The sequence below is a fragment of the Pezoporus occidentalis genome, unplaced genomic scaffold (genome assembly GCF_034315485.1).
Source record: "Pezoporus occidentalis ecotype Australia unplaced genomic scaffold, CSIRO_AGI_Poc_V1 ctg54, whole genome shotgun sequence".
Taxonomy (NCBI): domain Eukaryota; kingdom Metazoa; phylum Chordata; class Aves; order Psittaciformes; family Psittacidae; genus Pezoporus; species Pezoporus occidentalis.
In genome coordinates, this window is record NW_026915877.1 from 8,683,026 (window position 1) to 8,827,204 (window position 144,179).

Sequence of the window (144,179 nt, forward strand, 5' to 3'; positions counted from 1 at the left end):
GGCCGCGGGGCTCGGCTCCTCCGCGGGGCTGGGCTCCTCCGCGGGGCTCGGCTCCTCCGCCGCCTTCTCCCGCTGCTCGGCAGCCGCTTCCTTCCTCTCCTCGACCGCCCCGACCTCCTCCACCGGCAGCCGTCCCCTCGCGGCCTCCGGCTCCGCTCCCGCCGCCGCTTGGTCCCCGGGGCCGCATTCCCGGGCCGGTTCGGCTGCCGCCGGCTCCCGGGGCCGCTCCCCCTCAGCTCCCCGCAGCCTCACGAAGATGGAGAGTAGGGTGAGGGCCAGGACGGTGAAGAGCAGCCGGACGGCCAGGTACAAGTCCACGGCCACGTCCGTCCCGCCCTGCTGCTGGAGCCCGCCCGTATTACAAGCCATTGCCATAAAGCACAGTGAGACAAGAACCTTAGCCCAGGCCCCATACTTGATAAACACTATCACAGCAAATACCGGCTCTACGTAAGTTACAACATTCTGAAGCTGTGAGATCAAGCGAAACAACTCTGAGAGCCAATAAATCGTCATTGTGATGAGTGACTATTAATCCCGTCAAATCTGTCGTTATCTCAACCCTTCGAGCCCCACGTTGGGCGCCAAAAAAGAACTGTCGTGGTTTAAACCCAGTCAGGTAATTTGTTCACTCACTTCCCCCCCTTTCTTGCCCTCCCCCTGCTCCCGGAGGGACGGAGAGGAGAATCGAAAAGAATGCAACTCCCACGGGTTGAGACAAGAACAGTCCAGCAACCAAGGTACAACACAGATCACCACCGCTACCACCAATGATAACAATGATAAAGGAAATAACAAGGGAAGAGAATACATCATCTCACCACCAGCCGACCGATAACTCGCCCCCCCAGCCCGACCAAGCTCTGACCGATACCTCCTCCAACCCTGCAGTCCCCCAGCCCTTCCGGCTAACTCCCAGTCACCCTGGGCATGACGTGCTGTGGTATGGAATACCCTTTGGTCAGTTTGGGTCAGGTGTCCTGTCTCTGCTTCCTCCTGGCTTCCCCTCCTCCCTGGCAGAGCATGAGGCTCACAAAGTCCTTGGCCAAACCTAAACATCACTATCAGCTCTGTTCCCAAGCTGAAAGTCAAAACACTGCACTGCACCAGCTACCAAGAAGGGGAAAAATGACTGCTACTGCTGAACCCAGGACAAAGGGTAAAATACCAGCACCATGGACCTTCCACAGTGCCAGTGTTTGTCACACTGCCTAAATAAAAAATGGGAAACAGAAAATTGCTGGTAATTTTGCACCTAGTTTCAGACCTCTGAATAGGCAATAAATAAACAGGAAGAAAAGTCAGCCTCTGAAATTAAGAAAATAAACCACAGGCTATACATTAGGGCAGAAGAGGAGGGAGGAGCATGAGACACAGGATTTTATGCACATCTATAATAATAAATGTGCATTTGTTATTATAATATATATAATACATATAATATATAAAATATTATAATATATAATATATGCACAATTATAATAATAAAATGCACATTTACAAGCAGGAAGAATGGAGGGTAAATATTCTTTCCCAAATTCCTATTCCTACCTAGCACTTCAAAATGCTTTACGCATGTAAATTGAGACTAAAAGACTACTATTGTTTCCAGTGTTTATTATTTGTTTCTAACTCACTGCATGGATCTGTTAAGAAAACTCATATCTCCCACCAAAATCTCAAAGTTACTCCATCTTCCCCACTTATTTTTTTGCAGGATAACTCAAGTAACATCAGGGATAGTTTTTAAGTGGAGGAGGTTGATACTCTGTTAGCACCAAGAATATGCAGACTTGTTTGGGTATAAAAATGTTGACTTAAATACAAAAAAGGAAGTTTGTATTTGTGTTGTGCTTGATAGGCACCAAACTGATAGTAGGTATGTATTGGATACACATAGATATGCTAGGGTTTTTTAAGTGACAACAGTTTGCTCCTCCGTGCTCTAGCTCAGCTACGCAGAATGGCTGGGAAATGGTGGAAAGCCACTGACTCTTCCAGGGCTTGTTTTCTGTGATCCATCCAATCACATTAAAATTATGACTAAGCTAAAAATCTCATTTTTATACAGGCCTCCAAGCAGCCATCAGATAGTTACAAGATGCATTCCAGCACTAATGACCTCACATCATAAAAATTTCAGTTGCAATCCCAACAAGCAAGTTACTGCAGTCAGAAATTGCTCATTCCCTGGTGCTGTGAACTTGACAAGTCATTCCATTGAGAAAGGCTGTTCTTTCCACCACACCAAGCAAAGATTCCTAGAAGAGAATGTAGGGTTTTTTAGAAGGTAATATCTGGAATTTCAAATGCCTCTAAGCACAGAAGCTGGCTAATTATTTAGTTTCAGAAAATTCTTACAAAATGTATATTTTATATATATTCCCAAAGACAACACATGCTAAGTAAAACACAAGTCAGTTTTCACAAATACACACTTTGGGCTATCAAATTTACTTTTAACTAGTATTTAGTTTTCTCCTACCTGTAGTAACTGGAAATAAGTTCACTTCCATTTCCTATGATCAACTATTTAAATTATGCATGAAAGACCAGAAGACCATAATTACTGTTAATACTATGTGTCTAATCAAGTTCATGTCCTACCTGCTGCTGTATGTAGGGTTATTACAGATTCTGTGACTTTTCAGCTCATGTCCCAATGGCTCTAGAACAAGTAAGATTTGATGAATGCAATAAAATCTTTCACCTTCTACATATGGCTAGAACTATTTTCAGTAGTGCTGTAGCAGGAAGGCAGCTGAGCCCCAGGACTGACACACAAGTTCATAAAGCAAAAATTCCCAACATACCTAACAGCTGTTGGAAGAGAAGACATGAAAGGATAAACACATTTTCAAACAACTGGAAAATACTATGAAGACCTAGAAGTTTCACCAAGGAATATTGTTCAATAGCAATATGCTCCATGGGGCTGCTCATTAAATATAACTGCCTTGCCTCTGAAAAGAGGAGAATAACAGCCTGCATTGTTCATTTGCTGAATGCACAGAATAATTACCTTTTTTTTTTAAGTGCCAGAAGGGCACACCACTTCCCTCAGATCTGCATCTTGATGTTTACTAAGGTTTTTGTAACAATTCAGCTCAAGTAACCAAAGATTGACAGTTGAGTAAACTGCAAACAGAATACTTCAGAAAAACCTGAAAAATTACACCATTCCCAAAATTCAAGCTGATGACTCCAGAAAGGTTTCAGAATTAAGACCAGTAAGAGTATTTGTAAGTTGGCAGGCAAATAAAGCCAGATTCTCAGGATAAAAATCAGGCAGTTATATTGCGTGTCAGTCTTCAAGGGCTCTTTTTGAGACAACTATATGCATGTTCCTATAATGACAGGGACAACATATTCTGAATTGAAACTGGAAAGCTCCTAGACCTCTTTTATTTGCCATATCATTGTTTTTTCAGACACTAACTTCCTGGTAAGTAGTAACATTGTCAGGTATTAGGTACCAGATTTTTCAAAGTAAGCTCATTTTTCCTAAAACCCATGTCTCTATAAGGTGTTATCAAGCAGAGGCAATAATTACAAACTCAAAACATGAAATGATATGCATCTTATGTTCTTTTTCTTTTTTCACCACATTTCAAGGTGAATAAAGATCATCAGGATTTAACTACGCAAGGTGTTTCATTAATGGCTTCTCAAAGAATAACACAGAGGTTTTCTTCAGTACAGAAAGGCAGCAATAAACTTCCAACACTGTGACAACTTTAACTGCTGGTTTATACAGTTTATGCTAGGTCCTTATCATACAAAGCCAGAAACAATCAGGCCAAATTAAAATTACACAACTTAAAAGGCTTAATATTCTTTGTTGGAGAGCTTCTAAGCAGCCACAGGCTTTGGAGCACCTCATTTGGCATTATTGGCATATTAAGAAGGCAGGATGGTTCTGAGACATTTGTCTGTAGGAATCCTTTCAAAAGCCACTTGTTCCAGAGTAGACTCAAAAGGGATTTTTTAATAAGCAACATGACTGATTAATAGCCACAAAAACAAAGAACGATATTCAAACCTAACCGTATCTGTTGTACTTTGTGTTCCCTCAATTTCTAGCATTTGGTCATGGTAAAAAGAAGAAAAGAAAAAGAATTAAACAAGGTTTAAATCTTAGGCCATTGCCTGCTTCTGCACTGGTTGAAATCCACAGCAGCCATACTTATATCACCCACACACATATAAACAAGATTAATAACGGATGCTTTCAGATAGGTTCAATACTGTCCTGGGTGGGTAGAGGGTTTCATTTGCATAATATTTTCTTTTTTAGCCCTGGAACAATGACTGCAACCACAAACAAAGTGGTGATTTAGATGAAAATTAATTCAAACCTTTTGCCATGTAATCAAAGATAATAAAGGTCTAATTACAATTTAACAGGCTTTGTGGCAATCAAGATACGTCACATTTTAGCTATAGTGCTTGCAGAGAAGAGTCATTAAAATGCACTACAAGTTGCACTTTCCATTTAGGAATCTGAAAATAAATCAGGGATGCCATAACAAAGAAAGATTTTAGGGTTTTTTCATTAAAAGGCATTTGAACTTATATTTGGTCTCAACATATGCATGCAATTTTATTATTTATTCATACTTACTTGGTGGATCCTGAAAGACCTAATCAGATTCATATTGCTAGGGTTTATTTATTCTTAAGACTTGTGCCTTATTTAACAAGTTTGACATGTATGTGCTCCCCAGCTGAATTGAAGATTTATTGCTGATATACCAAGTCCCTGCCCTCAAGAGATTTAGAGACTTGCACCTTTGCTCAAGGTAGTCTACTTCTAAGCAGTTACACGCTATAGATTACACATTACACTTAAATACAACGTTTTCCCCACTGAAGTTAATGAAAGCCGGTCATGCTCTTTTTGTTGATTGCATTCAAGTTTTAAGTTGATTCTAATAGCTTTTATGATAGTAAAGAATAATAAAATAAAAAAAAAGCCAAAAGAAAGAAGCCAGTCAGAGCATCCAGATACCAATCCCCAAAGTACACTTTGTGGTGGCTATGTAACTCCAGTGCTGTCAAATAATCACCATAGTTACATTTTAATATCTGCAGAGCACGCTCCTTCAGATAAGCTTCCAGAGGGCTGGTCTTAGGAAACCACAGGATTTTCACCTCTATAAATGTAAGTCTGCGGTGGATACTCTCAACCACATATAACTACTTCACCATACAGACCTGCAGTCCTATGCAGCAGTCTCAATACAAAAATCCAGAGAGTTTGGGAGAAGATATTTATTCACTACACAGAACATATTAAACAAGCCATGGAGACTCTACAAGAATTTAGGTGGCATGTTTTGCTTCAGCAAAGCTTCTTGTTTATTCTATATCCATCTGAACTAAATCATTCAGCCTTGAGCTTCTTTACATAGCCCAGAACATATTTATTCCTACATAGTGGATAGAGTTATTAATCTGTTCACTGTGTGAACTCCTACTTATGCCAGGAGGAAATAACAGCATCCAAGCATTACAAGTCATTTTAGCTAGTAGTTTAATTATTTTGCACATTGCAGTAATAATTTCAGAAATTAGTTACTAAAATCTGTGGCTGCCCCACCCCCAGAAGAATATGGTAGTTTACTTGGCATGAGCATGAGCCTAAGACAAAAGATGTTACTTTCCTAGAAGCACGAAAATGAAGGAAAGAAACGAAATTATAATATTGAAGCACATTAAGCTTATACCTTAAAAGTTATCTCCTTAACGTTCTTGCTTCTGTTAAAACAGCCCTCCCCCTTTTCCATCTCCTTTCCAACAAGCTAAAGGGAAAGGCATGAAAATAAAAAGCTACATGTCTTCTTCCTCCTGTTTGAAGTCAGCCAGATCATTACTGTGAAGACAAGGAAATTCTGGATGCATGGAGATCAGGACAGCTGCATAATCTCCATGCAGACAGGATTTCCCTGTCTTCACAGTAGTGATCTACCACCCCATGTCCTGTAAACACAGGGGATCAGTAGTTTCATAATAGCAAAAGCAAAAATACAATTAAAATAAAACAGGCATGGGACTTCAGTGTTACAGTTAACATTTCAGAATGTACACGAATCGGAGATTAAAGTCTTCCGCAGATTAAACAACCACCACTCATATCTCAATAATTTAATATTGAGGCTTCCTCTCTCTTAACATACTAAGTAAAGCTGTTTCAATGAAGTGGAAAGATCGTTAAAAAACAAACACAATGTATTTTCATCTTCCAAAAATTAATAAACAGTTTACTGATGTTAAACTTTACTGATGTTAAAACAAGTTCAATGACTAATATGTAGGAATATGAACCTGAGATTAATCCTTTCAGTTACATTCATTAACTCAGTCTCCTGATTCTGTCTTCTTGTCAGTTTAGCAAGAATGTGAACTTCTGGAAATAAAGTACTAATAAATCTAATTTTGACAATGCATATAATTGCTTCATCTTTCATTTCTGTTCACTTTTAACCTTACAATTGCCAGATTTATAACACAGCTGAAATTCTGCCTGTTGCAGCAGTACTCATACAAGCAGGGCTTTGAGGTCTGGTCTGCCACCTCCTAGCACCTTTACTCCACAAACCCTTTTGGGCTTACTTACCAGTCCCGTCTGCCCAGCCAGCCAGCATCTGCCCTTGTGCACTCCTGAACAGCATGTGATTTTCAACAACTGGCTAATTCAATTCTCCTAGAGAAGTGAAGTTGGACTGTTCTGGGTTTTTTTTCCTACAGAAGAAGCCAGTAGCCAAGAACACCATCAGGGCTGCAACCTAGTCTTAAAAATGCTTCTCCACATCATTAGAGCAATCCAATTGCTGAAAACATCAGTTATGTAGAAGAATTTGAAGCCTGAAAGTCATGGCCAGTAACAAAAAAAATGCTGTCAACAATTCTCACAGTTTCATCAGTCTTAATGCTGATCTTATGGAATCATCACCAATTTCTGCTGACTGTGTGATCCAAGATTCTATTCACATTTTCCCTCTTCCAGAAGGTGGAAACAATGACTCTGCTCTGATTTGACATAAGGTGAAAAATAGCTGAAAGGGAACAGGATTTTCCTACCTGATGGAAGAGTTTAAAGGTATAAGGAAGAGGTTTCCAAATGTATCACACAAATCAACTCAGTACAATCCCCATTATGGTCTGCAGGTTCTCTACAAGGAACAAGGCAAGTGTCAGGAGACCTGCTCAAAGAAGGTGGATGGGAGGAAACACTGCATGTTTCCAGTGTGAGAAAACTGATGCTGCCATACTAGTATCACTGCAAAGGTCCAGAAATCTCAGACACTTTACCATTATCAGGAAGCCCCTGAGGTGGAAGAGGAGCTCATAGCTTAAATGGAGGGAAAACATTCACATAATACAGCAAATATCAAGTCAGCTGAAGAGGTTGAAGAGTATTTACTTCTTCAGTGGGCTGAATAAAACTTACTGGCTTTGACTCAGTGGTTCCAGGGAGAGGGGTGGGAGAAGGAAGTTTGCACAAACAATGCTTGGTGTTTAATTTGAAGGTGCAAGTTTAGCAGGAAAGAACAACGTTGGAACTGCAGCTTCAAGTACAATGCTGCTACAGCCCAGCATTACTTCAGCTTCTAGAAGATATTTAGTTAGAACAGATTCAGGAGTGAAATCTGTCTTGATGGCAAAATACTGAGAGAAGACTGCAATTGAAGGTGGATGGGTGAGAGCTAAGCAAGCAGAGACAGGACAGCCATGGCATGCCATATCCACATGGAGAAGCTTGCACAGCTAAAGTAGCTTGGAAAGACTGAGACATGCTGCTCGGAAATACGTAAAATGGGAGAGAACACCAAGAGAAAAGTACAATAGGCTAGAAAAATAAGGACCAAACCAGCTGCTTTGGCAGGTGCAATCCACTCCTGGAATCCCCCAAAGCTTTAAGGGACACAGAGATAATCTTCAACCTGAGGACCAGAGGCAGACAGACTGCTGGGAGAGGTGGGGGTACACCAGTATAAACAATGCACCAGTTACATACATGAAAATATAGAATCATAGAGTAGTTAGGGTTGGAAAGGACCTTAAGATCATCTAGTTCCACTCCCCACGACATAGGCAGGGACATCTCACACTAAATAAACCATGTCACCCAAGGTTCTGTTCAACCCAGTCTTGAACACCGCCAGGGATGGAGCATTCCAGTGCCTCACCACCCTAATAGGAAAGAATTTCCTCCTTATATCCAATCTAAACTTCCCCTGTTTAAGTTTTAACCCGTTACCCCTTGTCCTGTCACTATAGTCCCTAATGAAGAGTCCATCCCCAGCATCCCTATAGGCCCCCTTCAGATACTGGAAGGCTGCTATGAGGTCTCCACACAGCCTTCTCTTCTCCAGGCTGAACAGCCCCAACTGTCTCAGCCTATCTTCATACGGGAGGTGCTCCAGTCCCCTGATCATCCTCGTGGCCCTTCTCTGCACTTGTTCCAACAGTTCCATGTCCTTTTTATGTTGAGGACACCAGAACTGCACACAATACTCCAGGTGAAGTCTCACAAGAACAGAGTAGAGGGGCAGGATCACCTCCTTCGACCTGCTGGTCACGCTCCTTTTGATGCGGCCCAGGATACGGTTGGCTTTCTGGGCTGTAAGCGCACACTGAAGCCAGCTCATGTTCATTTTCTCATCAACCAACATCCCCAAGTCCTTCTCTGCAGGGCTGCTCTGAATCTCTTCTCTGCCCAGCCTGTAGCTGTGCCTGGGATTGCCCCGACCAAGGTGTAGGACCTTGCACTTCATAAGGCTAACATCAGCTCACCTCAACAAGTGTGTCAAGGTCCCTCTGGATGGCATTCTTTCCTTCCAGCATATCAACCGCACATCTGTTTTTCCCTTCTTAAAAATAGGATTATATTACCGTTTTTCCAGTCATCAAATATGAGAACCATGCCTTGAAAAATCAGTAAGGACTGAATTCTTCTCTTCTGGATTTTCCATGGGCAAACACCAAGACAAAGAAACTTGAGCAGGTAGTAAATAAAGGCACATTCTGTAAAATTATTTTACTTAAAAAAGAAAAAAAAAAGAAGCAGCATAGACTCATGAAGAAGTAATCCTGCCAGACAACATTTTACTTAATAGAGTTATAAAACTAAAAGCTGAGGGGAAAGAAGTTACTATCTAATTTAACTATGTTGGGTAGTCTTGAGAACTCATTTTTGATAATTAGTTGAAGTTGATGGGAGTGAAACACAAGCATTACAGTCTAAAAGCTACACTGAAAACTACAAATAATGTGTTATAATAGATTAAAAGTGCATGAAAAGGGAAATATTAAAGCTAGGGAGTTTTACAATTCTATTTAATCACCCAAAAGGGAAGTAATGGAACTTGATGCACAACTACTAGGCACAACTAACTGCAAGGAAGTTAGTTAAAGTAGGGAGAAAGAGACCTAGCAATAGAAACATTGCTCAAATAAAGCCATCATTGGAAAGATGCAGAAATACTGTTTCTCTGAAATCAACATGAATTTTGCCAGAATCAGGATTATGTAAGTACAGAGAGTAGACAATAATCCATTGTGATTTTGCGCTATTGCTTACTTTAGAGGTAAATTAAGCTAATAAAATACAGGCTGCATCTGAACAGGCAAATGAACACTGCACACTGTTGAGGAATACTGAAAAGAGATACTAGACTGTCACAGTGCCCTGGTAAAGCCAAACCAAGACTATCTTTAATTCTGAGCACTATTTCCAGGATGACAACAGCAGAATACAGAGAGCTGCAACATAACCAATACAGCAGAGCTTATGGTAGGAAACATTTCATAGAGCTCACTTCAGTTTGACACTGCTCTGCAAGGCAACAACTGTGCAGCTGAGGCTGTAGCATCTACTAACGCTTGAAAGATTTTGTTGCTTCTTGGAGTACTAATATCATCTTAGAGGCCATCAAATGAAGACAACACAGGAAACGTTTGGGACTCCAGGGAAAGCTTCGTGATTGTATCATCTATCAGGCACCAGGAAAGTCTCATGAGAAAAAGCTGTTGAAATCCCAACGCTTACATTTTCTGTCCCGATCATTTCAAATGCTGCAAGAATATAGTCTCATTTTTCTTCAAGGCTTGTTGGCCTAAGTATACTCCAGTGCCCTTCTGCATCTTTAATTCGCACAATTCTTCAAGAAAAGGCAGAGTGAGATGCAGGGAGAAGACAGCTGGAAGACACCACAGGAAGGAAAGAGCATGGGGGAGCAAGGAAGGGGAAGAACCAACTAAATTTAGGGAAAGAAAAAAAAAGAAAGAAAATTGAGAGACTTGTACAAAGCCAGATCTCCATCTATCCTACACCAACAGCATTGCAATTCACAGCACAACTGAATTAAGCGTTGCTTAATATCTACAGACCTTTTCTGCACAACTATATTTTTGAAGCATTTTCAAGGGTTCCCTTGAGAATGTATTATGCAGTCAAAAGTTTGTCCAAATCTGTGGGGTGAAAGTTAGGGGACAGAAATGGGTCTTAACTCAGTGTTACAAAGCAGATCTGCTTTTCTGGGAAATAAACAGAGTTTCCAATTTAAAGTGCCATGTTCAGATTTGCAGATAAGACCTTACAGAAACAAACAGATAAAGGCTGGACTGCAGTATTTTTCATGACTGCAGTGATGCCGACTGATTTCTTTTTTCACTGTCTTGAGCACCTCAGAATAAAAGAACTTGCATAGAAGTATGCAGGCAAAATTCACAGCAATTTATAAAACCTAATTTTACTAATTTTAACACACAGATATTCTACCTTAAAGCAGAAAGATAATTGAATGTTCTTTACCATTTATTATTTCATTGCTAGAGTCCCCTTAAAGCCTGTACAACTGGAAACCCACTCAGCTCATAAGAAAAGTGTGCAGGACAATGTCTACCTCCGGATTTTTGTGCTGGAGAACGCACTCATGAGTCAGATGAATGAATGCACCTTACTATCTATATATGCCTCCCCCAAGGCAAAATTCCAAACTCTTATCAAACTTAATATACGCTTCTTGGCTGAGAGACCTATCCTGTTGAGCTTCCCAGTCTAACAAATATCTTTAAATTATGAAGCTGAAAGGAAACATTATGATATTTCTATCTGACATGCTGCACACTGGATTTCCTAGAGTTAAATCCTGCTCACATTAGAATCATATCTTGTCGAAAAACAGGACAATTACTTTGTAATTAACCAGTTCCAAAAAAATCCTCTACAGTGAAGAACAAGTTGCCCCAAATCTTAATTATTCACCCAGTAGGAAAAAAAGCCAAGTCTTATCTGCTGAGCAGTCTAATATCTGCTCCCTTAGAGACAGTTGTAGACTATCATCAAGTCACCCTTTAAATTATTATTAAACCAAGATTGAGCTGCTTGAGTCTTTTAAGGTAGTTCATGCCAGTTCTCCAGGCAACTTTCGTGACTCTGCTCAGAGCTTTCTCCAGTTTCCAGCTTCCTCCCAAATCAGCAGAGTGCAGAGCAGGCTCACAAGCACTGTGCTGGGTGACACGCAGGTCAGCAACGCCTTCCCATGGCCCTCTCACATGCTGCACACACATCAGTGGGTTGCATCTGTTCATCTTTTCCTCATTTTACATTTAATTCTATTAGAAGGCATATTATACCCAATTTACCAACCAAACAACCCAAATTACACTAAACCAATGATCTCACCTTCTCAGATGTATCACTCCAATGTCCCCAGATAAGAAGTTCAGTAAGATAGTGGGTTTTTGTGCCATCTGAAAATTTTTGTTGCTAGTGATCCTACCAGGATTTTATTTCCTCCTCAAATCACAAATTTAACAACAAAGTAAGCATGGAGACAAGGCACAAACTGTGAGGAAAACCACTCCAAATCTAACCCTTGGATGATGATTGTATTTAATCACAACCTCTACAGTCCCACCTGTTAGATGGCTTTTGGCTTAGATGGCATTTTGTATTGGATGTTTAGTTTCTTAATCAAAATATCATGACAGCCGAACTTGAATCCCCAGAAAAGTATACTGTCTCAACATTATTAGTTTTATCACCTGTGATATTAACAGTTTCACAAGACATATTTTCTAAACCTTTGTTCTGTATGAGTTCAGTTACTTTCTGATTTGATTACTTTCTTCAATTACTTTACTGATCTACCAGTATTTCACAGCCATAACCAAGATCAGGATAAGTCATACCATCAGCAACTTAAATCACCTTCTCTCTCTGTTCAGCTATATTCACAGCAAGAACATTCCGGCTTCTACATTTCTCCAACATTTCAGTAAACAAACAAAATTAAAGGCAATTCAAGCCAAAAGTGTCTTCATCCACTCTCACATAATGGAGGTTACCAGCTTATAAACAATGTTACTTAGAGTTCTTCTGGTATCTGGCTATATAATGAACAACAGAGGTAAGCTACTGCATGAAGTTCAGGTAATTAGCTAATCAGCTCAAATATCTCAACCCCTCCTGATGTATGTGAGGTGATTTACCCAAAAAAAAGAACACTAGCCAAATACAGAAAATCAGCAGTGGCTCAAGTCATCCAGCCTCACCTGAGGTCAGCTCCCAGTAATTCATCAATGAGCCCATAATACTGGTACATCGAGACTGGAAAGGAGTTAATCACCACCTTCACTTGACATAACCACATCACCTAGCAGTTTCCCAAATACAGTTCAGAAGTGTTAAACACACATTTCTGTATATAACCGCCAAAACTATTCATCGCTACCTAATAATACAACAAGTAGATTTGTTGGTTATAGTTTTCTCTAAATTTACACTTTAAAAAAATATTTATTATATTCAGTGCTGACAACTATAGTTTCCTCTTGTATACTTTTTCTTTCTTGACTAATTTCTGCTCTTAGTATCTAATAAAGACCTCTCACTACCCATTTCCTCTTGCTGTCTTGGATATTTAGGAATTTTATTATCACAGTGTGCTTTATATTAGATTCAGATGTAGCAATAAATTTGCTTTACAAGTAGATCCTTTTCCTCTTGACTGTGGGCTTCAGGGTACACATTGAGATACTCCTGGCAGTTCTAAAATGCCATTTATTTTTTCCATTTAGAGATCATCTTCCTACCTGCTTGGCTAATAATCTTTGGAGGTTTTAGAATGGGCATTTTAAAGCACTAAAAATGTAATTGGTTGGATTTTATTCTATGCACATCATACATACAGTCAAGTTATGATCACTGTATCTAACCTAGCCTCAATTTTCAATTCCATTTTTCATTTTCAACCTACCAAAACAAGGTCTAATGTAGGTTTTGCCCTTGTAAGGCACAAGAGAACATTTTGCAGCTCAAAACATAATGTAAGGCTTTTATTTTAAGAAGGCTGCTGCCTTGCACAGAGAAAACCATCACCAGCAACTTTGGGAGAGATGGACACTGAAGCCCCTGCCCTCCCACCCAGGGATCAGTCCCCCAAAGCAGTTCAGCCTCTTCCTCAATGAACAGTCTCCGAACTTCTTCTGGGGTCTTGCCATAAGGGGAAAGGAAATAAGAGTCTCAAACACGCTGGTGAAATGGTGCTGGGTGCTGCGTAGTTACTCAAACCAACAGCTTACTTCTGAATAGAGCCTCAGAAGCAGCAGTGCTTTTCCTGACAGTGGCACTCACATTCCTCTCTCTCATTCAAACTTTGCAAAACAGGCCAGGCCCGGTTCTGGTATAACCACGCAAAGTATGCCATCAGGTTTCAGCAGTGCAGTGAAGTTACAACTATGCTCAGAAATAAACTATTCTAGGCCCTCCTACCTATTTTTCCAGGTTCCTAGCACTGACATGGAGATAATTGCAAATTTTCTTCTCTATATACCCTTTTGTCTCAACTAATTTTGTTCATAACATTTTAACTTTACACTAAAATACTAATTTGTTCTCTGATTCACCCTTTCTTTCTATGCAAGTTTAACACTCTCTTGTCCATTTTCTTTCTTAGCTTCTAAAATTTGCTTTCTGACAGAAGGCAGAGCCCAAACTCACCATCCTCTTCCCTGGTGATTCCCTTTATGCTTACGATCACAGCACAAAATTCCCTCTGAAGAGTAACATGCTCCTTGTTATAATGAGTTTCCAGATGTTTTTTTACCTAAACTGCTGATACATCTCAGACAATTAAATATCTTCTACAACATCCAGAGCAGCTCCTCAGTAACTGTCTTCAAGAGCAAAAGGGAAACCATGACCTTCATGAATTTGTGTAGCTTTTGAGCTGCATAATGGACTTTTCACATATTTATACACACAAGAGCTCAGACACAACTTTGCCAGTATTACATTCAACATTCAACATTTTTTTTCTTATTCAGTGTAAACCAAGGAAAAAATCACCCAGAGCCATCTTCCTTTAGATGAACACCTTCCAGACTCTATGAAAGTAACCCCTGCACTGAGCACACCGACTCATCATCTATTTGAGACCAGATGATTTTCTTTTGAAGTTATGACTGATCTTCCATAAAAGTAAGATTTGTGTGAAATGTCAATCCAAGTTTCAAAACAGATCTGATCTTTTCCAAATATAGCAAAATTTTAGATATAGAAAACTGAAAACTGTTTTGTAATTTGCTACAAAGTAATCCAAAATAGTTGAGGAGTCCTCTGCGAAGCTGCATTCTCATTAGCATTTAACTTTCAGATCTTCACCATTAAGCCACAATACAGCTGGGGAAAGGTCACTGAAGTGTTTCTACAAAGCACACTTTCTAAGTGTTTTTATGTAGATAAGTCTTATTCTTAAACTACATTGCTTAGAAAAGCAAAAACTTAACTCTGATGATGAATGTTGAATTAGAAGATAAAAACGGTAAGGGCGGCCAGCATTTTGCCACAGGATCTCTCCCAGGAGGGGACATGGAGCAGCCATGCCTTAGCACCATTATTCCTGTACTAATCGCTCCAAGACAAAAGCCATGTACCTCATAAACATATCTGAGGGGGCCAATTTCACGTGTGTCTTACTAGATGGTGGGGAAATCTGACAAGAAAAATGCAGAATCTGATCTAAGCAAGTGATGGACAAATGTCTCAATGTGCCCTGGGGTAACAGGGCAGCTTTCATGAAGCCCAAAGGAAGAATAGGGACTCCCAGCACCTGTCTCCTCTCCTATCAGACAAGGGCTATCAATCCCCCATGCTGCTAGAAACTTTCCAGCTCTGTTCCAAGAGATTTATTTTCCAACAGAGCCTTAACGCAAACTGAAAAACTGGAAAATTATTATTTCTTCATCAAAGTTTGATTTAACTCGCTTCCAGGAGAAGACCTGTCCAAGCCATTCACATCTTAACACAGAAATAAAGGACTGGGGCTACCCCAGTATCACAGTGATGGGGAGGGGAGGGGGGGGGGGGAATAATAAAAATACAGCAAACATCCTGGCTAAGTATAAGCTGTAAACTTTGACAATGAACCTTTGATGTCTAAATAGACCTACATTCACATTCTGCATTTATATTTAAACTAAAAATTTACTAGTGTATTCAGGTGACCTTGTTTGTCTTCAACATATAGATCTGGGAAAATAAAAAGCTAATGAAGCCTACAGAGGGATAATCCACAAGCAGTAACAATATGGAAATAAACAGCAATCTTGTCTCAGAACTGGACATATATAAGCTGGAAATAAGTTAAAGGGCTCTGGTAAACATGGCAGCCTATATTTGAGTACAGAAAAAAAAAACAAACCAGGGATGGAAAGAAAGAAAACAGGATTTACAACATATAAAGAACTATACTGTTATTTCTTTACCACAATATACTAGGGGACCAAAGGAGGAAGATGAACTACAGCTGAAGACACACAGGCATATTTCTGATGTTATTGAGAGCGCAATAAAAGATGAATAGTCTCAGCAAAGATGACAGAGATAGCAACAACAACAACAAAAAAGTAACGTGCAAAGGGAAAAAAAAAAGCTGTCTTCAGGCATTGATAGCAGCTGCCACTGCATAAAACATATAGGAACATACAGACAAAAAAATTAACCCAACTGCTGATGTTTAGTCCCCCTCCTTCCATGCTCCAATACACTTTGAGCCACCAGAGAAGGGCAGACTCCCCCATCTCCTGGAATTAAAGGCAGATTTGATGAAAAGCCTGAGCATTGTTAGTAGCTGCCACCGAGACTGATTACTTCTTGGGTTGCTGAACTTAAAACAGGAGCAGCTGGAGATGCTGGGCTTGCTGAGCTGCCTCTCACAAGCTGCTGTATTTTATGCAGAGCAGGAGGACAAAGCCAGTCTTGCTCACTGAGGTATCCCACTATGCTAATTAGAAAGCACAATAAAAATTAAATTGCTTGTACGTAACACCACTATGTGAGTCTGGGAAGGAGATCCCTCATTTAAGAAAAGGAGGGAAGAGGGAAAATTAAGTTTTTTTTTTTCTCTATTTGTGTTTAAACATTCTACCAGTATGAATTAATAATGCATATGTAAATCAGGCTTCATGATTTCTTATTGCATTAAGCTGCCAGTGTGTTGCTGGTAATAGATTCAGAGCATTCATTTGTTTTGCGCTGAACTTCATTACTGGCATTGTAAGGGAATATCCATTTTTATCAGGAAGAAAGCTAGCATATTGTTCAGCAGAAGAGCAAAATTTATTTTAGTTTCTTTGCATGAAACATATTGGAACAGTCTGAATTTGTTTCCTTGGAGTATATAAAAATCCCATATGGATTTCAGATTCTGTTTACAGCAGTACAGATTTAGGGCCCAATCCCTGCAAAGCTTTACTCCACATGGACCAGCCATCTTCTGAATCTCAACTGCAAGATGAAGACAGGGTAACACCCAAACGGTTTTGACAACACAAAACACTTCTGAGGAAAAAAAAAAGAAAAAAAAATAGCTTTTGAAAAAATTTAACAGTAATATTTCAGGTGACTGTTAACCCCTACCGCTTTTATTGTCTAGAACATTTTGAAACCTCTTTAAGCCTAAGAGTCATCTAAAAGTTTTGACACGGGTATTACATTATGTCCCTGAAGTTTCATGGTCTGCCTTCTGCTGTGGATACTGCATGACTCATCAAGCTGAAGAACAATTTAGATCACTGCATTAAACTGGGCATCCCTTCGTAATTTCTATAATTAGGATTTACTGAGCAATGAATCCTCACTTTTGCTGAGCAGTTTTCAGAAGTTTACATTACCCTTGAGAAGATAGAAACGTCAAACCTTTTCCAGTCTAAACTTGAGGGAAGTTTTAGTTTCTTTAAAAAAATAAATTAAAAATAAATAAATATGAGGCAGAAAGCATAGTCTGGACAGAAAACTTTTAAGACACTCCTGATCCCAGGGAAAACCAAGCAGGCAAAGGCCAAACAACAGAAACATCCTCAAACTCTATGAAAGGCTATTCAGGACAATTCCCTACTCACAGTGGCTGAATGAAGTGCAGCTCACATTACCATTTATATGATTTCCAGACAGATAACTGTTCAAACAAGGTCCCAAAGTGCCACAAACCTACAGATGTGCTCAACTTTATTGCCATGGGTAAAATATGAAATTAAACTTTATTTCTAAAAATTGTTCCAAGTACTCACTTCACAATCCAGGGTCTTAACTGAAGTCAGCCCAAAAGGAGGATGCGAGGACTTCCTGCCTCCAGGTGATAACTGCTGATTTCCTTAGACTTTCTTAATATATAAGTGGATGCACTACTCAAATTTGAGGCCTACTTTAGACACTCATTAATTTTCTATCATGACACACAGCACTAACTTTCCAGCATTTCATTAAGTGTGCCATTTCATACACTGGGCTTTCCTCAGAATAAAGGAAAAAGTGTTATTACACTATATGAATTATTTTTAATTCTTTTTTGTATTCGTAAACTGGCTATTGGTTACTCATTCACATTGTATACCAGCTTCTTTCACAGGCGATGCAAGGCAACACTCCAGCTCCTCTCCCTATACAGTATTTGTTCAGCTGTTCCTAGAGGATATGACTGAACCATCTCTCAGGAATAGGAAATGTCCATCTTGATCTCTCTTGCTCGTAGAAAAAATTAAACAGATTAAGTGTATAACTCGAGTTGTGATTTTATTTTAATCAGTTTCACAGCAGTTAAAACTGACTATTGCACTAAATCCATTCTTTCCCTCTTCACTTAACACATTGCTGTCTGAAGCGACCTACTCGGTACCCCAATTAATACCTGAGAAAGTCCATGACAATAAACCTCTTCAAAGCATTTATGCTATATTGCACAAAACCAGATTTTTTTTTTCTTTTTAAACCACTGCTCTTCTCTACACCTTTCTTGGAAATAAATTAAAGATTTGGCTAAAGAGAAGCAGAGAAACCAGTAGGGCAGCAGCAGAAGAGAAGGTGAGAGGAAAGCTCTTGCTGACAAAGAAATAAATACTCCTTCTGACTGGTTGAAGGAGAGAGGAGGGGAGAAGGGTTCAGCTGATTGCTGACTTGATTGCTGTGTTTAAGTTTAGCAGGGGGGTCTTTTCAGGGTCTAAGCATTAGTAAGAGGCAGAGGCTTTTTAGCTGACTTCATGACAGAAGCTTTGCTTTTAATCACTGCCAGATGACAGCCAACTGCCAAGTGTCATCACAAACCCAACCTCAGCTAAAAGCTTTAAAAGCCCAAGGAACTGACCAACAGACATAGTGAGATGGGAAGACTAGACTGGAGCCTTTAAATGATTGTTTTAGGGATTTACTCTTGGCCCTGGGACAAAACAGGAAATTAACTTTGAAGACACAGTGGAGGTCACTTAAAGAAGGGTAGAGGTAAAAAACAGCAATTCATGTTTTCAAACAGGTTTGTATTGCTTTCAAATGAATACTTCAGATTAATACCTGAAGAGCAGAGCGAAAGAGAAGCAGACAGAGTGCACCCTGGGGTGCCTGGAAAGTCAGAAGTGTGATGCAATTTCAAAACTTATCAAATACTAAAGACAGTGAAAATCAGATAAAAAAAGATGGGAACGGACAAAGTGCAGGAGGGTAAGACTGTAAGGAAAAGTTACTGCTTATAAGGTGCTCATGGGTTAGTAGCAGTGGCATCTATAGGCAGACACTGTCTCATCCTGTAAAGCCCCAGGATGGCACACAGGGAAGGCAAGGGCTGGTGTCCTCATTATAGCTTCTCCACAACCTCCAAGTTGTAACTTCTACTGCCAAGGTGTCTTTCAACAATGAAATGACATACGTTAAAGTTGGCACTAAAATGCACAGGAAACATTTTTCTGAACAGAAGGACCTTGTCCCTATTACACATAATTTCTAAGTATTAAGCCAGTCTTTTCATCACATAATTTTTTTTTCAAGACTGCATGTGGGTAAGAAAACCAAAGTCCTACACTGTTTACAGATATCTCCAAGCATCTGCCAAGCCTCCATCACCAATTTGGATACATGCAAGTTTGTCCATTGTTTTTCTTATTTCAAGGCATCAATTACAGGGCTCACATTTTTCAACCTAGCAATGAGTTCTATTCCACAGCTCCACTTCCAGCAAAGTATGCATGTTTTGTTTGCTACAACAAATTGGTTTGCACAGCCAAGATCCATGACTGACAATATACAAGTAACACTGTTCCAACATCACTTCAAATGCCAACTGGAACCTTTGTTTTACTATTTAACATCATATACAATACTTGGAGAAAATTAATACTTCCAAGCAATTGTTAGCTAGTATGAGGCTAAGTAGAAATGCAAAACAAATACAAGCATCATTCAAAATGGCAACTACCAGTTGGGTTTTTTTTTTCAGAAGACTGTTTGCTATTTGGTAGCTTGTTTTTTCTTACTTTTTTTCAAAAATGGTATTTGCAGGTTTTCATGTTCTGCGAGTCAAATTACTGCCCACAATTTCATTGCAACTTGGACACCATCATTAAAACACACAATAAAAATGTAAAATACTTTCACTTAAGGATTTAATTTCAGGTAAAAATTTCCAGGCACTGCAGATATGAGAAGTCTGGGTCACTGCCATTCAGTGCTTGGGAACATGCCTGGGCCACTTTACCTTGGACATACAAATCTGGGACCTGATTTCAGCTACCTGCTGGGAAAGCTTCCCATACCAGAGGATGAGGCCAGAAAATTTGTTCTCCATAATGTAGTGCAGACTTCAACAGAGGATGTGAAACCCCACTTTAATGCAGGAAATTTCAAAAATAAGTAGCCAAAGATATATGCATATCTCTTAATATTTGCAGTGGTACCCAGACTTCTTGCTAACACTCTCCAGATAGCTGCTGCCTCATAAAATGTTTTCCTTCATTCATCCTTGCTAAAATACTTAGAGACACCAAAAATGGAGCAGTATTCTGAAATTCCTTTCAAATCCACTGTAGGTTTCACAGAAACATTATCACAAATACAGAAAGGAAATTGCTGTCAGGACAGAACTTGCATTTCAACAAATAGCCAAAAGAACTAGCAAAGAAACTCAATACAGAACTCAATAAATCACACATTAACACCTGTTTCTGGCTGGCTACTCAGACTGTACTGATACTGTGCTACTAGACACAACTGAATACAGAATTGGCTGACAGCAACTAATATTATACATTTATCAAAACACACAAACTCTCATGTTGATGAGCATTACAGACTACATTAAATATCCAGGTTGAACTTCTGTGAGCATCTTACAGAGCCAGTTGCACAGGGGGAGTTCAGATCCCTGCTCATGTTAACTCTGCTTAAAATCCTATACTGCATTGACACAGCTTAAGTAACAACTTCAATTCTACAGATACTTCCATGGTCACTTCGGGAATGCATACATGTGCCTTAGCAACAATAAGGCCTTCACCTTCCAGTTAACAAGTTAATTAAGACAGAAGGAGAAATTTTGCACAGCCCTGAAAAAATTCCTTTGTCTTTCTGGTTAAGAATCTCAAATGGACCAGGCTTGCTCTTTGTTTTCCCTTGGAAATCCCACTGAAATCTTAAAAAGGCTGAGCTGGCTTGTGGATCAAAAGAGAACACATTTCTGTTACTCCTATGATGCATGGGAGTATAATGGCACAGTATTTCCTATAACTGATATAATACAACAATGAATTTGGGCTCAACTACAGAGTATGTTAATAGATATTACTTCTGCCAATCAAAAATTGCAACATGAATCTCTAGAAACTCTCATGTTTTCTCATTAGTTCCTCACATAACAAGCTGATCAGTTGACAAAAAAAAAAGGACTACACATCACTTCAAAACACCCACTTGCCCTAACTGCAAGGACCTCTTCTGAATACTACTAAAAAATACTAAGTCTAGTATGACTTATCTTACTATTTTTAACCTTGCATTACAAAGGCCCTCAAAACATTCTAGAGAATGTTTTATCGCTGCAGGACAAATTATTACTGCACAATATCCCAGTCACTGTTATAAATTAATAAAGTCTTATTATTTTTGAATGTTAACCTTTCTAAATGCATTTATAAGTAGCATTGGAATAGAGAGAAAATGACGACACTGATAATAAAGGTTTTGAAAAATGAGGTCAAAAAAAGCCTAAACTTCTGGGGTTCCACTTATTTCAAGTCATTTGAATAAAGCCATATCATGAAACTACAAGAGACAATTCCATTTACGAAGGTAGAGTGAAATATTTCATTATCAAAAAAATATCAAAACCAGCATGAACAAATTATGGATTATTCATGGAAGCAGCACTGGGAAACAGCCATGTGTGCAGGCACAGTCATAGACGGTAGGAAGAGCAGAAGCCCCTCTGTGACCCAGGAATGGAGGACTAAAGGCAGTGGGGACAAAGAATTATAAAGTCATCTCCTTAAAGGCTTTCCCTGCATGTATTTGAGTTGTTTCACTAACTGAACTGAAATGCAGTTCAAGCATTTTTCCCCCCCTCCAAACCCTTAATCCAAACTGCTCTAAAATTCATGGCGAGTTCCCACTCCTGCAGCAAAACAAGACAAAAATACTCTTTGGAATATCATTGCCCCTCTAACACCTGGGAGGTTTTGGGGTTGTTTTAATAGACTAGTTTTTTAAAAAGCAATCTGCAATGCAGGATAAAGCAAGTACTGCAGAAGTGGCCAATGATTGCCCCAGTTCTTTGGGCTACCTGGTGGATAAGTGGATCTAATAACATCACCTAAGTTATAAGTTTCCATAATGGATTTTCCAAGTATATCCTGCCCATGAAGCTTCAAATTACATTCCAATTTGATGCTAAATAAAAACACATAAAAAGATGCTGAAGACGAATCTTCATTGCAAGTATAATTGACAAAATGCCACTATGCAGAGATCAGTTTATACAGGAAAGTTTTTTAAATAAGCTATACATAAAATATTATTCAAAATATTTTAACTGAAATGTACTTTTTCCCTTTGGAGGTGTTTAAAACTCGCATAGGAGTAGACATTGAATAATTTGGCATTGCTTAGCCCCAAGAAAAGAAGATGAAAGAGGAACAAAAGGACAGAATACAAAAAAGGCTGTTGCACAAAGACAAGGAATAATCTGTTCCATGTCCTTGTGGACAGAGATAACCCACTTCAACTGGGGCAAAGAAAATCTAAGTCAGATAAGAAGTGAAACTTTTAAAAAGCAAGGACAGGGTAGTACAGCGTGAGGCTTCCTGAGCAGGCATTGAAATATGGGCCACAGGAGCTGCTGAGGAAGCAGCAGGGCAAACATTAATCATTGAGGGACATAGGTGCAGCTGATCCTGGAAATGACACAAAACCTTGGGTTTGGGGTTTTGGTGGTTTTTTGCCCCCCTTTTTTTTTCTGCTGTGGATTTCCACAGCTGTCTTCATAACCAGCCATACCAGCAGCATGAAGCAGCAGTCCCTCAGCATCCATCACCCCAACATAAATTCCAAGCACACAACACAAATGAAACAATGCTTGGGAGGAAATCATCTATTTAAACCTCTCTAGAAAAGCAGCAGCTATTAAAGAGACACATGACAAGAGTTTCTACACCTTATCCAGTCTACAAAAGTACTGCAGGAGGGGTTTGACAGTGCAATTCAGGGGTGTGATTAACAGCACCAGCAAATCACACAGTTTTGCTTGATACTGAGAAGAGAAACATGAGTTTTAGTGCATGCACAGGCTGAAAATCCAAGTACTCTCTGACTCGACAGCAAAAGCCTCCACTAACAGCATTCCCCAGGCTGGACAAATGAGCATCAGCTCAAAAACGTCTCCTTCAAAAGCTGTAACAAACCCAAAAATTCATGGAGAATTAGAAAGTGATGAGTAAAACCAACAAAGGCATGCAGACTCACTGGTCAAAGCAGGAGAAACATCAACCTACACAGGTGATTGTTAAATGAAGAAAATAAAAAGCAGGGGGAGCAGAAGGAGAGGTCAGGGGAGTTCTCACAAAGTCCTACAGAGGAGGAAATCACAAAGAGCAGCCAATGCCAGAAGGTTTCCACACTTGCTATTGCCCTAGTACTCTGAGAAAACCAGACAACACGTCTATGCACATCAAGTTCTCTCTATAGGATGGACTCCCTTCACCAACTGCCACTTACACCCAGCAATTATGGCATTTTGCCCCCAAATATATATTTTTAATAGAAGAGGGAGCAAAAGGTCTCCAGCAATTGCATCCCAGAGACACCTAACTCAAGGGACAGTCCCACTTCTGGAGGGTGCAGAACATACCCTTTGCCTTTTGCTATCCACTTTTCCATTTGAGATTTTAATAATGTCACAAAGGAAGCTCTAGATGTGATTTCTTTTACCATATCTATTATGACTCCTTTGTTAGTGGAACAAATCATATTTATATCCTGGACTTAAAATGCAGGGATGGAGAAGAGCTGGCAAGAGCCAATCCAATATTCTTTGTTTTCTTTCAAAATGGTGCTGGTCAGGTTTAAGAGCATAGTATCTTACCACTGGTAGTTTACAGAGTTTAATTTTTTCAGCTGATCCAGAAGTCTACCTTTCATATTCAGTGCTTTAGAACTTGCTTTCTTAGAGGAAAGACATTGAAAGTCAGATTCATTTCCAGATTGGAATTTAAAAAAACTGAAACTTTAAATCTCTGATGTCTAAATTTAATGGTCTGAGAAACAAAACTTCTATTCCTCCTCTCTTCTGCTTCTACTGACTTCAATAAGTCCAGAACACTAAATCACATCTTCTATGGATGAATTTTTTTCTCCTCAATGCAAGCAAAATGCTTCAACTGAATCATGACTTGTAATCTTAAACCATAAATATTCTTGATTTACAAAATTTGACCCAGGTACCACACAGAAAATTCAAGTCTAATAAATATACCCAGGAAATTGCTTCGATTTTTATTCTTGAACGCAGGGCTTGTACTCCTTCTAAACATCTCAAAAAAAAAAAATGTGAATGTTAAAATCACTGCAATAAAAGTGTAAAATGGGCTGTCTAAAATATACTGTCCCTGTAAGCGCCTGCTACAACTTACATTTGTTATCCTTGTTAATGAAAAATAACAGTGAAAAAAAATAACTTCTTGTCTTTCTAGTGCAGACTACAGAGTGATTCTGACTATAACCTTGTTGAGTTTTTCTGTCAGAAAACTCACTCTTGTATATTTGATTTATAGGAGAAAACTGAACTCCAAAGAAATAACGGACATTTTTCAAAATAGGAAGCAAGACAGAAGAGAATGTTACCTTCCATCAAAAAAATTTATTAAACACATTATCTGACATTGAACTTAAAGACAGTCACTATGCTTCTGAAGATAAAAATCAGACATTTATGTTGCACCTGTAATTTCAGGATTCATATTTAGCAGTACTGAAACAAACTATGTAATTTAACTTGAATAACATTATGTTAGATAACAAAAGAATCTGAGCCACATAAGAAAGAGGTTGTGTCCCTGTCATTGCCTCCAAACTTGGAGGCCCAGTAACTCCATCTAAGACTGGTGGCTAATACAGGATGGTTGAGGAACAGCCTGAGGGTGATAACTGGTGAAAATCAGCAGGGCTAAAACTAAACAAAACCAAACTAACCAAAGCAGCTGCAGGCCCTAATTTGGCAAATTTGCAGGCAGTAATTTCAACATACCTATAAAAAGCCTCATTATCTTCAAACCACCATGAGAGGCTGCAACTTAATGACCATCTACCTTCACATTCTGCTTACCAAAAGCAAATCTTACTCCTTCTGTATTTAAGGTCAAGAAACACATCTAACCTCAGGTGAGAGCCCAGAGTACAGTGGCCCAGCTAGGAAACATCCAGGCGAGATTCTCCCACGTCAGAGATGCAAAGTGTATCATCATTATTTTAGTTTTAAAAAATACTAATAATATAAATATATAATATGCAGCTAATGCAGTGTTGTATCAAAGAACACAAACGGGCCGCTTTATTTAACATATCCAACCCCAACACTATGCAAAACCCCTTACCTGACTGTGTTTCTAACAAAGAATTTTCTGTCTAAGACCCTTTCAGAAGAAAGGGAACTAAACAAGACACAAAAGCTCATCTGCTAACCTTTGTCTATGTATGGAGAAACTGAATTTAACTGATGTACATGCAAACCTACTCCCTTGACTGTGTGCACACCTACTTAATCAGTGCACCAAATTTCTGGATTTGCACACATGCTCCTTTCTGCCAGATCCATTAATCGTACAGGCAGACAAAACCAGGACTCAGATACACACACATTACATCTTTTTGTTACGGTAACATTTTTCTTCCACAATTCACTGTCCTCTGTTTTTCCGTTCACTGTGTCTCCATAATTTTATTTTCCAAGCTGCTTTTAACAGTATTGCCTTTACACTTAAAGCAGGAAGAATGTCCATCTAAACTGTAACTATAAGCCCAACCAACATGAGCTAAAATTATGCCGGACTCACACTGCACATACCAAACAACAGCAATGTCCTCTGGTACCATGCCATCATTCTCTCTTTCACTGAACTACAACAGGTCTCATAGAAAATTTAATGCACACAAATTGCTAGTGTTGCTATTTCTGCACTAATGTCACTTATTATATTTATCACCACCAGCTAATGATTCTCTGGCATCATTTACATGTTTATTTCTCTTTCAACAGACTTTCACTGAAGCCACAAAGGTTTCTCTTTTGTCTAGTAATAGTAATAATTGTCTCTTCTTTTCCATTACTTACAAAATTAATGGAATTTATTGCTAGTAGCTCACTATTATGCTAGCGTAAAATCAGGAAAAAAAAAATCTCTTTTTTCTTATTCACAGAACAATGGGTACTTCTACTCTATTATGTTTTCCTTTTATTTGAGGCCTCTGTTGCCAGTAGGGTACCTTCACAAATCAACCTCTTCTCCCCATTTGAAATAATTCTCCCTCCGAGCAACCTTTTTTGCATCATCCCTTGAAGAAGGTCATTACTTCAGTAGGCTACAGAGAGATTAACTGGGATCACAACTTGCTTTTTTCCTAGCAACCTAGAAGGGCCTTCCCCCTCCCAGGCAGCCCTCCTGATGAGGGGTGCAAAACAGAGTTGCTTCTGTGGAGTGCTTGGCACTTATAAAAATGCTGCTTATGGAAATCAATCTTGAAGGTCACAGCACAAACACACCAAACTCCATAGCACCGTGAGACAAGAAAACCCCAACCAGAGCAGGGGCTTCCAGCACCCTGCACTTAAAAGGGGAGTGCAAGGACAGCAAGTTAGCTTAGTGCCATTAAAATAAACCCAAACATGCACATACTTATTTTCTTTTCATTTTCAAAGGGCATATGGGAAACAGAGAGAGAGAAAACCAAGACACAGAAAGCCTGCTCACTGTCAGCTTGCAGGGCACCATCTGCTCTTCAGGAGATATGATATATGCACAGTAAATTGAGATTTACATTTCTGCCACAGTTAAAAGGAAAACAATGTCAACAGACACCTCTTTAGAGCACCTCTGGCACCAGCCTTCTAAACACTGGATTTCTTGGACCCAAAGAAGTTTTAAATCTGCCATAAATTTATATCAAAAAGGTTCCAAAACCAGACTCCCTAAAGCCTTTTATTTACTGTGCCACAGCAAGAAGGTAACAGCAGCAGCATCATTTGCTGTAATACAATCCACCCTCTGCTGATTAATAGCTTTAGGCAGCAGAGACACCAAGAGCCACAGCAAGTCATTAAGGTAAACTCACTATTAGGGGTCAACTGCAACAACGTGGTGCGTGTGCTGGCCATGCTTTGGGAGCGACAGATGACACTGGAAATACACCCATCAGGGAGCAGCTGCCTGCTCCCTTTTCCCCAGTTGCATTTAGAAGGAACAATCAAAAACACTTGATACCTGCAATGAACAGTGAAACCTGAGAGATGAGGGCCACTGACAAACACTCCAAAGCCATGTGTTATGCGCAATTAACATCAGAAATGGCTGGCTGGTCTTACTTCCTTGACAGTCATTTCATGGCTATATAATTATAGGCTACTAGCAGACAGCAATGCAGAAAATGTTGCACAGACACATGTAGGTTTTTCTTCACCCTTATTAAATGATGTAGAACCGTACTAATTGTACAAGGAGAGCTTTTTGAGGTGTTAAATCCCTAGTAACAGCAGGATGCTGCATTCTTGGCCCATTTCCTCCCCTTCTGATATCGAAAGAGGTTTCTCTGCATTACTATCTCAGCCAACAGGAACACAGACACCCCATTTCCAGATTTATCACCACATGGGGTGAAGAATGCCTTCTTTTTACTAAATTTGCTTTAAAATCACCTAAAGCTTTATCATCTTGTTGAGTTAGAGCTATACATGAAGAGAAACTCTTTTCTCAAAAACATCCAAACCAGACCACGTCCTTATAACTGTTTGCAGAAGATAGATCTGCTAAATGAAAGAAATAAGCCTGACTAAGGCTCAGACACTTTTCCTTCCCACATTATTTTCCCAGACCAGCTTTCTGCAAGCTTTTCCTGAGAGCACATTCATATCTCAAGTCTCCTTTCATACCTTGGTTTGCAGGCTGAAGCTTTTAACACTTTATTTTGGAGCCAAAACCTCCAGACCTAGAGAGTTTGGACAGTTCTCCTGACATGCATTTTATTCCCTCATATCCAGAAGCGCACCCAGCTTTCTTTGGAGACATAAAGCTTCATCATCATTAAATCAGGGGCCACTCCAGTGCTGGTCTGCCTGACAGACAGCAAGGGCAGTGCTCTGCCCCCATTTCAAGCCAAAGTCTTTTTGCTGAAGTTTTATGCTCTGTGTCTGCTTGTGCATTTGCAAGCATACTGCACATCAGCAGCTGAACAGTATTGATGTGTTTGGCACATTACTGGTGTCAACATAAGGTCAGACACTGTGGTATTTAACTACTTCACAGTGGCAATGCTTTTAGGTGTGGGTGAACTCCCTTTCCCTCTCTCTTCTAAATAAAATCCTAATCACAAACCACTGAAGTGCTTAAAATGATCTCATAGGCTATTGCATATATATTCTCAACCACCTCCTATCATTTAACAAGAACAAGAACCAGGCTCCAACTTCAGCCCTTTTTTGTTCCTTCTGTTTTCACATTAGTATTCAAAAAGCAGGTCAAGTTTAGTAGGTGCAACGAAGATTACATTAGATTGCTCTTCATAGCACTGCAGAAAGACACTATCCTTAAAATATAAGAGCACACATTATTTTTATTCCATTTCAATATGTTATGCAAGACAAAGAAGCAGCACCTGAAACATTACAAGTTAGACGCCTTTATCTTACACAGATTGATACTGTTCTGCGGTATAATTTTGCAGTTTCATATATTCACACAATATGCCTGGACCTAGAGGCAGAACCGCTCATGAGTAGGGGAGTCCTCCTCCTTATAACCACAATACCACTAGCTTGTGAGACACTGAATCAGAGTCATTTCATCCACTGCTTTCCATGCAAGTTTGAGGCACAGAGGTTAAATAGCTTATTGAACCATAATTCTAGAGACAATTTAGTTTACTTGCCCATTAACAAGAATTTGTACTTTTTTTCCAATTAAATTTCTAGTGACAGATAGGATCAAGTCTGTTTCCTTATGAAGAACTGCTGTAAAGCATGCCATATCATCTATCACTCATCTGTAAATTTGCTGTTAAAGATGTATAGGTTGCACATTATAGATTAACAATAATAGCAGTAAGAAGCTTTACAGTAAGTGGTCCCTGTGCTTGTTCAGCAGTTTCTTTATAAGTTGTGTACCTATACTATTTAATATGAAGACTACAGCAAACACCTAAAAAAAGGTGGGCATATCTATTATGCCATTCATCTGATTTAAACAGCTTTTTGCTTCTTGGGTTCTCCACAATCAATCTGCAATTCTATAATGCAGAGATTTGAAAAGCAGCATGCATAACCTGAAGTGAACTATTTGCTGTGCAAAGCTTTACTGGTCCTAAAAAACTCCAACAAGAACCTAATTATTTCTATGAGCAAAACTGCAAGTATACAGTGACCATTTCACTGGAGGTTATAGTCATAATTCAGGTCACCTGAAGTGATAATGTACTTTTAGCAAGAGAGTTTTAATCTAATATTTACTGATAATTCAAGTAAAAAGTTTAGTTCAAAGATAAATCTAAATTCCAAAGCTTTGCATAACTCACTTAGTCTTAAGGGGTATATTTAACCTCCTGTAGCGTTTGGACTGCATTTGGTAAAATAACTGTTTTCTAATAAGTCTGTTCCACCCATTAAAACATCATTATAGCAGCAGTTTACATCATTAATTCTTCTCTTAAATGTAGAATTAATTTTACTACATATCCATTGAAACAAGTATCCCTGACACTGCTATTTGAGCTGTTAATAATTCATTATCATGCTCTTTTCAGAAATGATTTTCCAGTCATTTCTTCTGTTGTTTTTTTTGTTGTTTTTTTTCTATCTATGTGAAAGATAACAAAAACTTTGTACTGTCCAGAGGTGGTAGAAACAATCACCACTGGCGCACTAATTAATTCACTCAGAATATTCAAGAGCTCTCCTTCCCTGAGGGTGGGAGAAGCTGGGTTGCACACAGTATCAAAACGACAAATGTTTAAAGAATTTCATCAATAATTGTGCAACAAGACACCATCCTAAATCCATCTTTAAACACAGTAATATATTTGATCTGATGCTATTCACTGAGACAGATGGGCAAAATATTTTGATCAAATCCTACTGAAGCAGTCATTTGAACTGAAATTATTCATAGAACAATTTTATTCTTTTACATTTAATTGAGTTATTTGAGAAAAGATCACATGGGGTTTAAAACTTGAAAATTAAAAATAAAAAGTTCTTCCATTTCTAAAAATATTCAGAAACAAAAAAACATTTCAAATCACTTCTCACCTCCAAATTCAAAATGCTAGTTCTTTTAAAGTGAAAGTATTTTTTATTCTTTTTCATTTAATTTTTACCTCAGCCTACAATTTCTTCCCTTCTGTTTTGCCAAACTCAACATATTACTTTATTCACAGCATCCTACTGACACATTGCCCTTGCAACCCTGCCTGGAGAGATTTCCGCTTATGCCCTACAGCCATTTCTATCCTTCCCTGTATCCGCAGTGGAGATGCCAACCTCCATCAACCATCTTCAGAGGCCTGATCTTATCCCAGCTCATTTCAACAATGAAATTTCCACTTCAGCCTTCTGTAAGACATTTGATACTCTATCTGCCCTCTCACCTTCCCAATTTCTTTCATTATCCGTGTCAGCAGTCTCCTGACCTTGGCATTTCTTAATTTTCTTCAACTACCAATGCCTTTTTTTTTATTATTTGCCACAAGAGAGGCATCACAAGCAGCTGGTGCATGAAACAGTGCTGAGGGAAAGCCTGAAGTTTCAAACAGGAAACTAGATTATCCATTATGCATTAAATTAGAACTTTTACATCTCCTCTGAAGCTATCGCATCAAAGTCTCCAATGAGAATGGTTTCTTATTAGCCTCTAAGTAAAATTTTTATCCTGTATTATCACAGCAAGTGGCTGAAACCAAAGGAATTTAATAAGCACCTCCAAACTGTGGGTCAGGTCCCTCACGGAGCCCTTAATTGGAATGTAGCAGATCCTGCAGATGAACAGGCTCTATACACCAAGGACACAAGCGTTTTGCCACTTTTGCCTTATCAGGGGTGAAACACATCAAACTATTTTCACTAAGTTTCAAATTTATTTGTTCCTGAATATCTGGAAGGCTTTTTCCAAAAACCAATACCTCATTTCTACCCCGATTCAGTTAAAACATCTCTCCACCTTGTTTAGGCAAGTCTAGAGCATCTTACACAGGTGAAAACAAACACACAGCAATGCAGTAAACACTTATTTTGGAACTTCTGCTGTGAATTCTCAACTATAGCCATCCACAAATTGCAGCATAATTAGCTTTCTGAAATACAAACTTGACACCAGGCTGTGTTCGAAACCAGCTGGCTGAGGAGGGAGCAGCAACACAGCAGGCAATGAACCACTTTGTTCTGTCAGTCTCTTCCCCTTCAGCAGGGAGAAGGGCTTCTCCAGCTGCTGCGACACAGGAAAAGGCTCCAGGGACAGCCTTTTCATGAGACAGCATGGGGAGCAAACAGCTTCTGACATTGCAGGGGTTTTTTTTACATGCTTGAGTCATCCCTTGGAGGATAAAAACATTTTTTAATAAATTTAGATAGTCAAAAATAGCAGTTCTGGTATTCCACATTTAAAACAAAAAAAAAACAAAAAAACCACACACCATTACTTACTAAAGCATGAAAATTGGGAGGGGGAGGGGAACATAATACAGCTCAGCCATAACCCAACTCTGGCAGTCAACCACCTAATCCAAAATCTTGTCAAAGAAATGAATAAGCTAATATTGCAATGGTCTTTCTTAAATAGAAAAAGTCACAGAGAAAACATAAGCAATACTAATTCTCCTTCAGAGTCTCCTTCAGGGGAATTTTACAGGACCACAAGGAGACAGAGCAGAGACAGAGGAGCTCAGATGATGCATTGGGTATTGGACTCCTCATATTTGGGGTTTGGGAACTGTAGTTAAAGGGGAAACCATGTTACCTATGCAGGGACAGGAGGAGCAAAGACACCCCAGCTCCAGCCCAGGGAAGCCTGCATCAGCAGTAGTCATGCCCACATATCCCCTTTTGGCCTCGTGTCTTATGCATTACCTGAATGCCCTGCAAGCAAGCATCAGGTGGGTTTCCCCCCACTGTGTAGAAAATAACTTGTACACCAACATCATACACAGCACATTTTGATGAATAAACTTCAAGCTTAAAATCCTTTATCTGAAATACACCCCTAAGGAGACCATATGGCATCCTCTTTGCGAGTGTTCCCTCAAGTACTTCTCTGGAAAAAGTGCCTATAGCTCAGGATTGAAAAGAAAATATTGGTAAAGTGTCTTTTCTGCATAGAATTAATAGCCAGGAAAAGAGAAAAAAAATCACCTCCTGCAGGTTTGTAAGACTAGATTTGAATAATAGCAAATCTTCCCCTTTTATCACGCATGCACATTATGAAGAGACAGGTATGCTGCTGTCCTCATTTCACCCTGCACAGCCAACTCAGAATTGCATGATGTTGGATTGTTGCAAGCAGCTTCGGGTATGCTGCAGTGGAGGAGCCCGAAGCACTCCTCTCACTCCACAGCCCCCTCTTCTCCCCCAGTACCATTGCCAAAACCCTGCTTCCAGCACACATGGACATTTGGGGATGCCCTTTTTTGCACTCTGGCCACTCACAACAGTAACCTGTTATCTGTACTGTTATCTTTTAAACCACATCCATCTGTAATTTGCCCTTTCAAAATAATTAGTATCAAATGTACTAATATAGTACATTCTCCCTAGGTTGCCTTGCCAAGGGGGTGCTGTATTCAGTACTTATTTCTGTTGGCCCCATTCCTGCAATATCTGGGCTTCATACACCTAGCAATTTTTCACCTCATTTGGAGCACATGCAGATGTTCATTATTCTGGGATCTGGCCTGCTGAATTACTTCCAGTGCACATAGCCTGTGTTTATTTTCCAAAGTCTGACCACATGCAATGCTGGTTATTTGCTATTTGCTCATGTGGCTGACTTACCTTTCGTGCAGTGTCATACACTAAGTTTTTAATCCTCAGTTTTAAGGCCACAACTGGTAAGCACCATAGAAGTCTGAATGAAGCCCACATAAGCACAGGGCTATGACTGGCTCAACTTTATGCAGCTTCTGAGCCAAGCTCTTGCTTCAGTACTTAGCAACTCTTTTATATTTATATCAGGCAGCAGCTCCAAAGCTTTACTTTTTGGACCTGGATTAGCTAGTCATTAACATGGCAAAGTCCAAGTCAGTCAGCACAAAGTTGTTCTTTTTATTTCATGTGTCAAACTGAGAAGAAATGACTTCTTAAATTGAGGAGGTTCTTTTAAAACAGCAGCATTGAATAACCATTAAATCACAGCTAATAGAGGCTTTACAGAAAACATTTTTGTACGTGAATACAACACTGAAAGGTAATGGACCTCCACTGAGCTAGCAAATTCTGCTCAAGTAAGAAAGATGTTTTATCAAGACAGACAAAAGCTGCCAGAACATTATTTTGAAAAGGAAAACAACAGAAATAACCTCAATAACATAGCACAAAGACTACACCATTGCAGGGATCCTTGATGTGAGCGAGAATAAAAAGGCAGGTCCAGCTTCACAGCGCTGTTCCATTTGCGACACAACACAGGGGCATTCAGTCCCTGATGTGGTTTTCTTAAAGAGCCACATCACCAAATGGCAACCCTACCCTACTGACTGCCACCTCCTCAAGAAGACTGTAAAAGGCACCCATTGGGTGCTCTGCACAGCCACCAGACAGATAACTTTAACCCTTTTGTATCAGTGAAGAAAACACTTTTAGCCAAGCAGAGCTTTGCTGGCTCAAATGCTCCAGGAAGGGATAACTCTTCGTAGTCAATAGGCAGAAGAGGAAACTCCCACAGTTATGCTGTTAATGTCTGATGTTAATTATAGAGACAGTTTCAATAACATACTGTCCAACAGCATGAAACAAGAGTCATGCAAAACGGCTTTAAGTATTGAGGAGTCAAGACAATACTACTTCTATGTATTCATCCTGATGCAATTCAGTAAGACGCTATTTTCAATTGCTGTTTCTGATTTTTACTACTCTGAATTTTATTATGCTAGGTAAAAATCACAACCTATCCACTTTCTATTTAAGTATTTTAGAGAAATAACACAAAAAGAAGGGGATGCATGAATTCTCTTAATGACTCAGTATTACAGACTGACCAATAACACTTCATTTTTGGAAGAAGGGAGAGGGAGTCATGACTGCTACTGCTGAACCCAGGACAGAGAGAAAAGAAAAAGAAGGGAAAGGGAAAGGCCATTAGTGGTCAACTTGGTTTTTTTTCATTGTGCTCCCTCAGAAAAATGAGTTTTCACTTGAGGGTCATAATTCAGTATGTCTTCAAAATAGCTTAAGTTTTCCATCTTATGCCTGCCTTACCTTATTAACACACTTATGTTACCTTTCAGTGAGGAGGTGGCTTAACTTACCAATTTCCTCTGAGTACTCTTACTATCACTCAATGTTTTTTTGTTTTTTTCACTTCCTACAGATCATACTCTTCAAGTATATTTTTTTATTTGCAATGGTTTAGTACATTTGCAGCTTTGTTACCTTTTCTTGTTTATAATGCATCCTTCTCCTCAACACCTGTCTCAACAAAAGAGAGATCTAAAGCTGGAGGAAAAGAAATATTTTGCAAAGGGACCAAAGTGACTGAGGCTGCCTTGAAGGAAATTAAATCATTCTCTCTGCAACAATCAAAAATATTACGCTATTGATAGTTGCCCAGTGCAAGACAATTGGATTTTCCCTGCTGAGCAGCTGCTATTGCTTTACTGCAGCCTTTTGTAGTACCTCTATGTGAGGAGCTGCACAAGAATACATTACTGGCAGCATAAGGAGGGAGCACATGCTTAAGGAGAACTACAGACCAGTGTTTTTCATCTGGTTTCAGCAGTACTGCACAGGGCATTAGCTACATCAAGCCCATGTAATACCATTAGATGAGTCTAGAAACCGGAACTTGGCAGAGAGCTGCTGAAATTCCCCACAAAAACCAAAGTATTCACTAGAAAAGCGAGGGCAGTATCAATCAGCCCTAAAAGCAGTAAGGACTGGCCCCCAGGCATCAAAACCATCAGCTATTTTCTCCGTTGTAAGGTTGTTCTGTCAGTTTACTTTTCCAAATTTCCTGTAAAGATTCAGTCACACTGTGCTAACTGCTATACAGAAACTGTACGGAAAACACAGTCCCTCTTCCAAAAAAGTCATAATATTCATCGACTAAATATCATAAACATATTAGAAGAGTTAGCAGCAAAAAGATTAACATGTAGTGAGACTCAATGGTTACCCACACTACCTGCTCATGGGATTGGATGGTTCCATACATACTTTGGAAAGTGTTAACACTAAAATATATAAAGTGTTGCCACAATTTTTATGAAACAAACAGCTTCAGGAAGTGAGAAGTCTTAGAACAACCTGCCATTTCTGATGTCTGAGTTTTCAAGGATAAAATCATCATGGCTGCTATATTCTACTACAGGCAGAAGCCCAAGGAAGGAGGGGAAAGACAAACCCAAAAAAAACAAAAACCAAAAACTCATGAAAAAAAGAATAGTAGGTAAAGTGAAATAGTTTCCTATTCAAAATTCTTTTTCCTTTAGCAGTAAATGATATTTTGCAGATATCTTCCTTTTTCTTTTATGGAGCAGGCAACAGACCCACTCAATAATCTTTAAGACAATAAGAGACAGCAGCTGTCTCTTTTTCTGAAGCAGGCAAAACCGCAGTTGAGATGGACTGAATCTGCTGTTCTGACAGCCCACACCTGCTTCCTAGAAGAAAGACACTACATACGTTAAAAAAAAAAAATATCAAAAAAGCAAAAGCAAAAGGAAATGCGGTTTCTGCTTGAGGCAAGCTGCTTTCTTACATGCCGCCTCCTTTCCAGAGGATAGCAGGTACACTGCCTGGGCTTAAACCTTCTCTGAGATCTGAAAAACTTGGACCAAACACGAGCATTTGGGGCACTGTTTTGAGCTGCTTTGTGGTCAGGAGCTTATAGGAGCATTAAAAGAATGTGCCTGAAGGTTTTTGCAAGAAATCAAAGAGATGGACCAAAGGGAAAAAAGTAAGTTGAAGGCTGAGGAGATAGGCAGCAGTCAGAGGATGAAGGGCAGCAGGTCTTAAGCAAAGTTCCCTGCTGATGATTAATCTTACAGAAACACAACCTTTCCAGCTGCATGGAGGGGAGAAGGTGGGGCAGATTACAAAGGGTTTAAAGAAAGAGGAGCAGGATTAAGGAACAGCTTATGTATCTACAGAGGACAAGAGGGAAGAACACAAGTGTCCCGTGGCTTGCCAGCCTGATGGCAGGTAAGATGTGCCAGAGAATAAGAGGGGGGTTAAGCCTTACCTGTGTTAAACTTCATCTGACAGAGAAACATTCAAGGTGAAGTGTCAGAGGCAGAAATGGATGAACTGGTGGAAGACAACAGAAAAGAGAGAAGCACAAATAAACTTTCCCCAGAGGTCAGCTGAAGCTGCACTGTATCTGTTCCACAATCCTTACCCTCAAGAATCTATTCCCAACACCTACCCTTATGGCTCTGTCCATAGCTCAAACCCATCACTTTTTTTTTCCCCTCTTTTAAAGCCAGTTCCTATGCTTTATCCCCATGCTCCTCTCTTCCCACATACTTAGGGTGGGCCGGCCAGATCAGCACTCCAACTCCAGCTTTGCACTAACACATATACATAAATTGTGTTTCAAAACTCCATGAAGAGTTTACAGCTGCTATACACAACAAGGCTAACACAGTCCTACAAACATCAGAACTCCTCTGTCACCGTACAAATGTGTCCTTACTCCAATGTTAATTTCTCAGCAAGATGCTTTTTATTTTAAATGATAACACAGCCTGTCTCGTGATATGAAATCATATACAGTTAATCTACAGATTTGCACTGAAACCATTATCCTATAATAGTGATTTTGCATTGTAATAACTTCATTAGCACAGCCTCCAAAGAATCACTCAAATACTTTCATATCATTTCAAATTATAACGATACTGGAATACGCTGTCCATATATTTGCATTGAAATTGTATTGGTATAATAATCACCATTCATCAAGCCATTTACACCAAGTCCCTACAGACTTATACAGAAAATTTTGTCATTGAACTCCAGCACCATACAGCCTTATAGCAATATTTTTCTTTCTGGACTCATTTTTAAAACCTATATTTATACCCTCACTATAATCCAGATGGAAATCTGGATAAGATTGCTCAAGACAGAAGTTATGGTTCCAGTCGCAAGGAAATACATATTGTAAAGTAATCATAACAAAGTCAGCATGTTTCTCACCTGCTCATTATAATTTCAGATTGTAGATGGTATTCAACACCACTGAGTTCCTTCTCCACCCTATTGCACCTCTCAAGAAGTCTTCAACATTACTTAGGTCATTTTTTAATCAAGCTGCTAAAGACTAGATCTATGAAAACATTATGATATGGTTAGTTTAGTAAGCTGTACAGTCCATTTGTTGAAAAAATGCTACATAAGCAAAGAAATTCTAAGCCACAGCAGCTGCAAAGGCCTGACCACTGCATTGCAAATATGCAACCTGCAGCTTTTCATAATAATAATGTACTAAGAGCAAGTGCATTAGTCTCCAAAATGTCTCTAGCAGATGGGAAGAGTCTTAAGGGCAGCAATTTAAGCAAAAAATGACTAAACAACTCTGTCGCCAGAAATTAACTTCTGAAAAAATTAAGCTCATTTGTTTGAGGAATTTCCAGTTATACAGCTACATCTGGGGCTTGGTGGGTCCCAGACCATGTCACAGGACTTAGATGGCTGTAAGGCAGTGGGCTTGGACATCACCATATTTCAGAGCAGCCAGCAAAAATAACCACCCTGAGATACGAGTGCAGAACAGCAGCAAAGTTTGCTTCATCTCCTAATGACTTCAGTCAACTGCACTTACGAGACTGTTTCAACGCACCATTAGCCCCAAACCAGAGAATACTATTTGGTTAGCATCACACATGCACAAGCTTACAGTTGCTACTTCAAAATATGTAGTCTATGCTAAAACTGGCTGCTAATTCAGTTTTCACTTTAGGGAACGTTATATTCCTTGTGCCCAATGCAATCACTGACATAGAGAACAAGAGTAAAGAAAGGCCCAATTTCCACTGCACAGAGATAGATGGTAACCATTTTCCTTCCCACAGTTTGATTTGCAATAGCATTTGCTAATCAACCCCTGCATTTTAGCGCACAAACTACAAGCTACAAGTACCTAAAAATATCAGTGTTACCAAATCAGCCTTCCCCACATGATTCCCAAACTACTTGCCATTTTTCCAATGGCATTAATTAGCTACCTGCCACCAGCTGCTTTTCCAGAGATGTGGCATCCTTATTCTTCTGACAGAGCAGAATGGACATACCTTCACAGCACAAGAAGCAGCTCAGGCATCTTCAGAGATCACAGAAGGTGGCACAGCCAAACACTGGGGGAGCCAAGGAGCACCTAAAAATCCTACACTGCCTCTCACAGTTCACTCTGTGTTAATATGTGGTGGTTAACAACCTCCAATAATTAATTTAGCACTGTTACTAGCTGAGCCAGGTATCAGCCACCTGCTTGGGAAGAGGGCTGTAATTGCAGATCATCCATGGCAGGAATCACAGCAATACCCAAAAGGTAATAGGAGATTAGGGAGAGAAACTCTAGCAAATAACTTGAGCTTTTTTCCATCCCAGTCAGACAAGGAAAGGAAAAGCGATAGGAAGAGAAATTTGCTGGTTCAGAGAAAGGCAATGTAAGGGTTTCCTGTCAGCAGGTGCTGCCATCTGCAAACAGACTCCCTAAGGCTCTGTGGATCACCGTAATTAAACTGGGGTCTATACCGCTATATCCAGCTACTGCCTTCTATACTAAGAAACGTGACATTCGCATATTCAAACCTAGATTAACACCTTTATCAGTTAGATATTATTTAGAAATTATTTTCCTTAAACTTCAGTTTTAGCTTTCTGGTTCCAATTTTATTTACGAAACCTGCAGCCAAATGAATCCTTATCTAACAGATGGAAGAAGGAACTGCAAGCCAGCACTCCTGGACTTTATTCCTAGCCCTGTCACTGCCTCACTACATGACTTCCAGTAGTCAATAAATCTAACTGCTCTAATTTAATAATCTATAAAGTGGCTGCATTGCTCACTTAGCTTCACTGTCACCCAGTGAAATCAGTTAATATCAAAAAAAGTACTTTAAGATTCACAGATAACAGGATATTTGAGTGGTCTCATTTACGTATATAAACTGGAGTGCTACCGATGATATTTTCCAGAGTAACAAACTCTATCCAACCTGACCCTGACTAAATCTGATATAGAATCATAGAATCACCAGGGTTGGAAAGGACCTTAAGATCATCTAGTTCCAACCCCCCTGCCATGGGCAGGGACACCTACTGCTAAATCATATCACCCAAGGCCTCGTCCAACCTGGCCTTGAACACTGCCAGGGATGGAGCATTCACAACCTCCCTGGGCAACCCATTCCAGTGCCTCACCACCCCAACAGGAAAGAATTTCCTTCTTACATCCAACCTGAACTTCCCCTGTTTAAGTTTTAACCCATTACCCCTTGTCCTGTCACTACAGTCTCTAATGAAGAGTCCCTCCCCAGCATCCCTATAGGCCCCCTTCAGATACTGGAAGGCTGCTCTGAAGTCTCCACACAGCCTTCTCTTCTCCAGGCTGAACAGCCACAACTGTCTCAGCCCGTCTTCATACGGGAGGTGCTCCAGTCCCCTGATCATCCTTGTGGCCCTTCTCTGGACTTGTTCCAACAGTTCCATGTCCTTTTTATGTTGAGGACACCAGAACTGCACACAATACTCCAGGTGAGGTCTCACAACAAAAGACTAGAGGGGCAGGATCACCTCCTTCGACCTGCTGGTCACACTCGATGCAGCCCAGGATAAGGTCGGCATTCTGGGCTGTGAGCGCACACTGAAGCTGGCTCATGTTCATTTTCTCATCAACCAACACCCCCAGCTCCTTCTCCGCAGGGCTGCTCTGAATCTCTTCTCTGCCCAACCTGTAGCTGTGCCTGGGATTGCTCTGACCCAGGTGTAGGACCTTGCACTTGGCATGGTTAAACCTCATGAGGTTGGCGTCAGCCCACCTCACAAGCGTGTTGAGGTCCCTCTGGATGGCATTCCTTCCCTCCAGGGTATCAACCAAAACACACAGCTTGGTGTCATCAGCAAACTTGCTGAGGGCGCACTCAATCCCACTGTCCATGTCAGCGACAAAGATGTTAAACAAGACCGGTCCCAACACCGATCCCTGAGGGATGCCACTCGTTAGATTAAATAGCTTTAACCGATGCCAAAGGCATTAGTAAGAGTGACACAAGCACTCAGCGACACCCATATAAATACAAAGCACCACCTAGTGTCACACAGGACCCCCTCTATCTCCCATTCCTGTGCCGATCCATAGCAGTATTACTGTTCTCCTTTATTTGTATCGTGATAACAGCCAGAGAAGGAACCAAATAGAAACCTCACCATTTTAGACACATTCAAGGAAGACATTAGTTACATGTTGGCGAAGTATCTCAGTGAAGAAAAATCTCTTCAAGGATAAAGTTGCTAGATTTTGCACTGAATTATGGTTTTGATTGACTCAAACCAGACAATAATTACAGATTTCAAAGGAGGTTTTTTCTTCTTCCTACATATACATGCACCACAAACACCAAAAAAGAAAGCATAAAATGGTGGGGGAAAATAATATTAAGCCCATTCTAACGAAAGCTTCTACTACAACAGCACGCCAGGGTAGCACGTTAGAAGTGAGGCACTAATACACCTTCAGCAGCTGCTGGAGGCCATGATAAAGAGCCAACCCATCACATCCTGAAGTGACACCTCTGCCCAAAAGAGACAGTGGCAACTACAGCTTCTTCCCACAGCAGGAAAAATGACTGCCCAGCCTGTCTGCACCAGACACAATGTGATGACGTATGCACACCCATCCTTCCTAGAGGAAGGAAGGATGCCCATCTCAACCTGATCCACACAAGCTAAGAGCAACAAGGGAAGGTTCCCTCCGTCTTCCTCCAACTTAACCAAGAGAGTAACAGAGCAACATAAAAAAAAAAAAGAAAGAAAATCAAAGAAGGAAAATCTCAAGAAAGAGACTCAACAGCTGTTAGAGATGTCTCAAAGATGAGGTACCTGAAAAGCTTCAGCTGTCAGAAAAGGTTGTAAGGTGGTAACAAGAAACAAGTAACCAGACTACAACATATACGTACTTTTATAAGATACCGGTTACTAGAGGAAACTGCAATCTAACAGAGAAAGGTTAAGAACCAGGACATGGGTGTTGAAGTCAAATTTAAAGTAAGGCAAAATGCTTTTAAACAACTTTTTTTAGAAATTAACCAGCAAAGGGTGAAAAACAAAAAACCAAATACCCCACTGTCCGTGGGGTTTGTATATTCTCCACTTGTGTTTTCAAATGAAATCTAATTCTTTATAATATGCTTTCATCAAACTCCCACCCCTGAGGCTCAGTGCACAGAGTATGGGGGTAAATACAGCAACTTGTCTCCTGGTAACATGCCTCATAAGTCTGCAGCCCAGAAACACTCCTGAAGCACACCCTGGCAGCTCAGTCATCTCATCCCTCTGGGGTCCCATCTATGGCTTTTCAGCCCTGGTGGCGCTTGTGTTGAACTAACAGCTCAACATTGGAGGAAACAAGCTTAAACAGCAAGCTTCATGTCTTGCTATAAAACAAGTCATATCCTGCTCATTTGCAGCACAGTGCTAAGCTCAGCATGTTGAATTTTAAAAGGATTTTCAATTGACATTTTGCATTGTTTGATAGAGCCCTTTCTTTTACACCGATCACAAAAACGTTAGTGTTCAGCAGGAATCTTTACTTCCAGAAAGATCATACTTTCTCTTAATAGTTTTCACAAGCTCTCATAAAAGGTAGCAAAATGAGAACAGGCATTACCAAAGGTCTGTCAACACAACACCTCTGCGCAGCCTTCTTGCACTAAGATGCATGGAGCCCATTGGATGCAAGGCAAAACTTTTAGCAAAGAGCCTCTCGATTTATCATATTTGCAGTGTCAAAATGGCTGTCCCTATCACTACGATCCCTTCACAGACTACTTAATTTTTCTGCACATCATCACCTCAGTTAGGGGACATGATTGCATGCTCCTGGCTACATAGAGCTCCCCAAAATCCTGAGCAGAACCTACAAAAGACAATCACAGCAAGTGAGAGCTCCAGCAACATGCCCGACTTGACTATGGGCAATTAAATGAAACACCACACAAAGAAAATGAAGCGCTGTTTTTCTGAGATTTGGGTCCATGAGCACTTTTCATTCAGCAGAGCTTTGCATGCATGCAGGAGCGTGTGTGCACACATCCACATGCCACATGCATCAGCATGACACAGATGGACTTTTAGGGCTCATCCACCAAAAGAGTGTCAGGGAAGTGAGAAGCCTGCAAACAGGGGTTTTCATTAAGAAGCAGAAAGGCCTTCAGGTGCTGCAACCAAGGCAACTTAGTCCCATTACAACAGCTTTTTTCCACCCATAGCTGTTTGGTCGATTCAGCCACAATATGCAAATACCAGGATAAACAGTGGGGATGGAAGCATCAAATTGTCTACACATGGAAGTGGCATTTTCAATAGCCTGCATGCTTATGAAGGGTTGTGCAAGTGGAAACATGGAGAATCAGGTAAGAGAGGGGCTGAGAATCCTCGTGCGCATATGTATAGAGCTGTGAAAGCCCAGATGAGGATGAATCCACAGCACTTTGCATATGAGACCCCCTCTTCTACAGTTACCACAAGAAGGAGGTAGGAGTGGAACTCTGACATTTCCACCCGCAAAGCCATAATCACACAAATACACACTTAAATGACCTTAATGAAAGTACAGTCACTGAAAATAAAAATCCAGCAATTTGTGATGCATAACAGTGTTTCAGCCCCAAATTTTATATTTTGTCACTTCAGCAGGAGAAATAGCTTCTAACACCAGGTCTGCTGTAAGTGCAGGATCCTAAATTTAAGAGGTAATCTCTAGCAGGACTTGCTGACAACTGATCATCCTACAAATGACATCTCTCAGTCCTACTCCTTCAGCATCACATAAGTATTTATTCCTCAATGTTAGATTATACATCAATAACAGAGAAAATAGTCAACAATTCCTGTTCCAGTCTCCATAAAACATTTGGTTCTTTGATCCCTTTTCTTTGTTTTTTTAACCCATCAAATGAATTATTGAATTTATGAGAGTTAGACTAAGCAAAAGCTAATGACCAGTGAAATGAAGTGCAACTGGGTATAGGCATGGCACTGCAGAGAAATCTAACAAAAGGCAGTATTGCTCAAAGGTTATAAAAGTCTGCTGTGACAACATTACCAAATGACATGCACTTGAATGCATCAAGTGCAGGGGTACAGGCTATTTTAGGGGAAAAAAAAAAATAGATTTCTACAATACAGATTCTATGAAACAGAGCAAAGTGACACACAAAAAAAAATATGGGTTTGTCAGGAACTTTAGGGCCTTTTTTAAAGCCTCATCTATAGAGCCATCTCTGCTTTAAAGACCTGATCTGAGAGACACTTCTGCCATTTTATTTTGTTACAATAAATGTTGCCAAGTATAGACAGCTGGTTTAATATTACAGTTTCACATGATTTACATACATACAGCACTGTAGGAATATGAAATCTGGACCCAGATAGCTCAATACTGATTGGCATTTATATATTTACTACATGTGTGGTAGGAAGGATGGTTTGCTTGTTTTAAGGCAGATAAGCAGGAGCTAGTGTTTCAACAGATTGATAACTAGGCTGTGCATACTTCAGGCAAGGTGCGATGAGGACATAAGTGTACATGGCACATACATCAGTATCGTCTAAGCAGCACGAAGCAAAGGCAAACCTTTGGCTCAGTAACGGCCTTTCCAGGGTGTTTTCCTAATATACAAACACGCAGAACACTCCATTAGCTACCTGCACCAAACTACTGAGCTGGAGAAGGGCACACATGCTACCATGACAAAGACAATAGCATGCATCAGGGAGGATGCCCCTCAAATGCATTCAGAAGCACCCCTCAAATGCATTCAGAAGCACCAAAGCCACAAACACGAGACTTCACGAGTGCCAAAGTCCTACCACAGCAAGCAGAAGTACCCAACCCCCTTCTTCCAGTAGCTATGCACGTATTTCGATCCTTATGCCACCTTAAAACAGCAAATTGTGACATGCAGGGGCTTCATTCCAAAGGCCACAACTTTTGGACAACCTGGTTTAGCTCACAGAAAAGTACTTGGTACTTACCATGCAGCTCCCCTACTTGCATGAGCTTTAACTAATCCTTCCAATGTAATTTCAGTTTGGGCCAATTTTACAGCAGGTCCGAGTCTTCAGTGGGCATGCAGCTGCAGAGGACACGCACTCCCTGTTTTCAGAAGGCCAAGCAAGCCAACATAGCTACTCAAAAACTGAATAGCAAAAATGAACTTCAGAAAGCAAGAAGAAAAAGCCCACAGTTACTAGCCTTGCAACCTTAGGAAATCAGATGGTTTTTGTTGCAGCCTGGAACAGACTAGAAATATTGAAGGATTTTCAGTACTCCAGAAACACAAATCATGGGTGTTAGCACAACCATAATATAAGAAGCAAATTCTGCCCCCCCCAGACAAAGTACCTATAATAACAGTGGTAAAGTTTCTAAGGCATGCACAGAAGGTACACTGTATCAGGTTTCCACCTACAGTCTGTATGTGGAGCACTTTGAACTTCTCACATTAAAATAGAGTACTTGAGCATAGTAATACCCCTGACACATTCTACCAGCACAATAACAAGGTAAAATCTTGCTGTTACAGGGCAACGTTCTTTTAAAGTTTAGTCTTTGGCACAAACACCAAGTGTCAGCCACAATCCCACCAGAATATCTGAAAATGTGATTGTGCCAAAAGTAGAAGTCTGCACTTACAGCAAGCTCATACTGGGTCCCCCTTGCACTGGTAACAGGCAATTCACAGACTGCTTCAAAACATGCTTTATCACCACAATTTGTTGCACTGGGACAACACGCAACATTTAGATCTACAGTTTCCTGGGATTTTTGAGTGTAGTCACACAACAAAGCAGAAATAACCAGTGTGCTATCCTAAAAGTGTGTGTTGGCAAAAAGCAAGTAAAATCATATAGAAACACGAGTAATGATACCCCAGAACTCAGGTTATTTGAGGAACAGTAATACTGAGCCCCCTGCTAGGAAGAACTTTTCTGTCCACCTGGCTGAGAGATTAGAGATCTTCCCTGAAAGATGATGTGAAAACTGTTTTCTTTGAAATCTCTTCCATAGGCAGATGCATCGCAAGATCCTTGCCAACTCTGAGCTCTAAGCTATTCCTTCGGTGCCACTGTGGTGGCTTGCCCAGTTGCAAAGCACAGCTGTGAATAAAAGCCTCTCCCCTTTGCAGGGAGGCTGCTGTAGCTCCTTTATAGAGAAATGAAAGTAATTTCTCAGGAGGTGATGTGGCAGGAGCATGTTGGTTACCAACTCATTCAACCTTAGTCCTCAGCTGACAAAACACAGAGCTGGCACATGGCTCTTAAAAGTGCGCACTGCGCTATAGCATCATCCAGTGAAAGGTTAATGAAGATCCTTTCATTTCCCTTAGAATTTCCACAGGGAGGCAAGGCTTAATTGACAGATGAGCAATTAAGATAGATACCTCTTGAAGTGGTATCAGCATGAATGAGTATCTCCAAGTAACTAACTTGGACTTGTACCTTTCAAAGTGGTTTGGGGTTTTTTGCTTGAGCAACGTAAGATAAAAACAAAATTCTCTTTCCATCTTAATAGCACTGCCTGCTCATTATTACAGGGCAGAGGAGAAAAAGGGAAACAAACATACGGTTTTGTCTCCAAAGTCCTACCATTGACATTTAATTGATTTCTTAAAAAAATAAAACCCTCAGTGGTCAGTCTGGAGGGATGGCCATTTACAGTAGTGCATTTCAAGCACTGCACTTACCCCGGCATGACCCAGCTTCCTAGCAACAAAATAAGTTAAAATACTCATAGCAGAAAAGGTCTGTAACAGCCCTGTTTTTTTTTTAAGCACTTTGACTTCTTTGTGGTTCTTTGTGAGGCAAAGAACAATTCAAGGCAGATTCTGCTGACAGAAGTTATTCTGAGGTTACCTACATCTACACAGACCCACAAATCTTCCCATTACTGTAAAAAAGATGCCCTCTGGTATGAAGTGTATCCCATGCTGCAAGCAGTGATAGTTTCTTCACCTACTCGCAGGCTCAACATATTGGCAGGAGACTCCCCAGCTTCCACCCAAACTCAATGAGACTTTAGGACATGTATAAATAATGAAACACTAATGTAAAAAAAAAAAGTGAAAAGTGCTCAAATATTCCTCATACTATGGTTATAAAATCCACTCAAGCTCTAAATAAGAGGAGATGCATCTGTTCCTTATGGAATGCATTTATAAATCCTATCATCAGAAACTGAACTTTCAGAAAAATGTTGGCCCTATTTCATTGACATTCTGATAGCTTTTCTTTTTTTTTTTAATCCAGGTAGTTCTAGCAACTCCCTCCCACATTGTGAGAGGATCTGCACTCAAGATTATCCTATTCAAGATATTACAGCAGCATTTTTCCTTACAAAGTTATCTGGCTTCTCATATCTAACCAAATACTGGACTGATTCCTAACTTTAAATACTTTGCTATAGTTATTCTTCTTTCAGCAAGAAGTTCTGTGAGAGGAGCAAATACAGTTTCTCTGACTTCAATTTTTCTTTAGCTAACACATGGGATGTACTAAGATACAGTCAACACTAGCACATATACCCAGAAGAAATACACTCCAGAAGCAGCTATATTGTGTATCCAAGTTTAAGGAACAATATAAGATTGTCTGCGAGGTACCAACTTGTAATCCCTTTTCTCACAACAAGCAATATTCCTTTAACACCTAAAGCCACAACAGCCATAAAAACTGCCACTTCACATCCATTACTGCCCATGTTAAGAACCAAACGACACCAAAAATCAGACCCACACTGCTGCACTCCAAGGATACTAAACCTTCAAACCCAACAAGTCCCCAGAGACAGGCAAAGGCTGAGCACACCAGGTTGTAGACACTGCTTTTTCCTCAGCATAAGGGGAAACTTGGAGCTGTTATTCACAGGATCACAGCAGCTCAGGGGGCTAAAGCACACAGAGATGCCCAAATGCCCCAAAAAGTAATCAGATTAAGCACACTCATGCTTCGTATAGAAGTGGCTGAGAAGGAGTTAATCTGGACTGTGGTATCCAGAGAAAGAAAACTGATCTGTAACATCCTCCCTTCTCATATAAGGGCATAAGTTGAGTCTGTCACCTAGTCATCCTTTCTACCTAGTAAGGGTAGTAGATAATGCAGCTCTGAGGTGCTGCTCTGAAACACATATTCACCATCCCTTTTGCATTCTAACAGTGTTCTCCACGATTAGTTTTGCTGGGGCAGTTTGTGGAAGAAATGTTCCAATATTTTCTATATCCAGCAGCTATAAATCACCGAAAAATCACAAGGATTTATCTGTGGAGTTTAGGGATTTTCTGTACCTAAGCAGCTCCTAGGGCAATACAAATCTTGGTAAAACACAAAAGCATCTGAAGTATACATGCACCTTCAGAAGAAACAGCCTCAGTCAGCTACCTCCATATACAAAAAAAGCTTTAACTCACCACAATAAAAAAACCCCAACTCTGACAGCTATCATCTTCACTAGCAGACACAGACCCGTGTCAAAGGGAAGACTATTTTGCTCATAGTTTTGGAAGCAGATAGAGATTCATTCGGGCAATCACACAAACTGAGTAACTATCCCCAGCGCTGGGACTCAGATGTGATATAACATCTTCCAAGACAGCTAACACAACACAGTCCAGGAAGTGCTTGGAGTACTTTGCTACTGCTGTTGAGAGACTCAGATTTACAATAAACTGGTTAGAGTGAAGAACAATTTTGCTTCTCTCTAAAGGGCCACTCCATAATTTTGGAGTGAATCATCTCTCTGCGCTTTATATACAAACAGGATCCAACATTACTAGCAAGAGCAACAGTGAACACGTGTAATGTCTCACTTGGCAAGAGTTAGAACCCCAATTTAACTGGCTTTGATAACCCAGGGAACTACATCTCTAGTTTATCAGCATGGCAGGTTGTTAAAAACTTTACCAAAATAAGACAGGAGCTTCTGATAAACATATTTTAGACTGTCACAGTCTGATTAATACCTTTCAGTTTGTACTTCACTGGATAACTCTGTGAAGTTACCTGCTGAATGCTTGGTACAAATATGCCTTGAGGTCACCACTTCTGAGCAGTCACCAAGTTGTATCTCTGAAACCTCTTTATCCTTTCACAACATCTTGTGTCTAATACATGCCAGTTCAGGATTTCATATTCTTTGGACCAAAAAAATCTTCTAGGGAGCCCTTCAAGGCTTAGGTTATTTTTTTCCCCCTCCAAAGACAGAATGCTTACTTGTTATCGTTAAAATGGTGAAAGATATTACTTCCTGTTAGCAGTGTTGCAATAAACGGATACAGGGTAGAGCTATAGTGGATATTACAAGGCCACACTTTCCTGTGCCAGCCAAAGAAGACATCTCCAGGGACACTTGGCTTTGGCTGCAGATCCTTAACCTTGCAGAGGCTGTCAGTGACAACTTTTGCTTAAAAGCAGTTACAAATGAAAACAGCCAGCACTCAAAAAAGAGTATACTTAACCCAGCTAATCCCAAACACTTCCTCCTGCAGAGAGGGACCCAGAGGATTATCAGAATAGGCTCAAGAGCAGCTTTTTTTTTTGTTTTGTGGTAAGTAAAGGAAAGCACCTCTCCTATCCTCTTGCTGCTGCAAAACAGCTTCACTGAATTTGAAGCGGCTGATGGCAATGGCTCACCTCAATAGGACTGGCAAAGGCAGCAGGAGCTGCAGAGACACAAAAGAGTACAGTGAACAAAAAACAACGATCAGTGGCACAGCACACCTACCAGGGTGTAGGGCAAACAACTTGCTTTTGGACACAATTCCAAGGACAAAAGTGACTGCTGTTGTTAAACCCTCTGCATTTATTCCTCTCTAAAAGGGACTCACTTTCCTGGGGTCTGTAGAACAGTGACTTCCATCCTTGCAATAATGGCTTAAAAATCCCAGCGCCTACCACTAAAATGAAAACCAGTTTTATTGAGGCAGTGAAGACATAACATTGATGAGAAGTTCAAGACACAAATCTTGAAACAGTTTCGTTGCTTCAGGTTATAGTTTTCTTACAGATTGCTGCCTACATTTACCTGTGATTAAAAAAGACAGAGGGACAACAGAAAAAGAGCAAGCCCACAAAAGGACACTGGGCATGGCCTTTCCTTAACATGCTCTGCCACACAGACAGACTCAAAATCTGTAGGTAAAGCCTGCAAGGGTAAGCACAGAGCTGCAGTTTTCTACCAATCAACCCCAGGTGCCCTGACAGCTCCAGCACAATCCTTTCACATCTGTCAGACCCACTCATGGAAAGTTGAAAATGAAAAAAATCTGCACAAGAAGCAATTGCAAAAGTGGTAGGGAAAAAAGCTTGTCTTCTGCTCACAGAGCTTCAAACACTTCTTCTTAACCCATGCTCTCTGGCAGGGTTACATTTCCACCCGCTGTCATCCCCACACTCCCTCTGTCAGGGTCTTCACAGTGGGATTTCCTTACTGCCATCCTCAGCAACTTGACTGCTGACACTCATTTCTCAACTGTTCTTCACTTTCCAGCCTGACCACTTCCCAGCTTGAAAACCGGAGGCAGCTCCACCCCCTCTTCACTACTTCTCTGCTCCATTTTACCAGTTTTACCTTTTTTTCCAGTCTTCTCAGGTTGTCCCCACTGACCTTTCTTACCCCTCTCTTACTCAACAGCACACATTTCAAGGCACAAAATCTGCCTAATGAACATGAGCAGAATTAAGAGCCAAAATTAGTAGCTTTATTCTGGAAATAACAGTTACAAAAAAAAACTCCCAGAGTACTCATACCCTCAGGCTACATTTCCTAGTGATATTTCCTACAGTAGCTGTCACAAAGGCTGTTCTATGCTTTATGGAGATCCTGTTCTGTGGTACAGAGAGACCCTAGCAGTAAAATGGCTTTTAAATCTCAGGCTCCCAAAGCAGGAACAGGCTGATAATGAACAGCAGATGACAGCTAGCTGCTGGGTGAGCATCTTCCGTCATAGGACAAGAAGTTGCATTAGTTTTTCCAGACCCATTTTTTATCCTCCAAGCTGGAGGCAAGACAATTCCACATGCATCTTGGTATAATACAAATTTCAGAGGCTGGGTAATCACTGACATGTCCAAGTCACATGGCCCTTGCTAAAGCCACATCCTCTGCATGTTCTGGTCCCAGGTAAGGAAGCTCCATTTGAACCAATTCATGACCAGGACAAGAACATATGTCTGCCTGCAGGAGATGCCAGCACTAGGCTAGTCCTGTTCTCCCCTGTTCTTGTTCAAAAAAAAAAAAAAAAAAAAAAAAAAAAAAAAGCATTCTTTTCAAGTTAATCTCTGTTTCAGAGAACTCTGATTTCAGTTTTCTTTTTTCAACAGCACATAAGCTTGCTTGGTTCCTTACCCGCAGGTATCTTCTGCTTTTAAACTGCAACAAGCCACCTTCTAAAACTTTTCTTTTCAAAAACCACTTCTGATAAGGTAGCTAGCTTTATCTGTAATACAAAAGTCTCCAGGTTTAGTTATGCCAGTACATCACTATGGAGAGGTAGACTCAAATCTAACAGAGATTCACATCTTCACTCATATCTAGCAATTAGAAGATATAAAACCATTAAAAACAGCATCTTTTGTGATGCCTTTCTATACCTGCCTTTATATGCAGGATTCTGCAGCACAGCTGAGTTTAGTAACTGTTAAACTCCTCTATTATCTGAACCCCATAGCTCTTCTGGCTAATACCTGATTAGCCCTGGCTGTAAGAACACTCAGACTGGTTAGCATTCTTTTGCTAGATACCACACAATCAAGTGTCTTCCAAACCCCTACTACTGCTTGATTCCCCCACTGCATAGCAGGATAGCAGGCTGCTTTTCAAAAACAAATAAGAAAAATTCTTTATATGCAGGACACTGCTGCCAGCTTATCAAAAATGGCACCAAAGAGCGTCACCTCTATCTTATGCTCTACAGCTGTCCTGTGCATTCTAAAGACTATTTATTTCTATGACAAAAGTGCCCACAGTCCCTGGCCAAGGTCTTGCATGAATGCACACTCTCCAGCAGGCTGGCCATAATACAAAGAAACACAGTCTAAATATACAAGGCAGAGGTTGAAAAGAGCAAGAAATACAGAGGTGCAAAGTCAACAGCAAAACCAGGGACAAAGCCCTCTCTCAAGTCATGCATAAGTGCCCTTATCAGCACAGCACTCCTTTGCCTTGTGAATCAAAAGTCCCCCTGGACTGCATGTGTCCTACTGAGGGAATTTACTTGTTTCTATAGTCCATTCTTCCACAATTTGTGTATCACTAACTTCTTCCTACCCTTCACTTCAAAACAAGCACAATTCTCACAGTACAAAAAAATCTCCTCCGCCCCAATCCACCCCATTTCTTCCTGTGAGGACAGTGACCTCTTGTCTCTGCCACTACTCCTAGATCATCTTCCTTCAGGAAGACTGACAGCTACTTTTTTTCTATTCCAGCAATTTTACTTAACACTGCAGCTTATTAAATTCCACATTGAATACTGGAATATTTTATGACCAAATTAATAAAATGAATATTCACAATAAAATTTGTAAATACTATTTGAAGGTTAATGGAAGGTTTCAGATACTTTATTATTTCTATGGATTTGAGAACCAGTATTTGCAAACAGTCCTACCCAAGACCAGTAATGGGAAAAGGAGCCTGAAACTCTTAGCCTCTTACCCCCAAAGCTCCTCTTACTTTGGGAAGAAGCACACACTATGGTTTGTGCTGGTACCATGCTTAGTCTTTCAGCAGCTCTAAATCTGACCAGACAACTATTTACCTCTTGGTGTGAAACTACCTCCTGACTTTTGGGGTTCACTAGAGCCTTCTGGGGCGGGTTATGTATGCAAATAGGTTATTTCTAGGACACCATTGGAAATGCATCTCTGAAAATGCATACAAGAGGTCACTGAAAAATTCAACACCTGATGTGGTGGTGAATTCCACCACTGTAAAATTCACCACCACAGTCTGATGAAAGATAAAAGCAGAAGAGATGATGGAGCCTTTTTTATGGCCCTTCTTGAAAACTGTCCCAAGCAGAGGTAGGGGAAGGTCCTATTACTTGAGGACCTGCTCTTACTTCTGGTGTGACTATAGGAAAGCCCACCAGAAACTGTACAAGGAGAGGACAAGCCGATGTATAACACATCAGGAGGAACAGGGTACAGGAAAGGGAGCTGTGCCCATAAATGCCAGGGTGCCCTAGGAATGACCTTGAAAATCACTGCCTGCAGAGCCAGAGTTCCTTAAACACACCCAGGTAATATTTAACTTCACCAGCCCAGTCTTCTTCTAAATCATACATAAATCTGAAGCCAGACTCATTTGTGATTCTAGAACAAACACAAGGGTTTCTTAACAAGCTTTCTTCTATTTCATTCTTGACCACTGCTCATCACCGCAACACATCTCATTGTGCTAATATGACAAAAAGAAAAAAAACACAAATTAGCAGTGGTAAATAATCCACCACGCCCACAGGCGAGATGGGATCTCAAACACATGCCAATATCAGCAAGACCTCGGTCCTATTGACTGCACCTGTCCAGAATATGAGTGCACAGTGTCCAGACCTGCACATCGCAGGGTTAAGCTTTATCATCATAGATCTGAAAAGGTTCTTGTATTAGCTAGTTATTTTTCTGACAAACACAAGTTGAGAAAAAAATAACTAGAATTAATCACAATTCATTAAGAGATTTGAAATGAAAGCATTTAATCCTTTAAGATTCATAATCCTATTTTGGAGGACAAGATGAAGCTCAGCTTTCAGGGAACAATTTAAGAAATTGTACAGCATCTTTACCTTCATTTTTGTTTTAAAAATTCAGCTGTCCAGCTGTTTCAACTCAGGTCTGCTACTAACATATGGGGATACAATGAGAATAAAGTGAGAAGAATAAATGAATAATTTTACTGAAATCACTTTTAAGTACATTAAATCCTTACTTACATAGCTACATTTATAGAATCTACTTTGTTGGCATCAAGCAACCAGATACTCATGCCAGCAACCCATACAGCTATCAGTATCTTACTGTAAGATATAATTATCCATGACTAATTACAAAGGTACAGTTCAAGTATATGATAACTCCTTCATACCTGTAGTGCTTATCTGTCTTCTCAAGCTTTTAACACCAATATCACCCACATTATCATTTCACAACACTTTCTCCTGTTCTTAACTAGAAGTGCTACTACACATTCTTGGGAGAGAATAGAGCCAGTCACCTTTGTCTATCTTCATTTCCATAGAAGAAAAGCAAAGCTGGGAAGCCTTTGCTTAACAGTAACACCTAACCCAATTCCTAGTACTGGAAATAATCACAAAGGAAAAGCAAATTGGACTTGTTTTCAAGAAAGTCTGTGTACACAGAGTATATACAGAGTTTGTACAGTTCTTTAAAGAATTATTTCCCCGACCTTTAGCTGCAAAACTCAGTTCAGCTGATGCCACCCAGCAAACACAGAATACACACAGGTTTTCAGGAGGGAACCTTACAAAGCAATGCCAGTTTATACTGAAAACAGTGAGATACTCAAGAGGACACTCCTTTGCACAGATTCACATTTGCACAGGCTTTCCTAACCTTTTCCTTTAGTTTTGGTTAGTCTTTGACTGTAGTTCTCAGGGGCTGGACAGCAATGTTCCCTGTCAGGTGGACAGTAAGATTGCACAAGCGTTCCCATCAATTAGATACAGCACTCTTTCAAAGTGACAACTCATGTAGTGATTAAGAGTGCCCACCTTTGCTGCTGGGCAGTAACAGAATACATCACTCCAGCTATTGCCTTCCCTGCTGTAAACCTGAAGTTTTTGCAGACTGATGGCCACAGCTGTTTTCAGATTGAGCAACTCTGTAACAGCTGTCCCTCCTACCTACACCTATATAAATTGCAATAGATTGTGCACACAACACATAGAAACATACATATGCATTCTGTCACATGCATCTGTGTCACATAGACCTATCTAATGGGCAAGAGGCCTCATATTTCATCTATCGTAATTTTACTCCTAGTTTGTTCCAGCTACCTTACACAATTTATACTTAGTAGTTTGTTTCTCAGCTCTTCTCCACTACAAAAAAAATACTCCTCATATTGTCTGCATGATCAGTATGTCTACCTATAGACTCCTATAAGCAAAAAAAGTGTCCAGGTTCTTGAGAACAGCATCCAACAACATCACAGGTTGCCTTGCTTGCCCCATGGGAGACAGACTAACTTTGTATCAGGGTTCAGCATGGAGAATGAAGTTAAAGCTTATCTTCTGGATCACAGGGTTTGTTGGTCTTAAAAGCAACAGCAGCTACAAACAGCCCACTCAGCTGTCTTTTCCAAGAGACACAAACCTGGGCCTGTAACTTAGACCAGACAGAGTCACAGAGTCCCCCTTTTGCTACTGACTGGTGTAAAGCACAGCAGAGCTGCTGTACAACTTCAGTGCAAGCAAGCAGCAGCAAGATTTTGATGGTTTACAACATAATTTTGTGTAAGGCCTTGTAAGCCCCCCAACAGTGACAGCTCTGATGGGAATCAGATGGGACAGTCTGAGGAGCCACCACCACACCACTCAGAGATCCCAGCCAAAAAAGGAGGGGGATAGTATACTCCCAAGTGCACAGATATCAGTCTTTCACTCCTCTGCTCAATAGAGAGGGCAGGAATATATTTAAAAGCCTGTCCTCTCTACCCTGTTAATTTCCTTTGGATTCTTTCCTACCACATAACAGCCTTTGCCAAGCTTCCCTAGGAAAGAAGTTTTCTTGTAGTTTCTCTGCCTGTCACCTTTACTTTCTAGACATACATCTGCATTCTTAATCTTCGCTTTAGTTCTCTGAGAGTTGCCTGCAAAGCAGAGGGAAGCCCCATGATTGCAAAATTCAGTGTAAAACCATCTCCTGCAAAACAATACTAGATGAACACATTTTTATAACATTACTGGATGTAGCCACACTCATGAACCAATAGCCTAAAAGTAAATAATTAAGTAATTTCTGTTAGGTTTTACTTATTTTGACTTGGAGCAATTGGAACATATGAATTTTGTCCACAGAAACTGTCTCATACCCTAGTGACCAAGTACCGATAAAATATTTTATGCACTAAAGTTGCTGAAAAAGTTAATCTGTTGCTAAGGGGCTTCTGAAGACATCTCACATCGTGTTCACATGAATTATTTCTGTTCTTAAAGAAATATTTCCTGAGGATGCCTTAAGCTGCTTCATGAAGGAGAAACACCCAGCCCTGGATGAATTACTCTTTAACCCGAGACTGCCATGGAGAACACTATGCTCTCCCACATACCACAAACATCCTAGTGGTTTTGCACAAGTCTTACCCTGTATGGAATATAACAGTGTCAACCCAAACTAAGCACAAAGAAATTAGCCTGCAAAGTCAGAAGACTAAAGCAAGCCTAGTACACAGAAACACTATTTTAAAAAGAAATCTCAGAAAAAGAATGAATTAAAAGGTCATATTTTGATCACGCATATTTCACTAGAAGGAAACTTACTCTCCAGGCTAGCTGACTTGGTGTGACAGTTGTAGCTGATCATAAAAACACAGCTCCCAAAAGGAAGGCACAGAGATGCCACAAAAGCAAATATTGCAGCTCTTGTTTTCTATCTTTAAACTGATAGCGTAAGGAGTGTAGACAAGATGTGCATACCTACATTGCACAGCTGGGGAATATACAGTGATAACACTTCTTTAAAATGCAACATTCCCTTACACAGAACTTATTTTCTTCTTGATTTACTAATACTGTTAAAAATAAGAAGTTCCTCATGCAGGACAGCCTTCCCTGGAGTTGTGTCCAAGGCTGCTGTTAAACAATACCAGACCCAACATTGACCCTTGGGAAAGCACTAGCTACAGGTTTCCAACTAGACTCTGCACCACTAACCACAACCCTCTGCCATTCAGCCTGTTCTCATTCCACGTCACCATCGTTCATTCATCCAGCCCACACTTCCTGAGCTTCTGTACAAGGATGTCATACAAGACAGTGCTGAAAGCCTTGCTGAAATCCACATAAACAATATTCAATGCCTCTTCTATCCAGCCAGTCATCCCACTGTAGAAGGCAATCAGGTTGGTTAAGTAAGCATGATTTCCCTTTGGTGAATCTTTGCTGACTACTCCTGATCATCTTCTTGTTTTCCACATGCTTCGAGATGACCTCCAGGATGAGCTGTTCTATTTTCTTTGCAGGGACTGAGGTGAAGCTGTCTGCCTTGTAGTTCCCAGGGTCCTCATTGTTGCCCTTTTTGAAGGCTCAGGTGACATTTGCTTTCTTCCAGTCCTCAGACACCTCTCCTGACTGCCATGACCTTTCATAGATGATCGAGAGTGGTCTAGCAGTGATGCCCACCAGCTCCCTCAGCACTTGTGGGTGCATCAGTCAGGGCCCATGGACTTGTGGAAGTCAGGTTTGTCTAAATGATCTCTAACTCATCCTCCTCAACCAAAGACTTCCTTTCTCCAGATCTTATCCCTTGTGTCTTGGGTCAGGGATTACTGGGGACTGGCCTTGGCATTGAAGACTGAAGCAAAGAAAGCATTCAGTATCTCTGCTTTCTCTGCGTCCTCTATCACAAGGGTCCGTGCTCCATTCAGTAGTGGGCCCACATTTTCCATAGTTTTCCTCTTATTATTGATGCATTCAAAGAAGTCCTTGTCCTTGAACTCCTTGGCCAGATATCATTCCAAATGGGCCTTGGCTTTCCTCATTACATTTCGGCATACTCTGACAACATCCTTATATTCATACAAGCAGCCTGTCCTTGATTCCACTTGCTGTACATCTTCTGCTTGTGTCCAACTTTTGACAGGGGTTCCTTGTTCAGCCATGCAGGTCTCCCTCCCCCTTTGATTGATTTCTTACCCATGGGGATGCAGTGTTCTTGAGCCTGAAAAAAAAGTGATCCCTGAATATTAACCAGCTCTCTTGGACCTCTCTTCTTTCTAGTGCCTATTCACATGGGATTCTTCCAAAAATGCCCCTGAAGAGGCCAAAGTTAGCTTTCCTGAAGTCCAGGGTTGACATCTTATTGGCCTGCTTCCTCCTTGGATGATGCTGAACTCCAGTATCTCATGGTCACTCTAACCTAGGCTACCACTTATCCTCACATCCCCAACCAGTCCTTCCTTGTTTGTCAGTATTAGGTCCAACAGCACATCTTTCTTTGTCGACTCCTTCATCACCTGTGTCAGAAAGTTACCATTAATCTTTTCCAGGAACCTCCTGGATTGTTTGTTCCTTGCTGTGCTGTTCCTCCAGCAGATGTCAGAGTGGATGAATTCCCCCATGACATCTGCTGGAGGAACAACGTAGCAAGGATATTTGCCAAGTTACAAACCCAGATGCAACTTTTATAAATTGAACACTAAGAGCAAAAAAGCCTATGCATGACCTACTGAAATGTCAGAAAACATGTCCTTTTTGTAAATTGGCGACCTAAGATGGTTATTCACCAAGGACAGCAAATAGAAAATGTATTTTGAAGGACAGCATATTTGTATATGTTTATTCTGGAAAACACGGAATAAGGGGAGGGCATCATATGCCAAAAGCCAGGAGCAAATAAAGCATGTAAGGTCTGATACAGAAACTGGTGAAGCACTACTGACATCTAGCGCTACACCACTGTTTATTATCATTAAACTGATACGCTGCAGAAACCCTTACTTCTTTCTAACTGAAAAAAAAAAAAAAAAAAAGAACTCAAATTGAGATGACACTAAAACAAAGACTTAAGATTTTTAAGAACAAAGGGTGAGGGCCTTTCTTGCCCCATCTCGGTACAGACCTGAAGCACTATTTCTTAGTCGTTGCAGTACCCACCAATATTTGGGAATCTTTGCTTCTGCAAGACGTCGTCTCACCTGATACTGTTTCAGGATGAAAGGCCATGAGGGCAGTAGCTCGCTCACAGTCCGAACCCTAATTTTACCCGTGCTTGACCTTCCTTAGTCTCCAGCGACAGATGATAGCCAGGAAGGAGGTGATAAAGTATGCCTGTACTTTGCCTGCAGATCAACACGAGGAACTGAGCCCTCACCTTACTGTCAACGGGATCACTCCCACTGCTGTGAGACCCTGGCCGGGGCAGGAGCTGTGAGGTCGAGACGGGCTGCCGGTGGCGGGACAGGGGCCGAGGATCCGATCGCTGTGCCCCGGTTTGAAACCAAAACCCGACAGCGCAATCTGCGTTTGTTTTCGTGGCAAACACAGCGCTACAGAGCCGCGAGCTGGTCGTTCAGCCGGGGCGGGGGAGCCGGGGGCACAGCAAGAGGTCGGTAGTGCCTGCCAGCCTCTCGCCGGCTTCGCCACTTCTCCAGCTGCAAACACCTTCCCCCAACGGGGATTTTCCTTCAGAATAAAGTAATAATTCTTACTGAAAAGGTCTCCGGTGAAACCGAGCACAGCTTCACCAGAATAAATAACACGTTTCTAACCACGAGGCGCTTCTGACTTGAACCAGGGCTCCTAAGCTCACACAGGCTCAGGTGCGAGGAACTGCCTAAATTATTCCCTCACTCATGAGGAAATAAAAGCCTTGCTGAGCGGACAGAACACCTTGGAAGAAACAGCTCCCAAAACCAACACAAAACAGGAGCTGCTGATCAGGCTGGCCTTGCACTACGCCTGAAATACCTGCATGGCTCAGCAGCCTCCAGGGCCAGGGATAACTCCCACAGGTAAGGAAAACCACATAAACTCCAGGTCAGCCTTTGATAAGGCTTTTCTTTAATGATTCTAACCCTAGGTTTGAGGTTGGACAGCTTTGCTTCTCAGCAGTCTTCTGACAACAAAAAATGTCCTGCCTGTAGTTTATAAACATTGCACATCTAAGTGCTCTCTTTTGTCAGTTTTGGTTTTAAACACATACATTTCAGGGTTTTATGTCTCAGTTTACCCATACCCTTCTGTAACCACCATCTCAAAAAAGAGCAACAACACTCAAAAGCCATGAAAATTATTTGGTTGTTTTGATTTCCACACCTGGTGTCTATATCTTGTAGTTTTATCCACCTGTTTCTCTATTGCAGAGGAAGGGGATATCCAGCACAGAACCCAGAACTTCATAACACTGATGAAAAACACTCAAATTTGACCAGCAAAGGCACAGGTTAATAATGCATGCAAACACTTAAGTTACTGCATTTGCAGCTTAGGAAACAGAGATAACCAAACCAATTTCGTTTCATATCACTCAAAAATAAATCCACTTTCAAAAGGCCAACACCAACGCCACCTCTTTAAAGCTCAGTTTTGGCTAAAAGGGAGGAGGGGGAGAAGCTGTGCTAACACTGCACTGCAGCTCCCTCCAGAGTTTCTGTCGCTGACACCAACTTGGAAATCCTGCTGCAAGCGCTGGCAGAGCTGAAGCAGCTCCCTCAACTTTCCCCCAGGAAACACATGCTTTTCCCAGCAATTCCCAGCCATACTAATCGCTTACTTGCTTTAGTCACGAACTGAATTCTCAAGGCGACAGCAGCTCCTTCAACTTCCCTTCTACAAGAAGCGGAGCAAGGACGTGCATTTCATACACCAGGACCAACATCAGCTTTTCCCCCATGCACCATCCAATCTTCACAGATTTCCTCCTGGTGGATTTTAAAGAGAAATCCCCCCTCTAAATACCTACATAAAAATAATTAAAACAAAAACCCTTGTATAAATGAACCAGCCTGATGTTTCCATCTAGAAAAGCCAACATAAAGTTGTATTTGTCATAAGATGAAAAATAAATAGCATGAAATAGAAAAGGAGTTATTTTGCTTTATAGCTTCTCTTTTGTGTTTGACTGGTTTGCAACAAAAACAAACACAAGGAAGACTTTGATGAAGCAGATAGAGCATGAAGGGGAGATGAACAGGATATGGGAAGATCTCACCTTTGCCAGAAAGTACACATCTGTGATAGGGCGCTTTCTTATTTGAGTACTGCAGTTTGTGCCTCATGGAGCTGCTTTCCTGATGAAGTTAAACACTCCACTACATGTTCTCTACATAAGACTTGGTCAGAGAGGATGGCTGACCAGCAGAAGGGCATACTCAGGCACCTGTAAACCAATGTAAGGCACAAAAGAAAAAAAAAGAAGTTGCTCCATTTTTTTAAAAAACAAACTTTCAGCAACTTCTACCCAATAGACTAAAAAATACTAAAGAGCCAAACTGCCATACCTGCCTAGTTGTAGGCTCTGGGGCTTTTAAAGGAGGGGCATTGCTCCTGCTTGCTAGATAGGCCATTTGCAGCTGGACCTGAAGCAGCTGTAGCCAATATTTCTGCCAAAATCAGCTGAATCACCCTAATGCAGTTCACTCAGCCCAAAAGGAGCTGCCTCCCAGTCCTAGCTGGCAGAGCAGCTGGCATTGTATGCTCAATGAAGGCAGTTATGGCCTAACAAGTTATTCAGCTGCTTCCAGAATAATCCCAGACATCAGTGCATTTGTGCACATAGAGCAGGAAAAGGCTCTCCTGTCATCAGGGCCATGTTTCATGGCACCGACACAGTAGAATGCTCTGGAGTGTCTTTGCCTCTCCTCTATTGAATAAAAAAGAGGTGCTATGGCTATTTCAAGAGCAATCAGGAGGAGTGGTGGGAGGGAAAATAAGAGAGGATCAGAGAAGGAAAGAAAATGAGAATGACTTTGAACAGTCTTTTTTTTTCTCACGAACAGTTGTTTTACTTTGCACCTTTTTTAATGATCCTATGTCCTGTGGAGCAGTCAGAAGGCCTGCATTTGCATTACTATTTTTCTTCCTTTTACAACCTTTTGGATCTCCTTAAAATATAAGCCACTTTCCTTCCACAGTCAGGTGTTTTGGCAGCCTTGTGCCAATGTGAGGAGATGTGAGCTAGGGATGAGCAGCAACAGAAACCTTCCTGGCACTTGCTTGTTGGTGAGAGCAGGAAGTTTTGTATCTGGAGTCTGAACCCATCTGAAGAGATTAAAAAAAGCCTTGAGCAGCTTCATTTTAAGTTCTGTGTACCTGTAGGTGAACTGGCTCAAAGCTCAGACTGCCCAACACAGAGGAGATGAGGATAAGCTCTTCTGGCCACCTTACTTCTGCTTGTACAGCACCTTATTGCTGTGATTAATCACTTGTGTAGGCCTTGGGGAGAAAAATGCCTTTGCCCAAAGTGGTGGTAGGGGTGGGAAGCTCCCTGTGAGCCCATCAGTTGCAGGCGATGGAGAGTGGGTCTCCAGTCAAGGGGAAAAAGGCAGAAAGCCCCCCCCAACCTCACTCTGTCTTTCAACTTTTGTCATTTCTCAGGAGCTCTCTTGCAAACCTACAGCATATTGCATCCTCCAAGATGGCCAGGCAAGAGCTGCATACTGGAGCCCTTAACATCCATGCACAGATGTTGCACTGGCTTTAGGGCAGCATCTTCAACTGAGAAGGTGCAAAGAGCTACAAAAGTAATTATTTTGTGAAATATGCTTTTCCTAAGACGGAATGCAAACCATCTGCCAGAGGGTAGAATCCAGAGCAACTCCCTGAATGAGCCGTCACAAGAAGCAAAATTATTCCAAAAGTGCTCCAAAAGTGGCCATAACCCAGACCAGGCTGCTGTAAAGAAAGAAAACAATCAGTCCTGTTATTTCAACTTCCAGTGACTATTACACTAATAAATAAATAGGGGCATGGGGGGCTGGGGGCGAGGGGGGGGGTGTCAGGGGAAGCACACACACACCCACACACCCCAGCATTTTCCTCTTTTTTCCATAATTCAGCAGGTTAACACAATGCTCTCAAGGCACTCCAGCAAGGTTTCTCATTGAAGTCACTCTGCATGGCCAGGATGCTCTGCTCACTGCTGGTAAAGATCATTGCCACTGTCCTTGGGGGTAAGAGAGACCATTGCAGGGAGCAGCTGGTGCCCTGTTGCTCAACACCCTCTCTTTTGACCCTGTCAGGGCTGCTGGTTATAAGCTCATTTCTAACCTATTTTGGAGGGCCAATTTGTTGAGGAAACTGTGATTAAGGAGCTTTTAACTACAGGGGTGAGGGGATGAAGGCTCAACCAGAGGTAAAAAATAGGACCTCCCATATCCTAGCTGCCAATCATGTCCCACTCTCTCACCATTATCCCCTCATTGCCTGACATCTCCTGGGGTTGCATAGAAGAGTTTGAGGGTTCATTCCCATTCATTTTTCCTTCAGAGCCAGCAGCCTTTCTTCCTGTAGGAACTGGTATTTCCTGTATGCACACCTTTGTCTTCCAGAGGGTCTCTTTTTTAGTTATGTCATTTTGCAGGGTAGCATAACCCTCACAAATTTTCATTTAAAAATACACATCTGTTACAGCCATGCAGCTGAGGGAATCATCGGCTGATGGCCTTAAACCCACGTTGTTTTTCAAGAAAACACATCAATATTTGTCAGTAAGACATTGCAACAAGCCTGTGTAACAGCTTCCCTTGGGAAAGTGCTCCCGATTATTATCAGTAATTAATAATTAGTTCTAAGACTATTTACCACAACTCCAGTGATAAAAGGGCTCTGTTACTTCTCTGTGTCTTGTGAAATAATCCCATTAATGTATAAAATGGCTTCTCTAATATACATTTATGAAGCCAAGAGATATGCAGTAGTAAAACTGCCTTGGTAGGGTTTAATGTACTGTCTCCAGCATTTTATTGGGGCAGAGCTGCTGGCTTTATTGTTGGCAGTATCTCAGCTGCTACTGCCAAGGAAAATAGTTGTAGATCTCCAAGCACGGGAGAGAAATTCAGGGGGGGGTTCAGCACAGCCCCTCCCCCCATCCTGACCTGCCTCTAGGATCGTGGGAGCTCTGCTCCTCTCACAATTGACAGCCCCAAATTTTGCATTATTTAACCAAATCTCCACTTTAACCCAAATGCCATGCACGGGAATGACAGGTGGTGTCTGTCACTCCTTTCCCAGGTAACTGGAACACTGATTTTGGGATACCTCACTTGGCAATCAAAGATATTGCACAGCTGAAACACAAATACACAGCATTTTCCAAAGGCTTCTAAGGTGTGCAGGGCCCAACTCATGCTGTCTGCATCAGAAAAAAATAATAGAAAGCAATCATCACCAACAGATGATCCCAGCGTGGGACAAAAATCAAGTCTGATCAGCCTTTGATGATGAATAATGCCTTAAAATTGTTATTAATTAAAATAATTGCAGGTCAAAAGCTAAAAGCCCTGTGGGGGTGCCATGAATTTTGCAGGTCTTCATCCAGAACCATCCCAGGGTTTATCTTCCCATGCTGGTGTGATACTGATACCTCAAGAGCAGAGTCACAGAATGGCCGGAAAGTACAAGGGGACCTGGGAAGCTCCAGGGCCTCCCACTGTGGCAGAGATCTGCAGCCACGGAAAATGCAGCAGATGCTATGTGCCAAAATCCGCCGTCATTCTCCATGTGTGAGAAAGCTGCATGGGATGTTTGTTCTGCTTAAGATGGATGGCAATGCACAAACCAGAATTACTGTCACATGTTTTGGAAAAAAAAGTGCCCATGGTGGAATTAAGCACTGTCTGTCAGTAGTGGGTTTAGCTTCTGCTGCAGGCAAAAATTAAAAACCCCTGAAGCAAAGAGTTTCATGAGGGTCACTAGAAACTCTAGAACCAGTTGAGTTGAGGGTCACGGTACCAAAATAGGACCAGAATTCAGGATACTCTCCACAAAGAGGATAGTCGTCAACACGCACTGAAGAAATGCAACTAAAAGGACCAGCTCAGACAGGAACGTTTCATGCAAAGCCGACTGTGGCCTATGGAGGGCATCAGTGGCACTTGAGAAGGTACCACCAAAACTAGGAGTGGGAACCCAGACCCGGCTGCCAGCCCGCGGCGCAGCAGTTCACTAACCTGCATCCTCTGTTCACTCCCACCGTGATCACCCAGGGTCCCCATGGGGGAAACCCAAAGGCTCATTTCCCCTGGTCTGACACACTGCAACATTTTAATGGGAGGTAAGCAGAGATTAAATCAGCAGTATGTCCTAATGCCAAATGCCGCCATCCCTCCTGGGTACCTCCCTAAGCATCACCCAGAGAAGCAGCTGGTGTAGAAGGGTGCTGCAGACCATTGTATCTACCTACAAACTCTCAGGATATTTATCAGTACTCTGTAATCAGGGGGCAGTGTGCAACTGGAAATGGCACTGAACTCTACCACGGGAGCCAAAGGGTCTTTTCTAAACATACCCCAAGAGGAAAGCTCCCACTGATGTCCCAGAGAAAAGCAGACCCAAACAGTCTTTGAACCCAAATAAAATGCAACAGCTTGGTATTTTCTGTACCAGACGTTAGAGCTACTTAAAAGCAGAAATCTAACTCATTTTTCCATTTTATCAAGAGTCACATGGAATACAGGCAGTAGCCCCCATAGGGAGAGACATCACTGAGATTTAAGGATAACATCAATGAGGTTACAGGAGCCCTTCTGCAATTCTCAGGCTCTATTTTAGTGTGAATAAATCAATGATTTCTATTACTAGCCCACTACACTGGTATGCTTCACAACAGCAAACTCCTTTTTTTTTTAACTTCTTTTATTTCAATGCACTTTTCTTGAGGGAAAAACTCCCAGTTCCCTGCAAATGCATTCCTCCTCTTCAGCCTGGTTCTCTCCCCCACTCCCTTCTTTAATTGGCTGTCTATTCTGTTTTATTTCTGTACCCTGGGAGCTACTTTCATTTCGACAAAGCTAACATAATTGAGGACTAAAAGTGGCACCTTCCTTTCCTGCTGGCAAAAAAGTTTTGCATTATAAAGACCTTCTGATTCACTTCTCAGACTTCCCACTCCAGCTGTCCCACTGAGTGCTCCTGGCTGTCGTGCTGACTGCTTCAACAAGCAGCATGGCTGCTTTTGTTTTGGCAAGTACCAGGTGAGATAGAAGCTTTGAAAATGAAAAAAGGGTCAATAAAGAAGCGTAAATCAAGGGAGTACTCAGGACTTCTGTGTCTTTGCTATTTTCCTAGAGGCACACCAGCTTTTGCAGATCAAGCAGTTCTCCATTTGCTTCTCCAGAGAGAGGTTTAATAGTGTTAAAACACTAGTGCTTCTAGTCTTGTTCAGGTGGATGTGAAAACTGAGCTGTGACAGAGCATAGGTGGGTATCAGCATCTTCCCTAAGTCACCACCGTGGTGAGGGAGAGACCTGGAGCTCACCCTTGCTCCAAAAGCTGGGGTACCAATGTTGAAAACGGACCTGAAAAGCCACCAAGCAGGGTAAGAAGTCGTCGATTCAAGCTGATTAAGGGCCAACATGTGGTTACAGTCAGGGGGCTGAATTCTGTAAATGCTCTGACCAAGGAGGGATGCAGGGGAAGCGCAGCACTGTTTTCTTCCACTCTTCCACTCTTTTCCTTTTTTTACAGTCACCATTCCCTCATACAGTTAATTTGAAAAAAGCCACTGACCCAAAAGTTGCCAGCCCTGGAAAGGAGCATAATTTACATTCTTCTTCTGTGGCTGCGTGAAGGTCTAACACAAACAAGGGCTTACATTACTCTCAGCTATGAGTAAGCAAATGTTGAACTCAGGTCAAACTTGGAAACTGCCATTAGCACTATAATTATTGATGTCAGATCCAGTCTTTCAGAGGGAGCTCAATATAGGCTGCTGAAAACCTTCAGGTTGTTTCAGAAGCATCTCCTGCAAACCCGTGTGAGCTGCTGGGCTTTAATTAGACCAAAAAATCCAGTTATATGCATTTTGATTAGCTTTAAGGATAACTGTATTTTAATGATAAGGATGTGTCTTGGGCCATGATTTTAGTTTAATTTGTTTAACAACACAAAGGAAAGAGAAGCACTTATGCAAACCATCCTGCTTTCAACTCTCTTTATAATGCAGTACATTTTTCTTACTTGCAATGGTAATTACAAACTCATAAACACACATCTGTTGACCCTGACAGATTGGAACTGTTGCTTTGATGCCCAGATTGCTCTTTTTCCATTTTATTGCTTCCTTTTTCCTCATACAGACCACAAGAACAGTTTAACTGATACAAGCAGTTTTATCTCTTAGTTAATCTTAAAACTATGGATTTAATACTCAAGTTTAGTATATTTAATAGAGAAGAAGGGAGACAGGCTGAAGCCATGCTGTCTATTCACAAGAACATTATTTTTCTTTACAAACAAGGTTGCACACCACAGTTGTAATAATTATTAGCTAGGACTATGGCTACGACTATAGCTTAATGGGTTACTCTGGACTTTTGCTGCATACTAAGGGGACTAGTGTACTGCTGTAAGAGGGCTCTGAGAGTCACCACAGCTGCCTACGACCCAGAGCATCACATAGGTTTTCTTTTCTTTTCCCCAGATGGACTTTAGCAGAAACCAAAAGAAGAACTTGGAATGAAACCTGGAAAGAAGATAAGGAGTCCCCAGACTCAGCAAAGGAGAAAGGAGAAAGATACTCTGACTGCTGGAGCAGAGACAGGGCCTGGGTGACCTGAGCATCATCCCCAGCTAAATGAGACCGCAGTGACTTTAAATAAGACCTAACAAAGGCTGGGTGATTCTGCACGTAGCGCAGCTTTCCATCAATATTTTGAAAACCAGACAGAGTTTTCAAGCTATAAGAGTACTATTGCTTTTATGGAATTACACAGTAGCATAACACTGGTTTTTGTTTGGATCGAACAGAGGTCCAATACAAAGTCCAATGGTTTTTGATTGCTACTGGGCATGATGGTTTTCAGGAATTACCTCTCCCACCCACAAACTTAGATGACCAGGTACTGGAGAAGCCTGAGGGCATATCCTAGAAAAGGCATTACTCCAGTTCCAGATTCATTGTATTTGAGAACAAAAGGTTTATGTTGACCAGAGTGTACCAAGTCAGTATTTTCTTCATAGCTTGTTCCTGGTTTATTTCTGGCTTTTCTTTTAAAAAGTAATTTTGCAAAATTGGTACTTGGGCACAGTATCTGTTTGATAGCTTCCCATCTGCTTGCCCAATTTATATCCACTGAATTTGCTAACAAAATCAAGTTTTTATTGCTAGCCACATTGCAAAGCTTATATAGCTGTGGGAAAATGGGCTGCATTCAATTTCTCCTTATGTTCCATCAACCAATGTGTGTGCTGACGCCAATTCTTTACTGCCAGCAGTGGGCGCATGCAGCGCAGCAGGCTATAGGTTGCCCTTCAGATGTACTGCACGATACATAGGTAGATTTCTTTGCACTGCTGAGGGTCAAAGTACGCGTAGAGATGACCACAGGAAAACGTGGACTGGCTGCAGATATCTTACAATTCATAATCTAGATAACATTTATCCACAAATCTTATGATGACTTAATCCACAAACTACAGTTTAAGTTACACTTAGTGGAAATCTGTGTTTTGGGATGGCAAGATAGATGAAAAGTAAAAGCAAAGATAGCAGAGTGGCAACAGGAGATGAAAAGAAATGCCTGATATTAAAGATACAGTTCTTTAATGGAACTCTAGCAATCTCATTCCGCTTCCACAGCCAGAATCTTTCACCACTTCTACTATGCCCAGAAGAGGCACGTTTTTCCCCCCAAATGAGCCAAATCAAGGAAGTCAGGACAGCAGAAAATTAGTAATTTATGTGTCAGATTGGTTTCCAGTGAAACCCACTCACTGCAGAAAGCCTTGACTGAGCTGGAGAGGGCACAGGAACAGATTGCCTAGGGCGAGACGAGAGCAAGACCGTAACATGTAGCATCTGTCAGCCATTAGTCACGCTTTGCGCAACAGAGAGGCAAGGGAAATAAACCCGATAGCTGTGCTAGCAAAGACTCCTGAGTAGGTCTTTAGGGCAAGTGGGTTAAGTCTTCACACAGGGCTGTATCCCAATACATCCATCCTGGATGGCTTTTCCAGGGGTGGGGATTTCCATGCAGCTCCCCTCTGCACCTCCCTAAATGTAATTTTCTTTGTCCCAGTCAGTTTTCAGCCATGTCAGCTCCCTGACATGTTCCAGTGTGCAGCCCTTCAACCACTCAGGTCAGCCCAAGAAAGGAGACAGCAGAGAGACAGAGTAACCCCACGTGGGCGATACACTACTGACAAGTGGGTTAAGGAGGAAATGAAGGAGCATGGCTCTCCCTTGACTTTAGAACAACAAGGAAATGGGTTTTCTTCAGGGGATTCTCCCATGCATAGCCACCATTCAGATTTTTTTTAATTTAAAAGCCAATAAAAACTAGATCCTCACAAACCTATGCTTCCTGCCACAGCTCGCCTTACCCCCTTTCCAGTGATTTCCTCAATTCTGGAGCAGGAAGGCTGTGCAGACCCACAAGACAATACTAAGACTACCAGACACATTTAGAAAGCTTTTAGTGTACAAGACAACACACTTTCAAAACAAAACACACACACACACCCTTCCCAAAACTAAACAGATCTACAGTGAAACTGGAGGGCTGTGCCTGCAGGCTTCCAGATTAGGGAACTGATTGCAAATGCAAAAGGCCTTGTAATCAACAACACACACAGACTCCCATGGACCTGTTAAAGTGCTTTCCAGAATGATTTTAAAGGATTGCAGAAATTACAAATACAGATGTCCTGCATAAACAATTTAATTAATTTAGTTGAAGGTAGGGTGTAAAACAAGACCGCTAAGCTCTATATTCCAAAATAACTGCAGGGACTGTCCCTTAGCTGAAAGCTTCTATTAATTGGTACCAACTGCTCCAATGTAATTACAACCATGATGCCCATCAGTTGATTAATTTCATTTAGTTTGCACATCTGCAAAGCAGTAACTTACTGACTTAACATAGGCAGTAAATTCTTTCATACACAGCTCGGGGTATGTCCTGAGAACACCTCACAGTAGCCCACTTCACACCCCAGAACACCAAAGGAATGTGTAGCTTTTCCACACTTTCATCTCTGCCTTCCTTTTACTATCCAACTACTCACTACTTGCTGAAACAGCAAGGAGAAAAATCGAGTCAGTTTTGAGACCCTTAAGCTGTGACTTTCATAGCTTTCAATCAAATATTAAAGGTAACCTTGAGGTTCAGCATTTCTGGAGTAAAGTAGCCGTTTCCTAGTTGCTTATCAAGGCCTGAACTGTCCTGAAGTTACGAAAATCTTTATTGTTGTTGTGTCTCGATTATAGGGATAACTTTGTCTTTTCCAATCCTCTTCCCATTCAGAGAAGCACTTCCTAGTAGGTAAAGTTTTCAGAAAAAGACTGATGGACTGCTATGGACGTCAAATGCAGCACTGACCAACAGTTTGCATGAATGCAGCGAATCAAGGACTTTTGATCAAAAACCAAATCCTTTGTTTTTAAACAAAGAATGTTTGGCATTTTTTGTATTTAAACAAAGAGTGTTTGGTATGCTGATGTTTGGTATTCTTCTTGTGTGTGGATTTGGATTATTCCCCCCACCCCCCATTTTATAGAGGTGACTCTTGTATACCAAGGCAGGCATTCCTAGCAAACACTGGCAAATAGATGCCCTGACAAAAATATGGCAGCAAAGCAGAACTGGTAAATCTTATGTAAATACCCATTTTAGAGAGCACAGAAAAGAGGAGAAAGAAGGATTCATCAGTACAGGTACAGCCAAGAAAACACATTCTCAACAATCACCCTGTATTAAAAAGAAACCAATTATACTTGCAAGTCACTTGCAGAAAATTTTAATAATTTGCCAAATATACAGCTATTAGAATTACCCTAAATATCACTTATAATTAAGTTACAAAAGTTGGTAGATAGCAAGGTACAATGGTCTATAAAATAAACACATGTAAAATTAAGAATACCCCCTGCAGTCCAGTAACGGCAAAGAACAGCAAATGAAATTACAAACACATCCAAATCACAGGAGATTGAGCGACGGCTTTAGACACTGGAATCAAAGAGCTGAGACCAGACTAGACACATTCACCCATCAAACATCATTAACGTCAAATTTTTGAGAACAATTAACACCACCACATCAGCTGCAATTTCACATGCTTTCTTTACCTTCCAGTATAGTTCCCAGAGTATTAAAGTGCCTCTGTGCACTCTAGTTCCATTTATAGTCGGGTGCAACACACATCACATTTGGACGTTACTTCATAGGTCACTTTTTAAAAAAATAGCTATTTCAACCAATGTACACGATTCAAACTTGGGTGGTTTTAAAGTACCTTTGTTCTGACTATTTGCTGTTGAACGTCATGTAACAAACTCCAAATACACGGGGCCCATCTCCACAAAACAAGAGCACAGCAACAGTTGTTTTTTGAAGCGTATTTTCTGCTGTACAACCCTTAGCTTTCTCATTTCTTCCCCTTTCAGACACTGCTCAAATAGTTATATTTGTCCTTCAGATGACAGTCTTCTCTGCAGGTTTCATTTAGATTGCTATGATGATAGAAAAGGGGCAGTATTGGCCTGTGGCTATGGAGGTGAATCTGCTCCCAGCTAACACCCTGCCATGATCTGCTGTACCTCAATGAACGTGCCCAGTATATTCTCCCAGCCAGATACTGTAAGACTTGTAGCCTTTGGGTCTGACCTGTGGCTGTTACCCACACTGTAGACGTGACCAGATGTCCTGCTCAGGACTCTGTATGAACTTTCACCACTTCCCACTATACTACCCGCTTAAACACAACCCTCACTATTAATTGCAGAAAGACAAGGAAAACTTCACACAGTTTGGCTGTCACTCACCTTGCCCCCAAAATGCTCTCTTCAAAACACAAAGAGGTTTCATAAAGCCTACAATCCAGTCTCCCATCCAAGCACACTCTCCACTAACAGTCCATTCCAACTCTTTCATGAGAAAGAGTACAAAAGGGAAACTGCATTTCCCACAGTATTTGAGGCATTTTGATGGTGTTTTTCAATACCTTAAGAGCAGTTATGGGGCATGAGATTTTAGGAAATAAAAAATTTACTTTTACGTCATTCCACACAGAAGGTTCCTAGTGGCAAGGGACGACAAAGGCACTCAGGAGGACAGCTTACTTGGAGGGGAAAAAAGGGAGGATGGACAACTGATCATAACTTTAAATAGTAGATGTGGATGGGAGTTTCTATCCTTCCTATACTTGACAGTACAGTAAAATGATTTTAAGCTCAGGCTGTGAACACCTCCACCTGACATGGCCAGCGCAGGTGATGCCGCCTTCCCTTCGTTGCTTTTACCTGTGAAAAGGCCCTTTTAAAATACTGCATAATCCAGACTGGGCTCTGCAGGAGCTCTCTGCAGGTGAGAAAGTTTTATTGGGTCTCTAGGTGTATAATACACTAACATTACTTTAAGTATCATGTACACCAAAGTATCTCAAGAATATATACACTCTGTTAAACAAACTGAAGGGGATTAATGATTTCCTGATGCACAGAGTGCTTCTAAAGTTCTCCATTGAACTGTAGGGTTATGGAAAAGAATGGTCTGACTATGCATTACAGCTGAGAAAAATAGAAAAACAGTACAAGTTTCATGTGAATCACATACAAATAAAGTCTCCAGTTCATAAAATTATTTGATTAAAATACTTTAAATGTTTCATAAGGGTACAATAATTTCCAATGTAACCTATGCAACAAATTCCACCCATATCCAAAAATACCATATATGTAAATGCTTTTTTATAAAACTTTATATAATTCAAGCTCTCATTAGGCAAGCCTATACACAATTCTCACAATCATCTAGGTAGAAAGTCTTCAGAGAAGTATACTCTCAGAGAGTAAAGGAATAACAATACTTCCATGAATCTTCCCTTTTGACAATCGATTCTGCTAAATCAAAAACTCTTATTGCTTAAAATCAGACAGGCTTCATCAACGACATCAGCACTCAGATATACCACACCCAGGCTGGGGAAGAGACCTGCTTTCAGCTTTACGGGACAGAAATACCTGTAAGTCTTGTTACTATTTCTGTAAAGATTTGCACTACATAGTCACCTGTCCTGTACGCTCCATACAGGACAAAAGACGCATCACTGGAGGGAGATTGATGACAATGCATGTGTTTAGTGCCTCCCTCTTCATCTTCTTACTAATTCTCTAATCTGTTTAATAATTTCTATGAATACATCTCCAACTATAACTGAAGACAATCTGCCCAAAGACACTAGAAACACCAAGTCTAAAATGTGCAAGAACAATGTGAATGTAACACCTTTGCAGGCTTAAATTCACAGCTGGCACTGTGCCAGAACACCTCTAGAGCAAGCTTTATTTACACAATTTCCAATTAAAAATACTGTTATCTCTCAAACTACATTTTAAATTAACAGAAATACATCCATAATAACTACTGGTAAAAAAAAAAGATAAAATTATTTTATTTTTTTTTATTCAAAATATTCTGACAGTTTAACAATATTCCAGGTGCATTACAAACACTGCCAAAGTCAACACAACAATCAATACTTAAAGAGCATTCAAACACTGAAGACAATCTTAAAGCAGAGACAGGAGAATGCGCTTATATTAAGAGCATACAGATCATTTTCCAATGACTGAATTCATTGAGGCAGATGTCTGGTTTCTCCAGCACAAAATGGATTAAAATCCAGAAGAGATGAATTACAGAGGACAAAGATTCAGATGTATAAATGTTTTCCCCTGTATTTTCTATAAAACATTGTAACTTTATCACACAAGGCCACTACCAGCTTAGACTATTCTAGTGTTGACCACTTACAGGATAGAACAACAAAATCTTGACAGAGAAACCAGCATCAAAGCAAACAAAACCACAAACTCTTTCCAGAATATGGCTTAAATTAGGTCATGGAGAGTAGGGAATATATTATAACTATGTGGTGCAATGGAAATACCAGGTAGAAAAACATACTTTCTCTTACTGGTATTTTCTCCTCACCCTTGATTTGCATAAAACTTTCAACAAAATGACACTGCCCCTCCTGCAACCATCTTTTCTCATGCTTCAAAAACATGTTCCTGACAAGACCGGTTTCCTTCTTGAATGTATTGGCTGATATTAGCTCCAAAGTCTAAACCATGCAGTTCTACACATAACACACCACTGCTTCCAACCAATCCAAGTTCTCAAATAGAGCTAGAATTTCAGCTTTATTTAAAACAGTGTACTTGCTTGAAAAAGTATTTCTCTCTTTCTGATACAGAAAACAGATGTCAAATCAAGAACTTGCTAAGACGTGTACACAAATGTGTGCACAGTGCAGAACATCATTAAGAGAGAGCAGCAAGGCCATAGTGTCACCTTAAGTCCACATGTGAAAGATGTAAATTTCCAATGATAAAGTCCATTCTAAGACGTTTCACTTCTGGGACTTGCTTAAAGCATTACAGTCTTGCTGTATGGATGGCAAGACTCCTTCATCCCAACTTTTCGTATAGCTGACTATACACACCTGGTAGCCACATACACAGCATACAGAAAAGAGACACCAAAAATGCTTTGGATACATCATCCTGATCTCAAACATCCTGTATGAAAGCTTGATTTTTTCCGGTGGAAAAGAAGGAAGTGGGACAGCTTTCAAATTACACAGCTTACCTGTGTGTCATTAAAAACTAATAATAAATAAATAAAAGAGCCGGCTTCCTTAGCCCAGGGTAAGAGAGCCAAAACTCCACTGCAAACACAGAGGTACATCTGCTTTCTCCAAGGCCGAACTGGATCTTTGCAGTAAACGGTCCTTCACCTGTATTGCTCCACATTTCCAGTCGGGGCTCTCCAGCAGTGGAAAGGTGAAACACTTGTTGCAAAAAGTGCAAGCAATAAAGGGCTAGAGGAAATCTCTGTATGCTTACTCAAGACACTTTGTTTCCCCATTCAATTAGTTTGCTTTTAAAACTAGTGTTTTTGGAGAAGGGCCATCTGAACAAAGGAGTGAGGCATTTTTTCTTAGTCACAACATAAGAGATTGACTTAACCTCCTAAATCAAATTAGTTGCTGGAACATCTCCCGTTCACCTTCTTTCACTCTTTCTTAGGAACATACAATTTCTCTAGCAGTTGTGCAGTTTAAGCCTGTTAGGATATTTTACTCCAGCATTTTCTTAGCACCTCTACACAAGACTAGCTTGTCTGTGGTGAACATCCATTACAGACAACCGCCAAGAGGGGAAGTGCCCACAGCAGGGTTGAAAGAACAGCAATACCGTCCAGTGACATTGAAAAGCACTTCTTGATACACTGGCTTCCAGGTTAGACTACTGACTCAACGGGATTGCTCTCAAAGCGGGGTTAACTCCAGTTATTCAAACACAGTAAACACAAGAGAGCAGTATTGAGGACATCAATCCTGCACATTAGTTTTCAGTCCATTTTCTAAAAACCTGTTTGTTAATGGAGGTACGGCTCAGTGTCAAGGCTAAGTGGGCCAATGTTATCTATGCTAAAGTCATAAGGAGAACTATCATAACCCTTGCTTATTGTACAGCTGTACTCCTTGGATTTAAACCAACCATACACATTTCATTCTAATTTACCTATCCTGCTTAATCTTAAGTATCTTCATCCTTTCACACTCCCTAATTAACTATCAATTATTTTCCTGAGTGAGATTATAAAAAGTTAAACCCTTCTACCAAAAGTACAAAGACAAATAAAATATAGAACAATAGAAACCCAGTTATACAGCATTACAAGTGCAGAAATTCTTCATGTTGTTACTCTTCTTTATCATTGGCCCCCAGTAAAAAACATAGCAAAGAATTTAGTTATCCAAAATATTTTGAAGTACTGTGATTAAATTCTTCAGACCATAAATGTAGCCCTCATCCTTTGTGTTACTAGGGAACACATGAGCAAAATCTATCATTCGGACTTCTACATTTGCACTTTCCTTGATGTCAGCTGGCATGTGACAGAAAACTTTTTCCAGTTGGGGTATAACATTTCCGTTCAGATGCTCCTGCGCAATGCACGTGCTGCTTTTCCACACATTGTCTTGCTCCAAGTTTTCAACTTTTAGTGAGAGTTGACTGTGATGCCTTTTTGAGTATGCCTTTTTGTGAAGTGCATAAAATTTGGACAAGCCTTTACCTACAGAAGCCTCAATTTTTCCATTCTCTGTAGAATTTATTACGTGAATATTATTATTATACTCCAGTACATCTCCACCTGATAACAGTCCTTTGGGTACTCCTCCCTTCTCTGCCAAGGTGACATCACCCAATCGCATGGTTGGTGGCTGACAGGAACCTTCATAAACAAACAGCAATGAGCTTGCATAAAAGTTAAGTTGCTTCTGGCCTTCAAACCACTCCAGAATTTTTTCAACTTTCTGAATGCTGGCAGCAATCACATCTTTTCTCAAGCAGTACCCACTGTGGAAAAACTTTGAGATGCCTGCAAAATAAATAGACACATTTTGGGATTATTTTCACCTCCGAAAAGAAAACAGACTTATTTCTTTTGGGATGAGAATAGGTCTTGATGAGAAAAAACAGCACTCACATAATAACTGACTGAAAAGAAACTATCTACATCAGAAGTGAACCGCGGAACTCTGATATCTTCAGTTACCACACCTGTGTAAGGCCTGCTGTGTAATACTACAGATTGGGTTTGGATTGTAAGTAAACTAACTAATCAATGTATAAATCAGTAGACAAACATGGTTCCTGCTCCCCAAGTCATTTCAGCAAATATCTGGCTGGGCAAGTTTTGGCCAGGGATCCATTGAACTCTTCAGGGACAAACAAGCTCAAGCAGCTCTTTGTCATGAGAGACAGTGCTGACAAGTTAGTGCCAGCTTTGGAGAGGAGTGCGCCCTTCCGTCCCTTAGTGGGGGACAGATGAATAGATGTCAATCAATAACTACTTTGAAATCGTTACCACCAAAGAGCCATAATGGCAGCATTTTTATTTATTGTTACTTTAGAGCAACGCATGGATTAACTTCAATCAAGAAGGTCCCTTAAATCAAAAGACACCTTTATAGTAGCTTTCTAATTTAAAAGACAGGCCATCTTCACAGAAGACAACTAGAGATAAAAATATACATATTATAAAAACATTAAATACTTCTAAAGGATTTCTATTTCATTACAGTTTCAAGGCTGCAAAGAAATTTATTTCTACCACCATCACCCCCTCTGTAGCAGTAAAAGACTGTACTCTACTAAGGTAGTACCACTTTAGTAGACTACTACTAAAGAGTAGTAGTGATGAGGACATTCCTATAGTTTACACCACTGTTACAGCCAATTAGAAACTTAATTTAGGATCAACAGGTAGTTCACATGATACAGGAAATAGCCAAACACCCACCAGGCAAGAGGAAGGAAAAAAAGGATTTTTAAAATGGCAACACACAGACTACTTTTACCATACAGTTCTATAAATAAGTAAATAAATGAAAATTATCCAAGAGCACTAAATTCTGACACACAAACTCCCTTACCATCCTTTACTGTTTCCTTTGTCAAGCTCCTTCCATAGTGCTGGTTTTGCGTCTCATAGCTGTCAGAAGAGACATGGTAAACCTGCAAGAAAAAAGGAGGAAACTCTGTACTTATTTGGAGCCACCAATATTTCTGCAGAGCTAAGAGACAGCTTACAGACAGGCTACAAAACCCCTGGCACCGTTTAGCGCTCGCGTACTTTTACTTGCAAAGGTCAGCACTGCCCTCTAGTGCTCTGATCTGCAAAATTCTCCCCTTGACACCTTGGGGTCTAAACTACAGCTTTCCCGCATTAGAAAGACACCACGTTGGCAAAAAGCAACATACCCATTTCGGAATAACACTGTGTATGGCACCTGCTTTGCAAACCAATGCTACGACTTGAAACTATCATACTCCTACCCACGTTACTATGAATATTAAATCAGTACGACATAAGATGATAAAAAACACAATGCAATTAGTCTGCACTTCTTAGAAATTTAAAAATAACTAGTACAACAGCAAACCCGTAAGAAATACTATGATGTGACCAGGAAGGCCCAGCTCCATGAGACCCATCAGAAACTATAACTGTTGACATAAATGAGGTTATAAGAAATAAATACCAGGAGCCGAGTGAAAGCTTGGTTCCAGCCTCGACAGCAGTACATCAGCTCTCGCCTGAAAAGGAGGCAACTCATTCGGGTACAGTTTTGTCCATATCAGGAATTGTACACGCTTAACAACTAAATTCAAAAATGTTTTACAGAGAGACACATTTTCCCTCTAACTGAAATAATTTCCATAGTAGAATCATGACAGCCAGCCAGGCCCAAGTATAATTTGTTTATGGGAGTGTACACAATTCTTATTTGCAGAAATAATGGTGTTACCAAGCAGGCAGTTGTCCCTGGCAGAAACTTTTGTGCTTGGCACTTGTTCAGACCACCCAACCCTGCAGCACCCATTTGGACTGCAACGCTCTGCCCCCCCCTTCACCTGCCATAAAAAGAGAGGATTCCACAGGAAGCAAGTCAGGGCACACTAGTGAGGCGCCTGCCCTCATGCCCTCCTTTGGGGGCTTTGTCTTGCTGTAGCCTACAGAAAATCCAGGACAGTAAAACATCAGTGCATAAAAGGAGTGGTATGTAAGCAATAACCACAAATAAAAGAACTCCCTGTTTTCACTGCAGCCCCCCAAAACCTCTCTTCCCCATCCAAACCACCACAAGCAAAGTATGAAAACACAAGCCCATAACTTATCCTTTGCAAAGTAGCTGGGAAGAGAAGTCTCAAATAGCTCTTATTTTGACAGAAAAAGCTAAAAGTAACTAAATTCAGGGTCCCCAAGGAAGTTAGATCATCATGTGCAGAAACTGACTTAAGTCATCAACCATGAATTGAAGGGACAGTAAATAATTCTGGTTATTCTAAAGCAATAGGAGTTGGAAGCCTGAACATATAAACTCACTTGGTAGCAGAGACACTTCCCACTGGTATCATTCCTATTTCCACCGTTATGATACTTAGAGAAACTGAGGCCCTGATGTCTACAAACTGCAGAAATGCATGGCAGAGCTGAGTTCTTCTAAACTAGCATCTGACAAGGATGAGTTTGGTTTCACAAAAGCAACCATTTTTCACCACTTTTTTTTATTTCCTCTCTCAGAGCACATAAGAGAGTTACAGCACGGAACGTATGAACCCAAAGATTATTTATGTAAATTCTCCAGGTACCGAAATTATTTTCAAAAACACACAAAAGGTTTCAAGAACTTTTTAAATTTAAAAGAGCCACAAGCCAAAGAGAATTAAATAAAGCAAAAATAAAATAAAAAAAATAGGAGAGGATCAGGACTCTGATGACTACACCTAGATTTTAACTAGCTGTGTCATCACTTAAATAATATTGAACATTCTCATTTAGTTGGTCTAGGGGCAGCTTCCACCATACACCAGCACACTCCCAAACGAATAATCTTGTTTCCCAGAACCCTATCTCTTCCCCGTAAGAGCTAGCAGTTTGTGTGACATGGGCACTTGCTCAAAAATGCTGATTAAGATCTGCAAGCTCATTCTGTTTTCCAGAGAAACGCTGGGGCAGCACATCACCCCTTGTGCTTCTGAGCTAGGCTTCCTGTGAAGCCACCCTGCTTCTCGTCAATTGCGCAAAACCATTCCCCCAAAGGGCTTTTCCATATAGGTTAAAAATACCCGAGGCAGATGTGCGTATTCTGCATTAACAGTGCATTTTTAACTATACAAAATGGTCAATGACAAACTGTAAAGTCCCACAGACATACCAGCAGGGTAACAGACATATTTCACCATCTTGTGAACAAGCAAAGACTCGTAACTCCCTTGGTTAACCAATGGGCTTGGCTGCAGACAGCAGCATTGAAGGACAATATATATAGGTACTGATGAAAGTGTTCTCCATGTTAGCCAGAGCTGTCTCATAATACCGCTTCAAGCCTTCTCTCAACTGCGAGAAAGTGACTATTTGAATCATTCCTGGAAAACCTCAACCAAATACAAATAAATTAAGACTCAGTCTGAAAACAGAGGAACAGAAACCCAAGCTCTAACAGAAATTAGCTTTCACCCGCTCTTGCTTCACCCTCACCTACCCACCACCCCACCCCCCCCCCATACCACAGGGATGGCTGAGCTGCACAGTAGAAGACTAAAATCAACTTCCTAGTCTACAGACCATGCTTTTGTTCATGTTGTCACTGCTACTAATCTGCTGCTAACCCTTCCCAAAAGCATATTTGCCTTTGAATCAACCTTCTTTCTTATCCCTCTTGTTGCAGCTGTCTGTACTGGCCCGTTTCTGTCAAAGCAATGACAAGATAAAGAAGTCAGACCTGTAACCTTAACAACGGTCAAGAAATCATTAGACAAGAAAATGCTCTTTCTTGCCCACCTGCCACAGCTTGTTACATGTTTGCTTCGTATTCACAAGATTCATTGTACAGTGCAAGACAAAACTCCTTATATGATCCGTAAAACATTGCCTTCAGGACAACCCTGCTTCATCAGCGATTTTTATACATTCTTACTATACAAGATCTGAGCTGGTTTGGTTGATAATGTGGAGGCTCCTTCTTGTGCCCTACAAGCAGCTCCCATTCCTCAGGTTTCTGCATACACAGAACTGCAATCTAGCATGCTAACAGATTCAGGTTTTTAATTAGTACTAGTAGGGACTCTGTATGGACAGCACATCAAAAATCCAGATAATTAACTGTCAAGGGAAATTATCTCTTTGGACTTTCTCAACCTGCACTTGGCCTTTCTTTCCCCCCAAGGTGTTAAATTATTGTTGCTTGCATACCTACACGTATTTTTATGATCTTTTTTCAACTACAGTTAGCTCACCTGACATTCTTCAATTGAAGGAAACATTGAGCTAAAACGAAAAGCTGGTCCAGCATGGTCTTTATAAAAGTACCACCCTTGCAAGATCTCAGCTGTGAGGTACACCATGGCAGGTGTACCTGGCAGGGAAGACACCATGATCAAGCAGGTGATTTTCCCAGGGCGAGGCTCATTCCTTGCACTCCGAGTGTGCTGCTTTTTTTTCTTTTTTTGGCACAAGCGAGGAGGTTCCTTGATCGTGTGGAAGACAACTTCCTTCTGCAAGTGACAGAGGAGCCGACAAGGAGAGGTGCCATGCTTGACCTCGTGCTCACCAACAGGGAAGGGCTCGTTGGAAATGTGACTCTCCAGGGCAGCCTTGGTTGCAGCGATCATGAGATGCTCGAATTCGAGATTCTCAGGACAGTGAGAAGAGTGTGCAGCAAGCTCACTGCCCTGGACTTCAAAAGAGCAGACTTTGGCCTCTTCAGGAACCTGCTCAGTAAGGTTCCATGGGATACAGCCCTAGAGGGCAGAGGGACCCAAGACCTTTGGTTGATATTCAAGGATCACCTGCTACAAGCTCAGGAGTGGTGTATCCCAACCAGAAGGAAGTGCAGCAGGAGGGCCAGGAGACCTCCTTGGATGGATAAGGAGCCCCTGAGGAAAATTTGAAGGAAAAAAGAGGCTTATAAAAGGTGGAAGCAAGGACAGACGGCCTGGGAAGAGTATGGGGATGTTGTCCGAGAAGCTAGGGACCAGGTTAGGAAAGCTAAGGCCCACTTCGAATTAAACTTGGCTAGGGATGTTAAGGATAACAGGAGGGGATTCTATAGGTACGCAGCGAATAAAAGACAGACTAGGGACAACGCTGGCCCCCTCTGGAAGCTCTCAGGAGAACTGGCTACACAGGATTTGGAGAAGGCTGAGGTTCTCAATGACTTCTTTGCCTCGGTCTTCACTGGCAAAGGCTCTGACAACACCACCCAAGTCTTGGAAGGCAGATGCAGGGACTGTGAGAACAAAGACCTTGGGCCCACTGTAGGAGAGGAACTGGTTCGAGACCATCTTAAGAATGTGAATGTGCACAAGTCCATGGGTCCTGATGAGATCCATCCGTGGGTCCTGAAGGAGCTGGGAAATGAAGTTGCTAAGCCACTGGCCATCGTATTTGAAAAATCATGGCAGTCAGGCAGACAACTGGAAAAAGGGAAATATAACCCCCATTTTCAAGAAGGGGAAAATGGATGAGCCAGGGAATTACAGACCAGTCAGTCTCACCTCTGTGTCTGGCAAAATCTTGGAGCAGATTCTCCTGGAAGGCATGCTAAGGCACATGAAAATCAACAAGGTGCTTGGTGACAGCCAGCATGGCTTCACTAAGGGGAAATCCTGCCTGACCAATTTGCTGGCCTTCTATGATGGGGCTACAGAACTGATTCACAGGGGTGGAGCAGTTGATGTCATCTACCTGGACTTCTGCAAAGCATTTGACACTGTCCTACATGACATCCTTGTCTCTGAATTGGAGAGACATCAGTTTGATAGGTGGAGCACTCTATGGATAAAGAACAGGCTGGATGGCCGCACACAGAGTTGTGGTCAATGGCTCAGTGTCCAGCTGGAGACCAGTAACGAGTGGTGTCCCTCAGGGATCGGTGTTGGGACCGGTCTTGTTTAACATCTTTGTTGCTGACATGGACAGTGGGATTGAGTGTGCCCTCAGCAAGTTTGCCGATGACACCAAGCTGTGTGGTTCGGTTGATACCCTGGAGGGAAGGAATGCCATCCAGAGGGACCTCAACACACTTGTGAGGTGGGCTGATGCCAACCTTATGAAGATTAACCATGCCAAGTGCAAGGTCCTACACCTGGATCAGAGCAATCCCAGGCACAGCTACACGTTGGGCAGAGAAGAGATTCAGAGCAGCCCTGCGGAGAAGGACTTGAGGGTGTTGGATGATGAGAAAATGAACATGAGCCGGCTTCAATGTGCGCTCACAGCCCAGAAAGCCAACTGTATCCTGGGCTGCATCAAAAGGAACGTGACCAGCAGGTCGAAGGAGATGATCCTGCCCCTCTACTCTGCTCTTGTGAGACCTCACCTGGAGTATTGTGTGCAGCTCTGGTGTCCTCAACATAAAAAGGACATGGAACTGTTGGAACAAGTGCAGAGGAGGGCCACGAGGATGAGCAGGGGACTGGAGCACCTCCCGTATGAAAATAGGATGAGACAGTTGTGGCTGTTCAGGCTGGTGAAGAGAAGGCTGCATGGAGACCTCATAGCAGCTTTCCAGTACCTGAAGGTACTATAAGGAAGGCCTATAAGGATGCTGGGGAGGAACTGTTCATTAGGGACTGTAGTGACAGGACAAGGGGTAACGGGTTCAAACTTAAACAGGGGAAGTTTAGATGAGATATAAGGAAAAAATTCTTTACTGTAAGGGTGGTGAGGCATTGGGATGGGTTGCCCAAGGAAGTTGTGAATGCTCCATCCCTGACGGTTTCCAAGGCCAGGTTGGACAGAGCCTTGGGTGACATGGTTTAGTGTAAGGTGTCCCTGCCCATGGCAGGGGGGTTAGAACTAGATGATCTTAAGGTCCTTTCCAACCCTAACTATTCTATGATTTGGAAACCTTTAACATAAAGTTGAAGACTGAACCGTGGAAAGGAAGTATCAAATGTTATGTAATGTTATTTACAGTAATTCAGTACAGACTTTCATGGTGATGCAGAGAACAACACATGCTGCTCAAACGCTTATCTGTGGCAACTCCCTAACTTCCAGAAAGTATAATTTAAATACGTATTAATTAAGACTAGCCTGTTTGGTAGAGATACTGCTAGCACAAATAAAAATCTCTACGTAACTTGCAGAGATCTTTCACATCTGCAAAAAAAAGTTAACTAATCCACATCACTGAAACTGGGCAGGGGAGATGTATCTTCAGCATGCACACAGAGCGTACTACAGAGGGGTACCTGCAGAGCCAAGGTTACCTTGATTGCACTCATGATATGACTCGTGCTGCTGATATTCCCACGCTTTCTGGTGCCTGGGTAGCAGTTTCCCATGGAGCTCTCAGTGCCCATCCCAGCACCCTCTCATGCCCCGCACTTGCAGCCTGGGCCCTCCTCTTCTGTGAAAGCACAGGGAGATCAGAGATACATGCTCTGATGCTGAGGCATCCGGACTTGAAAGGGCAAAGGGCTGATCTGTCTATCCTTTGTATTTTTTCCATAAATATAGTTATCACCCCTATCTTACATTCACGCGAGCAAGTGTTTAAATATTACACAGTTTTCTGTGTACAGCAAGGCAGCTCTGAACTCATAACTGGCATGTGAAGGTCAGCACCTCGCCTGCTACCCAATCTGGAGCCACAGCTAAAGTGTGAAGTAAGCAAGCAGCACCTCAGCTAACCTGAGGACATCCAACTCCAGCATCAGTCCACTATCTTTGGAGGGGGCATCTCTACCATTAGGCCAAGACCCACACCCACATCTGGGTACCTTTTGCCTGGACCTCACGATTGTCCCTATGTAAATATAGGAGCATGTCAGAAGAACCCAGGTTCTGCAGCCCTGTAATCTCTCAGGGATTGATCCTACCACAGTGGGAGACTTGAACACTGAGTTTTAACAAGCCTTGTTTTTTAATTTTTCCAAAAGAAAGTAAAAAAAAGATTTCAGGAAAAAGTAACAGAAAATTTTTTAAATACAGTCTTTTATTTGATACTACTGCTTTGTTGTTATGCTGTAACTATTACTCTGCTGAGAGCACACCCATTTATCTAAATCCATCTATCAAAACACACATACTCCCTTTGTTTCTTTTTAAAAACTTAGTTGTTGCTAGACCACAAGTGAGGAAATTACACACATGCCTGCTTGTTTCTGGCATGAAAATTCACCACAGGAAGGATGCATCCCTGCTCCCCAGTTTCTAAAACTATACATGCATACTATTCTCTCTGGTTTGTTTCTTTGTTCTTCTGATATTCAGAGTGCTCTATATGATTAAGTACACCACCAAATGCTGTGACAATCCATATAAAGTTTTAGTAAAATCCTTACATAAATAAATTGTAGAATGAAATTATGTTGAAATTAATTCAGTGAAAAAGCAGACTAATAATCTCCTAAATAAAAGAAGCAACAACACTGCAGTTAAATCATGTATCATTTTAAAGGTAGCTTAATATACAATTTTGGACTCCCAGAACTTCCACAGAGCACCTCATTAGAATAACTGTCTTTTATGCCTCCTTTTTTATGTAATAGGGAGGAAAAAGAAGCAATCTCTCATCTCATCCATCATCAGCATTTTTCTAACATAGAGGAAACCTTAGCAGCCATAAGGACACAAGTAGACCAGCTGTCATATACATGATAAATCTTTCAAGTAAGGAAAAATGCTGGAAATAACATGCCAGGGTACCCATCTGCTAGAGTTTGCCCAAGAGGGTGACAGATGAATCTCCCAGATTCCACAAATAAAGTACTTCTGAAACACACCCTTCAATCCTCTCACAGATACCAGACTCTGAGGAATTGCTGCTTTCAGTTCCACAGCAAGGATTCAGAACCCTCAGGTGAGAAACGGGTGAGTCCAATTCAACTGCAAGAACCGGGGAGTGAAAGTGAAATGAGAAAAGCAGAAGAGACAGCAGTGCACAGGGGTAACAATGCCAGCACAGAGAAACCAACCAGTGCCATGGGTCACTGCTCAGTTCAGCCACCATAGACATGTATTTCCAGACTTGGGGGGGAGGCTTGCTTGTTTGGAGGTTTGGGCATTTTTTTCAGGGTTTTTGATTGGTTTCTTTGGCTTGCTGTGGGTTAGGTTGGTTTGGTTTGCTGTACTTTGGGGGCGGGACTGTGGGTTTTGGTTTTTTTTTCCTGTTTTCTTAAACCTCATTAAATTAGACTTACAACTGTAAAACAACCAGTTCTGGACATTTTTTACTGTGGAAGAACATGAACACTAGATGCAGGATTTAATAGCTTTATTATTTCTCCTTTCCTAAATCTTGTTATTAAGACGTCAGAACTTATGCAAATTTCCACAGTACTAGAAAGGGTTCATAAAGACCTCATAAAATAGACTTAGCTACAGACAGTTTTAATACATCTTGCAGTAACATGTGCTGTAGATAGGGAAACTTGGCTTGTAAAAACAGCTTTGATGAGGTACCTGCATGCAATAGTTCATAGGCACAAACAATAAAAGGAAATGATGGATTATACTGGTAAAGTTACGTAACCACCAGTTTGTGCTTTAAAAACATGCTTCAGAAATATTACAGATTATGTGATATTGTAATCAAGATGTTCTGGAAGAAAAAGAAAACCTGCAGAAATTGGGAATTGTCAATTCTAACTGGATTGCAAATCCAAACTGAGATCACAACCTTCACATTCTGCTTGTATTCAAGAGGATATAAAATACTCTGTTTTTATTACTGCACACTCTGTGAAGATACTTCTTATGTATTTACATGTCTACTACTGAAACCATATTGCAACTTGAATTTTTGCTATTGCAACCATGCCTTAGTTTCCAACTTCTATTTAAACTTTCACTACTTCCATAACAGATTTGTCCTCATCTGTTAAGGAAAGGAACCTCTCCACTGAAGATGAAATTAGGATTTTAACCAATGTTATTGAAATGATTGTATTGTCTAAATGTGTTTCCATGCATTTATTCTGTCTATTCAGTGCATTAAGATGAATACAGTTTAGCACATGCCAAATGCCAGAACTATGTATACAAATCAAAGCTCTGCAGATAGAAGACTCACTTCCTTTAAGGACAAACCATACATATTTTATATAGAAACAGATGTCTGCTTATTTACCAGTGTATAGCACAAAGCTGTATCAATGGCTTTTAGTGTAAAAACCTACTGTGAATAAATTTTGGGGTAAGAAAACACCAGTAATATATTTTTGCATGTATCTCTTCATGACAGCTTATATGACATGCACTTTAAAAAAGCCACAGATAACTACATTTTCTATAATTCCTGGTCCTCTTTTCTCTTGCTCTTCTGAAATAGAAACTTGCTAAGCAAACCCACTTCCATGTTAAAAATAAAACTGAATGGAGAGATTAAAACCAGACCCCTCTAACTTTCTGAATCGTGCTACACCATGTTTTGTCCAGGAAAGATTAGCAACCTTTACCTAGTATGTTAGCTGTTAGAGGCAGTAAATGCCTGTACAGGAGAGCAATTTACATTATGGCCAGAACCTTGCAAAAATAAAGCAAACAAACAGGCAGAAAATATCCCACAATCAAGAGGCAGCAAGCTGAGCAGAAAAACTGCCTTGTGAATTTAGACTTTGCTATGTGTTGCATGAGAGGAGGAGGTACCTTTTGAATTCTTTTCGGGAAATAACTTCCAACATGCAATTTCGTACCAATGGCACAAAACAAATCTCATCTACTTGAATACTGGACAGGAAACTGCATTGCTTAGGAGAACCATTATATACAGAGTTTAAATTAGGGTACTGAAACAATCTGTGCAACAGGGTAAAGATATCAATAAATGACAATGTTAGAAACAATAGGCACAAGCAAAAATACTGTGGAAGCAAGCATTCATTCCTTTTGCACTGTCATGAAACAAAGGATGTTAAGTATATTGTTTTATACATGAGATAAGAAAGGTTATGTAACGACATAAGCCAAATCCAAAGCTATAATCTCCAGCCTTCCTTCTCAATCTAAACTGTTTGACTGGTTTTTGACTCAACTCCCACGTTCTTTCTCATAGGCTTACATAATTACTACTCATGACCACTATAATTTATAGCTGTAGAAGCTTATCTCAAGACAGAGTTAAGGCTGAGAGCCGAGGCAATTAAGTACAAAACATTACAGAGATATTAGAATTATTTCAAACAATGGTGCAATCTGTGTGCTACTGCTATCTAACAGCAAAGGGGAAGCTTATCAGACTTCAGCCATTCGTGCTTCTTGATGCAGAGCTTGAGAAGCTTTGTGTATGCAAGAGGGAAAACAAAAATCTCACATCAAAAAGAAAGTTATTCCTGTGCCAACCATAGCAAAGTACTTCAAATGCATTACATCAGGAATTCATTACTGACATCAACACATTTATGTTACAGATCCACAAATGTTCTGTACAGCTTTGTTTTACATTCAAGTTTTAGAGTACTGAATATTGAATCTTTCTTGTTGCCCAAGATAAGGAAATGTAGTAGTGCTAGCATGGACATATGCAGGGCCTTATCCATCTCAAACTAACCCTCACCTGACAGTTCCTCAAGCATGTATGCACCAAATAAGTTTTTCTTCTGGTGGAAAGCTTTTTTAAATGCAGAACATGAACAGCTACTTACAAGAACACGCATCACCTGTGAGAGCTAACTTGCTCTTCCTTAAATAGGAAAATTACATTAAAATTATCTTTATTCTAAAAATAGAGATAAAATCTTTTAAAAAGATACAGCTCATGATTAAGTTATTACAAAGACTGATTCAGTATGTAAATCTCTGAGAAAAGCCTAAAAGTAAGAAAAAAAAAAAAAACAACAAACACTTTGATAATTTGAAATATCTGCTACGCAAGAATTGACTGTAGCTACATTCAGTTTTAAATAACTATAGTCTGCTCCAACTCCTTTCTTGTATACATATACAGAACCCAAGTTGCAAATAGATCCCCATAAGGCGCACAGCCAGGTTAAACACTTGTTGTGAACAAGAGCAGTGTTTTGGAACATACTTCACACAACAGCTGATACCAGTACTACCAACATATTCACTTAACACTTCATTTACGTAAAACTCAAGAGGGGTGTCGTTTGCTAGAAAAACTAGCTGCTGTATCTGGTGTGGAACAAGAGGCCATAGAATAAGATGAATCTGAAAACAAAACAAGTTCTTACCCTCATGCCAAGTACCAAAAAGCCAATCTCTTCCATCAGAGGGTACTTGCTGACCTGCTGTTGTATCTTCTCAGCTGAAGCATACGGATCATAACTTTTCTGACCTATTTTTACATCCATTATGCAAGGCTTTTTAAACTTACGGGTCACATCTTCCAGTTTTAGATACGTATCTGTTAAAAAGACAAGACTTGCATAAACAGTGGGTCAAAGCAAACAATTACATAGTTTCTGCTAAGCTTCTGTGGAAGAAGAATATTTTAAGGCTTAAGATCACATGAGTTAAGAGTCAAATTTGTCTCTGAACACAGACTAAATCACAGTCATCGACACCCACAAATTCTGTTGGCATTAAATTCTAAATGCCTTATTGTTTAGAAAATTGTATACAATTAAAGTGTGCTAACCTAGCACTCAAATTCAAATTACTGCCCAGATGAAATTCATGAGTAGCTTTTATTAAGACATTAACATACCTCAAATAGCATTAATAAGCACATACAAATGCAGGTTACTGCATGGCTGGTTTTGCAATGGAGATGGTGTTTTCTTTCTGTGTGAAAGGGCTAGAATTAAAATGGCATTTTTTTTATCATATTAAAAATTAAATCAACATTTCAGATTCCTACCCTACAGGGGCCAAAATGCATCTAATTTTTCTCCTTTTTATCCCACTCCCATCTGCAATCATTTCTCATGGTGCACCTTTCTGGGAAAACACTCCTCAAATCCTAGGGCTGCCTTTCATCCATTTCCAAAAGCCCCTTTGGGAGGGTGGGTGGATCAAAAACCCCAAGCCCTTGGAGAGCCTGGGGTTAAAGTAGTATCTCAGACCTGGTCAAACTGGTTTATGCTCTTCTCCAGTGCAGGTAAGAGACTATTACCAACATGATCTACAGAACCAACTGTCAGAACACAACAAAAAAAAACAGACTTCCACTAACTGATTTGCAGACAACCCTTGCACAGATCTCGGGCCCCTTCCCGGGCGTGACATATGCCATGACAACACAAAGCATTAACACAAGTCTAATTTTTCATAGCAACTTCTGCAAATCTACCTGTTATCAGTCACAAACTTCACATTAAAGTTTTTCTTTCAAGTACAGTCTATTCCATGAGTGTATTTATTTGTCTTCAATCAATCTGAATAGGCAAGCACATCTTATTATTCCCCATTCCTGCAGCATGATCCAAAATGGGATTGCCAAAGAAAGTAAAAACAGTCAAAGCTTAAAAAGAGAAGAAGGATCAAGTGCTTTGTTTTGATAACTGTACAGAGAGGTAACAAAATCAGTTAGAGCTAAAACAAAGGGAACAAGCAATGTTCGGTTTCCACTTACTTAATAAGTGGAAATACTTCCTTCATGGTAAGAAATGAAAAGGACTCTTGTTACTTAAATAAGTCCTACCTAGAGCCTCAAGTCACCATCATGATCAAAAGTCCCAATTCGCCAGTACACCAATCTGAAATTAACGAACACTGCAGAGATGATACATCCAAGTTAAAGTCACTCATGCTTAACTCTGAGAAGCCAAAGGCAGCAAACATACTTGACATTAGCTCACTAGGTATCCCCTAAGGAAAAGCAGGACAAATACAGAATACAATCCCTGGTACGGAGAATATCACCTGAAGTGTGGGTGCCACTTTTTCTATCCAAAAATTTTACACAAAGGTCTAATTCAGTCAGACACCAGCAGTTTTGCAGGGCTTTAGGGAACCATGTAACCAGGGAAGTCCATGTAACGTGATAGGTATCTATTATTAAAACAATAACTGTAAAAGTCTAAGCATCACCCTTCACACCTATTCTTTTTGCATGTTATGAAAATCACTGTAATCAACAGGTATGTGTCATCACTCTAAAGCAATCCAGAAAACAAGAACTAAATGAACCTAAAGGGTTTTAGTACTTAGCTCTCGAACTGAGCCAGAGGTATGCCATGGGAGGTAGGGAAAGAAAATAAATACAGAAACATCTCAGAAAATGGTTGCAATCGTTCACCACCAAATTCAAAATGCTCTGGAAGATATAGCAAGCACCTCTGGACTCAAAAGTGCTGCAAATACAAAGTTATACAGACTGCAAGTTACTGCAAGTTATACAAATTGTTTAGATGCAATGTTTTTATCAACCCTAAAATATAACTGTATATAAAGTAGTGTAAAACATCTATTTCCACAATGCAACAAAAAGCGAACCCATAAAAACTTTAAAAAGCAGAACTTAAATCTCCCAAAACATAGCGTACTTCCTTTCAGGAAACATGCAGGCAAGAGTCACGCTCTTCCCACCGAAGGCAGTTGTAGAGCACCCATGCTTATCCACTGTCCTCTACTCCACTAGTACAAATTCCTCTTTTTAAGCATATGGCACCAACATTCAGCACCTCCAATATATTTAGAAGTTTTAAATATCTGTTAATTTTTTAGTTCCCCATCCATTTAATATCTGTTAAACTACAGTATCTTCCTTATTGACCTCCTAAAAAATGTAAAAATTACTATTTTTAAAAGCATTAAAATAACTTAGGAGCTAACATTAGCCCTGGAAAACACTAATTACTTGGCAAAGCCTATGAATTATCCAGAAATGACTCATCTCTCTCACTTTTTTGGAATTACTAAGTCTTTATCACTGGCTAACTGCTAGCTCAGAATTAAGACTATGTTACATCTGTTCAGTGCACACCCCTACTCTCAAAAAGGTTTTGTCCTTGTGGGGAGAGCAATGCCACCACAGACAAAGCGTTATGCCAAGTTAATTACAGCTTCAGAAAAATCCATCGAAGTGTCTATGCTTCATTTTTCCTGGCACTGTTCAGTTCTTATCTGCACTGTGTTCAAGATCTACAGTCTTCTGAAACAGAGCCCAAACCCACAATATCAGAACATATTACACCTTTCAACACTTATTCCTACAATATCTCAAAGCATTGAGACTAAAGCAAACTAAGTAATCTTCAGATTCAGTCACTGGAAGGTATCACTACCTTTTGAAGTGAGGCTCTGACCCCATGTGTCCTCAAAGTCATCAACAAGTGCAACTGAGCCTAGATAACTGGAGCACTCCTGTCCTTTCGTTAAACAAAAAACCTGCAGATTTTTCAAGCAGTTCAGATTTTCTAAATTATTATGCAGTACACTGCTAACCCAAGATGCTTCTGAAAATCATGCATTTGCCATCTAAGACCAGGTTAAATTAAAATCTCCTTCAGAAAAAAGAACTTGTAATGATTTTTTTATCTTAGCTTTGGTTCGTAATCCTGACTATATATTACAAGGATTTAAATAAATCATTCCTCAGAGGCTTGCCCTCCCCCTCCTTGTATTTTTCAGTGGCAGGGAAGGAGGCACAAAGATGTGGTCTGACATATTATTTACATATTTTATTACAATCCTAAAGGAGACAAGCACATACATGTTGATGCATTCAGTCCTAACTGGAATCAGAAGTGACAAAGTGAAGTGTCTGAATTCTTCTCAGAACATGCAAGACGTGTCTCAAAACATATGAGCAACAGGGAAAAGCCTCAGTTGCTCCCAGCAACAGAAAGGGAAAGGGGAAAAGAAAGGGGGGAGCAGAGAAGGAAGGGGGGAGCAGAGAAGGAAGGGGGGAGCAGAGAAGAGGGAAAGGGTCCCACATTTTTATAACAACTTTTCCAGTTCTTTATTAATCAACTCCAAATACTAGTGATGCCAGTGAATGCAGTTTAAACCAATTTGTCTCACTCCAATTTTAAATTATTTTAGAGAGATGGACTGTCACCCAACTCCTGTGCAGCAGCACTAGGTAATTTCAGCATAGCAGGACAGTATTTTACAAATTTTATTGTCACTGTATCAGTCCATCTTTTTTGTCACACTTCCGATAATATCACTTACATAAATACTTTTCACCCCTTTTAGCTAGCTATTTCATCCACTCATCTACATTTTCAGAATAGACTGATGCTTCTCCCTACATACTCCTCTAAGAAAATAAACTCCTTGTGTTCCTCCACCTTACCCACCACAGTTGCTGCTAACTTGTCACACAGACTCATAGAATAGTTAGGGTTTGAAAGGACCTTAAGATCCTCTAGTTCCAACCCCCCTGACATGGGCAGGGACACCTCACACTAAACCATGTCATCCAAGGCTCTGTCCAACCTGGCCTTGAACACTGCCAGGGATGAAGCATTCACAACTTCCTTGGGCAACCCATCCCAGTGCCTCACCACCCTTACAGTAAAGAATTTCTTCCTTATATCCCATCTAAACTTCCCCTGTTTAAGTTTTAACCCATTACCCCTTGTCCTGTCACTACAGTCCCTAATGAACAGTCCATCCCCAGCATCCCTATAGGCCCCCTTTAGATGCTGGAAGGCTGCTATGAGGTCTCCATGCAGCCTTCTCTTCTCCAGCCTGAAGAGATGCAACTTTCTCATCCTGTCTTCATACAGGAGGTGCTCCAGTCCCCTGATCATCCTCGTGGCCCTCCTCTGGACTTGCTCCAACAATTCCATGTCCTTTCTATACTGAGGACATCAGAACTGCACACAGTACTCCAAGTGAAGTCTCACAAGGGCAGGATCACCTCCTTCGACCTGCTGGTCACACTCCTTTTAAGACAGCCCAGGATACAGTCACCTATGCCCAACCAAGAAACAATAAGGAATTACTGGGTTCACTACTCAGGTTGTACGGAGTTGTGTCCCCAGAATCTGTAGAACACCAACTGCCAAAGGAAAGGTCATGCTTCCAAATGTCAGGACTGCAAAAGCCTACAAATATATCCTCAATCTACATTTAAGAACTAGGTATCTTTTGAGCAGCTAGATTCCCTCATCGAATGTCACTGGGACACACCACAGCACATAAGCATATTGTTCAGTCTTTTGAACCAGAGCTTTATTCATGGCTAATCTGGGGGACAGGTAATAAACCCATCCCCACCTTTCCCAGAAATGTCCCCTCTCCATGTCCCTCCTCTGTGTGATTACTATTTTTCTGAACTTGCTTCCCTACTTTTTATGCAGTCCAAATGCAACACTGCTGATTGTTCGCACCTCTGGTGCCAAGCACCAATGCACACACAGAGATGAATCACAGGTTTTACTTCACACCTGGCATTAGCAAAACCACATTTGCAAATACCTACTAAACAACAAATGACTCCCAACATGAATGGCAATCTCCTTAGCTTTGGATGTATCTATTCTGTTAAGCTCCACCATCTCCAACATATTTGATGTCTATCAAGACTACACAAAACTGATTAATAATATAGATAATGGAGTTGGCAATGAAGTGTTTTGTTTGAACCTTGGCCACAGCTGTCTATAAAGAGGGCTCCTGATGGTGCACTATTTCCAAGAAGCAAAACAAGCAAAATCAAAGTTAAGTCTTCCTTTAAATAGTCATTCCTACCAACTATGTCTGGACTACTATTGGAGACCTGCCAAAATTCAGCCCCATGGTGCACACTACTAGTCAACTCCCAAAGTAAACTAGGCATGTGTTGGAATTACTGTATCTTGGCTAAACCATGTATTTTTATAACTTAAGATTGTATTGTGAATAGAAAAAAATTATTTGCACTTTGGAGGGGACATTAAGTGAGCTCCATGACACGCATAAAATTACGAGGGAAGGAAAAAGCTCCAGCAGAGCTATTTGAGTTAGTGCCAAATGTGAAAGCGTGAAGGGATATCTGAGCCAAGAAAGTGCTGGGTACTACCACAATTCTCCTTGTATTTATTTTTGCTGAGTTTAGACAGTGCCTTTGGACACTGTCTTACTACTTTCTTGGGAAAACAAGTCTATCAAGTGACAACATGAGCAAAAGACAATTATATTAAGGGAGCCCAGCATCTAGTTCTGGTGGCCATGCATTTAAATAGACTTCATGGCATCCTTTTGTTTGCCTGTGTTCCAGAACTCCATTTCCCCAATGTGAATAATAAAAGTCCCCAAAAGAAAACTAGTTTCTGTTTTAAATACATCAGTAATATCTATTTTCTCTTGAAGAGACAAGCTCCCAAAATACCTTTTTCTTCCTGACTCCTAGCATGTTTTACAAACATGAAGTTAAGATATCAGAGCTTTGTTCCATTCAAACAGAGGAAGACAAGCAGAGCGCCCCAGAATGGGGAAATAACTGCTTTGTATGATATGGCATGGTGATGGTACCCAATCTCTGCAGATCCAGCAGCAGAGTCCAGTTTGAACACATCCTCTGTCTACTTTTTCTTCCTTACACACCCACACAGTGTCTGACTCTTGCTCTGATGGCCTGACCAGACATCAACATGCAACTAGCCCACTCCTCTGACATGATCCAGACTAGAGCAGCAGCTCCAGGCAGCATGCATCAGGTCCAGCTACTCAGGAAATGTTTGCCAGACAAACAGCCATGAGCCATCTCCCTGGGAGGAAGACCCCAAGGACCTAATCCAGCCAGACAAATGGAAACTGGAACCAGTTGTTAGAGGGAACATTAGTGGGTTAGAAAGAAAAACCAAAAAACCCTACGGAGCTCACAACTACCAAAAATCAGTCTCCAGAAGATCTTTCCAGGAGGTTTGGATTAACAGATAAAATTAGAACAGTACCATTTGGTGCAGTAGGTGGTGACCAGACACCAAAGTATTTTGGCAGATATTCTCGCAGCTCCAGAAGAACACTGTCGCAACAGTCAGAGTCATAAACCTGAAATAAATTAGGGAGGGGTGGAGAGATCAGTTTAAGACATTCATTTTATACTTCCAATTGTCCCATAATTATAATTTCTTAGTCTTTGTTTTCATATGTTTAAGATTTCTACTTTGCATTTAAAAAAAACATACAAGATGAAGATGATAATTATCACAATCCAACATAAATGAATGGTATACCTTATTTCAAATTTAAAAGTGGAAAAAAACGTATCAACTCTACAACTAATTTATGGCTTCGCTTGTGTAAAAATTCTAAACTGTAATTGTTAGCATCAAAGCCTAAAAGCAAAAAGGGTGTTTTCCCATCCTGGATCCAAGACTGTATAGGATTACTACATAGTATCATATATCTGAAGCTTTTTTAAGTTATGTCAAGTAAAGCATATAAGCTCAGCCTGGATAGTATTCCCTCATTTCCTCCAAACTAACTCATCCTGCAACTCCACCACACAGAAAATGCACAATTCAGATATACTTCCTTTCATTTCCTTTAACGCTTCCAACAATTTTTGCAGCTTCTGTAAGAAAACCAGATCTGGGTATATTCCTGAAAGAGTAAAACTTCAGAGAGTTAAAACCTTGGATACTGTCTTCCACAGAATCCCATGATTGTCACCAGCTTGCAGTGTTAAGAGGGTTTCAAAACCATTCCCTTGACCAGATTCACCCCATCTCACCTGAAGATCTAGTTACAGACATAGGGGATAGCCTACAGCACAGTTCAATATGCTTGGTGAACTAAAAGATCTATATCCACACAAGTACAGGTTACAATGATTATTACTGCATTTAGGAACCATCCCATCCTAATCCCCTTGCAGCAATCCCAGTTCTGATGCTATCAGACTGGTGTCCTGCCCTGCAGCAGCTGCACAGCAATACCCACAGACTCTGCACACCAGTTACCAGGGCAAGCCAACAATTCTGCTTTCACTTCAGCACACAATGCACAGGAGTGCAGTCAGAGCAAGCTGCAAACCCAGAAGCAACGCAAAAAACTATTAAGGTGTTAACTGAGCTCTGCAAAGTTGGCTCAGCTAGTTGCTTCAAGATCCACATTTAACTATGGCTGGGGAATATCTAGTGATGGAAATGACAAAGGGTAGGTACTGTAAAAGACATGCCTTAAGCATTGTAGTATTAACATATCTAGGGAGGAAAAAACAAAAAGCCAGACCTGAAGTCCAATTACTATTTTAGAGCATCAAGGCAAGCCTTGGCTATGATCACTGATGCCGTGTAACTCTAGACAGAGCCTCATGCAGCAACAGAATGTTAAAATTAGTCAGTGCGGGTTTGTGCTATATTTAGGTTTTACCACAGAAACCTCAAACTGGGCGAACTCAAATCACCAGTCTGCTTCAAATGCACAGTGCTGTTCAATAGCCCTTTAGGCACATTTAATAGCTCTCCTGGGTTTGTAACAGCCACTACTCTGACACCTTTATGCTAGCACTGTTACAGGGTAATGACCAAGAAGGAAGTGATACAACCAAACCCACACTGACTTTTCATTACAGCATTTAAGTTAAGCCATTCATTTAACTAACTCATAGCATAAAACCCCTTTTAAAGACCCTAAAGAAAGGGCTGAATCCTCAAGGCTCAAACCACACAAGTACGTGCACAGCGTGATACAACACACTGACATGCACCTACTGCCACACCCTCTACCACTATGGTTGCTATCTTAAGCATACAAAAGTTGCTGGGTGTGTATCTTAAAAGTCACAGTGTCACATCACAGGGCAGCGACCTCTTTTCACAAGTCCTAGTTGTGGCAAGCTGGCACAACCTCTGAGATCTACAGGTAATTGTACATCTAGGCCTACTTTTCCTTTGTGTGCTCTCAAGATGGTACAGTGATACTCTAGTGCTCCAAGACAAAAGAACTTGCCTGTCCCCTGGGATCAGTGGCTGCTGTTTATTTTTATTTACGCAACATTTCTTTGCTGAGCCTAAGGTGTTGCCAGCAGAAGACAGTGCTTTCCCCAGAAGCCTGCAGTGTAGCTTGATTCTACTAGTTTAAGGAAGAACAAAAAATTAAGGGTGGCAGAAAAGAGAGAGAAAAAGATTGGCACCACTCGGATGCTGAAGCAGAGACTCATCCACTGCTATCTTTTGGAAGAGCTCACTGTTCCTCACAGTATAGAGGACTGTTTCTGGGCCAGGAGTCCAGCACTGACTGGTGGAATTACTTCACACTGTGGGTATTTTCACACAAGTAGTACAAAGCCAATTTTCACTTACTGTGGTAGTTTATTATCATAACACCTCATAGCAAAGACAAGGAAACCGCACTGCACCCAGCACAAATACTCTTTTCCCAGGTGAATTTAAGCAGAAATGTGAGGCACTAAACTATCATGCAGTATCACAGTCTTTACATGGAAGCAAGTATATATATTTAGGACAAGTCAAAGAGGAGAGAGGTGGAAGCAACAAGTGCAGCAGATGAGGAGAAAAACTGAATGTAACTGGGAAAAAAAACCAAACAGGCAAACATAGTAAGAATTAATTTGTTTAGCCTATTGGTAAAAAAGTTCTGAGAAAGTGATATCGGGAGACAGCGACATCAGGAGACAGCTTCCAATTTTTAAGAGACAGCACTCTTGCTTTGACTCACTTTCTAATCACCAACCTAAAACAATTAAACCTAGCAACTTAGCAAGTAGCCAGGAGTACACTCCTGTGCATTTCAAATAGTAGGATACAATAAAGATATTCAGATAGTTTATAATGGGGTGTAATAGCCCAAAGTCAACACCAAATGGGGAAAAGAGCTCCAAGAGTGGTACCTTCCAAGTAGTCTAGCCTTTAACACACTGGTATCAAGACATTTTAAACAGAAACAAAACTCACAGTAATGCATTTTTCAGTATCATTAATTCAGCATAACTAAGTGTATTATTTCTGTCTCTCAAGAATTTATCTTGCTCCCAGAAACAGTAATGAATTCCCCTCATCAGTTTGATGTAACATATACAAAGCACTTACTTGACCTTAATATAAACTTCAGTTTCTCCCTGTAATGTATTTCCATGTCAAACAAGAATAAGCACTCAGTTAATAAAGATCAGAGGAAGTCATTTGGTGTGGACAAAGCAACAAAACCAGATATTTCAGGAATTGTACTCCTTCATATGCAGGAGAACCATTTCTGCTCATTAGAACGGGGCCTTATAAACAGCACCACACCATAGGCATTTCTTCCCATGTCATACAACCCGCAAGCTACACATTTAGATGTCATTCAGAATGCCAAATATAAATGTACACATCACAAAACCATCCCTAAAATTACACAGGATATTAACTGTGCAGCTCATGCCCTGAAATGTATCACTACCAACACTGCTGAAAAACTCGTGGAAAAGACAGGTTATCATTTAACCCAGGACAACCTTTAGAAATACACCATTCTATTTTTACTTATATCAGCAATATTCCAAGCTCATTTCAAGAAGCTGCACTTTCTTTTAGCGTAAAAACAGGTCTATTTTTCCAGCATACACTTACAAATGTAAGTTATTTCTGCTTTACCGGTAACTGTACCGGTTCTGAGGCTATCAGACTCATGTCCTGTCTTGCAAACCAGCAGCAGCCACACCAGCATCTTCATCCAACAAATCAAGAACTGAAAAACAATTTAATGTCAGCTCAGCCAGGGCAGATATCCCTTCTACGTATCACAGGCTACATTATTCCAACAGTACAAACTGGAGACACAAAATGTTATAACTGTTGGGCTTAAAAGGAAGTAAACATGATGCCGACATCTGGAAGGCTCACAACACAACCATTACAAATCACAACAACTAACTCATAGGAAGAATATGCCCCAGATATGTCCTGAGGCAGCTCAGATAGTCTAATAGACACTATGAAGTCATAATTTCCAGTTACTCAGGACTTTTTAATTCTGAAGCAAATTTACCATCCCTTAGTTTTTAATCCAAAGTACACTCTGTTTTGGTAAGTCTGAACCAAACAGATTAATCTGATTTTTAATGCAAACAGGAGCTGCTTGGGAGAACAGTAATGTTCTTTTCCTTATTTGAAGCAGCACAACATTTAGGTTTTTTTTGTTTTCTAAAGACCAGCTAATCACACAAATCACAAAGTGAGAATAAAACGTTTAAATTTCATCAGGAAACTAGCTCTGGCAGTATGGACCTGTCTTTAATTGTCTTGATGAAAAAAATACATATTGGCAAAAATGTAGTCTAAACAGAATCTTCTAAAGTACACAAAAGAGTTGATTTAAAAGAATATATATTTTATATTTGCATTATTTTGAAGCTACTTAAGTAGGAAACTTTAAATGCCAGAGTAGCACATCAGCCTGAAACGTCACCTTTTCTTATTGCGGGCTATCGTAAAGTGTCCCTTAAAAGCAACAGCACTATAGCTTGCAGAGTCTCAGCATACACAATCAGCTGCCAACATCTGGCAGAGTTCAGCTTCCAGTATGTTTTTGGGAGCGGGTCTTGAGGGGTGGGAAGCAGTTAATAAGCCATGTGCTCAAATTAGCAAATGCAAGATTTACAGATGATAGTGCAACCTTAATTCTGTCTCCCAATGTGTATGCATTATATTACAGACTTTAATTACCTGAGCATATGCTGCATTTCCCTCCAGACTGCTACATCACCCAGTTACACCAGACAAGTACAAGGGCCAAAAAAAAATGAGGTTGAAACAGCAGCTGTGATTTCAGCAACTTGTAACTGCTTGGCTTTACAACTTGGATGATAGCTTCTTTTTTCATAGTACCACCATCATGGTCTGACTTGCAAGTGCCCACAGTATTTGTTTCAACAAATATGACAGGAATTGAGCCATCTTTGCTTATATTCAAACTATCTGATATCGGAGTAATTCCAAAAGTTAAATATTTGTGAATGCTGTTCTACTAAATGCTATTATACTGAATTGCATATTTTACGAATACATCGATAATACTATACATGAGATAGTAATCACTATTCTCACACCTACAGAAAAAAAAAATCTTAAAACAAATCAGAATATATCCCCACAATCTGATCACATAAATGGATTTTCAAGTAAGTATGGCGCATGCTTGTGACAATCATATCGTTCTTCCAAGTGTCGGGGGGGGGGGGGAATTATAGCAGGGTTAGCCATCTCACCGTCTAAAAAAAATGAAGGCTGTGAAAATAACTTCCAAAAATCTCCCAAAGAGATACTTATTTGGTCATGTTTATCAACCAGTCATTCTCTAACAATGCCAAAAAACAGTAGGTCTTATTTCATCTACTTCCACATGTTTTATGTGGTCAACTTTAGGCTGACTCTAGCAAGATTTGCAGCCCCAGGCATGGAATCATCTTTACAAGAGGCAAAGCAAACCCTGACCCATTTCTGAGGATGTGGCAGAGCTTCAAAACTTCAGCAGACAGAAGAAAAAAATGAAAAGGCAGCAGTCAAGCACAGCCATTACAGCAATGCTGAACAAATAGCACAGCGGAGCCGCATGTGAAGACCTGCAGGAGCCACAGACACCATACACAACGAGTCACTCTGAAACAGTCAGAGGTAAGCTTGATAGAGACAGACAGATGCAGCCCCTCTTTCTTTCCAGTAACCACTTACTGCAGAGGCAAGGCATTTAAGTATTCTGAAAGACATAAGCAGGCACCTGACATTGCACCATCACAAGCAAAAAGGGTTGTTTCCCTCTGCACAGGACAGCAAGCTCCCGTCTCATCTTTCATCCCACAAGATTTCTGGGCAACTAAAGATTAACAACAAAGCAAGTTTAAACTATTTCCTTCACTCACACCAGCCCTACAACTAAACAAGACACCCAGCTGAGGACTGAGCAGGGCAGTGGGCATCAGGACGTTCTTGGTCAAAACTGGAAAATTACAAGATCACGTTTCATCAGGAACCTCCTGCCACAGAACTGAGCTTCCTCTTGCCTTCAATCTGTCCCAGGTTCACAACTCAGCAGCCCAATCAGATGTTACATTCAGCTTCAACTGTGCAGGAGCTGGAGTCCTCCATCAACTTCAGAGCTCTTTGAAGTCAAGGATAATTATCCTTTCAGGACGTGCAACAAAGCCAGATCCCTCAAGCACCACTATCACCTGTTAAGCAGTCTCCTAAGTAGGTCATGAGACTCTGATGAATATAGTCCAAAAATACATGGCAAACTGCACATCAAGGTCTCTACTCCAGAATGTACATTCCCTTGGTTCAGTTATGTCAATGTGCATTAAGACAGACTGGAACAGAGTTCACATTAGGCACTCTCCACTAGAGACCAAAATAAAGAGAACCCATCCTAAAAAAAAAAAAAAACCAGCCTAAAAAAAGGCATACTACTGTCAGTCACCTGATAAGGAAGTTTCAATTTTAACTCACTAAATACTTCTCCCATTCTTACTTGCTCTTCCTTCTTACTTTGACAACACTTACCATCCACCCAATTGAACTGCAGTGATGTTGTCCTCAAGTTACCCACTGCAAAAACTCAAGCTACCAGCAGCCAGAGATCCAGCAGATTTCAAAACAAGTCAAGTCTCTTTGCCAGTTCATACCTCCTTTGAAGAAGTATGGTATGACCAGTTCTCATCTATCTTTACAACTTTTGTGCCAAGGACAGCTGTGTTACTGCAATGCATGAAGTGGTGCAACAGGAATGCTGCTTTGCATTTTAAGGAAAGACACGGATCTGGTCAGAAACCACCACCTTGACACATCCAAATCCTCATCGATGCAAAAGCAAGTTGAACAAAGACAGCAGCCAGAGGGTTTTCATACAACTTCCTGCTTCAGGACGATGAGTTTTTTTTAAAGCAACTCCAACTATTCAAGAGCTATCAAAAGCTCCTCTGCCAGCAACAGACTCTACCTTGCGATGAGAACACTTGACATGACAGGGGCAACTAGTAGTAATCCTAATAAAACAAATGGACAGAGAAGAATAGCACCTACTAAAAGTAATTTTAGTTGATGGCTTGTGATTCTAGGAAAGTATGCAATAGCTCCTTCCACAAGGACTAAAAATAACACCCCAAAAGCTTCTCTCATATTTTCTACTGAAATAGAGAGGTTTTCAGTTGTTCAATAAGATACAGTAACATCAAAATGGAGACTTTTTTTTGTTTGCTTTGAATAATTAACTGTTTGGAATCCCAACTACATTTTTGTTTGTGCAAAACTGGAAGTTACATAATCAGCTGTGAGCCTACATGTTGCTTTTACTCACCAGTCTAATGGACATGCATACTGGCTCTTGCTTCCCAAACCTGCAACCAACCTTCCTGCTCACCACTGGCAAGGAAGGAAAGCAGCAAGGCTAAACTGTGTTAGAACACAGGGGCAAGAGAAACTGAAAAAGAACAGTAATAATACCACTACGAAACCTTAGGAAGACTTTGATCAGTGTCTGCTCCAGTAAGGCAGAGAAAAAGTCTGGGTAACTGGATTCTGTAACACTCAGGCATGGTAAGCCAAGTAATTTGTTTTGCTTTGTCAGTAAGATTTATATACACACGCACATGTACATATATTTATATAATACACACACACACTCAGAAAAATAAATATCAAAAGACTGAAAAATAATTGCTACCAGATTGCTCCCCAAGTATTGAATATTACAGGAGTTTTAACAAGCATGTTATAAGCAGTAGGACATTCAACATAATCATAGAATCAACTCGGTTGGAAAAGACCTTTAAGATCATCAAGTCCAACCGTTACCCCAGGACTACCAAGTCCACCACTAAACCATGTCACTAGGAGCCTTATCTACATGGTTTTTGAAGACTTCCAGCAATGGTGACTCCACCACTTCCCTGGGCAGCCTGCTCCAATGCCTGACCACCCTTTAGGTGAAGAAATATTTCCTAAAATATTCAATCTAAACTCTTCCTGGTGCAGCCTCCCCATTTTCTCTTGTACTATCACTTGTTACTTGGGAGAAGAGACCAGCCACCTCCTCACTCCAACCTCCTTTCAGGTAGTTGTAGAGAGCAATAAGGTCCCCCGTGAGCCTTCTCTCCTCCAGACTAAACAACCCCAGTTCCCTGAAACATTCCCCATAAGGCTTATTCTCCAAACCCTTCACCAGCTTTGTTGTTCTTCTCTAGACCCTGCTCCAGCACCTCAATGTCTCTCTTGTAGAGAGGAGCCCAGAACTGAACACAGTATTCAAGGCACAGCCTCACCAGTGCTGAGCACAGGGGGATGATCACTGCCCTGGCCCTGCTGGCCACACTATTGCTGATACAGGTCAGAATGCTGCTGGCCTTCTTGGCTGCCTGGGCACAAATTGGTTCATGTTCAGCAGCTGTCAATCAGCACCCCCAGGTCCCTTTCTACCGAGCACCTTTCCAGCCACTCTACCCCAAGCCTGTAGCATTCCATGGGGTTGTTGTGACCCAGCACTTTGCCTTGTTGAACCTCATACCACTGGCCACAGCCCATCGATCCAGCCTGTCCAGATCCCTCTGCACAGCCTTCCTACTCTCCAGCAGATCAACGCTCCTGCCCAACCAGATGCTGTCTGCAAATTTACTGAGGGTACAATCAATCCCCTCATCCAGACTGCCAGTAAAGACATTAAACAACACTGGCCCCAATACCAGGCCCTTCAGGACATCACTATTGACCAGTTGCCAACTACACATAACACCATTCACCACCACTCTTTGGGCTCAGCCATCCAGCTAGTTTTCAATCCAGTGAAAAGTACACATATCCAGGCCATGAGCAGCCAGATTTTCCAGAAGATTGGTGCTGGAGACAGTGTCAAATGCTCTAGTGAAGTCCAAACAGACAGTGTCTACAGCCTTATCAACCAGATGGGTCACACTGTCATAGAGGGAGATCAAGTTGGTCAAGCAGCACCTGCCCTCCATGAACCCATGCTGACTGGGCCTAATCCTCCAGTTTTTCCGCATGTGCTGTGATCTCACTCAGGATGACCTGCTCCATGACCTTCCCCATCAGTGAGGTCAGGCTGACAGGACTGTAGTTTCCAGGGTCCTCCTTCCTGCCATTTTTGTAGAGACATGATGCTGGCCAACCTCTAGTCCTCTGGGACCTGCTCACTAGACCAGGACTGCTGATAGATGATGAACAGTGGCTTGAACTCACCTGCAAGCTCTCTTGGGTGGAACCCATCTGGCCCCATAGACTTGTGTACATCTAAGTGGAGCAGGAGGTTACTAGTCATTTCTTCCTGGATTATGGGGACTTGAATCAGCTCCCATCTTTGCCATCCAACTCAGGAGACTGAGTACGCTAAGGATAGCTTGTGTGACTATTAAGGACTGAAGCAAATGTGGCATTAAATATCTCAGCCTTTTTATCATCCTTGGTCACTAAGTTTCCCCTAGTATCTAGTAAAGGATGGAGGTTCTCCGTGGCCCTCCCTTTATTGCCAATATATTTGTAAAAATACTTTTTATTATCTTTTATAGCAGTGGCCAGATTTAGTTCCAGCTGTGCCTTTGCCTTTTTAATTTTCTCCCTGCATTACCTAACAATGTCTTTGTACTCCTCATGGGGTGACAGTCCCTTCTTCCATAGGTGATAGACTCTCTTACTTTTTCCCGAGCTAGAGAAGTATCTCCTTGTTCAGCCAGGCTGGCCTCTTCCCCATCAGTTTGATTTTCAGCACATGGGGACTGCCTGCTCCTGCACCTTGAAAATTTCATTCTTGAAGAGTATCCAGCCTTCCTGGACCCCTTTGTCCTTCAGTAATGTTTCACAAGGGGTTCTCTCAACCAGCATCCTAAATAGGTCAAAGTCAGCCCTCCAGCAACCTAAGGTGGCAGTTTTGCTGACCTTCTTCCTGACTTCTCCAACCATCAAAAATTCTATTATTTAATTTTGCCCCAGACAGCCTCCAACCAGCACATCACCCGCCAGTCCTCTGGGAACAGCAAATCCAGCCAGGCATCTCCCCTGCTTGGTTCACTCACCAGCTGGGTCAGGAGCTTATCTTCCACACCCTCCAAGAACCTCCCGGACTGTTTCCTCTCTGTGGTACTGTATTCCCAGCAGACATCTGCTAGGTTCAAGTCCCTCATGAGGACAAGGGCTAGCCACTGTGAAACTTCTCCCAATTGGAGAATGCTTCATGCACAGCTTCATCCTGGTTAGGTGGTCTGTAACAGACTCCTACTAGGATACCTGCTTGGCTGGCCTTCCCCTTGATCTTCACGCACAAACATTCAGCCTTCTTGCTTATAACATTAAGTTCCAGGCAGTCAATGCACGCCCTGACATACAGGGCAACCCCATCACTTCTCCTTCCTTACCTATTCCTTCTGTAGCTGTCCACTGCAGCACTCCAATCATGCAAACAATCCCACCACATTTCTGTGGTGGCAACTATGTCATGGTTTGCCTGCTGCACAATGGCTTCCAGCTCCTCCTATTTGTTGCCCATGCTATGGGCATCGGCACATATTCATTCAAGTTTCCCTGTGTATCTGGCCTCCAACAGTGGCATGACACCACCTGGCTCATTTCTAGCAAGCCTGGTTTTATCCCCTTCTCCCTTCGAACCTAGTTTAAAGCCCTCTCTATGAGCCCTGCTAACTCCTGAGCTAGGATACTTTTCCTCCTTTGGGACAGGCATATCCCATCTGCTGCCAGCAGGCCTGGAGCACGTAAATTAACCCACGGTCAAAAATCCAAAAATTCTGACACTAACACCAGTGCCAGAGTCAGGAATTAATTTTCATGATTTTCCTGATGTTTCCACTGTTATTGCTTGTGACTGGCAAGAGAGACGAGAAAGCTACTTGGGCTCCTGAACAAGTCACCCCGCGGCCCTGAAGTCCTTCTTGAGAACCTTCAGCCTTCTTGTTGATGAGACTTCCTCACTGCCCACCTGAAAGACTAGTAAAGGATAGTAACAATTAATATTTAATAGAGTTTTTAATTTGCTTATGGTTAATCTGGTACCTGGATGACCAAGAACATTATATTCCGCCATACGTACTGGTGATTCACATCTCTTTGCATACATAACAAACGTCTTTATGCAACATTCTCATATTACAAGCCTCTTTTTTTTAATCTGCAAACTGGAATTCTTGTTTTCAGAGACTGAATATATTTTCCTTTTCTTTCAAGGAGGCAACCTACACCTTCCTCAATCCCATACTGGCGGCCCACCAGCCATATCTTACTTTTAAATAAGTTTATTACGCACAAAGTACTGTATTTTCTGTGTAACACCAAGATACCTTTAATGAGTTTATCCATATTCTGAAATATTCCTAACTGAAGTTTAAACAAGATTTGATCCAGCACTTGCATGACCCTCTAGCACAGCAGGAGCACTGTACTGTAACTTAATCCAATTTAACATACTGTGGATATGCACATTACAACTATGCATTATTCCTTTATTTTCAGCTAATCTACTCTTGGGCAAGAATCTTCCTCAGAATCAGGTTGGTAGGAGAACTGGATTTTTTTTTCATGTTTTCTCACATAGCATGTACTGTGGACTACTAAGTAGTAGTAGTCCACCCAGTAGTTCCCCAATACCATCAAATTGCAATAACGACTTTTTACTGTCTCCTTTTATGAGGTTTTCTTAATTTATCAAAGCAGGTTATAGTTTATTCTGTGCTATACAATACACAAGGAGCACAGCAAAGAGATGCTCACCAGACCCTTCTAAGTTAACCTTCTACCAGGCAGCGAGTCCCCTCCAAACTGATTGTGCTATAGTGTACAAGAATCACAAATCTGTCATACTTTTTAAATCTTACTGTCCTGGTACAGCAGGCTTTCAGCCATTTAATAGTGGTCTGAAGTACCAAAAAAAAAGGGTTTATAGGACAGTAGTAGGAGCTCATCAGATTCTTAGACCTACGCTTCATCTCTCTTTGACAACTCCTAATGAGAAACAGATTTGGATACAAGCTGCCAGTATTTCAAAATTGGTCAAAAAGCCATTTTCTTCTCATTAGCTGAAGAGTACTGCATGATCTTTCTTGTATAACAATTTTTCTGTCCAGGCTTGTGGTTTAAAGAATAGAGTATGAGGCAATATCACACACTGGTTTGGGTACTTAAATTTGTTTCTTTTCCCCAGCAAAACAGAATCTCTCCCAGACAGATTCTCAACAGGAGGAATGATGCCACAGGCAGAAATGGGCTGTATGAGAATATGCTCACTGCGTTTGCAAACAGGTAATTTGTATACTTCAGTACAGGTGCCTCTTCTGGACACGCAGCAGGATCTGGATGTACCAGAATGAAACACGGCCAAAGATAACCATTCAGGACATTGAACTACAGCTCCGAATGTCATATTAACAAAAAGTTTGGGCACAGCATTGCATCCCCAAAATAAGATGTTAAGAGAACTGCGCATCGTATTTTTCCAAGCTTTGTCCTTACAAGACTGAAAATCAGAACCTTAGCTGGAGACTTGATCACAGGACAAGGATATTTTAGTACACAATAGCAGCATGACAGCCATCAGCCATTCTTTTTTCAGTCAAGGATAATCATCTAAATCAAGACTATAAAACCAGTTAACTGAGTTTACAAAATAGGGTAATTCATCCTGAAGCAAGACACTTCCAATCCCTCTCCTTTTCCGTCACTAGCAGAGAACAGTTGACAGAACACAGGCTGCCTTATCATGATTTGTGCTATATAGGCTAAAAGAGGGCTGAGCTTTATGAGTCAGTTCTTGCAGCTCCATGCAAAAGCTTCCAGGCCAAAACACATCTTTCAGGCTGCTGGCTTGATTTTATGCCATGGAGGGGGAGGGAAGTCACCAGAAGTCTTCTGCACTGCCTGAAGCTGCTTGAATACTAATTAAAATTAGACAATGCAAAAAAGAAGAAAGCATCAAGCAGCAGTGAAAAGCCACAGTATAGGAGTAGTGGCAGGTTATTGACAATCAGGTAAGTAACATAGTAAGGAGAAAATTATTGATAATGGTCCAAGCAGGCACACTCCCTGCACATTTCTTCTCTGTAACCACAGAAGCACAAGGAATTATGTCTTCAGGAACATTAACGTAATTGGGTCTTCACTAACATGCTATCCTCTAGTCAAAAACTCAAAAACTGTCACAAGACAGATGGCAGAAGTTGAACAAACAATATTAATTCTGCCTTACATCAGATTGTAAAATGAGTTAGTAAATTCTTTAAGGGAAACAAAACAGAAAGCCAGGTCATTGCCCTATTGAAACCTGCATTATAATGCAGCCAACAGAAGTTCAGAACAACAATTGTACAGGCTACCATGAAACCATTGCTTCCTAACCTTCAAGTGCTTGACTCTCACCTAACTAACTTAAATCTCTTTTACATGCTGAAGCTATTTGTGTCTCTTACATCCTGGCTTTGTTTTCAGAACATGCAACAAGAGTGAAAAACAATTTCTATTATCTACAGTGGCAACAGCTTCCTTGCATTCATATTATATGTCCGCAGGGCTTGAACCCTGAACTTTCAAACTACTGCTATGGCAGTTAACAGAGCCATCATTAACTGGCAATGGGTGGAAGATCTGTTATCCAGAAGGGCCATGTGATTAGGCCGATTATCTTTTCCCAATGCTACGTGGGGTAAATCAGCTCCCTTGGTTCCCAAGCGTTGGGACACAGACAGAAGGCTGCCAGAGCTTAACTGGAACTGGGAGAACCCCATCTACCTTGTCATTCCAACCTTCCTTTATCACCCTTGCGCTCTGGGACAAAGGTATCTGAGAATTTGGGCAAGACTTGCAATAAACATTCTCAGAAACCTTATAGTACTGCAGGTATGTTATTTGGAGCCATAACTTGACTCCAAGCCATGACCTGCAGCCATTAGCAAACGGGGGGGGGGGGGGGAAGGGTAAGTGATGGAAGTTGTCCATGCTGCCAGAGCTTTCTCAGGACAGTTTTCAGCAAGCGGGATGAGGGGGAAGGTATACTTATACCCCAAGCATCCCACAGTCACCATAGGAAAGCAGAAGGCCAATTCAAATAAAAGTATACAGGAACACGGATTGATCTGTGAAGCATAAAACCCCAGTTTATTACCTACTGCATTAGTAGGTTTCGAAACTTCAGTATGCCATGCTCAGAACAGGTACACACAGTAACAAAGGTTTACAGCCCCACCGAGGGAATGCCAGAGTGAAAGAGCTGCCATTTCAAAAGAGTTCACCATCCTTCTCTTGTTCTGTTGAACATAACAAACACTCAATCTCTTAGTGCTAAACACACAGCTTGTAGGAAATGGTAGTCATGAAGGTAACATTAACAACTGTAAATTCTCTCTTCCTCTGTTTTAAATAATTGCAGCCCAAGCTCTATGATCTTGTGCCTCCAAAAGCAGTTTGCCCTATTTAAAGCTTGACATTCCAGCTTCCTCCCCCTCTTCAGGGCACCAACAAGACTGTAGTTTCTGCAATGCTACATTCTTGATGTGATAAATTAAGAAAAAAACCCTGTTCTGAAGAGGACAGCTCTGAAACAGGAAGACAGAGTTATGCTAGCACACAGTGCTCTTGGGTACAGCCTGGCTTGTTTGAGACAAGAGCTCTGTATGCAGCTAAGCAGGGGGTTTCACCTCATACAGTGACTGCACTAACCTTCTCAAAGGATGCTTTTCTCACAGTTCCCAACTCATCTGCCAGAAGAGATCACCATAGGAGGGTTGACAGGTTTCTTCCCTTCCCTCTCCCACCACTACTGAACTAAAACAGAGTGCTCCGCATGCATAAATGCACCCTGGCATAAAGCAGGCTGAAGCCAAATACTAGAACACATCCAGTAGTAGCCTGGTTCTGTGGATTTCTTAGCGTGCATGTGTAGGCAGCATACCATAAACACATACTGCCTTTTACAATTTATATGCTTTAATGGAAATGGGTCACTACTACATAATATATTATACTACATTTTTAAACACTATTTTCCTATTTCCACATCTCTGTACACTGCTTCCTCCTGAAACTCCTTAAAAAGTCCTTTAAAGTGCCTCCACCTACAGGCTCTCGCTGAGTATTTCCATTAGATGGAAACAACAGATCATCAGTGTAAACAGCCCTTAAAAAAAACACAACCCTTCTACTTCAATTTTTTTCCCCACTCTCTTGCTGCTCGTACCTACTGAAAATGGAGCATTCTGTAGCTACTCAAGGTGTAAACACTCAAAATTTTTTTACCCAGGTAAGGGTACCAGAAGACCTGGTGAAACACTCCATAATTATGCAGCCTATGTTTGTAAAAAGTTCATGCCCTCAGGTACAAGAACGGAGTTTGCAGGAACAAAATTAAAATGTTAATTATTTTGAATTGATAATTACTGGTATTTACAGAACTCAACAGAAAGTGGACATTACCACTAGGAAATCACACTCCAGTGATAAGTTAAGCAATACATAGTAAGTTATTAACAGCAACTACAAATAGCTCATTGTTCTGCAACATTTTATCATAGAAGGTATTCACAATGATCTTGTCACACTATTCTCCCCCAACACAGAATCATGGCAAGCCATTTCCCCATCAGTAGAGAATGACACATATTGCTATACTAGAGGCAAAAGTTTGGTTTACTTGGTGAAATAACCTCTTAAGAAAGAGCGCATGTATTTAGAGGGTTGGGTGGTTTGTTTGTTGGGGCTTTTTTAACTGCTAATCTGAAAACACACTATAAGGAAAACAGAAAGGTAGCCTAATGGCAGTCTGAGCAGAAATTACTTGAGAGATTTCCCAGTTTTCCACTTTGACAGAGAGCTGTGAAATTCTTCAAAATTTCCAGCTGTCTGCCACTTCTGAGCAAGTTTCAGATAACTATTAGTATTTTGTATTACAGTGTCTCACTCAAGTTTCCATTCCAAAATGGAAGCCTATTTCTTTTGGGCTCTACCACTCAGCATTCAGCTTGGTGCTCAACTCAAAACAACCCATCAGTAACCACAGGAAAAAACTTCTGGTGATTCACTGACACAGACTATGGCCTTCTGTCATGTTCACATATCCAGCTAAAATAAAATCCAGCAGTTTCAGAAGAGAAGATTCTCTTGTCCAGATAGAATCATAGAATGGTTAGGGTTCAAAAGGACCTCAAGATCATCCAATTCCAATCCCCCTGCCATGGGCAAGGATGCCTCATACTAGACCGTATTGCCCAAGGCTCTGTCCAACCTGGCCTTGAACATGAAGCATTCACACTTCTTTGGACAACCCTTTCCAGTGACTCACCACCCTCACAGTAAAGAATTTCTTTCTTATATCTAACCTGAACTTCCCCTGTTTAAGTTTGAACCCATTACCCCTTGTCCTACCGCTACAGTCCCTGATGAAAAGTCCCTCTCCCACATTCTTGTAGGCCCCCTTCAGATACTGGAAGGCTGCTAGAAGGTAACATCTACCTGGTATCAGGTTAAATGTATCAGTTATAGTCAAACTTGTCTGTCAATGCCTTGTTAACTCTATTACGACACGTTTCCTGCAGCCTTCAGCTCACAAGCGCTCAGACTGTATGCTGAAACAGGGCTTCCCGGTCACTGGTAGTTACCAGAAAACACTTCTGCCTCAGATCTGCAATAGCTGCTCTCCAGCTGTAAGTGAGGCAAGCTCATCTTCTTGCTACCATAATACAAAGGTTCTCAGTTACTTCAGCCAAGGAGTTTCGCTTCACCCACAAGTAAAAAACACCACTTGTTTCTGTCCCAGGTACTGGGGTACTAATTTTAATTCAAGGCCAGGGTAAGGTAGCATGCAGAGGAAACAATAACATACCTATCGCTAGAAACAAAACAGTTATAAGCAAGTCATAAGTTATGACAAAATAGACACAGAAATAAAGAAACAAGTGACAATTAATTCACATATACTAACTGGCAACCTTCTGGTGTGATCTTATCAATGGACTTGCTGTCTAGTCCTGACAAAGTGACAGCCTGGGATTCATCAGTCTTGTTTCACTTCTTTCATTTCTGCACTGTTTCTCACCATCTCCTGCCTTGCAAACAACCCCTTGTGGTAAAACTCTCCTTCGCCCAGTCTCTGGAAGCTCATTAACTTCTCCAAGGTGATAAAGTTTCTTCTGATTGTGGACCAAAAGATGCCTTGAGCTCAGTCACCAAAACAGGGCAGTCCTGCTGTTGTTTCCACTGCTCATCAGATTAATCACTAAAACTGACAAAAGACAATCAACACAAGGAAGTTTTGCAGCCTTTTAAATAAGTCAAATCAGTTCATCTGTGCCCAAAAAGCACCAGCATAGCAGAAGGTCTTTCTCTATTGGCAGCAATGAGCTACTCTAATCAGCTCAAGCTCTAGGTGTAACTGTACCTTACACTGAACCTCACAATCTGCAGTAATCCTCATTTTGTAACAACCGTATGTAGTGCTCAGGTGCCTATATCCTGCATCACAAGGTTTCTGCCCAAGAGCAAACATGATAATAGTTAATCATTGAGAAGTGACAAATCCCCAAGACCTTTCTCCTGTACTTTCACCTATATAATGCACATGCATCTGTTCACCTTCCCTTCTCCCCCAAAAAGGCATTCTAGTCCACACACAACTAGTTGTGTGTGCACCCTTCTCTTTCTTCATTGTTTTTCAAGAATTACCCAACCCTTTTCCCAAATGCCTGATAACCAAAAACTTCTGTGATGGAAGTAACCCAGCAAGGCCCTGGAAGACATAATGAAATTAACTTTGCAACTTACTAGCATTGAAACCTGACTTCTTCCCCTATGACATGGCATAGTAACAAGGGCACTAATACAAAACTTTTTCTCAAAGATTTTGCTAAAGGCCTTGCTCAAAGCTTGTCACACTAGTTTAAGAAACAGGCAAAAAGATAAAGCCTCTGCTGTAAATGGCTAACATCTAAGCAATGCTCAAGCTTTCCCCTCTTACCCACTGGATTTAGACAGTGATAGCACATTACTGTCCACACCTCAGGATTTCACAGAAGAGTAAGCAGCAGCCTGGCACTCAAAGGAGTATGTTCGAGCTTTCTCCTCCTACTGAAGAATGACCGTGCAGGCTGAATTGCAGCTTTCTAACCTCATCTAAATGACAGTCACTAAGAAAACTCAGAAAAATATTTACATTTACATTTAACTGGCTCCTGCTGAGCTCCTACTAAGTCAAGAACTGCTGCTTCGTCTAGCAGTCCCATCATGAGAATTATCAAGTAACGCTAGCATGCAAACACAATATTCTCTCAGTGCACATTGCTTAGTCTGTTTTAATGTGAGACATTTCCACAAAATAACCAAGGTGTTTTGGAAACTTAACACCCTTAGAGGGTGGGGAGAGAAAAATCAAACAGCACAACATAAAATATATATATATATATATATATATATATATATATATATATACACACGTATATATATAAAAAAAAAGTCTCAAGACTTCTCTCTCATCCTGCATCATGAAGTTTTCCATAGTTCTTTTTACCTAGTAAGTCACGGAACGGGATGACATATCAGGCTGATGCAGAAAAACCACATGATGGACTATCACGGGCAGGTAGGTTGGCAAGGAAAAGGGGCTCTAAGAACAGTGTTTTCGCATAAGAGAAGCGACAGCTTTCCTGGTCTGTGTTATTGAAGTTATTGATAAAGCAAACTGAAGATGAATAATAGGAAAAATACATCAAACTAAAGTTAAAACAACTGGAGAGTTTAACTTTCTATTGACTTTATAAAGGAGCTGAATTTTAATACAGTGAAGAGACCAACACTTCTAGCAAGAAACCAGACTAGACAGAACTGCGAGACATGCTAAATTTAGATGCAACGAATTCTGAGACAATCTGCAACATGAGAAAGATGGGATCAAACATACCATCCTTTAATCACAAATGGAGATCACACAAGGCTTTTCAATAAAATCTTAGATCCTGTGAAAAACCCAGAGTCCCATGAGCAAATGAGCAAGCTTAAAAACTGTGAGTGAAGTAGACCTGTCATGGGGACAGACATCCACAGAGGAGAAAGTTCTAGACAGCACACAGATACCAAGACAGGGCTGTTGTTGACCTACTGTTCAAATATTTAGGTTTTACTTTCCCACCACAACAGGTTGGGAACTGTATCTTCTACAGGAAGCACACCCATCATTTCACCCACAGCCAGACAGCTCCCTCCATGCTGCAGGACCCTCACCTTGTTGTAGAACTCCTGCTCCCTGGGACCACGAGGTGGTGGCTGCAACTGCTTCAGGACAGTCCCATCTGGATGCTGAAGTATACCTAGAAGAGAAGTATCTCCTTCATGGCTTGGTTTTACAGGTTGCTTCCCCTCACCCCAAACAACAAATACACGATCAGGGACAGCCTATTTGCAAAGTTGTACTGCTTTCAGTATACACACAGTAGAGCTGAAATTGACAGCTCCTACAAACAAACCTTAGCGGAAGGCTGCTTGCACTTTTCTCCATCTTTTTAGACATTAGATGATTTCCTGGGTCTAATTCTGCTCAAGGCCAACACAGTATTGGGATTTGACATTAAAAGTTCCACCCAAAAAAATACATTAACTATGGAAGATTACATAGACACTCCCTTTTTAAATAACTGATAAGTTATTTAACAGTAAGTTAAAAGAGTTAGTACCAAGTTTAAAGCATTTCTCACTAGCTAAAATATAAAAATGTGTTCTATGTATTTCTATACTAATGGCATAGAAATAGCACTTCTATATTACTAAAAGCAGGAGCCCCATCTAATTAGCATGGAGTGATATTATTTGTATCACCCATTATTACAATACAGAATTTCACCTCAGCCAAGCAATCACCTTCATCACGCACCAAAAAAAAAGACCTGAACATACCCTCACAAAACAGCCCTAATGACTCTCCAGACAGCAACACTGCTGAGTAGCTGCATAAGAAACACAACTGAATATCTGAGGGTACTCAAGAAATGGATATGGGCAAGAATGGAGAACAGTAACTGCATCCCTCTGAAAGTTTCTGCATCCCTCTAGGTTTCAAGATCATCAGCTGCAAGAGAAAAAGAAAAACCAACTTCTGGAAAATAAATTTTCCCCTAGAATTTATTCATAGTTTTTCAGATAGTAATTCATTTTGTTTACAAGGGAAGGAAAAAACATAAGCACTATCAACAGTAGGCTCCAGCTTCAGCTTACCACTTGAGGAAACACAGTACAATGAGCCAGGAGCTTTGTGTCCCAAAAAGAGTTTGCAGTTGTAACAGCAATTGTGTTTTGCCTTTTAGAAAGCATTATCTCTGAATGGGCTCTGTTGTGCAGCCTTGGAAACTAAACAAAATCTTCAGAGTCTAAGATATTTACTTTAAAACAACCACCAGACTTAGAAAAATTGTTTCACTAGTTGGCTGCGCCAATGAAGAAAGAGTGGTTTTAAAAACATGCGTAAAAGCTCTCAAGTTACATTGTTTGCTGAAAGCTGGATTTTGTATACTTTCCAGAACTAGAAAAACATTGCCACACAATGCCCAGACTACCACATCTTCAAGACACAACACCTTATCATGCCCTCCCTGTACCCTTTTACCTGTGCTGGAAAGCACTAGCAAAGTGCACAAAGTATCTGAATGGCACGTGTTTGGAATGTGAACTGCTAACAATCACAACATTACAAAAAAGTTTTATGATACATACTCCTCAAAATCTGCATGTTGGCTTTGATGAAAAAACAAGTAGACAACCTACAAGGTAGAAAGGCCAGGCAAATTTTCCTGGAAGTAGGACCCATACACTATTGGGTTGATACATATTACTTGAAGAATTTATCATAACCTGGCATTATCTGAAGTTCCCTCATCCTCTGAATTTCTTGACAAACTAGAGCACCTACTCTGTAACTGTGACTGAGGCAGGCCTGGAAACCAAAAACTAGTGCTTCAACATTCACCATGAAGATGAGAACTCCGTAACTCTCCCTCTGATCTACAACCAACCACCTGAGATACCATCACCTGCAGGTCATATTAACATATGGGCATTGGTTATGGTTTTGTTCTAGGGTTCCTTAGGTTTTCGAGCACAGACAGGAAGTAGTATTGTTTTATCATACAAGTACGCAATTCAACATTTCTGAAGAAGCAACAGAACTATACCAAAATTAAAATTCTGAAACCTCTTACAAACATTTCTCTATGGCTCTGCAAGCAAAGCTTACTGGCATTCTGAAACCCAAATCCACTGCAAAAATAAACAACACAGACGTATGCACTCTTCTAAACAAGCATCACATTCAGTCCATACACTTCACTGAACTATAGACAAAACCTGTTATGCACAGACAAGCCAAACATTTACTTCAGAAAGATCCTCCATCCTCTTGAGGGTAGCTAATAAGGACTGACCAGTATGTATGTGCCATCTTAACCTTTTTAGCAGGAAACAGCTGCCAGAGCTAGAAGTTTAGTGACTTTCACTACTAAGCAAGTCACACTGAAAAGGAATGGCTCCTTTAGCTACAGAATCCCACTAACAACTTGGGAACCTGCAGCATTTTACAGGTACAGTCACCAGACCACAGACAAGTGCAGGAGGCTCTACAAGGTGACATATCCCACCAACAACTGTCTCTCTCCTCATGCCTATGGAAGTGAGCCACAACCTTACTTACTCCATGTGATTTACTCTGTTCCAGGGGAAGCAATACTACACAGCATTCAACAGAAGGTCAATCATTATGCCCAGAAGCCAAGAGACTATGTTTGCATGCAGAGAGAATGCTACAAGGCTTTCTTTGCAAAGCAGTAAGAGTCACAAGGAGCAAAGGGAAAACTGAAAGGTTATTCAGGAGGGAGGGAACCACATGGCAATGAAATTTTAAGGTCTACTTTATTAAAAAAAAAATAAAAATTAAAAAACTAAAAATATTTTGGATACCCACAAGTCCTCTGTATCTTTCTATGCAAGGGCAGAAGGGAAGTTGGGTGCAGAGGACAGCAGTGATATAGAGGAAAAAGCTGAGCAGAACAAGGAAGGCTCTGAGCTTGAATCAGTAAACATCTCGGATACTAATGCCAGCCGGGTACAACCTTCAAGGTACATTTTGTATGCTGTATGCATAGCAATAGAGGTATCCTGACAAAAAGGTGCGCTGGGTTTATAGCTTTAGGTTTTTAAAATACTAAAGGTTCAACGGCAGAACAGAAAATAACAGGAAGGGCGACTACTGCAGGAAAAGGCAGAAAAAGACAGTGGAGAAGGTAGAAGACACAGGGTCTCCTCACGCACGCCTGAAGTTTTCACAGATTCTGGCATACAGATTGTGATATTTCTTACCAGTGCTATTAGCACCTACATATATTCAAACATCTGGCCACTAGCTTCACAACAAAGATACCAAGGGGAATAGCACTGCAGAATTATACATGACCCTTTATAATGATCTTTTGCATCTCAACTGCCTGCACTCCTACATACATCTGTAAAGAAATAAAATAAGAATATTCAGTTACAAAAATTAGAGTGCTGTGAGTGCCAGAGCAGCTCTGGTCTTCACCTAAATGTAAAACTGTTTCTAAGATGAGATCATTAACTGTGGTGATACCCTTGCAGGAAAATCTTGGTCTTGATCATCAGATATAGTGGAGCTAGCTTTACCTAATCCATTTGAGCTGCACCCACAATGATAGCACATCACCCATGTTGTCTTGATCCAACTGATAAAATTGATGTGGCAAAGGTGAGGCTTTCCCTGAACAAGCCTTTTTTAACTGATCCCACCCTATGTTATGATACAGGAACAACGAAGCTCTACAGCTCCAAGGATCCAACGCACCTCCCTCTACATTTTATTGCACCAACTGCAGCAGGGGCAAGGGACAAGAACTACTTTGCTGTGGATATTATCAGCAGCAAGACATGCCACAGACGCAGGCTGTAGATAAGACAAACTCACAGTGCCATTAGTACTGCAATTCCACTCAGTGATAGCTGAAGGGGTTCTGATGAACTACCCCTAGCCTATTCAGCAAAGACAGTTCCTACCTATTAGGGTTCAAAGGCAACATGACAGCTGCTCTCAGAGCACACTGATAGTTAAATATATACCTTGCATTTGGCTCAGAGGCAGAAGTTGTACCAAATGTGTTGTTCTGGAAGGGGAGAAATGCCATTTAGCAATGCTAATTTGGCTGCTTGCTCTGGCAGTGACCGCTGCCTATGTTAAAAGGCACCTTTCATGAGAAGGGCTAACACCTCACTCCTCAACCTGGAATTAAAATGGAAATTTAAAGGTAGTGGAGGCACACATCAAAAATGCTGCATCCTCATATTTGTATTATTAGACCGCTTAATAGCCATTGGGTTGGGCTTACTCTTACCATCTAATTAACAACCAACTAGTAAGTTACCCCAGGCTGGTAAATCACTCATTAATACTTCACCCAAGTTTCTGGTGGCCACAGGTTTGGGGGCTACCTTCAGATAAAGCACAGGTCCAACATACGTTCTGAGGGTATGAGGGCACTGTTATCAAAATTCCCACTTTTTAAAAGGTGCCTGATAAAATGAAGCTAACTGAGAAGCTTAAAGGCGCCGTTAACTCTTCCGTCCTGGCGGGCCACTGCCATTTATGCAAACCATCAGAAGACAGACATTTGGCACTGCTGAAACCACTCTGCCCACGACCTGTGTACATCGGGTGAGCTCTGGCAGTTCCTCTACCCTTCGAAAGGAGGAAGCAGACCCTGGCCGGATAGACCGGGCCCTCAGTATCGAGGTGACCACCAAACACCAGCACCGACACGCAGTCCCCGGGGCAAACAGGTGCCTGCAGCTCAGCGCGGGACCTCAGCCATCAAAGCGACAAGCCCTGACACCGCTCCTGAGGTGCCGGGCATGTGTCCCCCCGCCGCCAGTGAGCGGCTCCCTCCTGTCACCAACACCACCTCCGACCAACAGCACAACTACCGGCCGCCGCCAGCGGGACGTGAGGAGAATTGAAGCGAGACCCGCCCCGCTACAACCAGCTCTACGAGAATTAAGATAAACGGGAGAGCGGGTATGCGGGGGAGCTCCCTCACGGGTGGCCCGGGTCGCAGCTCCCTCCGCCGTCCCTCTCCCCGCGCCCCGCCGCCGCTCACCGCCTTTATCCTTGCCGTACATGTGTCCGGCCACCTGGTGCGACAGCGGTACGCAGCCGTTCAGCCCCCGCCGCCGGCCCCCTGCCGCCGCCGCCGCGGGGCCCGGGGAAGCGCCGAGCACCGGCTGGGCCGCGGCCTCCTCAGCCTCGCCGTGCCCGCCGCCCGCGCAGCGCCCGCGCCCGCCTTCGGGGCGCCCCGCCGCGGGCGGCGCCGGTCGCAGGGGCTCCGTGGCCATTTCCCGGGTGGGGAGGAGGGGGGGGGGGGGGGGGGCGGCGGGAGGTGAGGGGTGCCGCGCTGCGGCGGCCGCGGGCGGGCCTCAGCGGGCGCTGCGTGCCGGAGCGCGGGCAACTAGGGCCCGCAGCTCCATCACCCCGCTCCGCTCCACACCACGCCGCACCGCCCACCCCGCCGTCGAGGTAGCGAATGGCCGCGGCTCCGCCCCACCCCGGACGTGGCTCCGCCTCCGCCGCTCCGTCTCGCCCTCGGTGGGGTGGGTGGGAGGCTTCGCCGCCCGATCGTGCCGGTGTCACCGAGCGATGAGCGGCGCTGAGGATAGGCCGCGCATGGGCCCCGGCGCCTCGGTGCGGCCGGGACGGGCATGGCCTGGGGTCAGCGGCTTCCTGCGGAGCCACCAGGGCCTAACGACCCAGGCGCAGGCGAAACTGGTCGCGATCCGTGTCGGGGTCGGTGACACCCATCCCCGTGGACATCTTTACATCGTCCCGGCCGTCGGCAGCCCCCGGGCCAGCGTTCACTGCCTCGGCTCTCGGGAATGCAGTTTCCCTGGTTCTCAGTAACCAGAAATACACCCTAAATCCCCTTCAGGTTTATATCAATTCACTGTCATCCCGAGGTTTGTTTATTCTCTCTTCAGAAAATAAGAGCTAACTGAAGCATGTAAATAGTATCACACCTTTAAAGTGGTTTAAGACCTTTAAAATGGTTTCAAATGGAGCCTTGTCAAGCTCTGGAGGTGCTGGTCTTGCATTTGAGGTGGGTGCACATCACCTGAAACCAGATCAAAATTGGATAAGGAATTAATCTCTAATCTGCATTTTAACTCCCAATGGGTAGATGGAGGTATGTACAAGCCCTGCATTCACTCACAAGACCCCAAAGCCTGCTACCTGGCCAGGAGACATTTCTTTTCACTAGGGCATATATCAGCTCTATTTGTCAGCCTGCAATTACTGCCTTCTTTTTCCATTGTTTCTTCATAAAATTAGCAGAACTCTATTTGATCTGCACTTTTGCCACAGTATCCACCAGTATCAAGGTGTGTTTAGCATTAGTAGGACTCAGGAACAGGAAAACAAGGCCAGAGATAGGCAAATGAATTTTAGCAGATATATGATGTTCCCCCAGGTTTTATAAAAATGGGCTGCTGTATATCCAGAATCAACACTGACATTAGAGGAACAATGTAGTGAGCTCAGCTATTACTTGCCACCTCTTCCCTATCCCATACCTGGGAGATGTCGCAGGTGGTTGGGACAACTGGATGGCAATTTGAGATATTTACTGGGGAAATTAAAGTATCAAAGAAGAGGAAGGTCACAGGGAAAATGAGAGTATTGAAGGGTGAGAGGAAGGAGCATAGCATATAAATCTATCAAAATTGAGTTTCATTAGTGCATTGTTCATGGAACAATTTGTTTCAATCTCTTACTTGGGTGAGATGGGGAAGATGGTGTTAACAACTCAGCAAGATCCCTTCTGAATTAACAAGGCTGGTCAGAAAACTTATGTTTCTCCCTCCCAAATTCCCCCTTCTCGTCAGTCAATACTGTCCAGCCCTAAAGATCAGGAGTCAGATGGTTGCAAGCATAAGCTCCTGTCTTCAGTTTCCCAATGCTAAATTTTCCAGGGGGGTGCTGACGCAGGAGAGAAATGACACAGATTGGTCAACACTTGCACAAAAAAAAATTACTGAGGAGTTCGTTGGGGAAAAAAGCACAAGTGGTACGTGTCTGGCAGAGAGAAGGCTCCCGGCCTCAGCAGCAGCAACTGCTGCAAGGCTCAGATGCCAACCTGAGCCTCACAGAAAGATACTTCCCCCTGCAAGATCTGAGACACTCTGGTCGATCTGGGTCTAAACACACAGAGAAGAACAGGTGGCATTTCAGACTTGCATCGGTGCCCACCTTACATTGAGATCTACCAGAACTCGAAATCTTAATGGAAAAAAAAGAAAGGAATTAAAAGGAAAAAAAAAAAAAAAGAAGAAGAAGAAAGGAAATCAAAGACTATTCAAGCACCCAGTCCTGAAAAAATAGCTTCTAAATATCCTTAAAGCTAACAGAAGTGGGCCTGGAGGGGATTAAAAGAAATATGAAAGCATGAGTAATTGGAATAAGTAAACACTGACTATTTCCTTTTCCCTGATACTTAGTCAGATTTATGCATATGGAAATCAAGTGATGCAAGACTCTATCCTCTACTCACTCATTCCACCCTCATGCTTCAGCACACGGAATTCACTTGTCTGGGAAAATCTTCTAAAATAAAAGAAGTGAAACTGGGAGAATACCAGAATAACAAATAATTAATTTCCCCACAGAGTGTGATACTGTAAGAGTTTGCACTGAAAGCTGAATTCCCAAGCAGGATTCCCAAGGAAATGTCTCGTCTCCAGGCTGCGCAATTGCACTTGAAGAGAAAGCGAAAGAGGCTGCAAACAGCTCCTAAAGGAGGGGCAAGAGGCTGGGAATCCCCCTTCCTCCCTAACAAAATCCATTTGGCAAAACTGTACTTAATTCCGGATTACTCTTTCTGTCTGTTGCTGGAAATCAATCATCACGCAGTCTGATAAAAATGTAAGGACTAACAACGCCTAGAAAATATTATGCATGCATTTATTTTGCACAAACTGTTTGTGCTGCAAGAGGATGTCTCACCGGCACAGTGCAAAGCTCCCCTGAACTAAGTGAGGATTACAGAAGAATCACTTTCTGCTGAAATAACTCCCTTTTTCAAACGCAACAACTAGTTAATAACTAACCGCAAGACGTACAGTAGTTAGCACAGGAAATAAGCTCATACTTCAGTGGAAGTGCAGGGGGATATTAGGTAAACAGATTAGTGGGGCTGGGTCTTGACCAAAATACTGGTACTCGACAGGTATGCTGACAAGTGCTGCTGTTTTTTTCACTGTCCTTTTGCATGGTTCACAGCCACTTCTCCCCATCTTGCCAAAATAACCACTGCTATGCTGGAGCAGTGTTTTCTGCATGAGGTCTGTGCAAGAGATGCAGATCCTGCTGCCCACAGAGCTACTTCCTGCAGCAGATGGCCGTGTTTGTGAAGCTTCTGCTGGCCGAAAAGATTGCAACAGACCTGGACCATACCTGTGGTCCTCATAAGAAATGTTGATCGGCAAAACCAGTAATTTGCTGGACAGTTGAGAGCATCTGCAGTGGTGCTCCTGTGTACAGGAGAGCCTGTCCTGATCATCTGATCATTCAGCATACTGCAGACTTCATTACAGCAGTAAAAGTTGTAACCATTTTGCAGTTCTTTTTTCTTGCTGTTTCACAGCAGCAGCACTGCTGTATCATTCCCTGTTAAAGTAGCTCTGAGCTTTTAATCCTTTGTTAAATTCACAGAAGTTCTGTGTTGTCTTTTTATTTTGTTCTTGTTAAGTAAAGGAAAATCTGAACCTTGTCAGTTGTAGTTATAAAACTTAATGGTGCTCTCCCACTTTCTTTCCTTACTACTGACTTGTTGCTTAGGCATCAGGTCCCACAGTGATTAATATTTTACTTGGCTCTGACTGATGCACTCTGACACTACTCTCCTCCCTAGCAACCAGGTACATCGGGGGTTTTCCAGGATGAAAACAAAGGGACAGTGTCAAAAGCCAACCTACACTCTCTGGAGATAATTGCATATGTTTAGAAAATGACTGTGAGGTTAATTCATGGCAGTTGTGTCTTTTTTGTATCACCTTTTCTATGAACAGAGCCACAGCTGTAAATTTTGGGAGGTCTGTTTTGTATTAGAAAGCCACTAGGAATATAAAGGTGAGAAGACCATTTCAATAGTTCCTTCCTTCCTCAGAGTCCTTGGATATTTTGGTGGTGGTGATCATTGAAGAAATTAAGCACAGAATTTGAAGGAAACATATATTTTTTCAACAGAGAGGAGGCTAACAGGTGGGAAATTGAAGGGTTTTCGTGGTGGAGAGGAGGCAGCAGTGGGTATTTGCTGAGAATGATTTTACTCAACATCTTCATTCAAGACCTGGAGAAGGGAGTATGCACAAAGTCTCCAGGTCTGCAGATGCTCCTGACCTCCTTAGGTCAGTCAGATGCAACACTGATGTCAAAGAAGTCCTGCAAGATCTCACAAAACTGAACATAAGGCACAATGCTGGCATAGAGGCTTCAATGTGGATAAATGTAGGGTAATGAATGTAGAGGAAAATATTCCAAACCAAAGCTCTTTGACTGTAGAGCTAGCTGTCATGGCCCACGAAAGAGATCCTGAAGTCACTGTTGATGCTTGTCTGAAATCATCAGCCAGGTATGTGTCTGCAGCTAAAAAAAGCCAACAAAATGTTAGGCAACATCAGGAAGAGCTCTGCGAGAAAGACAAAAGGCATCATTTTGCTGCTCTGTGTAGCCTTAGTGTGCCACATACCAAGGCCAGCTTCCTTCCCTGCCTGGTTCTCATGGAGAATAGAAACAGACCATTAATTAGTCAGTGCATAAGATGGAATAAAAACATGATTTGTGGAGACTGAAGAGATGAAACATGTGTTGCTGCCCCCAGCCTTAGAAAACAGCAATGAAAGACCTTTTTGAATGAAATACCTACTTTGACATCCTTGAGCAAGAGGTTGTGCTTCTTTCTGAAACAGAGGCATTAGATCAAAGTCTTTAGTAGCATCTTCTGATGTCATGGCTTATAGGTAGATAAAGATTACTCCCTTTGTCTTTCTAAACAAAACTTTTCCAAGTACAGTGTTCTGCCTCTATAAGGGGGTTGCTCAGGGGTTTACAAATGCATGATGGCATTTTAGCAGTCACATCCTAATGCTTTAGGATAACCCCGGTACTTAAGATGATTAACATGCCAAGAGGTTTATTTAAAATGCCTCTTTGTCTTTCCCTAGAGGCGCTTACATTGCTTCCACCTGCAGTAAAATTAAATACCTATTTATTGACTAAACCCACTGCCAAGTAGCATTAAAAGTCTCTTCCATTAAATGGTATTCTACTGCCAAAACTTATCTGCAAAGCAACAGAATTCAGCCCTTAAAAAGTAATTTAACCCGTGCACAGCAAAGAATGAGTTGAAAGAGCAAGAATCCACTGTTTGGAAAGAAGAACAAATTTAATGATCACTGAAGTGAAAGTCTGTTCTAGCTGTTGCTTTGAGCAAGAGTCCCTTGCTTGAGCAAGGCTGTTGCTTCGAGCAAGTGTGTCTCGACCACGTCTCATCCATGTATGGTGATATTTGCCAGCTGCAGAAAAGTATTTGAGAAAAGTTACGCAGTCAGTGACCTTCTCATCCATTTTGCTGTCTTTCTGTTGCCAGCTGACTTGACTGAACAGCAAACGTTGCAGCTACTGAGCAGATCCTTGCAGTATGCTGAATTTTGAATGCTTCACACATTAAAGCTTTAATTACTGGCACGCTCAGGAAGCTCCTCTTTTTTTTTTTAACAGGCTTCTCCTGGAAAGCAGAAGGCACTTTTTTTTTTTGTATAAATGCCATGCATTCAAAAATGCCACAGGAAAACTACAGTCTGCATGACAAAAAGGATGCAGAGCAGCACGGATTAAGGGCAGCGCAATGTCAAATCAGAGAGGAGGGATGGTTCAGTCTTCAGCTAGGAAAAAAAACAAGAAGACAAATAATCTCTCTATGCTTAGGTGAGACACATGCAATTTCTGTGTATGAGAGGAGTTGCTTGAAAACCCCAATAAATCCTTTCTTACCAGTCCAAGCGGCACATGAGAAACGTAGACTGCTTTGCTACAGTCACATAAACTTATTGTGATTCTACTTCAGGGAGCACACTAGTAAATACTCCTTCTATTTATTATGATTGCACATCTAATTAAACAGTTTACAAAGGCAGGCATGGAGGAACATTAGACTGCTAACACAGGACCCATGGCATGAATGTACATTGCTTTCTGTCCAGACTGTGGGGTCTCACAAACAGTTCAGGAAAAAAACACAGATGTCTGCTTGAGGCACATAACCCCTTCAGCTCTAAGGAGTAAGTTTTTTTGCTAATAGAACTACTTAGTCCCAGAAGCGAATGAGCAGCCACTTTGTACATCTTATGCTTCACTCTGTTGAGATATAAAATGCCATTTTCTGTAATTTGATTTACCCCTTTTTGTTACCACCTAGCAATATTACATGGTGTTAAATCTTCGCTTCCAGCTTATGTTCTCCTCCCATCTGCCATTTTATTTCTTTTTTCCCCATCTGGTTTCTCTCCACACATTTATGTATGTTGTTTTTAATTCAGCTCCTCTCTGCATTAGTCTCAGCATTAGGCAGCCTGGAATGATCCTGCCCAAGAAACTCACTATACACGGGTACAGTAGAAAACAAGAAGCAGAGAGCTTCAAGCAGCAGCCCCTGATACCCATCCTACATTAATGATGGCTGTAGAAAAAGACTGTTCTCCTGCCAGTGCAGAGAAGACACTTAATCAGTGCAGGAAACCCAGGGCAAAACAAGCCTGAGTGCAAAAAGCAACTGCAGGAACTGGTAGCTGACACTGGTGGGCTTAACATGTACCAGTGACAATGGAAAAGGTATTTGGTCTTCTCAGCAGGTCCATGTGAAACATTCTGACCAGGTTGGAACACAGATGCTGAGCACTAATAAATTCAGCCTGGTGGCAGCGGCACAGGGGCATTGCCTCTGTGCTCCACACACTATGGGGAGATTGTACTTTTCTGTCTAATCCAGCCAGGGCTCAGGGTTGGTTTTGTCAGCCTCGAAGCTTCAGGAATTAAAACTAAAGCCAAATTTAGTATGAGACTTCCATGTCCAGGATGGTTGAAGAGAAACCAGCTGATAAGGTTTCTTTGCAACACCAATGTTAAGTTTCACGCCTACATTCTTATCCTTCCTGCTATTATAAAATGTTCTTCCGCTATTGGAGTGAGCAACTGTGATACAGCAGTGACTCACACTTCCATGTCTTTGTCTAGCTGTATCACACTGAAATGAAAACCCCAGTCCAATTTCTGTGCAACTTTGCAGAATCCATTCTACAGCCCCAGAACAAGATCCAAACTGCAACAATATGGTGAAAATTTAAGTAGGGCCTGTGGTCAGCTCTGCAGCTGGGGAACTGGTGACACAACTCCTAGATTTAAAGTTCACAAGCCTCTGTACATGAAAAGCTGCTTAGTCCCAAATATGTTTATGCAGCACTTCTACATGCCCAGGCTCAGACAGCAATGCTGCTGGAAAAAAGAACCACACAAATATATGCATGTATTAAAAAGAACCTTAAAATCAGCATTGCCCACATCAATAAGTATCCATTGTATAGAGTTTGTTTCCTCCTAGTGGACCAGTATGTGATTGCAATGGTGGTCTCCACCCTTTTCTGGGGAGGGACTCTTCATTAGGGACTGTAGTGATAGGAAAAGGCGATACAAGGAGGAAATTCTTTACTGTAAGGGTAGTGAGGCACTGGAATGGGCTGCCCAGGGAAGTTGTGAATGCTCCATCCCTGGCAGTGTTCAAGGCCAGGCTGGACAGAGCCTTGGGTGGCATGGTTTAGTGTGAGGTGTCCCTGCCCATGGCAGGGGGGGTTGGAACTCGATGATCTTAAGGTCCTTTCCAACCCTAACTATTCTATGATTCTATGTTTTGGAATTGTCCCTTAGATTGAGTGCTTGAATTCCATATGCAGAGAATACCTGTAACTTACAGCTGTCTCCTCTTGAAGAATGTTGATTCCAGAAGCACTTGAATATTTCACATTCAGACTATTTTGATGAGTCACACACTTACTGCAGAACCAGTACTTTAATTTGCTCACCTTCCTAACGAACACTTATATTTTGAAAAATAACCATGTAGAAGAGAAATACAGTTTTACTCTGGGACAGGAATCTTCCACTGCATTAACATGAAGGATGTGTACCACATTTTCATGGGGAAGTTTCAATGTGAGGTGAAAGCTGCGCATCTGCAGAAGAACTTCGTAATGTTTAAAACTGGGTAAAACAACCAATTCACTTCATACTGTAGAGACTATTTGAGGAAAGCACTAAGGAACAGAGATTTCAGAAAACACTGGAGCAGACAAGCACATGGACCTATATTATGTCAGTCAATAGGTACATGACAACCTATTGTTGTACTAAGAAAAAAAAAATTAAATGTTCTCTGTAATGCTCATTTTCATGTTCAAACAACTCACATACATGAGTAACAGGAACATTTAGGTACTGTACAGAAAACTGTACATACATCAAAATAAGATTTCACCACTCTGTGTCAGCATTCAGAAATGTGACACTTCTTCAAAACTCAACACTTCTCCAAAACTCACCAAATTTTAAATCAACGAAGACTCTGCTTCTGCATCTGTGCTTCCCAGGAACAAAAACTTACGGAACCCCCTTCCCTGATGCTCAAACTCCAGGAAATAGTTTTATGACTCAGGAGACCCATCTGAAACTTCAGAACTTCATCTCTCAGAACATCAATGCAGCTTTCAGTGAACTGTTATTCCTTCAAGAGCAGCCAGGCTTTGCTGCTAATAGGAAAAAGAGGTCTCAGAAGGAAAACCCAACTAAGACACAGGTTTATGATTACAGTAGTACTGGCGTACAGCACTACTCACAGTGTAACTCTCCCTTGAAAGACACAGCACACCCGTGGTGACACAGACATTACAACCTCAAGATTAAGATGAGCCCAAATGTGTATTTGACAAAAATACAGAAATATCCAGTGTCATAATCTAATAATACAGAAATAAATTTGTTTTGGATAAAAGCAGCATATTTGACAATTTAAGATTAAAACAACCTTCCATATGCATCAGTACTCAGCCAAATAAAAAATATCAAGTACCTTTACAGTCAAAACAGGAAGAAACAATAGAAACCGAATGTATTTAACTGCAACTTCTTACAAGTAGAGGTCTCTCATAGACAGTAGTTGCCTCTACTACAGCACTCCTCCTGCAAACTTTCTTTACCTCTGTGCCACATTCTCCATTTTTATGCTTTCTGCCAAAGTTCAGACCAGTCAGCTAAGACCTTAGCCTCTGAAACTCCTACATCAAAAATACAGTTTTCTTCAATCTTAACCAGTGGTACCAAACACACCCTTATAAACAAACAAACAACCTCTGCTGACCCTATCATCTGGAAGACTCCTTAAGAGGCTAGGATAAAATGTCAGCTTCTTGAGAAGGCCTTTCTTCTAGCTCTGAGGTAGTCTCTCTGTCTCAGGACATTGACAGCTCAATTTTACACAGGCTGCAATTACGCTAATGGACCAGGTTTAATACAAAACTGCCCTCTGCCACCCCACTCTTTGGGTTTTGCTTTGTAGTCATTCACACGTTAATAAATCAAAGCTATCTAATTTAAGGAAACCAATATGACAGCCATTAATGCAACCGTGTCAAGCAAGACAGACAAGTGCCCTACAAAAGGAGGATAAGAGCAATCCTTGTCTCATCCCTCCTTTCCTCCTTGCTTCTCAGCTGTTGCCAAAGCCTCTCCCTGGCCATGTCAGGTCTTTTGGTAAAATTAGCTGAACCACATTAGCAGTTAGCCCAGGGAGGCAGGAGTTATTTAAGACACATAGAGCCTAAGGCCACTTAGTAAGAAAGGTGTGCCTCCTCCTTCTGCAGCAGGAAGAGTCCTCCGGAACCAGCCAGAGCAATGATGAAGCAGACAATAATGATGGGTGGGGTTTTATATTTAGCTTCTGGAATAAATTGGCATAGCTTCCCCCACAGAAGCGTCCTGTGGTCTGGGGAAGTCAGCTTCACTGCTAGAGTCTGCAAATGAAACTAAGGCTTTCTAGCAGCAAAGACAACCCTGTCACCCTCTGCCCATCACTCTTTGAGTACTTTGCATCATTCCACTTGTTCTCTTCAGAAAGCTCTCACAGAGACCATCCTCCTAATGCTACTCTAAATACAGGTCTGCAGTTCCACTAGTATGTTCCTGATACCTTATGGTAGTAAGGTCAAGTTTTAACACTGCCATAAAATCAAAGGTAAACTTGCCTTTTAGCCCCATCTTGCTTTAAGACTGTTACGCTGTCTGTACATAGTTAGCAACTTTGTTCTTTTACAGAAGCCACACAGAACAGTAGTGTAACAGGCCAAACATGACACCTGCAGGAAAGACAGCATAATCAGAGGTTAAGCTGCATTTTGCACCACGATTTCTTTCCTGCCGCTACCTTTTACATAGAAATGTATCTAGACCTGTGACTTTAAAACCCCTCCAGGATTTTAGGATCTACCTTTTAAACACACATTCTACTGAATAGCCTCAGAGCCATACACTGTATTTGAAAATAAAATTTAACACCTATTTTCTGATGAAGTACATTCTGCGCGTCATTTTAGTTTCGTGCTCGGTGAGAGGGTACACACGCTTTACAGGACAAAAATTTAAACCATGACTATTTAGTAAATTATGTATTGTAGTGATTAAAACAAGACAAGCACCAGAGAAAATACACATGCTGAAGCCTGATGTACATATTACACTGGAAAGTCTTCAGTGACACGACAAAGAACTTGTGTTTTTTCCCCCAATTACAAGTGAACAGAGGAATTGTCAGACATTCATTTTGTAGCTTCTACTGTCCACTCTATGCCTCCTTCCTTTTGATGATCAGAGGCCCAACGTTGTCACCAGTTTCCTCATTGTGCTTTGTGTGAGAACCATCACACAGCGGGAACTGAAAAAAAAAGAAAGAATAAACACATCTAAAGTACATCCACAGTCAGAATTAAGAACCTAGGTTTACAGTTGATTATAACATCTCATTAAATCCCACTGTGACCATAGGCCACAACTCTTCTGCTTAGATCTCAGGTCTCCCTGAGTTCTGGCTGAACACTAGCTTTGAACATGTGAGCACAGAGTGGATGAGAGGCTTGTTATGAAAAAGCAAGAACTCCACTCTATTTGATGCTCTTGACTCAGGCCACCATGAGGAAGATGCAGCCCAAGCTGCAACAGTAACCCACCTGGAGTATCTTGCTCTCAACCTTACCTCATATTCTGTTTTCCTGGAGAGCACCTAGAGCTGAGTACAGTTACAGAAGTGGGGTGAGGAAGAGAAACAGGAGATCTTAGCCGATTTTCTCCCCCCCCCCCCCCCCCATTTTCTGTAACACATAACGAAAAAAAGGACAGCTTCCCTAGCTCACCTCTTATTTAAGAGACACACCCACATATTAGTCCTACTGCTAGACAGCTGGAGTGGCAAGCCAGCTTTGCTTCATCCTGACACAGGTAGATTATCTCACTGACACAAAGGACTCTGCACAAGCTGGCCTCCACAAGCTGGATTTTGACCAGCTAATGTAAACTGCACTTCCAAGTGACATGGCTATTCAACAAAGGCTCTTATGGGCAGCACTGAGGAGGTAATTTGAAGAAATGACTGTTCCATAAAAAAAGAAAAGCAGAACTGCCTGGTCAGAGCAAGACCCATGGAGGCTCTTTTAGGCAGCTGTAAATAGAATGCCCATATAACAATCCTTCTGCTCCTGGGCAGCTCTTCACATGCAAGAGCCAAAGGACATTCTGTGAAGCAGCAAGAGTGAGGTTAGATCCATCACTTCTTTAGGGCTATGCCTCCCGTGCACAAGAAACTCTGGAGATGATCACAGCAATCACACACCAGTACTCTGCATTACTACTTGATTCCCATTACTTCTATGCAAGCAAAAGTTGGACATTACTCAGCTTTAACTTTGCAACAGCAATATTCCCTCACAGTACAGTCACAAAGTCTTCAACACTCCACTGACCCCAATGTTCATAACTCAGTCATAGCCTTGAAAAAAAATTAACATCCTATCGCCCATGCTTAGTTAGAATAAAAGATTACAAAATACTGCACAAAACCAATATAACAAAGACAATATAATTGCCAAAAAAAAAAAAAAATTCAAAAAGCTCTAAAAATAAAGTAACATGACCCACAGGGTAGTGCTGCAAGATGGGGAGGAGGGGGGAGAGATTAGGTGGTTGTTTTTTTGCTTTTCAGTGTTATAAAATGTCAAAATCCACGCTCTAAATGGCACGTGATGTTGCGAATAAAGAAACCCCAAATTAGAAGAATACTCATGTATGCTGATTCATGCAGGAACTTCATCATCATATCAGTCATTTGTGACTGAATGAGTAGGTACTGACAGATACTTGACAAAAATCTGAGAAAACAAGAATGCATGTTCAGGGGGCACTGACCAGCTTCCAACTCAGATGTTCCCAAGCCAGTTATTTTTCCATGCAACACCACTGTCCACTCGTCTTCACAGAAGCATCGACCCAGCTTCCATCAGACATTTACATCTCATATGCCCCAAGGAGGCAAACCCAAGATCCAGCTACAGCAAAAAGAATCACAGACTCAAACAATACCACGTTGGAAGAGACCTCAAGAATCACCTGGTCCAGCCTTTCCTGGCAAAGCATGACCTACATTAGACATCCCAGCACCATGTCCAACTGAATCTTCAGAGTGTCCACCACTAGGGAGTCCACCACTTCCCTGGAGAGATTGTTCCAATGGCTGATCGTTCTCATTGTGATCAATTTCCCTCGTGTTTAATCAGAATCTCCCCAGGAATACTTTATACCCATTACCTCTAGCCTTTTCCACGTGACTCCTTACAGAATCATTGAACACAAGTTACCATCACTTCAAGATTTCAGGCAGGATTCACAGGCTACAGATTGCATTGAGACATCTCAAAACTGCCAAGTGACTGCTCTGAATTCTTCCTCTGGGTTAGCTGTCTTAGAACAGCTGGCTTCCAGAGGCTGGGACGCTAGACATGAGCTTCTCAGAAAAAAAAAAACAAAAACAAAAGCCACTTTTCCACAGCACCCATTTGGTCACCCTGAAGACCAGATGGATCCTGGGCCTGACACGACACATTCATCCTTGATTAAGATAAAGCAAGCTATCAGTAGTGGCAAAAGATGAAGCAACTGTGAAGTGATCTGGACAGACCACCTTATTTCCCTTGACAGTGCAAAGGTTTAGATTCTCTACCACTATTTCTTCTGGGATGTCTAATGTAGCAGAATCCCTTGTCCCACAGCCTAGGGACCAATGCTTCTCTGAAGACACAGAGGTTGCAGGTGACTGCAAATGAAAGTAAATTACCACTCCCTCCCTGGCTCACACAGTTTAAAATGCAGAAGAGTAAGAAAACAAATGTTTTAACTTTAGACTAATTACAGTTTGGGTTTAAGACAAAACTCTTGCCTGTACACTGTAAATATGAACACTGGGTTTTTCCATAAAACATGACAAGTAATATTATGAAGAGCGCACAGAACACACTGCATAGGAAAGAACCACTTACAGAACTACCTACCTATTATTAACATGTAATTACATCCAAAGACAGACTTACCTAAAGATGTCACCTGTGGGTTTTTTAAACATGCGCACCCCACAGACTTTGGCCAGCACAAAGAAAAAGCCTGTTAAGTATACTATTTAAGAAAAAACCCAACTGAACAGAATCCTGCTTTTTTAAGAATTACCCCAAAAATCCCTGATACAGTCAAACTGTTTTGTTATTCCTCGTACAGGAAGAACACCATATGAAGTCAGCTGTAGTGTACACACACCATCAGTGCACACTGAAGTATCCCATGGTTCATAATGCTACTAGATCTGTTAACAGCCTCATGCCTCAGGTGAAGCCAAATCTGATGAGAAATGCTCACACAGTGATAAAAGAGGGCATTTCTTCCAAGCTATATATGGAAGAGATCCCCATATGCCACTTGTTTAAATACAGCAGGTACTTAACTGCCTTTTTTTTTCCCCTGCATTGGAAGCACACATACTCTACCATTCTGCCATCATAAACATAATCTTACAAATTTTAACAGGATCTTAGTTTGAGAACTGCAAGAAAGATAATGCTAGCTAGCTACTTCCAAGGATGACAAGCATGTGAGAATGATGAAGAATGTCTCTGTATTCTATTACTTGGCACAAACTGAACAGAAGAAGCACGCATGCCATCTTTAAGATTATGCCACCCACCGTGGAAGGTTAACCCATCAGGGCAAGAAGGCAGCACAAAACTGGAAACTGCAGTCTTTGAAGCACAGCATGCTGATTAAAATACTCATTATTAAGCACCAGTAAAAGAAAACAAACGCCTTCAAATTTTTCCACTGACCTCCTTAATGTCTTTGCAAGACCTTTCAGATCAGAGTTCTAAGAACGGACTCATTATAAGGTAGCCCCATCCACTTCCTTTTGGTGTGTGATTACAGAGCCCTAACTCAGTAGGACAGTACATTCCTAAACTGACAATGCCCCTCAATATAAAATATACTTCTTAACATTTTTATTTCACACAGAGAAGACGGTGTCAAACAATAGCTAGAATATTTGCAGGAGCTGCCATGCAACCACTGAAGCCAGACACAATCTTCCATTTTTGTTTAGCAAATGGAGTGGGAAGTGGGAAGTACAAACACCAAGGTTCCAGTTAGGATTTTTTTATATTTTTCCAGAAGGCCTGAAGGAGGTGCCTACACTATTTCAATCTGAGGTAAACTCAAATTCAGATATTACAACAAAGTACAGATACTTGGAGCAGCCTTTCTCCTCCCCCTTTCTCTTTTCTGAAGCTGTAGCCCTTGTGGTAGCTTCCAACGCTACATTCTGGACATCAATTGAGACTTAACAGAAAGATTTAGCAGCAATATTAGTATAAGTATGCATGTACCTGCATGCTGTACAGCCATCAACACTTCATGTAAATGTACACACTTCCCTGTTGCATAATCATACAATATGTACCTTAATCCATGGAGGACATTGTAGCCATGATGGGGAGGTATATTTTGGTTTTCAGTTCAAACTCTGGACAGAGCAGAGAAGATAAGCCCATCTCCACAGGGTTATTTCAGAATCAAGTTGTGATACTGTTTAACTCTCAGTAGTGTTCCAGTGTTAAACCAAATACAGCTACAAATACGTAACTTCCTGAGTTATTTTCACCCACAAGGTAATGAAGTCAGATCTAACAACAGCAGAAGATACAGCACCTGGAACACTGCAGAGTGTGGCCCAATTAGACCACTGCCTAAGACTTGAGAAGTCTAGTGTCCACTGATGGAGAGTGCTAGATTTCAAGGCTGCTGGCCTCAGTTATCTGTCTCTGAAGTTCTGTATTATTTCAGTTTCCACACGTTAGCACCCTGACTTCTGAAAAAGCTTTTAAATGTCTGCCAATGGCAAAGGGACAGGACTGCTCATACTGCCCGCTTTCTCTCATTACAGATCCCAGAACTACCACTACAGATAAATTATACAGAGCTCAGTTATATCAAATGTCATGCATCTCTATCTCAGATTTAAATCTGATCTTAGTGTTACTGAAAGGCTAGATATCATGCTTAGCACTATTTTTAGGCAAACTGAGTCAACCCAACTTCATATGCAAGTAAGTTGGACGGGTGTCTAGACCAGAATTCTAATTGCTCTGAAAGAGCAGCTTAAAATACGCCATCATGATCTCACTGGCTTTACTTTAGGATTACCCATATAACTATTTTGAGTTGCTAAGGCAGAAATGCATTAAGTCCATCAGTCTACATTCTTCAAAAGCTTTTAATCACAATGACTTCTTTTTAGATTACTTCCATCACCACTAGAAATAATTCACAGCTGTACTCATTTGTGTGGCACACTGCAGCACACAGAAGTATTACAAGAAATTCAGGACAGAACAGTGGTAACACCATCTGTGCAAGTCAAGCTCTTCTCAAAGTAATTCCACAGTCACTCCACCTGCAAGATTTAATGATGGGCTCAGACACTGCAAGTTACAATTTGACACCAGCTCTAGTATACCAAGCTAATCAATCTGTATTATTAATACCATGAACTAGGGGCAAGGTACTTTCTGGCTAACAGTAAACGTCTGACTTCCTCCAGTAAAAGGTGTTTAAGGTCCTGTCAGACTGTGGCTTCTGAGCTGCTACTGCCAACATGCTAGTAGTTTTAGATAAGCCTCAGTATTAGCACCAGCAGCACACAAAATAGTATCTGTCATTCACAACTGTGATTGCTCCGTACAGTGGCTCTCCTTTAAGAGATTTGCTTCTTCAGGGCTAGAGAAACATGTTATTCACTACTGGCACCGATCTACAGGCTTTAGACTGAGTGACAGGATAAATCTACATAGTTTTACGGATTAAAACAATGCTACATCTCACTGCAGTATAGTTTAGGTGAAAAAAAACATAGTTTCCTCTGAATAAAGCAGTTTGAAAATAAGGTTTTTTGAAAGATGGATGCACATGAACGAAAATGGACCATTTATTATATTCTTACCTTCTTAGATCTCCAACAACGACAGTACACAGCTTTATCTCCCAGATCTTCCATATCAAATGCATGGACTACCTTGGGATTATCTTTCTGGATATGGGGATTCACCATTGCTTTGGAGCATTTGTCTTTAGAGAGAAATCTATAAGCTAGATACCCAACCACAGCTGCTCCAGCAGCTAAGGAGATCGCAGCAATCCATTCAGCTACAGTAAGAGAGAAGGAAAAAAAAAAGACTGTCAGGTTTTGACCACAGCATACATAAAACTACTCAGTAGCAAATACCTTCATGCTTGGGGCAACGCATTTCAACAGACCTTTCTGTTCTGTAGTAGTAATGCAGTACTTTAGAGGAGTATTTTCTTTTGACACTTGCCTAGTTATCTACTCCTTTCTACTGATCAGAGTTCTTCACTCCAATCCTTTCCTGCACAAGGATAAAACACAGGGTTTTGAGGGTTTAACCTTTTATTTTAGAATCTCAGATATCAACATTGGTAGAATAGTCCATCCAAGTCCAGCACATTAAACCAGCTGTAAGTACATCCTGTAGCAGCAAAAGAAACCCACTATTGTTCATTTCAGTTGCAGAAAAGTCATTAAAGAAGAACACTAAACACCAACTACCTAAATAGGAACCCCCCCTCCCATCCAAGGTATGGGTACTGAATAGCTTTTAATATAATGCATCGTAGCTAAAAAAAAATTAACAGTGTTTGGCAATGAGGAAATTATTTATTATACTACCACCAGCAACAAAAGACAGCTTAGATTAAATCCCCACTGTGGTATACTGGAAAGAACAAAGATCAAACCCCGTCATATTTAAGAATAATAGCATGAGTTTATTTTAACTGGATTAGGTCCTGACTCTCTGAAAGACAACTTCCATTTAAAAAAATCCTCTTCACCAGTGCTCTTCTCCTCATCCTCACTTTTCCTCCCTCTAGTTACCCCTAAAATCTTTGCAGTCTTGCTCACGTAGAGTAATTTCCTTTTTGGCAAGGAGTTTTCCTATTTTTTTGTGGATCTATTTATTTCTCTTCTGCCTCATGAAAACATTTTGGACTTTGGCCCAAAAGGTTCTGGCTGCAGCAACAGCCCCAGCTATTTCTCTCAGAGCAACAAGTGGGTGCTCTTTCTTTGCTCTTTATCCACCAACTCTACTCACAAACATACTCCTAAAACGTACATACAGTTTTTGTCTGACTCTACAGATAAAGAAATCAAACAAGAATTTAAGTTTCAGCACAACTGCACAACTTAAGAAAACTAGAAGAGTCTCCAGTTGGGAATTTCTATCTTGCCCTTCCATGTTTGCATTGTATTTGAAAGATGCCAAGCCAGATGGCATCTTTGGAGCAAGAGATATTGTAGAATTAACTGGGTTGGAAAAGACCTTTAAGATCATCAAGTCCAACCATTACCCCAGGACTGCCAAAACCAGCACTAAGCCATGTCATTAAGGCCTCATCTCAATGGTTTTTGAACACTTCCAGGGACACTGATTCCACCACTTCCCTGGGCCACCTGTTCCAATGCTTGATCACCTTTTGGTGAAGAAATTACTACACTAAAAGCTAAGAAACAAAAAACCTTTATCAGTTCTTGCTACTTTCCACAGTCAATTGACTTGCTGTATGGCCACTGTAAGCTTGCACTTAAAAGAAGTGCAGAAGGTTTTCCACCCCTGCCCAACAGCCTTTGCTGAAATCCATATCAAACCCTTTCCTCTGCTAAAATAGTGTGTCAGCTCATACACACCATACTGATCCACAAGGGTCTGGATATAGCAATATGTGGAATTAAACAAATACTTGTATGATGTCTGTAGCCCTGTAAGATCAGAAAAGGCAGGTGCTCCTTTAGAGTTTTACACAAGGAGTAAGAAATGCAGAAATGCTTGAGTTCATTTTCTTACAACATGAAACAGAAGAGGCCCACATACACTGAGACCCTCCCTGTAACAACAGCGTGATATTAAGACACAGAAAAAAAACCATCTTTAATATCAAAGAATTTAGGGCATGTTTCCCTGCTCCCAAACTCCTTGAAACAATAAAAACCCCAGAAAGCATAGCGTAAATCCAGTGTTTTAAATCCATCCAGTGAGTTCTCACCTCTTTTATCTCCCCTGTATAAACTAGTCAGAATAATGCATTCATTTCAATAGGTTAAAAAAGCAAGGAGGTGAAATTAAAGAAGGGATTCCATGCAAATCTGTTTTACTTTAGCAAAACAGTCCAAATTAATCCAAAAATGAGCCACAGCTTAAATGAGAGGCAGCAGGTTCTCCCAAGGAAAGTCACTGCAGAGAGTCTGCAGCACCCTTTCACCTTCTCACTTGAGTATGTTTCCTCAATCAGAGCGGGACTGCAGCAAGAAGGAGGTACCCAGACAGTTCAGGGACAAGCTGGGTCTGACAAGTCTGAGATGAGTTCTGATGAAATGTCAAGTGTAACTACAACAGTGGCAAGCAAAACAAGGGGTTACCCACACTGGAGACTTCAGAAAAGCAGCAGTTGCAAGGATTGCCCGAGTTGCTAGCCAGTGCACTGCCAATGGATCGAATCATCATCTACATTTTTAAATAACTGATGAGGGGACAGTGATGGACTGTATCCATTCTACCTTGAGGAACTAAGGGGAAAGAGTGACTCTGAAGACCGCCAAGGACGACTCCTATAACTGAACCTCCCTTTAAGGTGCTATACCTTAAGGAAGTTGATCGCCTACTGCACTTATGCAAAAGTCCAGGTCAGTTTAACAGACCAGCAGCGGAAAAGATTCTGATGATAAAATACTTCTATGAGTCACAGTGCAAGCAGGAAAGTCTACATTAAAATTCAGTAGCTTTTGCAGCACATTCAGAAGAGCTGTTTTGCGCATCTGCAGCTAACCCAGATCCCTCTGACCTGAGGGATGCCTCCAGCCACCTACCCCATAACTGCACACAGCTCATCCAGACCAACAGAGATTATTAAAGTAACTGTCATATTTCAGTGACCCCCTACATCTCCTCCTGAAGGCCAAATTAATTTGCTACACACAGAGACAAACATACACATAAAGAGCTTAAGATATCTTTTTCTTATAATAGATCACACTGTCTTTTTTACTTTATGTGCTGGTTTTGGCTGGGATTGAGTTAATTTTTTCCCTATTAGCTAGCATAGGGCTACATTTTGGATTTGTGTTGGAAACAGTGCTGACAATTCAGGGATGTTTTAGCTACTGTTGAGAAGTACTTACACAGAGTCAAGGCCTTTTCTGCTTCTCACCCCATCCCACCTGTGAGTATGCTGGGGGTGCACAAGAAGCTGGGAATGCACACAGCCAGGACAGCTGATCCTAACTGACCTAAGGGATATTCCATGCCATATGGCACCATGCTCAGCATATAATGCTGTGGGAAGAAGGAAGGGGAGAGACATCTGGAGTGATGGGATTTGTCTTCCCAAGTAACTATCACACATGATGGATCCCTGCTTTCCTGGAGATGGCTGAACACGTGCCTGTCCATGGGAAGCAGTGAATAAATGCCTTGTTTTGCTTTGCTTGCATGCACAGCTTGTGTGTTACGTTTTAAACCGTCTTCATCTCAACATGAATTTTACTCTTCTGATTCTCTTGCCACCCCACTGGGGATGAGAGGGTGAGTGGTGAGCAAGTGGTTGTGTGGGGCTTTGTTGCCAGCTGGGGTTAAACCACAAGTCCTTTCTGGTGCCCAGTGTGGGGCTGGAAGAGCTCAAGACAATGACAGATTTGATTGTAATGTGCTAGGTTGAATTTATAGCTGTTATGCTTGCCCCTATGCTTGCCATGGGGCTCACCTGCCTTACTGTATATTAGAGTCTAGTGCTCATTAGTGGCTGCTTTTTGCGTTCACTGCTTGCCATAGTACTATACTGCCTATCATCTTACTCTGCTGTGCCTGCCAACATTTTGGTAACAGCAATGACAACGCATCTGGGCTGGCTGATGGCCAAGAGCATCACTGCTGTTTCTGCAGTCCTGGTACTAGACAGGCTGGGACTCCAGTGTGAACTCAAGTCAAAGGGACCATGACCTGTAGCTGAGTCCATGTGGGAGCAGGATATGCCAGGACAAAGCACCTGTGGCTATGAATAAATGCATGGCAGAGCAGGCACATCAAGTCATCTGTGGCCATGATTATGTCTGTGCTGCAACAGGTATACCTCTGAAGGGACAGCAGCCCAAGGATAAGTCCGTGCTGGAGAAGGTACATCTCAAAGCATCTGTGGCTGTGGGTAAGCCCATGCTGTTGCAGGTACACCCTGAAGCATCAGTGGCTGTGCACAAGGTCATGCCAGAGCACCTCAAAGCATGTGGTCATGGTATGCCCATAGCAGAGCAGGTACACCCATGGAGGAACTGCAGCCATGGATAAGACCATGTTGGAGCAGGGTCACATCTGAAGGGACTGTTGCTGTGGGTAAGGCCATGATGGAGCAGGTGTATCTCTGAATGCACTTTGGCCCACAGAGAAGGCAACACTGGAAGAGGTGCACTGCAAAGCAACTGTGGCTATCGATAACTCTATGTCACAGCAGGTATACCCACAGAAACACTGTGGCTCATAAGTAAACCTCCACTTGGAGCAGGTACACCCCTAAGGGACTGCAGTCTGTGGATAAGCCAAAGCCACAGCAGCAAGGGGAGGAACTCACTGCAACATTAAACTCAATGGCCTGTCCCAAAAGGATAAGCAGTGGAGATTGTAATGGCAATACCTTTAAATTGTTGTTATCTAGGATTTGAGTTGCATGTTAGGGTTATTTCTACAGCAGGAACCGCCTGAAACACTGGAGGTCAAGTCTTACAAGAAGAAGTGCACATGCAGCAGCAACCCAACCTGTGCTGACATTGGTATCCAGTAACAGTAAAGTGATGGTGTTTGTCTTGCCAAGTAACTGTTATGTGTGATGAAGCTCTGCTCTCCCAGAGATGTCTGAACACCTGCCTGCTGATGGGCAGCAGTGCATGAATGCCTTGTTTTGCTTTGCGTGCATGTACAACTTTTGCATTAGTTAAGCTGTCTTCATCTCCACCCACAATTCTTCTTTTACTCTTCCTTTATCCTAATGCAGGGAAAGGAAGGGAAGAAAAATAGAAAGGAGGAAACAGGAGTTTAAAGAACGCAACCCCAGGAGAGCAGGAAACACAGAAATAAACAGAAAAGATGAAACCAGCAACAAGCTAATGGCAGGAATTTATTTTCTTCTATATTCTTTGGACACATCCTAATGAACAAGAGACTTGGATCACAAAGTTTCTCCTCTCTTCTCTAAGCAGCCAGAATATTACCCTGGATGTTTCTAGGTCTAGGCTATAGAGGTAGTTTTAGGATCTACCAGAGACCTCCAACAGATATTATTTGCAGGAAGAACATGTATTTACTATCTGCACTGACAAGCACAAGAAAATAAGATGGTCTTGGCTCCATCAGGAGTACACAACCCTTATTATGACACATTATTTACTTTCCAGGGACTGGAAACAACATGGGAAAAAGCTATACCCTTAGAAATTCAGTCCAAGATGATCCTAAGAAACAACTTTCATGTTACCTCTGCTGCTTAAAAAATGTTCATGTTAAGTTCAAAATCAGCAGCATAGTAACTCCAGACATGAAAACTTTTATTTTTTGGTTTCCCCTTCAGAAGGACTTATAACTTTCAAGTGTTGTTCTCCCTTTGTTGCCAATAAAGAGGCTATTATTACCCAAGAGTTGTTTATAACAGTCCAGTAGTGTAACCATGCAAAACAAGAGGCCATCTTTCTGCAGGCCATGCTTGGAGAAACATGTGACACTTGCTTACTGAGAAGTCATACAGGATAACTGGCTGCACAGAAAGCCTAATAAGTAAAAGCCAACCGACCAAGTAAATAAAGCCACTTCTAACACCTCACAACATTCACAAGAAATGCAATTATGATCGATAGGCTTAATTGAACTGAAACTGTAAGGTAAAGACGACACACAAAGAAGAATGGCTGTTGGAACAGGCCAATAAACAGCAAAAGGCAAGTCACCATGACCATCAGATCTGCGGTCAATGTGGAGTCACACACTCGAAACAAAAAGCACTAGGTATGCCATTTACTGCCTTCCGACGGGTAACCTTCCAGCACATATGCACACCAAAGTGCACAGAAGCAATTATCTCTCCAATTGCTACCAAGAATTAAATCCACAAAACTCTATTAAGTTTCTGGTGTCTAGCTGTCAGCATGGAATAAGGTATTAGTACAATTTCCAAAAGTCATTAGCATGAGACACGCGTAAACTGAAAAAAGAGCTGTGACCTGCCAGTCACTCATCAAGCTTAATCTTGACAGAAATCACATCAAGAGTATGCCACTACCTCCTTGTACACAAAGCTCCCTCCAGACTACTCTAAATCAGCTGTTTCCCCTCTTTCCTGGGATAAGAAGAATATTTTCAGTTTGATTAGGAGCATGTCCTTCTCCCTTCCCCACAAAGTTTTCTTTTCAATTCCTAGTGTATACCAACTGTTCTAATTTTTTCAAGCTTATAAATTACAGTAAGCTGCCCTTAGGAATGCAACCTCGCTGCAATCTATTATTAAGTCATCCTCAGGGTTTTGGTGCGATTATTTTAATAAGCACAGCCTACATCACTATAACCCACTTTAAACTATACCAATACCTTTACCAACACCCTCCGTAAAAGCAGCGTATCCACCCCCGACTCCCAGAATCGATATGGAGTTCACTGACTTAAGGGCATAAGCCACAAGGAGTTTTGCAACTAGAAACCATAGCCATGCAGGTGAAGCTCGGGTTGTTGTTTGGTTTGTTGTTGTTTTTGTTTGGGTTTTTTTTGAGGAAATCAAGTAACTCAGCTCTCCACTGTGTCTTCCACCCATTTCAATCCTTTCATCCTGTCCGGTTGACCAACAGCATTTAAAACACACAACGCTGCTTCAGGCACGGTTTAGGTCAATCATTACCAGCGAAAACATCAGTGTTATCCCTATTACACAGTACCGAGCTTTGAGCGTAAGTTAGAATTCCAGAAATTCGCAAATTTTCGTGTAATTTATGCCCGGCAGCTTCACATAAAGTACGGGGCACAGAGAAAGGTAAAGCTCACCAGGGAAGAGGCAGGGGGAAAGGCAGAAACGAAACAGCAGTGCCTGTAACAGGCCGTCTCCAATAAAACCCGGCAGGCAGCCAGAACCGGGTGCGAGGGCCGGAACACACGCAAGAGCCTGCCGCGGAGCTCGACAAATACCGGACCCTCCTCAGTCGCGACCCTCGCTCTCCTCAGTCATCTGCAACAGGGGCCTTTTACTAATGTGCGTATCTAACCAGCCACTCCGGGCTCGCCGCCCCGGGAGGACGGGACGACAGGAAGACACCCGCGTCCCCACAGGGGGCAGCCACGCCGCCATTTTGTCCCCGGCAGTCAGCGGAACGCGGGTCGAGGACGCGCACACCTTTCCCCTCTGCCCCCCCTTCCCGTCGGTAGGCAGCTACCCCATCCCGCCCGACCATCCGTCCATCCTCGTGCACCTCCCACCCTCCGCGTCGAGAGCGCCCCTACCCCGCACAGAGGAATTCTGCCCCAGACCCATCGCTCCCACGCCGAAGTCGTAGAGGGCAGACACAACTCAAATCCGCGTCCCGCCGCGCGTGCGCCAACAAACGCCCACCCGCAAGATGGCGGCAAGGCCCCGCCTCTTAAAGGCCTCCCCGCGGTGAAGAAGGTGTTCCGCGGGTGGGTCAGTGCTGTGGGGCTGGCTGCGGGGTAGCGGTGAATGGCACTGAGGAGAAGGGACGCCTGGACGTGCAGGAAAAGTAGGCGTTGAGGCCACTGCAAGTACAATATGGCAGGCAGCCAGGCATCACTGTTCACCCTGAGGAGACACCAGCTTAACATGGCCTTGCAGTAATTTTTTGGTGGTGCTGCTGCTGGGTGCCCTGAATTACCAAGACTCTGCAAACCACTTAGCACATAGAATCATAGAATCATCTCGGTTGGAAAAGGCCTTTAAGATGATCAAGTCCAACTGTTATCCCAGCACTTCCAAGTCCACCACTAAACTGTGTCACTAAGGGCCTTTTCTAAGTGATTTTTGAACACTTCAGGGATGGTGATTCCACCACTGCCCTGGGCAGGCTGTTCTAATGCCTGACTACCCTTTTGGTGAAGAAATTTCCCTTAAATTTCCTTATCCAGTATATTAAATTTTCTTATCCAGTGTAAACCTCCCATGGCGCAGCTTGAGGCTGTTACTTCTTGTTCTGTCACTTGTTACTTGGGAAAAGAGATCAACCATCTCCTCTTTCCATTTTCCTTTCAGGTAGCCATAGAGAGTGATAAGGCCCCCCCTGAGCCTTCTCCAGATTAAACCATCCAAGTTCCCTCAGCCGCTCCTCAATAAGACTTGTTCTCCAGACCCTTCATCAGCTTTGTTGCTCTTCTCTGGACCCGCTCCAGCACCTCAGTGTTTCTCTTGTAGTGAGGGGTGCAGAACTGAACACAGCATTCAAGGTGTGGCCTCACCAGTGCTGAGTACAGGGGCAACATGCGTGAGCCCTTGCCTGCATAGCTGTGGAGAGATGAGCTAGAGCAATAGCTGCCTTAAACTTCACAAACTCTCGTATCAATATGAGAATGTCTAGTGTT

At 41.5% G+C, this 144,179-nt stretch overlaps 2 protein-coding genes across 4 annotated transcripts; both read right to left on the minus strand.

Annotated features, from left to right (window-relative positions):
* Positions 1–70,137: 70,137 nt before the first annotated feature.
* Positions 70,138–119,174, minus strand: IPMK (inositol polyphosphate multikinase). 3 transcript variants are annotated; one of them, XM_062637930.1, is made up of 6 exons: positions 118,925–119,174; positions 114,000–114,085; positions 94,740–94,836; positions 88,140–88,312; positions 76,868–76,949; positions 70,138–75,810 (listed from the first exon to the last, which is right to left on the minus strand). In XM_062637930.1, the coding sequence occupies exons 1-6, from the start codon at positions 119,157–119,159 to the stop codon at positions 75,176–75,178; spliced, it is 1,308 nt and encodes a 435-aa protein (XP_062493914.1). In that variant the 5' UTR covers positions 119,160–119,174; the 3' UTR covers positions 70,138–75,175. The 3 variants fall into 3 exon arrangements, with proteins under 3 accessions (XP_062493914.1, XP_062493915.1, XP_062493916.1); XM_062637931.1 differs by lacking the exon at positions 118,925–119,174 and adding an exon at positions 117,441–117,846; XM_062637932.1 differs by lacking the exon at positions 118,925–119,174 and adding an exon at positions 117,143–117,262.
* An 8,649-nt stretch (positions 119,175–127,823) lies between these two features.
* Positions 127,824–143,239, minus strand: CISD1 (CDGSH iron sulfur domain 1). The gene is made up of 3 exons (XM_062637933.1): positions 143,094–143,239; positions 135,503–135,705; positions 127,824–129,850 (listed from the first exon to the last, which is right to left on the minus strand). The coding sequence occupies exons 1-3, from the start codon at positions 143,122–143,124 to the stop codon at positions 129,761–129,763; spliced, it is 324 nt and encodes a 107-aa protein (XP_062493917.1). The 5' UTR covers positions 143,125–143,239; the 3' UTR covers positions 127,824–129,760.
* Positions 143,240–144,179: the final 940 nt, after the last annotated feature.

What these genes read in the sequence shown, in the direction of transcription:
- IPMK (XM_062637930.1), bottom strand. Translation starts at nt 119,159, where the DNA reads ATGGCCACGGAGCCCCTGCGACCGGCGCCGCCCGCGGCGGGGCGCCCC. An exon ending in ACCACCTACTGCACCAAATG is followed by an intron (nt 88,313 to 94,739) that starts GTACTGTTCTAA and finishes TCTTTTTAACAG; the next exon opens with ATACGTATCTAAAACTGGAA. An exon ending in AAAGGAAACAGTAAAGGATG is followed by an intron (nt 75,811 to 76,867) that starts GTAAGGGAGTTT and finishes TTTATTTTGCAG; the next exon opens with GCATCTCAAAGTTTTTCCAC.
- CISD1 (XM_062637933.1), bottom strand. Translation starts at nt 143,124, where the DNA reads ATGGGTCTGGGGCAGAATTCCTCTGTGCGGG. An exon ending in GCAGAATTCCTCTGTGCGGG is followed by an intron (nt 135,706 to 143,093) that starts GTAGGGGCGCTC and finishes CTCTTACTGTAG; the next exon opens with CTGAATGGATTGCTGCGATC. An exon ending in GTTGTTGGAGATCTAAGAAG is followed by an intron (nt 129,851 to 135,502) that starts GTAAGAATATAA and finishes TTTTTTTTTCAG; the next exon opens with TTCCCGCTGTGTGATGGTTC.